The sequence below is a fragment of the Brachionichthys hirsutus genome, chromosome 14 (genome assembly GCF_040956055.1).
Source record: "Brachionichthys hirsutus isolate HB-005 chromosome 14, CSIRO-AGI_Bhir_v1, whole genome shotgun sequence".
NCBI classification, from domain to species: Eukaryota; Metazoa; Chordata; class Actinopteri; order Lophiiformes; family Brachionichthyidae; genus Brachionichthys; species Brachionichthys hirsutus.
This window is the reverse complement of record NC_090910.1, coordinates 7385311-7516936: the sequence shown is the minus strand read 5'-3', so window position 1 is coordinate 7516936 and position 131626 is coordinate 7385311. Positions and strand designations below refer to the sequence as shown.

At 44.5% G+C, this 131626-nt stretch overlaps 11 protein-coding genes and 1 non-coding gene across 16 annotated transcripts; 6 read left to right on the top strand and 6 right to left on the bottom strand.

The window, feature by feature from the left end:
- The first annotated feature begins 7298 nt into the window (after positions 1–7298).
- On the top strand, positions 7299–14476 carry arxa (aristaless related homeobox a). 2 transcript variants are annotated; one of them, XM_068747784.1, is made up of 6 exons: positions 7299–7568; positions 7849–8425; positions 9601–9646; positions 11727–12058; positions 12590–12845; positions 14422–14476. In XM_068747784.1, exons 1-6 carry the CDS (start codon positions 7379–7381, stop codon positions 14425–14427), a joined length of 1407 nt encoding a protein of 468 aa, XP_068603885.1. In that variant the 5' UTR covers positions 7299–7378; the 3' UTR covers positions 14428–14476. The 2 variants fall into 2 exon arrangements, with proteins under 2 accessions (XP_068603885.1, XP_068603884.1); XM_068747783.1 differs by lacking the exon at positions 14422–14476 and having other exon boundaries at positions 12590–12854.
- Positions 14477–17728: 3252 nt separating this feature from the next.
- Positions 17729–56246, bottom strand: pola1 (polymerase (DNA directed), alpha 1). The gene is made up of 38 exons (XM_068748228.1): positions 56198–56246; positions 55773–55894; positions 55396–55492; positions 55178–55255; positions 54968–55077; positions 54772–54834; positions 54418–54519; positions 54147–54300; positions 53921–54062; positions 53502–53674; positions 53299–53411; positions 52995–53108; positions 52824–52898; positions 52593–52731; positions 52347–52501; positions 52155–52239; positions 51987–52048; positions 51659–51748; positions 51429–51545; positions 51169–51344; positions 50916–51045; positions 50123–50242; positions 50075–50083; positions 49946–50024; positions 49746–49867; positions 49412–49561; positions 48766–48888; positions 38901–38933; positions 38597–38689; positions 38298–38503; positions 38074–38206; positions 37782–37913; positions 37420–37594; positions 36822–37003; positions 33764–33895; positions 28789–28905; positions 23050–23161; positions 17729–17969 (listed from the first exon to the last, which is right to left on the bottom strand). Exons 1-38 carry the CDS (start codon positions 56244–56246, stop codon positions 17833–17835), a joined length of 4401 nt encoding a protein of 1466 aa, XP_068604329.1. The 3' UTR covers positions 17729–17832.
- Positions 56247–58661: 2415 nt separating this feature from the next.
- LOC137903835 (choline-phosphate cytidylyltransferase B-like) lies at positions 58662–63795 on the top strand. The gene is made up of 8 exons (XM_068747994.1): positions 58662–58700; positions 60282–60381; positions 61518–61634; positions 61748–61899; positions 62137–62215; positions 62292–62434; positions 63301–63489; positions 63571–63795. Exons 1-8 carry the CDS (start codon positions 58662–58664, stop codon positions 63793–63795), a joined length of 1044 nt encoding a protein of 347 aa, XP_068604095.1.
- Positions 63796–65285: 1490 nt separating this feature from the next.
- Positions 65286–71785, bottom strand: LOC137904153 (pyruvate dehydrogenase (acetyl-transferring) kinase isozyme 3, mitochondrial-like). 2 transcript variants are annotated; one of them, XR_011105802.1, is made up of 12 exons: positions 71505–71785; positions 70260–70401; positions 70073–70144; positions 69497–69681; positions 69310–69399; positions 68962–69039; positions 68641–68717; positions 68449–68550; positions 68253–68360; positions 68033–68146; positions 67442–67663; positions 65286–65811 (listed from the first exon to the last, which is right to left on the bottom strand). XR_011105802.1 is itself a non-coding variant. In XM_068748317.1 (12 exons), exons 1-12 carry the CDS (start codon positions 71605–71607, stop codon positions 65792–65794), a joined length of 1212 nt encoding a protein of 403 aa, XP_068604418.1. In that variant the 5' UTR covers positions 71608–71785; the 3' UTR covers positions 65286–65791. The 2 variants fall into 2 exon arrangements, 1 of the variants encoding a protein (XP_068604418.1); XM_068748317.1 differs by having other exon boundaries at positions 67543–67663.
- A 1577-nt stretch (positions 71786–73362) lies between these two features.
- slc51a (solute carrier family 51 member A) lies at positions 73363–77847 on the bottom strand. Of its 2 annotated transcripts, none has more exons than XM_068748039.1 (8): positions 77686–77847; positions 76479–76630; positions 76329–76402; positions 75970–76128; positions 74782–74893; positions 74036–74182; positions 73830–73935; positions 73363–73709 (listed from the first exon to the last, which is right to left on the bottom strand). In XM_068748039.1, the coding sequence occupies exons 1-8, from the start codon at positions 77759–77761 to the stop codon at positions 73561–73563; spliced, it is 975 nt and encodes a 324-aa protein (XP_068604140.1). In that variant the 5' UTR covers positions 77762–77847; the 3' UTR covers positions 73363–73560. The 2 variants fall into 2 exon arrangements, with proteins under 2 accessions (XP_068604140.1, XP_068604141.1); XM_068748040.1 differs by having other exon boundaries at positions 73830–73918.
- Positions 77848–83343: 5496 nt separating this feature from the next.
- zdhhc20b (zinc finger DHHC-type palmitoyltransferase 20b) lies at positions 83344–88258 on the bottom strand. The gene is made up of 12 exons (XM_068747891.1): positions 88141–88258; positions 86370–86396; positions 86166–86260; positions 85632–85752; positions 85481–85550; positions 85354–85386; positions 85071–85191; positions 84319–84463; positions 84069–84195; positions 83696–83785; positions 83468–83580; positions 83344–83387 (listed from the first exon to the last, which is right to left on the bottom strand). The coding sequence occupies exons 1-12, from the start codon at positions 88256–88258 to the stop codon at positions 83344–83346; spliced, it is 1104 nt and encodes a 367-aa protein (XP_068603992.1).
- Positions 88259–89927: 1669 nt separating this feature from the next.
- On the top strand, positions 89928–90785 carry LOC137904062 (arylamine N-acetyltransferase, pineal gland isozyme NAT-10-like). Its single transcript, XM_068748227.1, has one exon. The coding sequence runs from the start codon at positions 89928–89930 to the stop codon at positions 90783–90785; it is 858 nt and encodes a 285-aa protein (XP_068604328.1).
- Positions 90786–91778: 993 nt separating this feature from the next.
- Positions 91779–92943, top strand: LOC137903621 (arylamine N-acetyltransferase, pineal gland isozyme NAT-10-like). Its single transcript, XM_068747750.1, has 2 exons — positions 91779–92660; positions 92762–92943. Exons 1-2 carry the CDS (start codon positions 91810–91812, stop codon positions 92769–92771), a joined length of 861 nt encoding a protein of 286 aa, XP_068603851.1. The 5' UTR covers positions 91779–91809; the 3' UTR covers positions 92772–92943.
- A 110-nt stretch (positions 92944–93053) lies between these two features.
- LOC137903620 (E3 ubiquitin-protein ligase MARCHF6-like) lies at positions 93054–102344 on the bottom strand. The gene is made up of 25 exons (XM_068747747.1): positions 102281–102344; positions 101746–101845; positions 100114–100187; positions 99752–99895; positions 99528–99600; positions 99181–99349; positions 98782–98971; positions 97927–97988; positions 97793–97825; positions 97664–97715; positions 97517–97575; positions 97352–97432; positions 97122–97190; positions 96950–97024; positions 96365–96499; positions 96068–96288; positions 95720–95857; positions 95379–95601; positions 95213–95282; positions 94826–95007; positions 94477–94611; positions 94295–94384; positions 94028–94160; positions 93748–93883; positions 93054–93600 (listed from the first exon to the last, which is right to left on the bottom strand). The coding sequence occupies exons 1-25, from the start codon at positions 102297–102299 to the stop codon at positions 93513–93515; spliced, it is 2751 nt and encodes a 916-aa protein (XP_068603848.1). The 5' UTR covers positions 102300–102344; the 3' UTR covers positions 93054–93512.
- Positions 102345–103087: 743 nt separating this feature from the next.
- Positions 103088–103161, top strand: trnat-agu (transfer RNA threonine (anticodon AGU)). Its single transcript has one exon. It is a non-coding gene; the product is annotated as a tRNA-Thr (tRNA).
- A 1069-nt stretch (positions 103162–104230) lies between these two features.
- On the bottom strand, positions 104231–107974 carry cct5 (chaperonin containing TCP1, subunit 5 (epsilon)). The gene is made up of 11 exons (XM_068747905.1): positions 107765–107974; positions 107300–107360; positions 107053–107217; positions 106464–106662; positions 106150–106342; positions 105620–105769; positions 105410–105529; positions 105093–105278; positions 104867–105004; positions 104577–104757; positions 104231–104495 (listed from the first exon to the last, which is right to left on the bottom strand). The coding sequence occupies exons 1-11, from the start codon at positions 107867–107869 to the stop codon at positions 104368–104370; spliced, it is 1626 nt and encodes a 541-aa protein (XP_068604006.1). The 5' UTR covers positions 107870–107974; the 3' UTR covers positions 104231–104367.
- A 1311-nt stretch (positions 107975–109285) lies between these two features.
- On the top strand, positions 109286–127028 carry mtrr (5-methyltetrahydrofolate-homocysteine methyltransferase reductase). Of its 2 annotated transcripts, XM_068747925.1 has the most exons (15): positions 109286–109429; positions 109621–109774; positions 109924–110041; positions 110142–110341; positions 110426–110640; positions 110717–110830; positions 110941–111100; positions 111245–111333; positions 112601–112781; positions 116344–116386; positions 118351–118531; positions 119582–119700; positions 123379–123471; positions 125939–126130; positions 126582–127028. In XM_068747925.1, exons 1-15 carry the CDS (start codon positions 109286–109288, stop codon positions 126724–126726), a joined length of 2148 nt encoding a protein of 715 aa, XP_068604026.1. In that variant the 3' UTR covers positions 126727–127028. The 2 variants fall into 2 exon arrangements, with proteins under 2 accessions (XP_068604026.1, XP_068604025.1); XM_068747924.1 differs by having other exon boundaries at positions 110142–110640.
- The last annotated feature ends 4598 nt before the right edge of the window (positions 127029–131626 follow it).

The following is a 131626-nucleotide window of genomic DNA, read 5'->3' as shown; positions in this document are numbered from 1 at the left end:
ATACAATGTATGGTATATTAAGTATATACTTTACTGTAGTCATCTTTAAAGAGTCATTTTACTTAAAATACACACACACTCACTCACACTAATCCGAAATCTGGGTAGCAGAATCTACTGGAGCCTATCCCAGCAGTCTACGGGCGAGAAGCGGGATACACCCTAGACAAGCCGCCAGTTCATCACAGGGCTATACATAAACAGACAATCATTCACGCACCCACTCACACCCACGAACAATTTAGTGTAACCAATTCACCAAAGCTGCATGTTTTTGGAAGTGGGAGGAACCCGGAGAACCCGGAGAGAACCCACGCAGACACGGGGAGAACATACAAGCTCCTCACAGAAAGGCCCCCCAAGTTGGATCTGAACCTGTGACCTTCTTGATGTGACGCAACAGCGCTACCCACCGCACCACCGTGCTGCCGGATCGAGCATACCTCTAAATAAATTAATCAGACGGAAGCAAACAGTAACAACTAATTAGCCTGCGATCCACACTCATTATTCTTGGCAGCATTGACATTCTTCTTCAACTTCTCTTTGTTCTTCTTTCAGGGAAGCTGTCAAATAGACTTGTTCAGACACAACGCAAAGCAAAACGCCCCTTCAGACAGCATCAATAGGTGTCGGATCTACACAAACATGAAGCCGGCACGGCTGCTTTGCCTTCCGATATCACTCAAAATTGCTCACTACATCCACAATGTGAAAAATATTACAGCATTTTATTCTACGGGTTTGTATTCGGTAGAGTTGCTGCAACTGCGTAGCATTTGCTTGAGGGATAACTTTGAAAAGGACACAAGTGCAGATGATATTTGAATCACTGCCGGTCGGTCTCGTCGTGTATCTCACTGGTGGGTAGCTGCTGTATTTGGATGTCACATCTGTGAAGCAATAGCTTGGATTCTTGTATTTTGTAATTGCAGCTTAATGTTAAATGACTCCTGATGTGAGCTCACACACACACACACACACACACACACATTTGACAGCTCCATTTAACGCTGATTAGATTTGCAAGGACATCTAGCATACCCTCTCTGTCTCTCCCTGAGCAGGTTGAGTATCTCCTGAATCCCATCTACGGCAGTAATGCTATGCAAATGGTTTAATATGAAGATAAAAGACTGTTGCAGCGTGTGGCGCTCTCCTGGTTCACAGCCTCTCGTTTCCAGGACGATAGCTCTAACAAGGAGGGCACTATTTGGGAGTCATTAAATGATGGCCTTCCTGACATGCACCCGTTCCCCCCGCCGCCGCCGCCCACCCCACAACGGCCATTAAAGCGGCTCACACCCACACCAAGACGCACACTTCAGATGCTTTTTAGCGCCAGCTCCCAGTCTCTTGCACATCACAGTGTCACAGAATAGAAAATTACACTCTCCTCCCACAGAGAAAATTGCTTTGGAATTGCTTGGTTATAAAGATGTGCTTTAAAGAGAGGGGGGGGGGGGGGGTGCATGTAATAAAAGAAAAGGACACACACAAACACAATTACTTAAGCACTCTAAGGACATTTCTCACAAGCTAATCAGTGGATTTACCAATTATTGATGTCAAAAGGATTTGGTTGTGTATCTGTTTGTGGCCTCTTGTTTATGTACCGTAAAAGTCTGTCTTTGTATTTAAGGTGTATACGTGTGTGTTTTGCTGTGTATGTGCTAAATATGACATTACAGCAACAGATGGGGTATTAAACAAAAGGGTGAATTGGGGGAAAAAAAGAGCTCCAAACATAATGTCGTGCAGCACAGCGGTGAGTGGAAGACAGCAAGATGTAGGGTGAATCAGTGTCAAGAGACAGGTGGAGATGAAGCAAAGAGAAGTGCAAAGTGGAAAATAGTAGAGGAGACGGAACGGAGAGAGAAGATACAAGATGGTGCAGCAAAGATTAGTCAGAGTGGATCAGGAAGAAGAAGAGTGGGGGCAAATACTGCTTCCTCGCCAACATCGGGTTGTTTGTTTCCCAGACTTTTCTCTTGAGTTCCTCTCTCTTCGTTGCCAATCTATTTCAATTGTTCCAGATCAGCACTGACGTCCTTAGTGTTTCTGTCTCCACCCCGGAGGTTGAGATATTTATGTGATTCACGCCGTCCTTATTAGGTCATCCGCTGAAGGGACAAGATGAATCAAGGATTTACGGATTCTTCATAACGACAGTAATTGTGACGTTTAATAATTAATCTCTTGTCAGCGATGAATGAATCTGTGACCAATAACTCGGTAGGAAGTGAAGCAAGGGTGAACATTTTCACAACAATTGGTGGAACGTGATTCAACCATTTCATTGACACATGGAGCAAGTATGGACAATTTCACTGAACAAAACTGAGATAATCTGATCATTGACTGGGAAGAGTGTTGGGACGACTACGGGTGATTTTCTATGGAACACATTGGGGTCACTGGTACACATTTCCTCACAGGGCAACCAAAGGGCAAGGGTGTGTGTATCAGTCCAAACAGTCCAAACAGCTGACGTGTTGCCAGTTCCCCCGTCCCCTTCTCCCTCCTCTGCATTCTGCCAGGTATGACTTGACACTTGAGTGTGTTCAAAGCTGGACATCAAAGATGGTGTATTTAGGTTGTTTTGTTGCCCAACTGATGTTATATGAATCTGTGAAGGATTGTGTGTGAGTTTTGGTGTATATGTGGGCACATCCCCATCTCTGTATACATACATGTGTGTGTGCGTGTGTGTGTGTGTGTGTGACTCTCCCCAACACCATCATTAGATCGTAGGCAGTCCTGGTGTTGGGGGTGTACCTCGGCTGCTCCTGCGGCCTCTCGGGCCAATTTAGGGGGGGGAGAAAAGCACTTTGATCCTGGCCTGCAAGTCTGAGGGTCCCCAGCGGGAGGCAGCACAGCCCTGCAATCTAGATTGGATTTATTCCTTTCCCATCTACAGGCCCCCACACGCCCCACAGAGAGGAAGTCTCAACTGCACTTTCACTGCCGCCTAAGACAATATGTTATGGTACAGACATGAGTACACATAATCACGTAAACACACATTGGCTAGTCTATCTTAGAGGCGCACTCCCCCCTCAGCAAGGAAGTTACAGCAGCACACTTTCTGTCCCTGTAGGAGCTGCAGGGGTCAAGATACCCTGAGATGTGTGACAGACAGGCAGAACGAGTCACCCAAGCCTTTGACGCAGTGAGTTATTTTGGGCTGATCACTGTCTCTGTCTCTGATGTATAAAGAGCAGGGTATAAAATGCATTTTTATTACATTAAAGAAAAAAAAAGAATTTACATAAAACTCAGACAAGGTCAGGGAGAAACGAGGTTCTTAATTTAGTCTAATCAACCGTCATTTGCATCGCGCCATTTGCGCAAGGTATTGCCACTAACTGAATAAATGGACTTCTTCAGACTCAAGGGGGGGTGGGGGGGGGCACTCCGGGTTTGATAAGATGGCAACATAACTGATTTGCATATATTACTTTGATTATCTCATTACAAGGATGATCCTTGCGGAATTTTTGACACGCGCGCAATCGAATTAAAATTAATGCAACGCAATCAATAAAAGGGCAACGCGGCTGTGAAAACACACGCACGGCGCGCCAGGTTTGTATGGTCAACTAGCAATGATGAGGAGGATGAGGATGATGATGATGATGATGATCTCTTCAGCTCACATGCTCCTGGACTCCCGTGGTAAGGTTTAAGAGAGTCTCCGGGCTCTTGATTCCTGTGATCAAAGCGCGGTAATCACGGGAGACAATGGGGGCCGTGGAATTGCCGCTCTCGCGTGGGTGACCTATCCACCTGTCACGGATCCGAGAGTGGCCCACAGGCGGCTCATGTCTGCGCAATCGATAATAGCGCTCACATCTTTCCGCCAACTCAAAACTCATCTGTGGAATGATGAAATCGTGCGTAAAGACGCGCACGCCTCGCGGATAATGTTGCACCGTTTCAGCCACAATAACCTGCCACATTGCCTGGAACGGGCACGCGCGTGAGCATCAGGAAAACTCTGAAATATCAGCCACATTTTGGTTTTATTTTAGTGTATTTTTAAAAAAACACACACGAATACCGAAGCTGTTTGGTGAAAACAAAATCAGAGTGACACGTCCGCGTTTTTAGATTCATGTTGTAAATAATTATGGGCCTGGAAATTGATTTCCTTCCGACCTTCTCCACCGAAAAGAGCCCCCCCCCCCCCCCACACACACACACACACACACACACACACACACACACACACACACACCCCAACGAAAGCCACTTCTGTTGAAGCATTAAGTCATTCATTATTTTCCTTACATAAGGACAAATTATCGAGTCAGTGGAACGAAATTAGAACCCTTTGTTTGTGATCAGACCGCATTACCACTGGAAATTACGGATGATGGCTGCGTGCGCGCTCGCCTTTGTTGTTTCGATCATTGCCTGTCGCTCCGAACTCGCGCTAACAAAGTCATTAAATTGACTCCCTCTCGCTCTCATTATGCGGGCTGTTAATAACCGATAATTAACTTTGCTTACGCGCGCCTTAAAAGCCTCCCGCCCCTCCCAACACCTCGCTCTCTCTCTCTCTCTCTCTCTCTCTTCTTTTCCTGTTGTAGGCCTCTCAAGCAGAGCGAGTGTCCAATTATGTCAGATCGCAAGGATGGATGGAGGATGAGGGTTGTCACCAAAGCCAGCAGCTATTTGCATTTTAAGGACCTATATATTCACACCGTGTTGCGTCAAAATAAACTTTTTGGTTTAATGAGAATCTATTAGAATATAGGCCTTTTCCTGGCAGGTGCACGTGTAGGAATTATGGATATCCGGTATAGGAGAGAAGCATAAAGTAGAAGGGGGGGGAGGGGGGTGGATGAGGAAATGCAAATGCACAGACTTGTGATGGGTATTGATAGTGCGAGATGGATGCAGTGCAAATGTCACCTGGTGGAGACAGTTACTACTTCTTCCAGGAGATGGCGTCATTTGAATGACCTGCAGGGCTCTAATATGGGTCCCAAGGTGCACCAGCACGTGCACGGCCCTCAATGGAGAGGACGAGAAACTGCGTCATTTAGGAGAATCAGCTCACAATGAATTCAGTCTTAGAGTTTTCAGACATTCTCATTTTATTTGTCATACATAAATACATTTAAAATAAACTAAATGATGGCATGCATATACAGTTTAGGCGCTTTATCCAAACAGAAATGACGCAACCCGGTGTTTCCACCGGAAATCATCAAGTTACTTTGTTGTGCAAATACAGGGAAGGAGCTAGGGGTTGGTGCTGGAACAGAAAGCTGTCTCTCTCCGCCATCTTTTTCACCTGCACGTCAAACAGACGGAAAATTGAAAATGTGAAAATTGTTCTCCGACAGTTCCGTTCCCGACTAATGCATGCGCGTAATTAGTGCATTTAAACAAAGCACGGATGTGCTTGCTGGCTGAAATGGCGGTTGACATCTCTTTTTTCCAGGGTTAATAACAGTGTGCGGATAAATGAATCAGATTGTGGCCCCCAAATTACAGAGCGATTCCAAATACCCGTCTGGTGTTACGCGCGTCTGTTTGTGACTGCACAGAAAATGGCACAGCATTTTATATTATTATTATGCAAGTCACATTTATTTGCGTGCAAATAAACACCCTCCAAAGTTTGTGACACCGCGTGAAAAGTTGTGGGTGTGTGGAACATGTCGCCGTCCGTGGGCCTGGTGACGGGGGCCATCATGTGCAACACGTGGAGGCTAATGCGGCCAGAAAAACAGAATTGTGCTATTTTTGTACATATTTTTTATAGAATTTCCAGGCTTTTTTAGCTCCTCTAAATTGACTGCACTATATCTGCCTTAACTAAGCAGATCAATATCGCCTTTATTCCACAAAAGGTCCCAAAGTTACCGTTTTAAGACAGATTAAAAAAAAAGTGAAGAACAAAAAAGAAGCATCACTTTCTGGACATACACCACATTACATTTATATTTTTTTGTTTGCTGCGGTGCTCCATAACGGAGGGGAGGAAGAGGCAGAGAGAGAGAGAGAGAGAGAGAGAGAGAGAGAGAGAGAAAGGGTAAGAGACACTCAATTGCAGCTTGCTGAAGTTTTTGGATTGAATTCTGAAAATGATCCTTTTAACAGTGATGGGCTCTGAGGCGAGGATAAGGGTCATGCCATTCACAGCGGGTTAAATAGACTTTCATTTAAAATTACATTCTAGATCCATCGCTCCCCCCCCCCCCCCCCCCCCCCCACACACACACACACAGCAGAGGCCCTGCGCTCTCTCCCGGCTCCCCCGGGCGCCGGCTCATCACCGACGCGGCACCCTTACTTCTGAAGTCAATGTATAAGTCCAGCTGAGAGGCAATTGAGGACAGACAGACAGACCGACAGGCATGCAGATAGATGATAAGATAGATAGATAGATAGATAGATAGATAGATAGATAGATAGATAGATAGATAGATAGATAGATAGATAGATAGATAGATAGATAGATAGATAGATAGATAGATAGATAGATTCATAAAGATGCATTCATAAAATAAATAAATAAATACCTCAAATCAATTCTGGTAAAGGCCTAGTAATTATTTATGTATTTAGGCCAGTGATTTATTGGACAATGTTATTGTTAGTATTATTATTATTATTATTATTATTATACATTGAGTAATCAAAATAAAAAGCACAGGCTTTACTTATAACAATGATGAGCCATGCTGACTGGAATCCAGCCATTACTCATCTGTTATTTGGATATGCAACATGCGGATGTCTTTAATGTTTGGCCCCACTGCTGTAAAAAAAAAAAATCGTTGCAACATTAAATAATTTCACTGGTCTTCCAGTGATTTTTGACCTTTTCATCAAAGCTAGATATTTTTTTAAGCGTCACACGTAAGAATGAAAATTAAACCTACATGCGAGAAAAAGTGATATTTTAGTAAGAGTTCGTTCCAGAAAGGAAAACGACTCCATGTCAGGTTTTGTTGCCCTTCCCTCAAATTAAGTTTAACCGTAAACATATATATAAAGCAGCTCTGCGCTGTCTCTCCTCCACACACACACACACACACACACACACACGAGCCAATCAGGCGCGATAACTGCCTCCACGTCTGCTGCGCTCGGGCGCAGAGGAGAGACGCGCCTAACAGGACAGGAGCGCAGCGAGAGCCAGTCAACCCGCTGGCTGTCATTGTGTGAGTGGGAGGGGGGGGGGGGGAGAAGGAGACAGAGACAGACAGAGAGAGAGAGAGAGGAGGTCCCGGTTCAAACGGACACCGGCCTGAGAAGAAGGGAGCACCGGGCCCCGCGCGCGCGCGAGAGCGAGAGAGAGTGGGGGGAGTGGAATACTGACGGGCGTTACCGAAGCAAGTCGAACCGAAACGCCGACATGAGCGGTCAGTTTGAGGAAGATATCCACGACCTGGGCGAGAGGAAGAGCAGCAAGTCCCCGACGCCGCTCTCGTCCTACTGCATAGACAGCATTCTGGGCCGCCGGAGTCCCTGCAAGGTCCGGCTGGGCGCTGCGCAAAGTTTAACGGGCCTCCCCGGCAGAGGTGAGCTCGACGGGACGGCTGAGCGTAAGTTCCATGCACGGGAGGCAAAAAATGGAAAAAAGAGAGTCAATGTTGACGAGTGTGCGTAAAAGGAGCATCTTCAAAGTGCGTTTGATGTAGAACGTTTGACTTTAGTGCAGCTAGAAAGTCATGTTTTACCTCCAATAATGTCATTTTCACCATAATGGCTTTAATAAATATACTAAATAACGTCTGACGGACTCTCCGCGTGCGTGCTAAACTTTATTTTTGCTGCGTTGCGGTCATTTTGTTCATTTTGTGCGTGCACGCTCCATCCCTGCAGGGCAAACAAAAGACGCGCTTTCATTCAGCGCTGACGCGCACCTGCCGCCCAAACTCCGCCGGCTGTACGGACCCGGTGGGAAGTTCCTCCACGCGCACGCCCACGCCCACGCCGACGCGCTGGACAGAGAGCGGCTCCTCCTGGAGCGTGAAGCCGCCGACAACCTCAAAATCAACCAGGCGCCGCAGGTGAGCATCAGCCGCAGTAAGTCCTACCGGGAGAACGCGTCCCTGAGCCGGGGAGAGGGCGGCCAGAGCCCGGGGGGGGCCTCCGAGGACGGCAGTCTGGGCGTGGTGGACCTCGGCCCGCTGAAGTTCGAGGAGGACGCGGGGAAGGAGGAGAGCTGCGGGGACGCCGCCACTCTGTCCCCGAAGGACGAGGAGAGGGAGAGCTTGAACGCCGGGGATGGGGACGTGAGGGACGGGGAGGACAGCGTGTGTCTGTCGGCGGGGAGCGACTCCGAGGAAGGGATGCTGAAAAGGAAGCAGAGGAGATACAGGACTACATTCACCAGCTACCAACTGGAGGAGCTGGAGAGGGCGTTCCAGAAGACGCACTACCCCGACGTGTTCACCAGGTAAAGCAGCCGCTAACACGTTCGATTATTATTTAAATGGTTAGTTGTTATTATTATTATTATTATTATTATGCTGTATACACTATACACTATACTCTAAAATGCATTTCCAAATTGAAAATAAATAACGGATGGGCCTAATAATTTTAATGTAGGCTAATAAAATAAACTAAATGTGTATGGTATAAATGAATAAAAAATACATTATTATTATTATTATTATGTAATATTAGTATTAGTATTAGTAGTATTATTACTACCGATATGTCTCAAAAAGCCAGACAATCCTGAATACATTAACTGCGTGATCTGCAATAATTCTAGGACGAGCGTGATAATTAAATGCGTTTGCTTTTTAAATAAACGCTTCCTGACCCCGTAAATATTTCCAGAAACTGCGCCAGTAATTCCACGTCTTTAACTGGACCCTGCGTGGATCACGCCTCGTGAAATACCCGAACAACCCACCCGTGCCTTGGATCAGTGAACACAATGGGGCTGTAAATGCCAACAATGGGGCCGTTTTGTTACGCACGTATTCCCTCCCGTTGATGGCAGCGGTGTATAATTAACCGTCGCAGCTCGTGTTACCTGCAGGACGTGATGGCCACGTGGAAAAAGGGCCCAAGATCAAGCGCGCGCGCGCGCGCGCGCACACACATCTACATTATGGAGATTTTAGAATTATCTGGTGGTTTTCATTCAATATATAAATCTATTCTTTTTATATATACATCTATATTATTGGGATTTTTTATGTTGAACAATATTTAAGATTTCATTTCACGCCGAGGTCTGTTTTCTAGAAGCCTCACCTTTTCATTGTTATGAATATTTTTCCAATCGATTTACTTTCGGTCTAATTTAAACCGCAAGCCCATCTCAGCCGAAGGGAGCTGCCATTGCTTCGTGGCCCGCTCGTTTAGACGCCATTATTCCAACCATTATGTTGTTAGTCAGTGACAGGCCTGCCTGCGCTGGGCAAAATCCAACAATCACTATAGACCCATCCGCGTGACAGAGAAAATAGAATCTGGCTATGTGGCGTCTTTCTGCAGCCAGGGGGGGGGGGGCATTGAAGACTATTTCTGTCTTCTATTGTTGACAGTGAAGAACGAGACGGGACCAAACAGCAAACGGGGGCCTGTAACCTTGAATCTTGTCCTCCTTTTCAGAGAGGAACTCGCGATGCGCCTGGATCTGACCGAGGCCCGCGTTCAAGTAAGTGTTCGTTATCAGAGAAGCGCTTTGCACACTAAAATGTCCCCCGGCGTGTGAGTGCGCGTGCGTGCACCCTCTCTATATAAAAACGTTCGCGCTGCAAGCTGCTGGATAATAACCGGCGATGCGCGTCACTGATTGACGAACAACGATAATAGGAGCAAGTTGAGTCGGTAATTTATGACAGTGAAACGTGTTAAATGGCCCCCAGACGCTGCGCGTGGAAGGCCTTTCCTGTTATTGGACGTTATTACGCGCGCCTTAGTGGCAATTAAGCAACACTGGTGATTCATAAAAACGATCACTTAGTATTATATGAGCAAACGCTTCTTGGGGTGAGGCGGTGTTTGAATTCCCATCCGAGGGTGCAGAGAGGAGTGTGTGTGAGAGAGAGCGAGGGGGGGGGGGGTAATGCTATTTGATTTCCCATTATGTGATTGCAATAGACCTGCATTGATCCGATGCTTTGCACTTAAAGGTGTTTGCCCCCCCCCCCCCCCCCCCCTCTCTCTCTCTCTCTCTCTCTCTCTCTCTCTCTCTCTCTCTCTCTCTCTCTCTCTCTCTCTCTCTCTCTCTCTCTCTCTCTCACCCCGCACTGAAAGCGTGGCCTGCATGTCGAAAGGCCGGCCTCATAACCAGAGAGACAGTTCAAACACGGTGGAAGCTCTCCCGAGGCTTATATGGCCGACGGTAAAACAACAGATGTCTCATTAGGGGCCGAATAGGTGAACAAATCACTTAACGGGCGCCACCGGGAGGTGATAAAGACTCGTAAATTCCCGAGGGGCTGTGTAATGCTAAACAGCCCTCTGGGAAGAGTGCGTGCGTCGCTCAAGCGCGCCCCCGTTCAATCTCCTTCCTCGTGTTGACATTTTTTTTTTTGCCCCCCTCCCGCCCTTCGTGCTTCTTGCAGTGCAAACTGGGCAACGAACAGTGGATGCGTGGGAAAGTTAAATAGTCTCTTGGATGTGACGTCACTTGTTCTTATTCTCTTTAGAATTTAATTTAAAGCGCATTAATTGTCATTGGAGCCAGTTCAGCGGTAATTTCCCGGATCTTTTGTTAACACCGCTCTTAATTATCCCCCCCCCCCCCTGTCTGAGGACAGAGGCTTTAATTAGACAGAGAGCAGATTTAAGGGGGCCGTGACTGGCGGGGTTTACCTTGCGCGTAATTACCGTTGACTTTCCGCTTATTGGCCACCACCTGAACTCCACGCAGGCCTATTAACATGCGCTGACACAATGTGAACGGCCTCGGCTTATTAATGACAATATAGTGTTGCTGTGACGTAGGCAAAACACGGTGATTAAGTTCTAATATTTATAGCATGGACAGTTGCGTGTGTTCTCTCCAAAAGAAAATACTCTTAAAATGTAATATAAACATGTTAAAATGACCTATTTATGTAGTCATTTATCTTAATCTTATTTTTTAAACATCATTAATTGCATCATCCAGATTATCAATGATTCATTTGATGCTGCTTTTGGCAATTTCCTTCCTACTTGAATATTTTACACGCCTGAAATCTTCAGGATTTCCCCACAACTGATGCATCTGAAAGCAAAAACACAAAGGCATATTAAGATCCATGTATCTAAGCAGTTCTTAAGCAACTTAAGCATGACAAAATTGGTAGCGATCATAAAACACAAACATGGAATATACCCTAAAGGTATTTTCTATATGTTTATCATATTATAGAACAATTTGGCTTGCATAAGGTTCTGTGCCAATAAGTCTCTACTTTCATTGGTTGTTAATTCTGTAACTTCAAATTACAAAACAAAAGCTGAGAGAGGGAGATCTAGACATTAAGTATGATGTTAAAAAATATTGAACAGTTTTATAATTCTGCCCTGGAAACACTCGTTTGACACAAATCCCTCTTAAAGAATGAACATAAATCCAGATTTTAGCCATTGAAGCCGAAAAGATATCATGTTAAAGAGCAAGAAGCAGCACTTTCCCTTATGATTGATGTGTAGAGTCTTCTGGCATAATACTGAACAGTTTTTGAGTCATGCTTCAGAAATGAAATGTGACGTTACATGTCATCTCCCCTGCCTGCCCTCAGGTGTGGTTTCAGAACCGCAGAGCCAAGTGGAGGAAGCGTGAGAAGGCCGGCGTGCAGACCCACCCGTCAGGCCTGCCGTTCCCGGGGCCCCTGGCAGCAGGCCACCCCCTCAGCCACTACCTGGATGGAGGGCCCTTCCCTCATCACCCCCATCCGGCCCTCGAGTCCGCCTGGACAGCGGCCGCGGCAGCAGCCGCAGCCTTCCCGGGTCTGGCCCCCCCACACCACAACGGGACTGCAGCGTCCCTGGGTACCCCGATTGGCCTGGGCACTTTTCTGGGTACGGCCGCCATGTTTCGCCACCCTGCCTTCATTGGACCCACCTTTGGCAGGTGAGCCACCCCCCACCCCCACCCCCCACGCACAGTGTAGCACTCTGTTATACACGCCAGTGTGCAGAACCGCAGCTTCTTTTGTCTTTTTGAGCAAATCTATTTGAAACACATTTCCAAAAGACGCAAAGCATGACTACATTACTCTTTCATCTCACGGTGTCTGATTGTAAATACTCTGACATACTGGTGTGTCGTCTCGCTGTTAAATGCTTTCATAAATGAATCAAATGTGTGACCGTGCAGGACAAGCTGTGAGGAGGACACACACGTCACATTTATTCCCTCAGCTTTGAGCCTGTCTATATAATTCATCAATATTCATCTTGATGTCTTTTTCATATTATGGAAGTCAGCATGGAAGCGATGTTAGCAATTTATTCAGGAGGCTTGGGACAGCATGTTTGAAGCAACACGTTTTCTTTCGTGATCTTTGAGCGATTTGGACACGCTCATATTTTTTCCATGAATAATTTAAGTTCATTCATGTTTGTAAATGTCATCGATTTTTACATCGCTGTCTTCTTTCAGGCTCTTTTCCAGTATGGGTCCCCTGACCAGTGCTTCCACAGCTGCAGCTCTCCTCCGTCAGCCTGCTCCCCCTGTAGAGAATCCCTCCCACGCGGGCCCCGTCCTCCCTGATCCATCCACTTCTTCTTCCTCCTCCTCCTCTTCCTCGGCAGACCGCAGGGCCTCCAGTATCGCCGCGTTGCGCCTCAAGGCCAAGGAACACTCGGCTCAGATCACCCAGCTTAACATCCTGCCTAACGGAGCCGCAGGGAAGGAGGTGTGCTGAACACTCGACACCAGCTAGCCCCCCCCCCCATACCCCTTCTACAAACCCATTCATACCTCAGGAGGCTGATGTCCTGATGTCCCCTCATTCAACCGTCCATTTTACCTCATGTTTCCCTCATAAGATAGCACGACCAAATTCAAAAGAGCACTGGCTAAAAAAAGTGTGTGTGTGTGTGCGTGCGTGCCCTAATCAAAGCTATGATAACTTTGTTTTACTGTCTAAACCCACACCTGCATGACAGCACAGGTTATCATTTTTTCACATCAATTATAAAATAGACTCAGAACGCCATCGTGGATTTATAAAAGTGATTTCAGTTAATTAAACTAAAATCTGGCTCTGTATCATTTTCATATTCTAAGATGATTTTCACACGCATACATGAATTAATGCAAGGCACACACAGTGCCAGTGGAGGAACATAAATCTAATCTATCAGAAATTGGAAGGACCTACAATTTCAATCTGATGCCGCTTTCCTTTCTGGTCCACAATATTTACATGGAAATATCCAACGTATGTTAGTGTAGTAGAAAAATACAGATACAGGAACACTTTATATGCTAGCGTTATACATATAAAAGACATTATCCTATAAAATATTATGTACATTTTTCTTAATCAACCATTGTATAAAAGAATAGCATTACCTTAATTTAATGTCAAACAATTACAGGGCATGAATAATTCAGTTATAATAATTCAGCAATACAATATATTGTGGTGTTGCTGACAGGTGCCATTTTTGTGCATTAAATACTTTCACTTTTGAATGTTTTTTTTCTTTCTCTTAATTTAAAGAAGGCCTGAAGGCACACGCACTCGCACACGTGCGCGCGCACGCACGCACACAGCAGGGGAACCCAGAACCATAGAAAGGATTCTTACTTCAAATGTGGACAAATCATGCTTAATCTGCATTCATGTGGACTGCAGGACCCCCTTCACACACACACACACACACACACACACACGTCAGAACCAAAGGAAAACTGTCCCCTGACTCATCACTGCTCACCTGTCCACCAGTCACACTCAGAACCATCACTAGATGTATATTTTTAAATTAAAGTAGTTACTTGAGGTTATTCAAACGTCAGGTTTCTGCATAATTTGAGGATCCCCCCCCACTCATCTTTATTATTATTTTCCCAGCATTTATACGAGTTTGACTCGAGGACACGCGAGTAAAGATGAATCAGTCTCTGCTGAGCTGACTGTGTGACAGAAAACTGTAAATATTCTGTAAAATGAGGGAAAGCAGCAAAGGATGATTTTCAAAACAAGGTCGTGTATATTTCAGGAGACCGTGTTTTTATAATTTGCACTCGTTCAAGTGTTCAATGAATGTCGCCCTGTGTAGAATTTCACCTGTGTTCATGGATTATTAGGTTTTTAGAAAATTATTTATGTCAAAACTTTTACCCGAGGAAATGAGTGAAGGGACTTTTTTTCTTCTGCTTATAAGTGATTGTAAATTTCCTGGTTCAATAATGCTAATTTGAATAAATGACATTGGATTAATGAGTTTTATTTTTTCTTTTTTCATTTTACATTTCTTTAGGACTGAACCAGGAAAACGATGTGAACTAGAATACCATAGAACTATTAATAAAAGGTGTAATGAAGGAAATGTGTCTTCTGTGTTACATTTGAGGATCATTTTGTAATTCATGGGTCCTTTTTTTTCTAAATTATTTTGATAGAATTGACTAAATAGTCTACTGGGAGGTAACATAAATACTATCAGGTTATCTGGTGTTCAAAATGCCTGCTGAGGAAGATAAAAAACATTTTTTTCCTCAGAGGAATTTGTCTGCGGAGGCGGGGGGGCTGCTCCCCCCTCAATAAGGGAAAACGCGTAATCCGCAGCGCTGCGTGCGTCTATCCTCTTCAACGGAGTTGACAAAATACGGGCCATATATTCATGAGCTTAATCCCCAACATGTGAAACGAGCGACAAAGGCGAGGGGTTTTCAATTAGATCACCCACTTTATGTGAGGGGGGGGGGGGGTTTAGACTTCCTTTAAGACCCTTTAAAGGCGCTAAATTGGTCTTAACATCTGTAATGCCATGTCGATGGAAGCGAGTCTCCTTTGTCATTAATGAAGTTACAAACCACTTCATTTTTACGGCTTTCACGCACACACTCGCGGATTTACCCCCCCCCCCCCCTCCCCCCTCCATCACCCCCACCCACCCACCACCAACTGGACGTCAAACTAATGCAGGACTATTACAGCAATCAATGGGGCTTCTCCTCCGTTTGACCCATCTATGGTACACGGCCAAATCGCGTGAAATTACCCTGCGGCTTAAAGTAGTCCCTCTTATTACTGCCTTCATGTGTGTGTGTGTGTGTGTGTGTGTGTGTGTGTGTGTGTGTGTGGGGGGGGGGGGGGGCACTCATTCCTTCAGCAGGTCTTACACCTGTTAGTCACTCAATTTAGTCAAACAAGCAGGGATGAGGTACGATAAGAGACAGATGGGGACAATTGGTCCCGACGCGCGCATTCGTGCGTCGTGATTCAAAAAAAAAAGAAACGTGATGAAAATACAAATCTCTTCTGCGTAAAAGCCTCCGTCAACAACACACACGTGACCTGCTGCGATGGAGGCGTAAACTTTCATTGGAGCGCAAAAAACTCTGGATTTTTAAAGTCACACTTGTTGGATGTGTGCGCGCGTAAAAAGACGGGCACGTTGCTCGGGATTCGGCCCATGATGCATGTTGATACAGATCAATCACGCGGCTTGTTCTTATACAAATTGGCGGATGAAGATGAAGACGTGACTGCTGCGTGATTCGACGCACTGGGCCTCCCCGATCCCTCCCCCAGGTTTAATCCAGGTGACTTGTGCCCATTTTCATCAGCACCATTCCCTCGGCGATTGGACTCTGATTTGGATTCTCCTGCATGGGCCTCGTTTCTCCCACCGAGCCCCCAGCCTGACAGAGAATAGGCCCAATCACTCCACAAACTCAGCCGGATCAGCCCTCACTCAGTCCCCGGGAGAGGAGCTCTAAAAGGCGCTTTGATGAACAGCCCCCCCCCCATGAAAGACCTGAATAGCAGGGCCATGGCACTGCGCTCCTCTCTCGGATCGCCCCTTAATTCCCCGTCTCTCTTGCTCTCATCCAATTAGCTCAGTGTATTAAGCGGTTTATCGTCTCATAACCGGTCTTTCAGCTCCAACAAGGGGGGGGGGGGGGGGGGGGGCACGTTGCAATAGGACCGGCTCTTTTTCGACACCCTCGCTGGCGCTTGTAGGTTCCACCGCACCATGAATAACGGGGCCAGAATATGGGGGGGGGGGGGTAATTCCCCTCATCAAAGCCATACCTTGTCCCATCGCTGGTCAGAACGACCAGCAATAAAGCTTAACGCAACAATACAAAGAGATTTGTTCGTCTTTATTAGTTTAGCAGGGTCGAATTAATGCAGGGACTCAATCTGACTGTTTTTTTTTTTTTACTCCAGACTGGGAGGACAAAACGAGGCAGTGGGAATAATGGAGCCGCTATGATTGAATAAATATGCAGAATTATTGTCTTTAAATGCAGCCAGAGGCTTTCTAGAAACACGCTTGTGTTGTTCTACCCATTGGTCGAGAATCAAGGATTAAGTGTTCAGTTCACTAGTCACAGTGGGTTGAAGCGATTTATGGAGCGTGCAAGCGTTTATGGAAATGTGCACTGCAGGAAGGAGTATAAGAAAAATCACACAAAGAGAATTATTAGAGGAAAATGGTGAAGCACGTCACGTAGAGATTAAAGCTTAAACGGCAGCAATAGAAACACATTAATCCAGAATGTATATGATAAATGCTGCACGCGTGTATAGGCTTGGATTAAGATAATCCACGATGCTGCTTTATGCCTGTACGGATTTCCATTCTATTATTTTCACATACATTTTTTAATCTTAACAAATGGCGTGAAATAATCAAATGCGTGTTTAAAATTTAAGGAGCTGCATTGTTTTGGTGAGTCTGGAGTTCTTGGAGGAGACGACCAAATTTCTTGGAATTTCTTTCTTTCTTTCTTTTTAGCCAAACATCAAAATATAAAACGCCTCATATTGATGTGCAACGTGTGGTAAAACAAGAATGTCTAGTCTGTTAGATGCTTCAGACAAGATGACCACCCTCCAGAGTCAATTTAAAATTACGTATCCATAGTAACCACCTTAAAAAAGCAGGGAATTCAAATTATCGAACGGCACAATGACTTATGGTCCAAATTTGGACAGTTTTTATTGAGCTTTCATTATAAAAAAAAAAAAGTTTCTGAACAATAACAAACATTACATAAACCCACCTGATCAACACGACTCAAATACGGCCAATTATAGGCATTAAAACAACCCAATCTATAGAGGAAGGAGGGAAGGAAAGGAATGAAAAGGACGAAATGACACGTTAAACAGAGGCAGTGGAGGGGAAGGAGATCAGCTGTTCGATATGGAGACAAAAGAGTGAGGGAAACACAACGTGTGGCCTCCTTCACCCATCACTCGCTGCTTCCTCCTTTCATCGTCTGATCTCACACACACGCGCACGCACACACACACACACAGGATGAATGGTGGTAATCAGAGCAAGTGTCCGATCGCTGGGGTCACTATCATTGACTAATTACCAGCTTTTGGAGTTTACTGGCTGCTCTGAGGACAAGTCACTTTTTCTCCACCTGTCTCTCTCTCACGCACGCGTGGACACACACACACACACACACACACACACACACTAGGATGCCACTTAGCTATGATTGCTTCTCCCCTTTCCCAAACAGATTCAGGATGGCGGGGTCAAGTCACACACAAGTGTCTATGTGGAGGAAGCGCGAGGTGTGATTGGACATTACAGTATATAATAAGGCTTCAGACTACAATAATGCGGACATCGCTGGTTGTGACTCAGACGGCGGAGCGTCTCGGCGACGTTCCTCTTCACAAAGGCGCGGGCGTCGCTTTACTTGAGGGAGGACATCGCCTGGAAGAGTTTGGCCAGGTTAATCTCAGAGTATCCGCTGGCGCTCAAGGCTTTGTCTGGCACTTCCTTCAGTCGCCGATAAACGTCCTTTTCTCCGTTCCACTGCTTTGCGCGATCTGGAGGTGAAGGAAGGGAAGAAATGAGGGGTTAGAATGGAAGATCAGTGACTTCTTTAACTGGGTTTAAGTCAATACTGGCAGGCTGGCCGCATTTCAAATGACTGAATGATTCACTAACGACTCTCATCCTTCCACACCTATTATTGGAGATGGAGCAGAGCGCATACCAGGTTTCACTCATCACTAATAAACACCGAGGAGCATTTCACCCTATGAAGAGCTAATGCTATCCTGTATGTAATGCTATCACCGGACTGGGGGGGGGGGGGTCGATGGCAGCATGTGCTCGCCCACACTGGATGATAAGGTCGATAGAAAAGCCAGACGAGAGAATGAAGTCAATATCTTGCCACTTTTATCCCTTCAGGTGGGCTGTGATGAAGCCAGACAGATAAAGGCAGGGGGGGTGGGTGGGTGGGGGGGTCAGGTCACCAAAGCCAAAGCATGACAATATTATCCTGAGCTTCAGACTCCAGGACTGCAGCAGTTACTGAGTCAGAATTAGGTTTTTCTGCCAACTCGTTTTAGACCAGCTTCTTTTGTTTCTGCCATTATTTCCAATCCTGAACGTCGATAAGATTAAAAGTCAACACGGCTCGTAATGAAAGTCGTTTACGACAACACATCTCAGTGAGCAGCCAGCCATTTATCTGATCCCGTACTGTATATAAACACACACACACACACTCCATATGGCCGGCTGTCATCTCCTGTCTAGTCCTTCCTGCCCACTGCATTAGTGGCTTCTGGATAAATACCGTCCCACCGACTGCCCATCGGAACAAAGGTTAGACACACAGAGATTGTGTGTGAGGCGCACACATACACAAATACACGATAGAGGGTCGTTAAACACTTAAAAAGGACACTATCTCACAGTCATGGCGACCAACACACACACACACACACACACCATCGGCTACAATAACTAGATAATCCCCATGTTAACAAGCACAGGGATGGAGGGAGAAGTGGAGAGTCAAACTAGTCTCCTTCACTAAGGCATGGGGGGGGCGTAATGATGCATGATCAAGCGAGAGCAATCATGTCATCATTTCTGTAAGGTAGGAGAAAATAACCCCCCCCCCCCCCCCCACTTTCATTGCTCTTTTCATTTTCATTTTTTTTTTTTTAACCTCAATCACTCTGTAGCGAACCGATAAAGGAATGATTTGAGAGTTAGAGAGGAACAGAAAGAGGGAGAGCTCTTGCTGCAAGTCGGGAGCGCAGTGGGGAGGCGTAGTTCAAATAAATGGCCCTCCCCAAAAGAGCGAGCGCCAGGGAGAAAAGAGAGGAAGAGCAGGAAGATGGCGTCGCTCGGAAGGCTGTACCCCCCAAAAAACGGAAAATGCTGTATGGATGGGAAGCAGACTCGAGCTTTAGATGCCCCCCTTATTGATTGCATTAGACGTCATCCCTCTCCACACACGAGCGCCGGCGCAGTGAGTGTATCAAGGGTTATCTTTCCTCTAACTAGGTGTTGTCACACACTCGCACATAGCCCGGCAGTGCTAGGCACGAGTAGATCGGGGCGCTGCACGCTCTAACTCGGTGTAAATACAATAACAAGCCTGTAATTAAGTGAGCATGATGAAGTTAATGGAGATCGGCCATTCCGTCGGCCGCCCCCATGAATATTCTATTAGGCTGGTCGCGACGGGCAGCTGGAATAGCAGCTAATTTAATCACCGCTCGGAGCACGGGGAAACTTCTTTGTGCGAGTGTAATTGCACAGAATGAATAATTGATTTGACAATCGCACCCGTGGATTTTGCAACCGCTCTTTGTAAGGGAGGAGAGAGTGCAAGATGAAGATAGAAAGCGAGAAGGAGAGAGAGAGAGAGAGAGAAGAGAAGAGAAGATGGACAGGGAGAGGAGGGGAAGAAAAGAATGCGAGATAAAGAGTGGGAGGGTTGGAAGGGGAGCAAACGCAGAGTGCCGAGAGGTTGGCGGGGAAGCTGTCGGTAAATGGATCATTAGGAAAGCGGAGCACAAGAACAATTTATATTTGATCAATGCGGCAAAATTACATTATTGTTCACACATGCACACTTGAGATTGAGACCTGGAAGGGAGGGGGCGCCGGTGGGGAGAGGAAGGCAACACAGACAGAGGGGAGAGGAGGGAAGTGACATGAAATGATTTGAACGTCACTGATATGGGATGTTCCCTCCTAAGAAACGGACTGAATGTTTTCTTTTGGCATCGTGTGAGTGTGTGTGTGTGTGTGTGTGTGTGATCTATTAAAGGTCTCCTGCCGTGGATGAAATTACCTCCATGTTTTACTCAGTCGCGGCAATCAGGCACAAAAATGCAATGTACATGTAGATCAGACGGGCGGCGGCGCCGGCGGCGTTGCGAGTGTGCGCTCGCATTCAAGCTGATGGAAACATTCAAGCTGGACTCACAGGATCTTTTGTGTGAACTTATTTTCATGCGCTTTAAAGAATTTCAGTACAACCCGCATTGCAAACGAATGCTAAGGTCACCACCCAGAGACGCCGCACAATCCTTTCAGAACTCTTCAGCCTGCCGTTTGGCCTCATGGTATTTTCCGTTTTTGCTAACCTTTTAAGGCGCCATTCAGCTGTACGATCAATTCCACGACAGACTATCCCCTTGAGAAGGTTAAAAAGGAGCAGGGAGTCAGCTCGTCTAAGCAATCACGCTGCAGCTAAACCCAACCTAGCGTGTGAGCGACGGCGCCGCAGATGCGTAATCATGACACTAACACTAGTTACAATTGAATCAGGTTACCTGTGGATTTCTCTCAACAGGTGTTTGTTTGTTTTTTGTCAGGTGCGGCAGAATTCCTGAATCAAAATTCAAACAGATCTAAAAGTGGGTGATTTTTTTTTAACGCTCAGCTAAATCCCAAACCGTGAGACATCACGGCCGACATTTCAAATCTATCAGCGAGAACAATGCAAAATGCTGAAACAGGGTAAAGTGGAATCTCAAATGTGTTCAGTGGACTTTATGCGACTGGTTTGTAAACCGTCCTGCAGAAAGGCCGGTGATGAGCAGCACCAGCTTCTTATCTGCTGGGCTTGAGCCGAGTCCCTGCCAGGCCTCAGAAAGAGACCGACCAGCGTGTTGGGAAATTCCTTTGTCGTCACTCAAAGACGAATATTAAACAGAGTGGACGCATTTACCAACGCAGTATTGGCTTTTACTACACAACAACATCAACACCACTGAGAGAAGTCAAGTGAGGTCCGCTGGAGTAAACCTCTCTAGCTATGAATGCAAACACACAGAGAAGAGCAGGCAGACAGCATTTAACGTCTCCAGCCTGTAATCAAAGTTCTCAAATCCCAATAAGGACACGAAATACTTGGAATTATATACGATGCTTTAACGCCATCCTGGGATGATGCACGCAAAGTTTGACGCAAAGGCTGACACACCGCAGGAAACTTCTGAAACGTTGAACTCGTTGTTCTTGAAGAACGGTCATGATAAAACTGGAACTGCGAATCAACAATGCCGAGACGAGCCAACACTTTAAACCGCTTATCTTGCACACTTTGCAAAAATGCAACGTTTTTCTTTCCGACTATATTTATGTCAACAACAACGCAAAGCTTAACAGGATACACGCAAGAAAGCGTTCCTTAACCTTTGCTTTTGAACTTTTACAGTCACAAATCAGATTCTTTTTAACTCAACTTCTTCAATCAGCCTATCTGAGAAGCTAAATCGGGCTCACAGCTCGCCACGGCGCTCTGAAACAGCATGCTCAGAATAGACATTACCCCATTTCGCAGGTCGTCCGACCCAAAACGTGGAGAAGCGCTGGCCGACAGTGTTCTCTGAGAACTTAACACGCCTCGTTCAAACTGTGTCTGATTTTGAATATTTACTGGACAGACAGGTGAGCTGTCTGACAGCTGCTGACAGACGAAGACAAAATGCTTGTTATGGTCATGACGCGATGCCAAACCGCTCTACAACCGTTGCAACATGTGTTTCGTGCTGCACAGTTCGCTGTGAGAACTATATTTACAATGCTTTAGCACAAAACGTCGTCTCGTGTTAGATTGCATTGTGAAAAGAGGCAGCCAATCAGAAACGTTGCGCCGCTCAGGCACGTAAGAGAAGGAGAGTCAGGAATTGATTGGGGATGATTTCTTGCATCTGGCTAAAGTCAGAAATAAAAGAAAGCTAAAATGGAGGCTATAATCATGTTAGTAGTACCCCCCCCCATACAATGGCCAACCCCTCCACCCCGTCAGCGGTCATCCCGTTGATTACATGTTAGATTTACCTCTGCTGTCTCTCTCATTCGCCGCCTTCCTCAGGTACTGTCTGACAGCATCCAGGCATACATACATAAATATTTAATCAAATAAATAAATCCCCCAGCCCAGCGGCCCTTTCTAATCAAGTGACATCACAATCAGCGAGAACTATGGGTAAAGAGGCCTCGCTGCTGACGCCTCCGGAGCGCGCCCACAACCGTGGAGTAGCGTCTGTTCGAGTCCGAGGGGTGAAATATACGCTCCATGTCCCATTATGGCAGAAGGGCTATCCTTTCGTCAGCGCGCCCATTGCTCCCCCTATCATTTCCCCAAATCTAAAACCTGTTTTCAATCAACACAGCCAAACAAGTGCCTGTCCAAGAGAGGGAGAGGGAGAGAGAGAGAGAGAGAGAGAGAGAGAACACGCATTAGAGATGGGCCGTGAGGGCAGCGATGGAGGGAGAGCGATGGAGGGCCCTTTCCTGCTTTTTCCCAGTGATTGGAGCGTTTTGCATTCTGTATGTGTGCATGATTGAATCCGTCTCCTAAATTAGGGCTGTCGACTGGAGGAGCTGAATGTCCTTAACCCCCCCTCCCCATATCCAATGCCAACCCCCCCCCCAACGCATTACTCTGTGTGTGTCATCACTGGTGACATCCCTAGCCAGGGTAAAAGGTTTACATTCAGACATCGATTGCTAATACAATGCTACATGTGCATTAGCAAGGAGGCAAATTAAAACTTCGCTAGCGGTTGTCGTAAATCAGCCATTCCAACCTGTGTAGAATAATAAGAACAGCAGCAGAAGAAAAGGAGGAGGAGGAGGAAGAACATCCCATGGTCTTACTTTTCTCGTCAGCCTGCAGGACTTTGGCAGCGGCATGATCCCAGTCAAAGACAAACCTGTAGAAGCAGAGCTGGTGGTAAAGGGCCTTCTCCGAGTACTGTTGAGGAAAGACACAAAGAACAACACCGATTAAAACGCAAGGACCTCCACAACAAGCAGCCGATAATTTCTTTAAGAAAAAACATTTAAGAGCACGTGGGTAAAGGTTTGATTGTATAAGTTTGATTGTTTCCTGACAGAGAGGAAGGCGCAGATTTCTCAGCCCTAAATGCAGCAAATGCGTTTTTTTCTCAAGCGTAGACCCCGTTGTGCAAACATTCTTCATGCATCTCCTTGGAGCCTGGAACAAACCGTTGCCTCCGCTGGTTAAAATGACAAATGGAACCTGCGGCAGGTCACATCATCTGCCACTAATTTATGATAATCATGTGTATTAGCAGATGGCAGGCCAAAATTAAACCGTCAGCAGTTTTTTTTTTTTTGTGTGTGTTCCCTGCAAGAAGCAGACTCGACTAAATTCTTCCAGTTAACCTTTAATTCATGCGATATCAATAATTATGCTTGGAAACGTTTCCGTTTTGAACTGGGATCCTTCGGTATTTGGATCAAGTCACTCGCGAAAGTGAAGCCGGCCCTCGTTTGAAATGATGCAGCCGTCGCGTTTAGCGCTCCAGATCCAAAATTTAAACAACGTCTACGTGAATAAGTATCTGATCAAACTCATCACGGGAGAATCAAAGAGGCCTGACTTGAGTGGCACTTAAATGGGATTATTTAACCTGTTTGTACCCATTTTCACGCATCGGCATTGAACACAACACGAGGGCTCGTTCAGTGTTTCAAGGTTAGCAAACCAACCAGTCGGTAAACGAAGGAGCGGTGAACCAAAATGCATCCAGTTATTTATTGACTATTGGATAAATGTACTTCCACCTTTGCTCCTCGTCTGGCTGCAACTATTTTCTAATTGACAAAATATTTATCCTATTAATTGAGGTAATAAAAAGTGGACTGTTTTCCCGTTCTGCTAGCGTGCAGGCTAATGAAGCATCCCTCTCATCTCTCTTTTCAGACTAACCCGATAAAAGTCAATACTTGCTACTAATTCATTTCATTTCACGTTTGTCTACTTGAATCATAATGACTCGAGACTGTTGATATTTAAAAACCTACAACATTCCAACACATCAATGAGCCACGTTTGCCGGTTTGAGGACCAGCTAGACTGAATGCGACCGTAGGAAGGTGCGCCGCCCCGATTCACCGCACCTTCCTGAAAACATCACCCTTCCTCCGCGACGCCGTACAGCAAGAAAACAAATTTGCTTGCTTTGTTAATCTCCGCTGCAATTAACTGGAGCCACACGACAAGCCTGCTGGGGGGAGAGAGAGCGATGGAGAGAAAGGGGAAAGAGACACGAGGTGGGAGGAAAAGAGGAAGGGAAAAACAAGAGGGAATAGATACAGAAAGAAGTTAAGATAGAGAAAATCAGACAGTGAGGAAGAGAGAGAGAGAGAGAAGAGGGGATCAGGATTGAAACACCCTCCCTCATAATAGTTTGTTGTGATAAGCCATTGTGAGAGAGGCATGCGAACTGGCAAGGCTGTCAATTTGATTAGCCATTATACTGCATGTTTAATTGCAGTTATTGGCTCGTCATTTCCCCGCTACGCCGGAGAGGGCACGCCGAGCCCCGACCTCACACTGCCATCAGGTGTGTGCCGATTGCTTCATTATTACCACCAGGAAGAATCCCCTGACAAGTGCTGTGTGCGTGTGTGTGTGTGTGTGTGTGTGTTCAGTTGCTTTCTCTAGCACGCCACACGCTATTGATCACTGCCTAGTCAACAACCAAACCGTGCGTGTAATGATGGAGGCTGAACGAGCTTGGCCGGCACAAACGCGGCTCGCCACTTGAAAATAAACTCACACGCGCTCAAACAATGCAAAGCTGACTGAGGGCGGGTCAAATTGATTGACTGACAGGTGTCAGAAAGGCGTGGCTAAAACGTTACAGGGTTGTTATTGAATTTAGGGCCCCTCAACCCCTCCACACTTTCCTTCTACCACCCACACACACACACACACACACACACACACACACACACACACACACACACACACCTCGTCATTCAGCTCCTAGCTTTGTTCCTGCATTGACACCATTTCAATTTGCCCCACAAATCTGCAGCATTTTCAGCCTGACTGCCTAAGGAGCAAACCAGCTGTGAAATTGCCTCTCTCCCGGGAGTGTAGGACCCTCCAACCCCCCCCCCCCCCCCACATCATACCCCTCTCTCGTTTGCCTCCCTCTTCCCTCAAATGCCGCACCCACACGCATCATACATGGTCTTTCTGCAAGTACAGACACACAAACAGTTAAGGGAAGAAAAAAAGAAGAGGGATACGAGTCTGTTTGTAGAAGGCAGAAAGAAGAGAAGAAGAAAAAGGAAGAAAGAAAGCTAAATATGCTGAACACAATTAATTGATCCTAATTGCAGAGAAAAGGACTGAAATGGCGAACACGACAAATGAACACACACGACCTCTCGCCCACTGTCGCTCTCGCCAGTGTAGCAGCTAATGAAAAGGTAGTTAGACGATATGTTAACATGAGAAAGGACAAAAACAAAAACATGCTAAGTTTATGGTGGTTGGAAAGCGTCCAGGCCGTAGAAAAACTAAAGCCATGCAATGCGTGTGTGTGTGTGTGTGGGGGGGGGGGGGTGCAGGGACACGAAACAAGGCTTCGGGCATCACACACACTCTTCCGCATACTCGTCAAGCATGCATTGTAAATACTGGAGCTACAGCATTAGAGCCCTCGCACATAGCCGCAGCTGCAGAACGAGAGGGGGAGAGCGAAGGGGAGGGAGGTGAAGAGACACAAACATACATTTTCTCTCAGCTGTGAGGCTTTAAAACTCTTGAGCTTTTTAGATGCAGTGAGCGTCGTGTGGTCGTCACGCCGATCAGCTTCACAAGACACCATAATGAGTCAATATATGTAAATCTTTACTCGGCAAACACGGCGGGGAAACAAAGGCATTTAACTGGTGCTCTCGCCCGCGAGCCTCCAACCATTCAGCGCCGGTAATTTCTCCCCATTGAAAGGCATAATTGCCTGCTATTTGAAGATATTCATGCTCAATTTTTGAAATTAATTTCAATTGGAGGGAAATGTAGAAATGTCAGCTCCAGTGAAAGGGATTTGATTTCAATTATCCTCGCTCAAAGGACTGTGATTTCCAAATACACTTAAGCAAAATTATGACAAGAATTTTTGTTCGACAAAATTCAGTGTTTAAAGAGCGATTAGGCGATAATGGGGCAGCTTTGAGCCGGCAGTGAATGCAGCCGTCTCCCTCTGAAAGGCACTCAATTATCTCTGATTGCTCCCGCTATAATGTATCAAATAGAGATACCTGCTATTGCCGTAATTTGTGGGAAAATTAACATGCTGCAATTTCCACTAGAGGGAAAAAGTGAGCTCTAATGGGCGCCTGAGCGTACATCAATAAAACGAGTGGAAAGACAGAAAGGGGGGGGGGGGAATAGGAATAAGTCGGAGAAGAGAGAATGGGTGTAAGAGCCAAGGAGGGAGAGAAACTGAAGAGAAAGGAGTGGAGGAAGAAAGCATTGAAAAAAGAAAGGGAAGAATAATGAGAGTCGGGACGAAGGGTTGAGACAACTGTAAGAAAAAATAGTCCATTTTAGTTAAGCAGTGTGGAGGGATGGATAAGAGGGTGTAAGAGATAAAGAGTGAGGGAGAGAGGGGGGGGGGGGGGAGAGAGAAAGAAATTTAATTTACTGAAAATATTATAAATTGCACCTGTGCATAACTCCCCCAAATTACCAACCAATCAAGGCAGAGTGCCTATTACTCTCCCATTACATGGAGATCAGATCACGCTCTGAATCCGTGTCCAGGAAGGGAGGGAGGGAAGAGGCAGAGCGAAAAAGATGGATGGCGGGAGGAGAGGCGGCGCCCACAGAGAGCGATAAGTGAGCGCAGAGTCACAAACGACAGCCTTTCTTCCAGAAGCTCTGGCACTGAGAAGTGTTTTAGTGTGAGATAAACAAAGACGAGACCCTGATTGTCTCTCGGGCTGGGACTGAATCTGTGTGACGATACTGGTTCCGAAAAAGCAGACGGAAACATTGGATGCAGCCGGCGGAGTCCGGCTTGATGCATAGACAGAGAAACGTAAGGAAATATAGTCTTCTGTGCTCGTTTGAATGCGGCCGAGCCACCATTAAGTCAAACAGCCACGAATGGGCTGCTGCTGGGCTATTCGTCTCCATGCTCTGTTACCCGATACTGACAAGTCAGCATTAGAGAGATATCAATCTTATTATACCAAAACGCAGCTTGAAGACACAAATTCAAATTTCATACAAAATTATTATTATTATTTAGCCGCCTGATTCTTGCTCCTCCTTTAAAATGCTATGTAAACGTATGTACATTAATGACAACACGAGATGCATTTATTAAACCTAAAAATCTCTTCTTTTACGAATAACATTTTTATGCTGCGCATTCGAACTGCAACGGGGCAGCGCATACCCAGCATGCCATCTGTTGGTTTATTTGCAGTCAACAGGTCGAGGTGCTAACAAGATCGAAACGGCATATTGCAGACAGGGAACGGTCTACCAGATGGAGGCCAACAGAGGCCAGCTAGAGCAGACGGAACCGCTTCATTTCCTCAGTTTGATGCAGTCAGTGGTTTATAAAAGGAATCTGATGAACTGAATTATAATCAGAGACCATCATTTGTTCGTCTAAAAGGCTTTTTAGCTTGATAGCAGGCGACACAGAAGACGCATTTAACATACAAATATTTTCTTGAAAATGAACCTTTCTGAAGTATATTGTCGACTGGCACCATCAGCACTCATAAAAGGAGTATGTCACGAGAGAGTGTGCAGAGCTCCAACAGTGCGTTCCAAGAGCAGGTAAACCGAAGTGAAGTTTTTAGGGCTGAAAAGGGGCGCATGAGTGCGCACAGAGAGTTAAATGTTTTATTTAGCGTCGCAGTTTTAGGTGCCACAGCCCCTCAGGCACAGCGATGGCCGCCCTAAGTGGCTACAGTGACAGAAGAAATTGGCCTTCTGGTTTACAACCTGTCGCCACAGAGTCAGACAGAGCAAAGCAGGCAAGGGGGCCAAATAGGAGAAACGCACATATGTCGAAAAAAAATAAAATGACAAGGGAGTTAAGGCAAGGGTTAAGACAGGACTGAGAAGAATGGGACAGAGAAAGAGGACAAAAAAAAAAAAAACACCCAGATTGAACTGTCACGCTCAAAGTGAAAGCGTGTTGAAAGGTTTGCTGTTAAATCCAGTGGTCAAGCTAACAAAGCTTTCACATGGCAGCCACCGCCACGAGACGGAGAGACGCTTTTAATGGTTTAACTACCAGCCAGCTCTGAGTGCCTTATACACACATGAAGGTAGACACACAAACACACAGGCTCGGGGGGCGGGGGGGGTTACATTTGTGTTAACGTATGGTGAAACGTGATGCTAAAGACTCCAGACGTACAGAACATATGAGCTTCAGCTCCATAGCACCACCGCCTGGACAAAGCAGCCGACGATGCGTGGCGGCCGGGACTCTCAACCTTACACTTAGTGATCGTTTCAGGGGTTCAATTCGCTTTGAAGGTTCTTTGATCATACAGGAGAGTCCTGCGTGTCTCGGTGCCGACTGATACCTCAGGTCTGAGTGTAGCTCTGGTGCAGGCGGGGCAGATGGGCCCGTAGCGGGAGAAGCCGATGGGCAAACGTCTGGTCCTGTTCTGGCAGGTCTGGTCCTCACACACCAGCCAGCCCTAGGAGAGGCAAGCCAGTCAACGTTAGCGACAAAAAAAGTGGCACTTTCACACTTAACTGATTGCAATGAACAATTTCCATAATATAGGATTTGCTGTATTTATATTCATTTTATTTAAAATGTGGCCGTTTTGGTCTGACTAAGTAAAATATTTTAAAATATTCAGAAACAAATGAGGGGCATCTTTTTTGGCCATATTTATATTTTATAGAAAGAAAAACAGAACAAATTAAAATAATATCTGTACTTCCTCTTTTTCTTTTGTTTTTTTTTAATCTGGCTGGTCCGAAAAAAATCAAGCCTTTTTCAAAGCACTGTAGAATTAATTAGCTTAAATTAGAAACATTTTTATTTTATAACGTATAAAGTTGCATCAGGTGGAAAACAAAAATAAACAGCGAAAACGCCTCGCAGCAGCCTTAACTACCCGGCGTGATTACCTATTTGTAAACTGTGTTCACTGTGCTGATAAAGACGCCGTTAACAATTGACCACGGAAAACTTTCGCTGCTTCCACGCGCTATAAACGCTTTCTGGTAATGAGGAAATCGCTCTGAAAATTGTCACTCCCATTTAGCTGTAATTGTTGCCCAACAAAGCTGACAAAGAAAAGTTTGAAAATAAAAACAAGTGCAACAAGAGGAAAGAACAAGTGAAAAGAGCAGCCGTTTACCACCGACTTCACTCTTTACATCTGAATGTGTCGTCAGCTGCCGTGTCAGGGTCCCGCTCTGTCACGCAGGCAGAGCAGTGGACAGCTAAAACGGCAGTATTTAGGACCCCCTGGGATGAGCCAGTGACCCTGGGCAGGTGTTGTGGTCTGACCCTCTCAATCTCGCCATATTCTTCCAGAATCCTCAGCTTCTTATGCCCCGTCATTACTAGACGGGGTTTTAAAGGAGAGGGGGGGTTAATGACCGAGCATTAGGCCCGCCGCCATCAACGCCTTTGCTTCTTTCCTTCCTTCCACTCACTCAAAATAAACCCCCTCAAAACCACTGCACCTGTTTTTCTACCAACGTCGCCCCTCACTCACACACACACACACACACACACACACACACAGTCTCCGATTGATTTTCATGTTTGGCTTCGCCTAGTCTCCTGATCAGTTTCGAGCGGCGACAAAAGAAATAAAGATTGTTCATTTTTCCAGCAGACTTGAAGAATATATGTGCAAAAACTGTCAATATGGCAAGAACCAATCAGAACAAAGTGGCCACAAGGACTGGAACGTTGCATGAGTCGCCATCAAACTTTTAACAATCGCGCAAACGGACTTCACTCGAGTTGCTGGAGCCAAGTTGTACTGCGTGATGCATGCACATCGTCAGTGTTGTAACACAATTGACACACAACTGTCTCCAGAGGCACAACTACAAGAAGAGAAAACAAACTGGGGGGGGGGGCTTCTAAAGCCAATAATCGTGGCTTCAATAGAACACAGTCATTTGTGAATTATTATCCCTAATCCATGCATAATCTGAATGTTTCTAGTCAGCCAATCCTGAAAATCTGTCTCTCAATGAAACAACTCTTCCTATAACTTCATAATAAAAAAAGTTAAATGTTTGGGAAACGGAACATTTCACTGCAAAGCATTTCTACCGACATATCACACACACACACACGTGCACGCACACACACACACACACACGCAGCCAGCCAATCTCTGCTAAATGCCAAACACACATGTTTACACTAACACACACATTTCCAAATCAATTAGAAAGTCCCAGAGTTCACACCTTCACGTGCTAAAAACCCAGCTCCGGGGATAATTACCCAAACACCTCTGCTGCACTTGAACAAAGAGCAGGGCATCATGGGAAATGAGACGGCTTCAGCATCTCTGATAAAGACATATGCAGGACAATCGCTCGTGGATATGGGAGATAAGGAGTATCAGAGTGTGTTGACCGCTGGTTTTTGTGTATTTTTAATTCTTTTTATGGCACAGACCTTGGCACACACTGCTGTTCCCATGGGACTCCCCAGACACATGCACACAGCTCACGTGCAAATAAATCTATTAATTGTTTCCCATTCACGTGCGTTTAAATGAACTAATCAGAGACACAAACGCACAAATACAACTCGGAAGTCAATGGGGGGGGGGATCTGCCCATAATGCACTTGTGCTTTGCTGCAGTTTCCCAAAATCCATCCACACATAACACACAGTCAGGAAAATATAAAAAGTCAGTGAGATAAAGTGCAGCAGATGATATGAGCCCTGCCGAACTGACCAAAAAAAAAACCCCCAAAGGACATTTGAGGCAGGAAAAAGAAAATCTAATTGAAGCATTTCGGCAGAGGGGGGGGGGGGGGTGTACAGTCGGACGTGAGAGAATAAAAGGCCCGTAATTGCATAATTATAGCAGCGGATACCTGACACACTGAATGCAGACGTCAAATGAGTTCCACATAATTTAACCAAACAGAGGCAATACCAGGCCAAGACTGAGCCCCCCCCCCACGGGATCTAGTCTCTCTCTGCTCCTCTGTTCCATTATTTTAACTCTCATCACCTCCAAAATCTCACATTTGTACATCTTATGACATCTGTCAATAATAATAAACAGACACGCTGCTTACTGGAATCAACGTGGACATTTTACTGTTGATAACAGCATTCATTATCCATTAATCTTCATTTTACTTGGCTAACTAATCATTATGTATCCGCAAAGGAAATGTCTTTAAGCATCACATTTGTGAGAATTTCTTGTGCAAAAGAAATAACTCGCTTATTAATTATTCATGCTAATCTGCCAATTCATTAACAGACTAATGGTTTCAGTTCCATTGTGAATGCTAACCCAGTGGAGAAGCCCCTCTTGCATCAGAGGAATCCACCTGCCTCACACGACACGCACAAACATCAGACAAGGCTCCGGTTTTTGTCCTTCAGCAGTCAACACTTCCAGCTCTGACGTGAATAGACCTAAAAATCAGTCTACTTCACACACACACACACACACACACACACACACAGAATAGCGCTCAAACGGTTCCACTTTGTACCTCCTCCGCTTAATCAAAGCTTCTCTATTCAACAATTTGACCTTTTGTTCAAAACAGGATTATCACCTTCTCTGGTCTTCATTCACCCTTTTCTCTGCCTCCCCCCTTTCTTCTCTTGCCCCTCAGCCCGTTTCCAGGGGCGACCCACATGACGAGGGTAATTGCAATAATTTGTTAAATGCCATGGCAACGGCGGCGAGATGGGAGGGGTTTTTTTTAAAAAAAAAAAGGAGAAAAAAAAAGAAAAAAAGAATTGGGTGGTTCAGGAAACAAGCAAATCTCTCGACAGGAGAAGGAAAGAAAGATAACTCTGTGTGTGTGTGTGTGTGTGTGTGTGTGTTAAAGAGAGCGAGGAGTGAACGAGTGTTTGCCCATTCCATTCTCAGGGCACTAGTTTATTAATAATGGTAGGGATGAGGGTGGGAAGGGGGGGGGGCAGGAGGTAATTTCACTAATGATTAATGTCTTTGGTTCTAGTTTAGGAGGCCAAAACACCTACACATTTATTGTTGCGCACACACACACACACACACACACGCACACACACAGGTGCAGAGCTTTCACTATCTGGCCAGACAAACGGCTCTATTTGAACCCTCCCTCAGCCTGAAAGGAATCCTTAATTACACAATATTACCCCTCTCCATTGCCCCGCTGTGTGTGCTGTGTCCACTGCTGTTCAGCTTCAATCAGTGCGAGTGTGTGTGTGTTGCCGTGTGAGGTGCAAGTATTCAGTGGTAGCAGCTGTTTCACACATAGTGACAAAGGAGTTGAGGGGGCTCGCTCCCCACACATTCACCAAACTAATTGATTTCTGTTCAGCACTGTGGGAGAGTAACCCACACACACACACACACACACACACACACGCACACACACACAGACAGTGCATTCCACTAACTCACGACCAATGGTTTTAGATGCTACCAGGAGAGAGGGAGCCCTGTTTAAAGACAGCACAGGCATCCCGGTTTAGTGCTCAGACTTCTCCTCTGGTTCCCCTTCAGGCTAAAGCGCCAGAACGCAAAACCAGGAGGGACGAAGACCAGCACTTGTGACACCTCACCTGTGATGGGAGACAGTTTACGAGATGAACTAACTCTCCGCACCAGCACGAGGCAGTAGTCTGTAAAGTCACACGGCAAGCACGCGGCGAAACAGATGCAGCTACGATGCTAATCGAATACGCCTCGCTGCAGTCAAGGAAGAAAGGCTGCGTGACATCACAAGGTGTGCAGAAAGGTTTGGTCTCCTTCAGCATATCGCTGAATGTTTTTGCTCTTTATGAAAACGCCTCATCCTTTAGGGTTTATAAACAACATGAATATTATAAATCACGCTCAAGGAAAGTCAAGCATTGTTGAGACAAATCAGTGCAATCTTTATAGCCATTATAGCCATATCTGTAATAACCAAAATGACCCAGCTTAACATCGAAAACTTGCCATTCAGTCAGACTGGCCAGTAAGTATTTTCACAGATCATGCAATTTCTAATCTTTCCAATTCTATTTTCATTTTGCAATAAAAAACTGTTGGCCCCCTGCCCTGGCTGTGCTTTTCCTCATCTGTTGTCCAGCAAGCTTTTCTTCATATTGCTGCATATAATAAAGAACACATTGGGGATTAGGTTTTGACTGCTTCATTACACACAGCTCAGCTTGTTTTCACTTGAGCAGCATCTCTTAATCTCTTACTGTCGATAGAGGGGAATAACAGAAGACAGCGTAAGCTTCCGCCAGCCCAGCTGTGATGCTCCAGGTGGTGATGGGGTGTGTGTTAAATCAAATAATCAATAACATCCAAACATTGTAATACAGAGAGACTCACCGAGTAGTATCTTTTGATATGACGACGGATGTCAAGCAGCAGTTTGTTGCTGATTTTGACGGCGTGGTCGATGGGGCGGCTCGCACAGGGGCTGTGGCAGCACCGCATCAAGCTGGGCTCCAGCCTTGATCCCTAAATAAAGACGACAACAGGTTAATTCCACATATAAATCCATCAACTGCAGCTACGAGGCAATCGCAGTAACCTTACGCAAATAACCAAACTCAAATGGTGCCGCTTGGTCTTTAATGCTTGTGCGATAAATAGTGTTGACCGACACTTGATTCTTATGCTCAAGAAAAGTGCACGTTGAAGCACAACTGAAACCACGTCGAAGCTAGTCTGTATTCTCTAGAGCAGCTGCCATCTTACTTGTGCACATACTTTATGCAGCGATCGTCAGCTGTGCAGCGTGAGAAATGATCCACGACTTCCTTTCTACATTTTTGTCCCCAAACTTAAGATCCCTCTAAAAAGGGTCATCTAAAGTCTATCAAGTTTGCATAGATGAGCAAAAACGAGGCCTTCTTTCAATGTTTAATGCATTTTCTTGTGCACAACTAACATGCACTGTAGCTGGAAAAGAAGGTCAGTGACGCGTCATCTTATATTTCAAACTCCATCTGATGAACTGGGGGGGGGGGGGGGGGGCTTAAAGGTTCCCCTGGGTCCAATAATGTTTAATATTATTGCAGTTTGAAGAAAACAGGTCAGTGTGACCCCCCCCCCCCCCCCCCCCCCCCTCCCAGTACCTCTCAATTGTGCACCTGACAGCAAGGCTTATAGTTAACGCAATTTGAAAAGGAAGCCACAGTACATAACAATTACACCAAATAGAACAGCTTTAAACACTTACTCTTTTAAAAATGAACTCCATTTAACTGTCAAATTGATGGCAGGTTTCTGCAGAGAAGTCAATGACACAAGTGTGTGACGACCCCCCCCCTCACATGTTTTTTTAATTTGCCTAAATCATTTATACTCTTTGAAAGGCAAAGACCTGACTTTCTTTCTTCCAGTTTCAGTCAATCATCTTATTTGACTAATACGCAGCGACACGCTTAAACGCTCTTCGAGCGTTTCTTTCCTGTCTGCTCTGGATGAAAGCGTTCTCCCTCCCTTCTTCTCGCTACACGATCGCTTTTCCTCCTACTCGTGTTATCTCCCTTGATTCATTCCAAACTTCATTTTGATAAAAGAAAACTCCCAAACCAAGCTGTAATTAAAAAATATTATACAACATTGATTTTGCCAGTTACCTTACGGCCATGCAAAAAAAAAAAAAAAAAAAAGAAAACTCTAAAGTAATTTCTGTCTTGTTTTTGTGTGAAGCTTCACATCTGTCATCGAGACTCCCTGAAGCCTGAAATCAGGATGACGTTTTAAACATTTACAGCCAACTCATTGCTTTCATCCACGTCTTGGTCAGGTCATCTCCAGCTTCCAACGTCTGTTGCCTGAACTGCCCAACATGGGGTATACGCAAAACTAAACTCAGGGAAATCCCTGCAGCTCCATCCAGCATTTCTTTCCTCTGCACACTTTATCTTTCAAACAACTTTCCTCCTCTGTCTGTCCTCCATCCATCACCGCCTCCTCCAACCATCATTGGCTCCGTGTCAGCCATGGAGTCAAGGCCCATCTGTCCTCCCCTCTCACTGAGCTGTTAGACCATGTTGACCACCCTAATTAACTTCTTGTCTTATCAGTTTCACCGTGTCTGCAAGTGTGTGTGTGTGTCTGTGTGTGTGTGTGTGTGTGTGCACACGTGTGTATACCAGCCTCCTAGTTATTCGGACGAATCAGAGCGTCTAAAGAAATCAACCGGTAAAGACTGTTCTATATTGTTAAAATACTTTCATAAGAATTCAGATTCATATGAATGAATCTAATACAGCTTTGCCGGAGTGACTCCTGCACAATGGAGAATGCGTCTCAGTGGAAGCTAGCAGTGTAGCAGCCGAAGCGTGTAATTATATCAACCTTTTAATGGAGTGTGTGTATAATTCTCCTTTTTTAATTCGATGCAAGTTCTCCGTGCCAGAGTGTTGTCAGTTTTATTAGTGGCTTTCTGACAAGAAAAGGCTTGCATGCCCTGCTCCTCATTAGACACCGATAACACACAAACACACACACACACACACACACACACACGACCTTGGCTTGACAAATGGTAGGAGATCGGTGTGCGTGTGTGTGCATCCACAGAGCGGCAGGGGTTAAGGAAAGGCTTTTCAAGTTGTGGAGTCCAAACTATGCCAATGAAAACACAGTCAGTATTGGAGCCAGGCAGCTGTCTAAAAATACTGACAGAGACACAATATGGAGGACGACTCCAGCGCAGGAAGTTTGACCGAAATGCCTCTGGAAACACGATTCTCTTTATTGGTTGCTCAACTCCTTTCATCCATTCCTCCAGCTAAACATGCCGGTAGTCATATGAAAAATCTATTCCAGAACTCTCCCGACTACAGGACCTGTGCATCCCAAGTTACGTAGCTTTAAAAGGCATCCGGTTGCTAATTCATCGGGTGACGGTTCTGCAGCAAATTTCCCTTCATGAAAGCCGTGCTCCTCGTCTTTGGTTAATAGCTTGAGGGTATAAATCTAATGGGTTAGACCGCACTGGCTTTAGCTTGGTGTACTTTATGAACTCTGAGATGCAGAAAAGCATCTGGAGGCGTTTTGCCTACTCTTCCTTTGGGATGATGCACCCTGTTAGTTGTTAGACTGCACCTCTCTTTCATTCCTCCAAGAAAAAGAATTTGCAGTGACTGATATTTTGATCTCTTTCCAACTACGAAACTTTTCTCCGAGTGATCTGGAATATTCCAACCTTGCAGCTGCATGATTTCGGTGAATACCTCATTTTATGTTGGATAGACAACAATGATCGCCTGATTGAAATACACCATTAACAAAATGATCAAATGTCCCGGCTGACAAGCGGAACTGAAATGTGGCAAACAGACAGCAGGTCTCAGCTCTCAAACTATGGTAGACGTCACACTCGTGCTCATTTCATACCGAATGACCGGAGGAAAGAGCGTCGACTTACAGCTCCTTCGAAGACGCTGTCGTAGGTGTTGTCAGTGCCACACTGAGGGCAGGTGAAGGTAAACCGCTCACAGTCTTTGTAGCGCTCCTCGTCAGTCAGCTGGACCGGCGCTCCAAGTGTCCCATCGGCCTCTTCCTCCCTCTGGTACTGCTGCTGAGACCGGAACTGACTCGGGTCCAGACCTGGTACGGTGGGGATTCTAGTCACACCATTGGTTTGTTGCAATTCACCTTTTTCATTCATCGTAATTAATCTTGATTAAAAAAAAGACATATTGATCCAAAAGTTTTGATGTGCTTCGATCGAGAGAAAAGATGACTGATGAATGAAAGGATGGAGTTACGAATCGCACCCCCTTCAATCACACCTTTTTTTTGGTCAAAAATGTGTGTTTTTGGTGAAACCAGTTAGAAAGGAAAAAGCTATCAACACCACCAATTAGAATCCTTGTACTCGTTTCATCTTAATTAATTCTTTCATTGAACTTTTGGTTTTAATTTCCACTAATGTCTACAATTATTTACTTCAAAAAATTTATAAATCAACACCACTAAATCGAGTGACATTTACATGTTACAAAACCCTGTTATTAATGTACCTAGCCAAGAGGCTATGAGCACGCCATCGATACCCTCAATTGGGTCACAGATGCGGGACACCACAGGGTGGACCTGCTGGGACAGGTAGTACTGAGTGTCCAAAACAAGGCCCTCCTGCTTCTGCAGCTGCTCTAGAGCATAGGCTCTCTGACTCGCTGCCAGCGTGGAGCCGTCCTACAGAGGGGGAAAAGAAAGCATCAATCAATTTAACATGGGCCGACTTACGAAAAAACCCTCGGAACCAATTGCGGTCGTAAGTCGACGACCCCCTCTGAAGACTAACGCAGTCATGATTGGGCATTTAATTATAAAACGCATGGACACACTGAAGACATCTCGACGACGTTTCATGCGCAGACACCTTGCAGATGACGTAAGAGACTGTATCTCCAGCTTTGACCCGCCGACCTCCCTGGGAGTTGATCCACAGAGCCACGTGGACATGAGGGAGGCTTTTCTTATCGGGATAGTCTTGAGGCTCTTTAGTAAGAGACTGGAGGAAAGAGAAAGCAGGTAAAAAAAAACCCCTTCCCTGACTTCATTTAGGTTTTACTGATTTATCTGTCACTTCTGGAATTTCTTTACACTCTATTACGAGGATCACCCACCCCCACACACACACACACCCGGCCCATGTATAGCCGCATCCTCACCTTGTGTATTTCGTAGTGGCTGAGTGGAATCTCTCCAGCTGTTACTTTCTCTCCCATCTCCACCAGATGTTTCTGGATGTTCTCCACAATGACATCACGGTTTTGGTCGGACAAAATTTGCCCGATCACGTAACTGAAAGAGCAGCAGGTTAAAATGTACAATAAAATGCATGAGACCCTTGCTACTTTTGATATACGTTTGTGTTTTTTTGTATTTGACATACTTTCCACATTCCTTGGCCAGGTCGCACCAATCTCTACGGACGATGTCCAAGCCTTTGATCTCCTGCTTGACGCCGTATTGCCCATCACCTTGATTCTCCACCACCAACGCCGCATACTTCTTCTTTTTCAGCAGCAGGAGAGACTTAAAGACCCCGTCGATGTCAATCTCCAGCAGTTTGTAGAGCTTGTTTACTTCTGCCTTCACCTGGGTATAGTCGCCATGTGCATGAATGAAAATGTGAATTTATATATTTTTTAAAAACCTGACAGATGAATGCGGCACATCTCTACTTCACACCTTATTGCCCAGCTTGAAGACTTCCTCCAGAGACCTGCTGTTGGTATTGATCATAATGGAGTCGGTGTCTCCATAAATGACCTCCAGACTCATCTGAGCCCAAACAAGAGGATATAATAATAATAAAAAAAAAAAAAGTACATGGAGTAAAAGAAATACATTGCCAAAGAGTCGTCTTTACGTGTAGAAGTTCATGTATATTTAATGTATATAAATACAATATATATTGCCTTCATATGCTTCAAGATGCGTTTTAATTTTCCCTGACTGGATGTGTATTATGATAGTCTGGTTCTAGACCCACCTTCTGAACCATGTCTTTAGTGTGCATCAGAATCTGTAGGGGGGGGGGGGAGCAAAGACAACAGCATGAATGAAGACGCAACAACAAAATATACAGCATTTACAGCACAGTAAACAATCAGGAACAAACATTACGAATTACGTTTCCATGTTCCATATATTGTGCGCTGACACGGGAGCAAAGCAGGTGGCTTGCTTTTAAACGGAGGATAAGTGGCCAATGGAACAAGTATGTGAATGTGCTGCGACAGGCATCTTTTCAACACACACACACGTACACACACACACACACACACACACACACACACACACACACGTAATGGCCTTCATCACACGCAGTGATGATGGTCAAATAAGAGAATTCTGTTAATGCAGACGCATTATGAAATGCCGAATGTCCACTGTGTTTTGCGTGTGAGAGAGAAACAGAAGGATCCCAACAGGTGGGGAGTCAGATGAGGGGGGGGGGGGCAAGGTGGGGAGCTCTGGGTGGCTAATCTGGGGGGGGGGGGGGGGGGCAGGAGGGACGGAACGCAGTGTGACCCGTCACCAGCAATCTGCTCCTCAATCAACCGCGGCCGCATCTATACAAACCCCGATTCACACGGCTCCGTGTGGGGACAAGGACGTGGCTATTTCAGAGTGTGAGGAAGAGGCGGGGTCAGACTACAGCGGGACAAGGGGTGGGGCATTCCACTCCCTGAAACCAGAGTGGGACTTAAGCATGCTTTATGGGCTGCTACATACCACTGGATGACAGAGGGAGTTTGAGCCACTCACAGAACAGCCTTCTCCATTCAGTCAAGGTCAAGGTCTCACCACTAACACACACATTCTCACACACACACACAAATCTTGGCGTTAGCACATTCACACTAAATTGTGCCGCTAAGCTTTCATGCAGACAAAATGACTAGCCCTGTCTCCGGCTAGATTATTGAGTTAACGTGAAGATTACGCTTCAGAGCAAAACTATAAGATTTGAGATTGAGAATAAAATATCTTTTTTTTTACTTTTAAGGTCAAATGTGAGTAAGAGCAGCAATTAATGCTCAAAATGAATCCGAAGAAAAAGACACATGCACCAGCTACAATCTGTAAGGGCGACGTGTCCTCAATTCAGAGCCAGAATCCGGTCCGGAGGCAGGTGATCGGGTTCTGTTTCATCCCATTTAAGTTGTATTAATATCAATAGACTCGCCAGATAAAGCCAAGTCTGAATAAATAACAACTGGTGTTGCGTTTATGCAATTATTTTACAAAAGCTTTGTGCCACTGGGACCCAATTCATCATCAAATCATGTTTTAGGCCGACGTACAATTAAAACACACACAAAAAAACGTAATACTTCTGACAATGTAGCTCAATAATGAAGTACAGTTAATAGCATTATTCATGTTTTCAGCTGTTTTATAAACAACCAAAACACATTGGGTGAGTGGATCAGAATGCATTTGACACAAATACATTTTATTTGCCCCTGAGGACTTATTATTCTGAATTAACGATCAAATGACAACAAAGACTAAATTAAGCGCCTTATTGAATTTCCCCATGTCACGCCCTTCAAACCGGCGTAACAAATAATTTAAGTTATGACTATATCTTCAGCCAAAGACATAGTTCGTTCTCTGAGTAGCTGGATTTACTAAACCAAAGTGCCGTTTTATTTCCCCCCCCGGGGGGGGACGAGCAGGCATTCCTCATTGTTCAGCCCTGCCAGGTCAAATTTATTATCTCATTTTTAGAGAGTACAAACATATGGAAACATTTTTGACCGTGAACTGTGCTGAATGCTGCAACTGGGAAGCTGCAGATATACTGGAGGACAGGAAAAACAGGATACAGACACCAACGTCTGCTCAGTTCAATATTTGGTTCAAATGCAATGTTTTCTACAAAATCCTTACAGGCAAGATAATGCCGTGAGTTCTAGAACCAAATAAGAAGTCTCTCTACACAATAGTACTACATGAAAACCATCACAGCCCTTTAATCTGCTTAATCAGCCCAACTATGTAAAGCAATTCAACAAGGAACTGCAATGTGGCAACAAAAATACATGCAGATATGCTTTGCAGCTTCCTTTGTCACGCAGACATTGTGTTTTATTATCAAATAAAGCATTAAATACAGATTTCAGAGGAGGTTTCATTGATGGTCCTTTACAGACGAGCAGTGTTTTCAACAAAAGATGTGACTTCTCAAATAGAAAAATAAAAGGTAGAGCTTTTACTCTTCACAAATGCCCATCATGCCATGGCGAATTCAATTTAAGAAATATAAATCTGCATTGAACTCCATCCTTGATTTCAAACTGTTCTGGCTCACTGGTCAAACAACAGAAGAGGAGAAACGAGACCGGAGCAGAGGAAGGAATGATCAGAGAATAGACAGAGTGAAAGGGCAGAGAAGAGACGAATAGAGTGATGGGGGGGATAGACACTGGCACAACGAGGGGGGGGGCAGCGAGCGAGGTGAGAACGTGTTGATGTAATTGATGTGTGGACTCATTTAGACAAGTTTTCCATATGCTGTCAGCTCCAGCCATTATCCGTCTATATCTATTGGAACGATGGCCAAACTTCAGAGTCACCTTACAACCATCTTCTATTTAAAAACAACAATAAAATCAGCAATAAAATCAGCTGTCGGTGAAGTTAGTACCACCAAACAATTACTACGGACGGACAGACCGACGGACGTAAATTGCTGCACCTTTTTGACTAGTTCTTGAGTTCTTACAGCTTCAACAACTTACGATTGACATTTTCTTTCATAGTCACCATTTTCTTTAAAAAAAAAAAAAAACATAATTTACCCCAAAACCTGCCAGAGAGCACAGATTCAGGGCGCCTGACCTAGCCAACATTGCTAAAAGGTGTCGTTGGGTTAAGTGGTGCCGCCGCCGCCGCAGTCTAACACTCAACGCTGCCATTGTGGCGCATCCCGGGAGACAACGGCAGCAGCACAGGTCCGTGGTGAAAAACACGGTGTCGATCCGCGTAGTGTGGAGGTCTCACAGAAGTGATATCAAGTCGAAACCAGTAAAAAAAAAAAAAAATCTAGACATTTGCTAACCTGCTGAGTCCTTACAGCCGCATCTTTACGAGCTGTGCCCTTTAACTTTAATAATATTATTCCGTTATACGGTACTCAGTGGTGATGACGATGATGATGAGCTTTGCTTTTACTCCTGCCGTTAGTTACCAGAGGGTTGCAGAGCTGCTTATTTTGTTAATCACATTTCTTCCAACAGAAAAAGCTGAAAAGTTCATTGAAGTCTTCATAAAATATTGATTTCAATAACCGTCGAAAATGTTTTGAGGACAATTTTCTGATGCAGGAGAGCGACTGCAGCCGATACTCACAGGACAGCGAAAGGTAATCACTTTAAAGAAACGAATATAAAATAAAATAAAATACATTTGATCCGGAAGGGGGGGCTGAGGGGAGCTAATTTAATAAGTTCTAATGCTAATTTGGGCCCCAAATAATGCCCACATTTCTATTAAACCACGAACCTTAGCTGCCTCTCATTCTTTGTCCTGTGCACAAAAATGACTGGCTGTCCCTCAATCTCTATACAAAACCTGAGATGAATGTGCCTTTCAAGCTGCAGCATCCAAATTACAGAATACCCCCCCATGTTTTCATGAAGCAGTCAGAAGCTGTCTAAGAAAATTGTTCTATTTATATTATTTACTGCTCTTATTGGCTTTCCCCCTGTCTGCTTTATCTATTTTTTCATACATGTTTGTTGTTGCTATGTATTTTAAATTGCTGCTGTGCAATCTTTTGTTCAGCTCCTATGAAATCATTTGGTTTTTTAAACGGTCTCTTTTTATCCTTCCTTATCTGGGAACGGTGCCACACAAATAACCTATACTTAATTTTTTGTCTCTCCTCCTAAGGGACGTACAATAATCTGTATTTTAACCAACTCCACATTTAGAACTGATAATAATTGCAGGGCTACATGTAGCCTACGTTCAAGAACAAAGTTAATGTCGTTTCATCATCATCATCATCATCATAGTAATCCTCAGTGTCCACAAAGAGACAAACCGCGTCATTACTATGCATAATGCTTTGATGCGAGCTGCTCCGATTGGTGCGTTAAACCTCAGAGCTGCAGAGGACCCTTCTGAAAAAGAGCTCGGGGCACCGCTGACGATTGTTTTGATAAGCATTCAACCGAGAAGCGTTTTGGGATGACAGATCGAAATAGCACCTGTGAGGAAACACACTACAGTCTGGGGGGGGGGGGGTTGCTGAACAAAATTTCACACAAAGATGCATAAAAGTTTGGGCTTGCTGTGCACAAACTTCCATGTACATGCAGAGAGAATGAAAATCCTTCTTTCATGATAAAAATTTCACTTGCATGCGTAAATTCAAGCCGCCCCCCCCCCCACACACACACACACCTGTTCCGGCAGATGCCATAGCTATGTTCTCTTGTCTGCTGCTGGGAGGGTCAATCTGTTGTAAAGCCGTCTCTGATTTAATACAACCGGCTGAGATCACACACACGGCAGCATTTTGTTGAGAAGAACTCAACGACAGCGTTCCTCTTCTCGTCTGCTCAATTAAAAGATTCAGCTTAGGCATTTGGAAAGGACAGAACCTGATGTATCACTCCCCCCCCCCCCCCCCCATTCTGTTAGTTAGCAAAGAATCTATTCTGGAATAAAGGATAGTTCTTCAATAAAGCAGAGAACGTACAGCTTGGAACATTTTTGTATAACATTCAAACTCCATTTAGCACAAAGCTTAATCGGGAGTTTCAGATCGCTGCTGGAACTTTTTGATTATTCACTCTGCCTGCCCTCGTTGCGTCATTTCCATCAGCAGCTGTCGACTGCTTTTGGGGAAGCTCTAAAAAATTGGAGCTGGTCATAAGAGCCGTCACAACCTGCTCTAATTAAGTGCAACCCAACTCCACCTGCATCTACGAGCTGGAGGTGTAGGGATACAGCCCACCAGCTCATTACCGCAGGACGTTGCTTTGCAGGGCTACTCGATGATATATTACTGCGGTCAACGTCAAAAAGAGAGACGAGTTGCTGCAAGCGTCACAAACGCACTTTAAACAAAGTTACTGAAATGTTGTCTCAAGTTGCACCGAGCCGAACTCTATTATTATCTGATACCGTGGACGGAGGACGGAGGACGGAGGACGGAGGACGGAGGACACTTGTACTTTAATGATTGTGAGAAACAGAAACATCATCATGCGCTACAGTTGTCTTGTTGGATTGCAGCCCTGCTTCGCTCTCTTTTATGGGCTCTATGGGGGTAAATGCTAAGTCGAGTGCAACAACTGGTGGTAAAACCAAGTTCAGCAACTGGATGAAAAACCTATGGAGCAATAAATGCCGCTGCACAGAATCTGCTCACGTCCATTCACCAGGTAACTGCTTTATATGTACAAACTGCTTGCTAACAAGTTGGTAGCATCACAAGTTTAATTTACTCTTCTGCCAAAGTGGAGGCCGGCAGAGTATTTACACGATGCATTTAAATTGATTACATTATCGGGGTCATGAGGTCAAGAGATTTTAAGGGTTTCCCCGGACTGAATAAACATATCACCTACTTGCCAGGTCAGCTAAAACGACGTACTAATGACCCACTCATTTACAGCTCCATGTTAAAGACACCGCGTATCGGATCGGCCCGTATTAAATTATAATCCCCGCCATTAGCCTGGTGTCTCACGGCCTCATTAGTCGGTGCTACTAAAGTCGCAGCTGAGATGCTGACACTTGTCGGCCGTCCGTCCTCGCAGACGAGCCCAAATAGCAACGTTGCTCCCATGTGACTATTCGTTAAGCCCGCTGCTATTAGGAGTAAAGCCAGTTCTTTATGAGCACCCCACGACCGTGGAAACACGCAGCAACACTCCCACATCTCCCCAGACATTAGCCTGCATATGCTCACCAATACACACACACACATACATTAGCAGTATTCTTATATGGGCCTTAATGAAGCAGTGGATGCAGCGACTTTTACTCGCACTGCGTCTCTACAGCCGGACAGACGCGGACATTAACACAGAAAAAGAGGCACGACAGGCAGGGTTAAGTATTCCCGTGTCTAATTCTGGGAAATGATTTGTGGTTCTAGAGACAAGGGGAATGATACAGAACCTGATGGAGGGACACCAGGCGTAATAATATTTACTTAGACTTTATACAAACACACACACACAAGTGCACATAGGGGCTTAACCTAAACCCAACTCTGACCCCTCCACACACTCCGGCTCTGTTACCCAAGCCCGCTTCTAGCCTTCACTCTGCATGCCAGCCAATAATGTCAACTAGAAGCTCCTGTCAGGCTGTTTTTAAACACAAGGACAGAGACTCAATTACAGCAGAATGGATCTGGAGGGTCGTCCTCTGTCCGAAGAGGAACGCGCACCTGCTAATAGTCGTCAGGTTTGCTGGCAAAGGGGTCTAAAGGTCGAACCAATCTGCGTTCCGCAGCAATCAGCGGCTTCCACTAGACTCCATTGTTAACATTACTTGATTAGGGGGACGTACACACATTAACACACAAGCAGTATTTAGTACAAGTTAGTATTTAGATATTAGAAAAGGCCAACTAGGTTTTTTTTTAATCCGAATATATTAAAGCGAAAGATGATCTGCACTCCAGCAAAAGTAGCTTTTAACGTTGCCCTCGATCGTTAGCAGACGCTTGACTGGCAACATTTAACACCACCTAGCAAGTTAACGCCAACGGCCAGCCAAATGCTACGCAGCGTTTCCTGCAGCCCCCTCTGATGTCGAACGCGCGCCTGCAGAAATGACTCCCGTCGTTCACGTTTAAGTCTATCGGTCAGTTTAAATCGGGGTTACGCCAGTCAGTGGACAATAAAAGCCTTCCAGGCATGAGGAATGCATTTATCAGCCCATTATATCCGCATGCATGTAAGCCGCCTCAGCTCCGCGTGTCTGTTTCTCTGCACCCAACTGTTCTCTGGCAGACACACAAAAGACCCCAAAATAACGCCGAGGGGTTGAGGGGGACATCAATTTATGGATGTGTAATTCTAAACCTTCACCTTCCTCTTAATACCCATCATCCCCCCCGCTTTAATACCCACACATTCCAGGACAGAGTAGTGCCACAACAAATGGTCCCCCCCCCCCCCCCCCCCCCCCAACAAAGGGCAGAGTTCGGCCAGTAGCACTTGTGTGAGCGCACGCACATCGACACATGTACATCAGCATACGCTGGGGTGAAAAGGGAAGTGGGGTGGGGGTGGGGCTCTTCTCTTGACTTTCTGAGGCTGATCAGAAGAGGCACCGCCAATGTTCTGAATCCCCCCCCCGGGACCGGTGTTGCCACCGGTCTGACCCGTCCTACTACCGGGGGGGGGGGGGTTCAGGCCTCAAATTAAAACGAGAGTGTGAGAAAGATGAGAGCGAAGCGAATCAATAAATACGTAGAACACATTCAGCGGCCCAAACGGATGAAGGGAGCCGGGGAAGGCCGGACGAGCAGCGGACGCTCTTCAACTACTAAAATAAAACGCCTGGAGATTTCCCACCAACAAGAACCAAAAAGACTCGGATGTAAAACACGTATAAAATCCGGAAACAGCAGCGCAAAAAATGTATTTATCAGCTTGAGTTTCAGTTCAAGTTTTTTTTAAGAAAAATTATCAGAGAAAAAGATGTTGAAATATTTCCAGAGTACAAAGTTACTCTGGACATTATTCACAATATATTCTCTACTGTAAGGCTGTGTGTGTGTGTGTGTGTGTGTGTGTTGTGTCGACACCGTGTTTTCCCACAAACACACAACCTACAGTATAAATAGATGCATCTCAGATCATAGATACAAAGTAATCAAAACACTAAGATTGTGCGAGCAGACATTCCTCTGTGGGTTCAGCTTGAACCGATGACCTTTTTAATCCACGTCTCTCTTCGGCCATATTACTCCCTGCTGTATGGAATGTACGAATGCATTTGGGTCCTAATTAAACACAACCCCATTTTGTTTATGTGTCCCTTCAACACGGTGGGTAACTTCAGAAGGCTGAGAAAATGTAGCCGACAAAACCAGGCCATCGCCGACCAGCCCCGTGGCACAGCCTCTTCAAGACGGCGTTGGTTTTAAAAAGGAAATATGTTGCAATTGTAACTCCGCAGTTTATGAGTCCTTACATCTACCAGTAATTTACTTTTCATTGTATCGAGGGCAATCTTGTGATTTATAAACATTTTAGCAAAAGAAATTCGACTACATTAAGATCCCATCCAGCGGTTTTTCAGTAATCCTGCCGGCAAACCGACAAACAAACGCACCAAAAGCACAACCTCCTTGGCGGAGGGTAAAGATGTAAAATCACGGGATCTACTTGTGGCTGCCGACGGTGATGCGAGCCGTCTGGAGGGAGAGGAACTCCCCACCTGTCCCGGCAAATCGAGTGTGTGCCTTTTAAAATGTAGCTCCATCAGCCAAACAAGCGCTACTGGAGGCACAAATGAACAGAATAGCGCACACACACACACATCACACACCATACGCGCACACACAGCCCCTGTAACTGCCCTGCCCTCTATTAGGGAGCACAATGAGCGTGTAAGGGGATCTTAATGAAGGACTCCCCTGAGGCTAAGCTTGACACTCTCTGCTGAGGATGTGTACTGTTAGAGCTCATTAAATGAACATGAGTAGCGCCGCCGACATGGTGGCAGAGAGCGTGTGTGCGGTGTTCGGTTGCAACGCCACATTTAGCCGTTTATATCATGCAGTATGCGCGCCTCTTTGCACCAATTTACTGAGCGTGCTACCCCCGCGGCGAGGCTTTTGCGTGGATTGAGAGAACAGAGTCACATTTACAGGAGTGTAAGCTTCAAGCGCGTTCCTTATGGTATTTTGGTACTGAAAACCATTTCCATGTTATTAATGTGACACTCTTAATCTGACAAATCAACTTGAAGGAAATGTCATATTTATGGAAAGTAACATGTGTGTGTGTGGGGGGGTTGTGGATGACAAAAAAAAAAAAAGCAGGATAAAACCAAAAACAACCAGAAGAGGAAGGAAAGTGTCAAAGACAATGGAAAAGTGAAACCGTTTGTGCACAATGTGGGAGATTATGTAGCACTGCCCTCTTGTGGAGGCTGAGCTAATTAGGGTGTGAAAGCCCGACAGACGCGCAGATGCGTGACAGTGTGTGTGGGTTCGACTCCCCTCTCTGCCTTGGTGCGTGACAGTGTGTGTGGGTTCGACTCCCCTCCCTGCCTTGGTGCGTGACAGTGTGTGGGTTCGACTCGCCTCCCTGCCTTGGTGCGTGACAGTGTGTGTGGGTTCGACTCGCATCTCTGCCTTGGTGCGTGACAGTGTGTGTGGGTTCGACTCGCCTCTCTGCCTTGGTGCGTGACAGTGTGTGTGGGTTCGACTCACCTCTCTGCCTTGGTGCGTGACAGTGTGTGTGGGTTCGACTCACCTCTCTGCCTTGGTGCGTGACAGTGTGTGTGGGTTCGACTCACCTCTCTGCCTTGGTGCGTGACAGTGTGTGTGGGTTCGACTCACCTCTCTGCCTTGGTGCGTGACAGTGTGTGTGGGTTCGACTCACCTCTCTGCCTTGGTGCGTGACAGTGTGTGTGGGTTCGACTCACCTCCCTGCCTTGGTGCGTGACAGTGTGTGTGGGTTCGACTCGCCTCTCTGCCTTGGTGCGTGACAGTGTGTGTGGGTTCGACTCACCTCTCTGCCTTGGTGCGTGACAGTGTGTGTGGGTTCGACTCACCTCTCTGCCTTGGTGCGTGACAGTGTGTGTGGGTTCGACTCACCTCTCTGCCTTGGTGCGTGACAGTGTGTGTGGGTTCGACTCACCTCTCTGCCTTGGTGCGTGACCAGGGCAGCGAGCGGCTTGGCGTAGAAGCGGCTGTAGCTGAATCCCAGGCAGCCGTACATACTGTTAGCGGTTAGCTTGAGAGCCTTCTGACGAATGTCGTACTGACGGGCACACGTGCAGAGTTCAAGTTAGGCCAATCAGGTTGCCAAGATTAAACAGATCAGCTGCGAAGATCAATTTAGCTTAAATTGTGAATAAAATGACACTAAAAAGGGAGCAAAACAAGCGAATTACTTTAATCCGTTTTGACTTTTGCTGAACTCAAATATTCATTTCAATAAAGCTGTGGTTTGACTGTATTCTACAGTTCCTAATAAACAGCTGCTTGCATGGGCGCAGGCTAATGTAATGCACTCAAATGTGACAAACGTTGTGAAGTGCTCCGCTTGACCTGAACGGGCGATCTGACAACACTCTGTGGTGAGGCCGTTTGAGTTTTAAGGATGGCAAAGAGACAGAAGTAAATTAAATTCTTCAGCAGAAGCTTTTGCTGGAAATGATAAAATTTCCCCCAAACAATTAAAAAGTGCCGCCGCCTACATCTCGACTCAATCTAAGAGGGCGGTGAGTATCTGCACCGACGACCTCGGCGACAGGACGCGTGTATATATAGTATCCATGTACCTGCAGGTAGAGGTCTGAGTTGATGTCTTGCTGCTTCATCAGTTGCTTGACCTGTTTGCGTCTCTCCACCAGCTTCCTGATTTCTTTGGGAAGGATTCCCATTTCCAGGTTTGAATCTGGAATCTCGGGAACCTCCTCCGTCTCGTCGTGCTGTTACCATGGAAACAAGAGCTGGAACGTAAGCTCTGGTGAGCAGGACGTGGAGGACGTTTTACGCCTCCGATTTAAAAGTCAAATCTGACCTTCACAGGGAAACGTTCTACCTTGAGATGAATTAGGAAAGGATTGTTTTTTACAATGAGCAAGAGAAAAGTATTCACACACACACACACACCTCCTTCTTCTGTGCTTTGTGAGCCTCCCTCTCCACGGTGGTGAAGCATATGTTGAACTCTTGGATGATGGAGGGATACAGGCTGTTGAAGTCGAGCAGCAGAACAAACTTGTCGTAGAAACCTATAAAAAGGTAGAGACGCTCCGGACGTTTGTCCACAGACATAAATGAAACGCACTTTAAACTAGGATAAGACTCACCGACTTTAGGATCCAGCACCAGACCGCCGGCATAGGCTGCCTTCTTCCTCCGCTTGCCTTTCCCTGCATCCGCGTTTTCCTCTCCATCAAGCTGGGACACAGCAACAAAGAGTAGAAGAGGCATGGAGCATCTCTCCCCTCGCTGCGCGTTATGAGAGCGATTGTGTTTGGCTTCACCATTTCCTGCTGGGCCTTCCTGAAGGAGGGCTTATCGGGAACGATGTAGTTTTTTTCGTGGAAGGCGTGGAGCAAGAGGAACTCATTTCTCTCAGACCGACCGCCCATCAGAGTACGAGACTAGACAGAGGAAAGGGACGGGGCACTGGGTGATTGGAGCAGGAGGAAATGGCATTTCATCGAGAGGAATTGGAAGCCGACTTTAGTCCGCAGAGTCGTTTTACAACGTTACACAAATTGGTTTATCGACACACACTTTCATTTCTCTTCACTCCGAGGCTGCGACTAACGATTGTATTCATCAATAACTCCACGATAGTTTCAGGATTAATTGTGAAATCGTCTCATTCTAATTTCAAACACAAAACGACGACTTTAGGCTGGATTATTTTGTTCAAACCAACTTTACAGAATACAGAAAACTCCTTGCATCTCAGAAGACGGAGGCAATAAATGCTTGTCATTTTTGACAGGATTTAGTGGTAATAAAAATAGATGATGATTTTCCTTTGAGCAATGAACAACAGAATATCTGCATCTCTGTTTCACTCACAGGAGAGACGAGTCTTACTTTTGTCTCGTGACAGATTCGTTTCAGTTTTCAACATTTGTATTCAAACCATTTCTGCAATAAAAGAAAACCACATAATATTTTGGATTCTAATTTAGGCTGCAGCATTTTATGTGTGTCAGCCATTTTGTTCAACTCAAACCCCAAAACAAATGGTGACGTGGACTGCATTTGTATTGCGCATATATTGTTGCAGCTATGGCGAGTCAAGTGTTGGGTTACCATGACGTTGCCAGCGATGTTGGTGATTTGCAGGGCTAGCGGTAGCACGTTGAGCTCGCACATCATCTGCAGGATCAGCTTAGCGTCTGTCCACGTCAGCTCCAATAGGTAGAGCAGGTGAGGGGAGTCACTGCCGCACAAACCCATTTCACAATAAAACACAAACAAACCGTCCCAACAAAAAAGAAACTGATTACATTGGCGGGGAGTGACGGACAGCCATAGTGGGCTGGTCCTGTGAAAACGCACCAACCTGTAAAGATCCCTGATGTTTTCCTGAGGGACTGTGGCTCTCTCCATCTTCAGCACGTGTGCGACCAGCTCAGTCAGATGGTAACTTTTACAGCGAATCAACTCTTTGGCTGAGATCTCAACGTCGCACACCAGACGTCCACAGGTGGCGCTCTTCTCTGCAAAGGCGCCTCGACCCTGCCGAACACATCCGACGTTAAATACGGACCCAAGAATCGCTCCGCTGCAGAGGATCTCCAGCGGATCTCCAGCGGCTCTCACCCCGAGCTTGGGCATATTGACCCTCCTGAGGCGTCCCATCTTTGACCAGTGGGGAACCTTGCACACGTTGATCCTCTGCAGAATCACTTGCAGATCAAAACCAAAGATGTCATGACCCTATGGGGAAAAAAAAAAGAAACAAAACAATTACATTTCTTGCCCCCCCCCTCCCCCCCCTTGTATTTTCATACATAAACCTTGACTAAACAGAATGAATCACATTTACTCACCACCAACACATCAGGATCAATTTTGTGCATCTTGGCCAAGAAGTAGCCGAGCAGAGTCCGCTCCGAAGCGGCGATCTCCACTTTCCCGTTCTATTGGAGAGGGCGAGTCACACGAGGCATAATGCGTGCGTCACGGTGTTGTGATAATGCAGTTTATTCTCAATCCGTTACTATGAAAGAGTGCCGGTGATGAACTACCACGCTGAAAAGTGCTGTAGCCCAAGTTTGATCTTATTTTACTTGGTTCCTGAGATAAAGCTTTGCAAACTATGAAGAAAGACTTTTTGACTTTTTCTAAAGACGTAGCGCAGCTCCTTCCTCCACTCACCTTCTTCTCCACCAAGTCCTTGAAGTCGTAAGGGAAGATACAGTCGGACGGTTTACTGACCACTGAAAAGGCAGCATAACGTAATATAGCGTAAACATTTGTTTCCTTGGTTCTAACTGCGCTACTGCGCTAAAAAAAAAAACATTATTGTGCGTGTGGATGAACTACCACAAATATGAGTCTGGTACGGAGGTTGAGGTGGAGCTTTGTCCATGTGGAACTGATAGTGGACCAGCGCTGCCAGGGACACAATCTGCAGAGGAACAACGTCCCAGCATAAACTCAGACGTTTAGGTAATAAAACCGTCCAATCGCTGTCCTGCTGAAACGACGGTGTGCATGGACGGTTTGTGTTCGGACCTCGTTCTGGAGGGTCTTGGGGTTCTGGACAGTGTTGAGGCTGATGGACATGACGGTGACAGGTGGAGGTGACAGGTCTTTAACCACAGTGACGAGGTCACTCCTCAGGGCCAGCGCCTCCACCTTACACCAGCTGACTGGCTGGCTGTTCAGTTCTGAGACAGACGCAAACTGAACATGTAACCTTTGAAATGAAAATCAAACAAATGCAATAGGATAACTTTTAAATGTGCCAATCCTCCTTACGTGGGGTCTTGATGTCCAGCCAACAGGGCCCTTTAATCTTCCTGCTGAGGAGGAAATGCTCCAGACTGGAGGTGTTGGCTCCAAAAACGTGAGAAAAGGTCGCGCCATTAAGGTTTAAAGGCAGCGCAGGGAACTCAGCCTGCAAAGAAACAGCCACACAAGGAGGTAAGTCTTCATGTAATAAAGAACAGCTGCTCATTATCACCAGGTGGGATCTACAGATATACTCACAGAATATCTAACTTCCAGGTACTCGCTCTGACTGGGTACATCTGGAATTTCAAAGGCATAGTTCTTCTCCACATTCTGCTCAGAGACAGGAAACAAGCAGCGGCTATAAAGCTTGTCGTCTGGCAGGAAATGACCATTTTATCAGCTCGTTGTTCAACGGACATCTCTGACCTTGGACTTGAACTTCATGATCCCGAACTTCTCAGAGAGCTCATTAAACTCCTGGTAGACATCCATCATCCCAACCGGGGTGTCCGAAACCTCTCCGGTCTTGGTGTTCACCTTCTGTCCGTGAAAACGCGACAAAGCAACTGGTAGAATTCTTCAAAGATAGCGACGTCTGCAATGTTAGAAACGCTCCACCCATCTTTTGTGATTAGGATACTGCAGAGAGTATCCATTAGTGTAACGTCAGAGTCCTTTAGTTTAAGGTCATGTGATCCTGGCAGTCGGGTCACACAAGGAAGACACTTACATGTTCGCGAGGCAGGAAGTACATGGTCCGCTCGATGTTCTTGACAGAAACGCAGCAGCCGACGTGACATTGTGCAGACTCGATCCACACTTTTCCAAACAAATACACCGCACCTGCACATATTTAAATAAAATGATCCCTGAATTATGGGATTACAGGATAGTGCGGTCTACATATTCACTGCAGGTGCAGACAACGCTTGCCTGGTTGGCTATAAGGTTCTTCGAAGGCATCCAACCAATAGAAGCGGAACACCCGGTCCCCATCTGCCCCCTCCACCAGAGGAAGTTGGCTGGAATCTACTTGTATCTCCACTTGAGGGTCGCTGGCCCCATCTCCTTCTTCTTGTCCCCACGAGCTTCCTAATGTGCCGGAGCTGGAAAGGGAGAGGCAACATTTTAACATCCATCCACCAGTCCGTCCTCTTCTGCTTCGCAGGTCACGGGAGTTGCTGGAGCCCATCACAGCTTGCTATGGGAAAGAGGCGGGGCCACACAGAGACAGACAACCATTCGCACACGCACTCACACACTTTAGAGAAACGACTGTCCTAAATTGCACGTTTTTGGAGGTGGGAGGAAACCGGCGAACCCAGAGAAACCCTGCAAAAACATTTCCTTACAGTAAGAAGGGAACCTGGGGCTCCGCTTTGGGCTCCCCCTCAGCTGCTTTGGGTTCAGCGTCTGTCATTGGAGGCTTCTCCTCTTCGAGCTCAACCTCCATTGGCTCATCGAAGTCAACATCAAACGCCAGGGAATCACTCGCTGACAAAGAAAGTGAGACAGATACAAAATGTCAGGGTGCAACAAGGATGGAAGAGAGCAAGAGGATTGCACCGCTGCTTCTACCTTCCTCTTCAGCCTGCTCCTCTGTTTTTGTCCCGCGCTCCTCTGCAGGAGGAGCAGGGGTGGAGGGAGGGAGGCGGGATGATGGCCTCGGGATCGGCTCAGAAAGTGGCGGCCTGATGGCTTTGGCTTTTAGCCCTGCTGATGTAGGCAACTCCTGGTGTTACAGAAATGAAATATATCTTACATTTACGCATTTGAATTCCAGAAAACAAGATAATACAAGACAGCGAGCTTAAACTCCAATCAACGGACACATGATGGGTTAAGATACCTTTGATGTCTGAGGTTTGATGGAAAAGGGATTCAATGGGGAACCGAGAAACTTCTTTTTCTTCAGAGTGATGATGGGTGGAGGCTTCAGCAGGGTCGACTTCTGGGAAGACAGCGGAGACAAAGAAAACGATAAAGCACACTTCAATCCGAGGAAACGAAGAGCTGGAGGATTTGGCGATGACGATGGATTCACTTAAGTGTCCCTTTTCTCAGCATGACATCATCTTTCGTGAGACAACGCTCAAAAATCAATGTCCAACTTCTTTATTTTTAATAGCGGTTAAATCGTAACTCCTAAAAAATAAAAAATGACATCATCATGATGAAGTTTTCTACGCGACATGGAACCAACCTCAGAGTGAAGGTCCTGTAAGATGTCTCCTAAGAGATGATCGTTGGACAGGTCAACATCTTTCTGCAGGAGACAAAATGTACATTTACAGTCAATGCAGGAGCACAAAGATTCAGATTTATGTTAATCTGCACAGAGGACATTTAGGGATATCCTGTAATCTGTAAGAAAGGCAATGATATCATCAAACACATACCTCAACAGGTTTTTTGACATTGCAGTTCATGAAGAGGCTCTTTATCGTATTGGGCTTGGCCACGACACATTTCTTCACGTTCTTCTTGGAGTCAGCTACTTTAGCTTTCCCTGAATAAATAAACGATTAAACAGTATTTATCTTTTTTTCCAAAAATCCCCGCCCCAAAATAAAGAAACTGTTAAGAGATAAGTCCGCATGAGTGTTCACCTTTGATGTTTTCAACGACATCATCACGCAGATCGTCATCAAAGATTTCTCTTCCATCCTCCACGTATCCCGTCCCATCTTAAGAAAAGCAGAGACATTCACGTCAGATCTCGCCCCTCACCCTCGGTTCTATCACTCTGACGCGTAAGCAACACAAATTAGAGCTTTCAAATCCAATCTACTCCCTCTGTAATCAAAAAAAGGAGACCGAGACTCACCATCATCAACAATCCAGTCATCTTCTTGCCTGTCTTGAACCATCTTTGAGTATTGCTGCTCGTCGACCTCTTCATATACGCTCGTCATCTCCTCCACCTGGAAAACAACAAAAGGAAGCACTGCTGATCGACTCATTCCAAACTAAACTAAACTCTATCGCAGTGGTCCCCAAACCACCGGGCCGCGGAGGCATTCGTTACCGGGCCGCACAGAAACAATAAATAATGTATACAATTTCCGTTGTATCGATTATTAGCGTCTAAAAAGCAAACATCTCAGATGCTGCTTTCGTTTACTGTATTATTAAATAGCGTAATATTATGATGTCACACAGTTGGTTGAGTTAAAGAGGAAACCCAGATGGTAGAACACTCACCTCATACTTGATCTTCTCCCCTCTCTTTGCCTTCTTGAGCTGCTCCAGCGCAGACTTCCTGCCGACCTTCTCCTTCTTCTCTCGCCTGGAGCGAGACTTCGCCAGACCGCAGGCATCGTCACCTCCATCGCCTAGAGAGAAAGATGCCTCCATGTTAAGACCACGGAGCAACAGGCAGGGCCGTGATTTACATTAACAAATAGATCAGACATATCGGGGTGACTTGTTTCGAAGCAGGAACACAGCAGCTGTTCTTATTGAACACTTCCGCTAATGACGTCACGGTTAACTTTGACATTTAGATAGCCCACCCGCTATCCTTTCTTAACAATACATGACGCAACGACAAATCGCTAACTAGCTATTGTGATAGCAAACTGATCCACTTCCCCCAGCGCGACAAGCGGCGTAAATCAATAACTCACCGCCGTCCGGACCGTCCATGTCTTTCTCCGGGTTCGATACCGGTGCCATATTTTATTTCGTTATTCTGTTCTGAACGATCTCTAACAGCGTTTGCAGCGCAGTAGAACAACGGAACAGCCCGCGTCAAATTCCCGGGTAATGTCACATGCCGGAAATGACGACACACCACTGTCAACCAATGAAAAATGTATCTGTTTCCATTTCTGTCCACACGGTGGCAGTGTTGTTCAATGTATCCGTGCGGATACTCCACAAACTGATAAACGTGTTAATTTTGTTTTTCATCAGTACATTAATGATCTGACTAAAAATTGTAGTTCAAATAATAATTTATATTTTAAAATAATATGCAATTATTATTAGGCCACCAAAAACTTATAGAGAAAGTTTAAAAATTCGGCTCTGCATTGAAAATGTATGAAAAATTAGATATCATTTTTCATAGTACTTACTTGACATTTTAACCAGTGGCAATGACGCGATTTCAGCATTTTTTTCATTCCACAAATAAAAAAAATCTAATAAAATTCCTTATAAAAATGCTTTAATAATGACGTTTTTCGTTAAATTATTTCTGTGTATATACTGTAGACGTACAGGCAATATTTTTCAACTAATACGACGGGCTGCGTCTACCGACACGGAGGCAATGTCTCAGGTTCTCCTGAGTCCATGTTGCCTCCTGGAAATCACATCACAATCTTGTTGTTAAATCAGGATTCCAAATTTACATAACCTTACATACCATAGATATCCCCCCTTTGACGCCATCGTCAATGCCTGTGTATCCCAATGAAACTCGTCCCCATGGCCACCGGACAGGACAAAGGGTTCCTGTCCTAAATTGGGGTCAGAGAGATATTATCGTGCGTCCAACAATAAAAACACAAAGCGTGCATTGTCCTTCAACTCCAAAGCTAAGTTGCCATAAATCTTACAGTTTTTCCTGCTTTAGGTTTTGCAGATCTATTGTTATCTATTGTTATCTATTGTTTTCCATTTATTTATAAGGGGCTACAAGTTCCAGATAGGATGAGGGTTAATGAATGTGCATATTAATAACCATATGGTCTGTCTGTGGCCCGCCGGCGCCTAATGACCGTGGCCCACATGTCATTGCGCATCAGAGGTGAACAGACGATCTCACCCTCCAGACAAGGACGGCCGACGCTCTGCAGCTATATTGCAGGTGCTGCGCTCCTTAGACTCAATGTTAAACAGACTTAGGAAATCAAATAAACTATTTTTTGCTTCATCCGTTTGGATTTGGACACCATGGTGAAACACCGGCGCGCCCGAGCGCGCTCCTGTTGCGCCTCTGTGGCGCGTCTTTGTTGCAGAACAGGACCACTGAAGGTAAACACGCGTCCCTCTCGGGGGAATTCCAGATTTGCTTTCAAGAAATGCTACAAACTTAGCTTTAATGACATTACCATATAAACTGAATGTGAATGTGTTGATTTACGATGGATAAATTGCGCATCTGCAAATGCATACAATAATCAATATTAGATTTACAACATGTTTACTATTGTAATCGTATATCTAAATCTCCTGAGTTGAAACTTTTCTTCCAGTCATTTTTAGGTCAACAACAAACAATAAAAGCACATAAGAATAAGAATCACTTATTCTTAATATGAATGCATTTGTACACAGTTGTGTACCGAGCTTCGTGACATGGCTGTATTTTCAGTGATTATCGCCCCACCAATCACCTCTGTCCATACCTCAAGTACTTCTCTCTGATTGGCCCTTCCTCTGGAGCCGTCTCCTCTTTTCCGTCGCCATGGCGAGGGCTCATCGCTCTGTGAACGAAGATCGTTTATTTAGAAACCGACTCACTCATAGCTTAAAAAACACAAAAAAACACAGAAAAACACAAAAGAAAAAAACAACCCCAAAACATTTAATAAAAAAAAAAAAAGAACGCTCTACATATAAATAGCGCTCTTGTTTTTCATAAATTATTCAGGACTGATTTATAATATATATTTTTGCCCCAAAAAACATTCTTCTGTCTTTTTGACATTAATGAACACCTGCAATATCGACGCTGAATGTTCCTATAGATATTAAACATTAATCACATTTTGAAACGATGCTAAACTGTCAGTGGAGAGCATAAAACATATTCCACCGGAATTTACTAGAATTTATTTGCAACACCATAAGAGGACCAAAGTTAATCGACTTTGTGGTATCAAGATATAATTGCAGAGTGAGAGCCTTTTGCTCCATCTTCCTCTCTGCAGCAGGGGATCAGAGCAGAGGAGGAGGAGGAGGAGGAGGAGGAGGGAGGAGAGGAGTGGGGAGGTCAGACAAGGAGGCAGATCAGAGAGTGGGAGGGGTGAACAATTGCAGAAAACAGAGGCTGAGCGGCGGGGAGAGAGGCATCGTCTCACTGATGCTGAGTCACATAATAGAGGCACCACAGCTAAATCCCATGAGTCTTTGGGAATCATGGAGGAGCTTGAACACACCTGCCCTCATCCTCGGACGGTAGGGTGCTTTGTGCGTTTTATCTCGTCTTTCTTGTGTCTGATAGGGAGAAAGAGGAAGACAAAGGGTCCCGCTTGCTCCCTTGTTACGAATCAGATCTCCTCCAGCAGGGGTTACGCTCAGAATGCAGAGTGGACATATAAATGAACAACATATATGCAGATTCTGCTGAGTCGCTCCTCTTTAGTGTAATTAAAAATAAAAAACATAAAAATAATCCTTATTGTTTGGTGCAGTTCCTCATCCTGGTATTTCATGTCCACCCGGCACATCTTTGCCCCTTTGTCTCGCATCTGCTGTCGTTGTGTTCTCGTGGCGTTTCCCTTTAATCCCTTAGATGACAGATGTTCCTTTCCCGAACCAGAGAGGGCTTAACTGACCACCCGTCCCGATAGGCCGCTGCCCACGTGCCCGTGGTCCGTTGGTTTAAGCTTTATCGTTTGCTCCTGCCGCGTGTTTAAAAGCCCACCCTCTGTCAGTCATCGTCTTGCTCAAGAGATTGCGGCCGATGAGGATGCTCCCTCAATAGAGTCTTAAAAACAAAATTGGGAATGATGTGCAGCCAAATGGGACATAGATATCCAGGGGTGTCTCCAGACATAAAGCCCTACTGGGGCACAGGCCCCCATTACTCAAATTACTTTTTTTTTTTTATGCCTGCATAAATGAAGTGTTGCTTGCAGAGTCTGTTATTTTCCCATCAAGCAGCAATTCTACATGAAAATGTGAGGTATCATGTAAAAAAAAAAAACGTCTTCCTAAAAGTCATCCTCTTCATAAGTAATAATAAAACTTGACTCAAGTCACTAAACTATCACACACTCTTCATACGTGTTCATCTTTGGTCTCTCTGCATCCATCGATCATTTTGTCATGGCAGGTGTTGTTGCCGATTCTAGAGGACACGTTGACGTCAGTCGATGGTGTCGTCCACAGGGGCTGAATTTGTTTCCGCCCCCCCCCCCCCCCCCCCCCCCGCTCACACGCCCACAGCATCCTGCTTCACGCTGTCTCTGAATCTGTTTTAAAGGTGTGAATGAGATTCAGTGCATTTTCCCTGAAATCAACAGATGGCATGGGAAGACACATTTTCGGGCAGACTCACTGCACCACTTTATCCTGATAAGCTCAAATGTTAGCATCATCCTTTATCATTTCTTCCTGTCTCCGTGTTCATTTCATGCTTTGACATTTATTATTGTTTTCTCCTTGTCATGGATCTGAAACACTTGCATCTCCTTTCCTGTAGAATTTGAAGTTGTTCTTCAGAGGTCTTTTGACAACGGATCAGTCGGTTTGACCTTTCTGCCACAAGTTAATGCGCACATTATAGGTTTGGAGAAGTCTGCTCTCACACACAGAGTAATCAATAAAGCTGAGTGCATCTCTGCGTGCCTCTCAATCCATCACCCGGACACACAGCAGGGATTGGCTGTGGTCAATTACTTAATGGAGGTTACTGTAACTGTCCAGCGTATAAAGGCAGATGTATCTCGTCCCACTGAAGGCATGAGAGGGGGTGTCTCTGCGTGTGATGGTATTTCAAGTGTAACCCGGCCTCTCTTTCCGTCTCCGTCTCAGACTTTGACGGAGCCCGCCATCTTTGCCAGGGAGACCAGCTGTGATTGTCGCGCCCCTCATGAAAAACTTACCATCGCTCAAGCCCGCAGAGGCACCCCAGGTACGGTAAACACCTCCTGGTCAGATTTCCTGTTCCTCCTCCAGCTTCTCCTTCTTCTTATATTCCTCATATATATTCCTTAATGGCGCTCGTGAAACTACTAGTTCAGTTGCTACTGTAGTGCAGTATTTACCACCAACACTTCTTCTGCTTTTACATACTACAGTTGCACAACTATTGGCGAGGATGAAGGGAAAGGTCTACGAGACGGTGGTGAGGCCAGCCATGATGTACGGCTTAGAGGAAAAGACAGGAGGCGGAGCTAGAAGCAGTGGAGATTAAATGCTGAGGTTCCCCTTGGGAGTGACCAGATAGGATTATAAATGAGACAATAAGAGGGACAGTGAAGGTTAGACGTTTTGGAGACAAGGTCAGAGACCAGACTTCGATGGTTTGGACATGTCCAGAGGTGAGACGGAGACTATACCGGTAGAAGGATGCTGAGGATGGAGCTGCCAGGGAACAGGACTAGAGATCGACCCAGGAGAAGAGACATGGACGTAGTGAGGGAGGACATGAGAGTGTCTGGTGTTGGGGAGGACGATGCAAAGGACAGGGTGAAGTGGCGAAGGTTGATTTGCTGTGGCGACCCCTCACGGGACAAGCAGAAAGTACAGCAGTAGTTGCACAACTACTGAGATACTACTACGTATACTACTATTTGAGGGCAGACTTCTGCAACCACAGTTACTATGAGTGTTCCTGATACTACTGCCAGTTCTATAGTAACGCTACAATCACAAGTATTACTACAACCACGACTACTAGTATTGATAGTACTACATTTTCTTCTACGCTGGGCTACTATGGAACATAGCAACTGCTAACAACACCTCTGGAGGTTATTAGTGAAATGCTACTATTATTGCGTGTCCTGTTTATCAGCTTCAAATATGTTCACTGTGTAAACGTAAAGGTAATTTTCTTAAACAAACTTGTCTTTTAGTGCAGCTCAATTTCTGTCTAGCAGGTTAATCCAGTTATGCTAATATTTTTTTTTTATAGCCATTGACTTTGAACATTTCGCTCACAGCAAAATGTTAACAGATATTTATATGATTAAAAAAAAATTACACTCTAAAGTCAAAACAGTTTTTGTTGTACGTTTTGATAATTGTTTGATTCTCTTTTCTCAGTGGATCGGCCAGTCCGGGTTTACGCAGATGGCATCTTTGACCTGTTCCATTCTGGACATGCCCGGGCCCTCATGCAAGCCAAGAACCTCTTCCCCAACACCTACCTCATTGTAGGAGGTAGGACTCACCCATCGAAATAAAAAAAAACACAGTAGCGCTGTATCAGCCTGATTCTGCTTTAAATGCTGTTGCGTTCCATGTGGGGTTGAACGTCTGCGTCTTTGGCACAGTGTGCAGTGACGAGCTGACCCACAAGTACAAGGGTTTCACCGTCATGACGGAGACGGAGCGATACGAGGCCCTGAGACACTGTCGATATGTCGACGAGATTTTGAGAGACGCGCCCTGGACTCTGACGCCAGACTTTCTAGAGAAACATAAGGTGTGTGTGTGTAACCACTATTCACAGTCAAAACGTGACACACACAGGCGCTGACCTTAAATGTCTGAGAAAACGTCCTATGAACTCGAAATATCATCTCGGACATTGTTCCTGAATGCAGTGAAGCTGATTTCGTGGCTTTACTTTATTTTATTTCTAAAGCTTTTAATAAATTTGAGTCAAAGTAATTCCATTCCACTTGGTTTTCAGTTTTGTTTTAATATAATTGCTCCCCAGATTGATTTTGTGGCTCACGATGACATCCCATACTCCTCAGCAGGAACTGAGGACGTCTACAAACACATCAAGGAGGCAGGTCAGTGTTTGTGATGCCAGGACGATTTCCCCCTTCAATTTCATGTCAGACAATGTTTTTTATCTGATTAAACCAGGGATGTTTGTGCCTACGCAAAGGACAGAGGGAATTTCAACATCTGACATAATTACGAGAATCGTCAGAGACTATGACGTCTACGCCCGACGCAACCTCCAACGTGGCTACACAGCAAAAGAACTCAACGTCAGCTACATAAATGTAAGATCACGATCAGACGTAAGTCACATGTCACCATAATATGGTATAATAATTATAATTCCTTTAAGCACACAACTCTTATTCCATGGTTTTATGAAAGAAATGGTAGGAGTGTAAGGGTTCAAAGGTTAATTACCTTTGCTAAGGAGGTTATGTTTTTGACACCGTTGTCTGTTTCTTTTTCTGTCTGTTTGCTTGTGAGCAGGATTACAGAAAAACCACTGGATGGATGGAAAAGGAATCTGCATATTTTACAAGATATGATTTTAAAGCCACCATTATAAGTAAATGGGAAAATCTGGATATTTTTTTTGGTATCCAGATTCCAGACAGGTATCCAGATCGCTCACAAAATTTAATCGAATCTAAGTTAGACCAAAACCCAATTCAGATTTTTTTTTCCAACAAAGTCCATCCAGCAGTTTTACAACAATCCTGCTGACAAACAGACAGATGCCATCAAAGCATAACCTCCTTGGTAGCAGTATATATCTGTCCAATTCATTCTGCATGACATGAACTAGCATGCAAAATGTCTTCTGGATCTGATCCAGAATGAGGTCAGGAAGAAATATTACATTTTAGCATTGAAAAACACATTTATGGATTCTAAAATCAGTTAAAAATACACATCAACTCCAATTAACTTTTACTTTTCATGGTTGGTGAATAAAGATACCAAGAACAATTTAGAACACTTTGATAATGATCCAGATCACCATGTGGATCACAAATAGGATTGGAATGAGCTGCTTGGCTGAGGTCTGTGCTCTCCGAGTGCTTTTCTAGTTACATATCAAGATCTACTTTTTCATTTGTGTTTTTTTGTGTGACTCTTTCTCTTAAATGTTCAATCCCCCCTTCAGGAGAAGAAGTACCGGTTGCAGAACCAAGTGGACCGAATGAAGGAGAAAGTTCGCACCGTTGAGGAAAAGAGCAAACATTTTGTCTACCGCGTGGAGGAGAAAAGTCACGACCTCATTCAGAAATGGGAGGAGAAATCCAGGGAGTTTATTGGAAACTTCTTAGAACTTTTTGGACCGGATGGGAATTGGGTAAACAATAATAATACAGGAAACAACCACCATCGTTGTCATTTGTGGAGGAATCTGCTAACGTATTCTTTCCTCCTACAGAAGCAGGTGTTTCAGGAGCGCAGCGGACGGATGATCTCCTACGCTTTATCCCCCCGGGAGTCGCCATGTAACAGTCCTCCCCGTGAACTGTCCCCCCTGCGCTCTCTCTCACCCCCGTCTCCCCCTGCCCGCTGGCATAATGCACGCCCTTCACCCCCGACTTCCCCCAAAGGAGCGTCTGCCTCTATAAGCAGCATGAGTGAAGCTGATGAAGATGAAAAGTGAAGGGACAGTAGAGAACACACACACACTGTTCACTCACACGGACACTGAAAACAGTTCTCCTCAAGGAAAGTGCTGATGTGCGAGGCAGACGGTGATCATGGGAAATGAAGTTCTGCGTTGCAGATCGTCGAAGCAAATCACTGTCTCTGTCTCCACGGCACCCGGGCAGACTGGAGAAAGAATGAGGAGGAGGAAGATGTATGTACACAGCATCGCATATCATAAGATGGCCCAGAATGCTTTGCAGGATCTTTAAAAGGACTGTCACTTCATTGTTTTTTGATATATTCTGGTTAGCATTACTGGTAAAGATGAGGATTACTTGTAAGTACTGTAATCACTAGATGTGAATAAGAAGAGTCACAGACACTGTGCATTCAGTGACTTGAACTTGATCCATTCATCACTGTGTGTGTGTCATCGTAGAACTGACAGGAATTAAAAAACAAAAACAAAAAGACACTAAACACCGAGATGTTGGACAAACTTTAACAAAGATTAAAAGATAGTTTAGCTTTTTAGCATGAAAGATTTGAAAGATTTGTAAGAAATATCAAATTCAGACTGACAGATTTTGATTCACTTATCTCCAGCTGTACAACAGAATAAGGCGGGTACCTAAGAATAAACAGATAAAACTAGCATCGGGCAACAGCGGCGAGAAAGACGAGTGCAAAAAACAAAAAAACAAAGACTCCCGAAGAGAAGAAACACAGCGTTTTAGGACTGCGTCTCGTCTGTGGAAACTTTCATTCTCCTACGATAGAAAAACAGCCTTCATCTAACAGCTTCTTGAATGTAAACTGGGTGTTTGAGACCACACTTAGGTGAAAGAGTCAATGGAACACAAAAATACTTTGTCAACATTCAATCGGACAAACATCACATGGCATTCGATCAATAGAAGTGTGCTGATTTGATAAAAATCCATGTCCTTTTTTTCCATGTTATCCAGTCACTCCTGCTCTTTGGATTATGATGTCAGCTGTTTAAACTTGGCTAAAGACTTTCTCCAGGATTCTGATGATACTTGAAACATACAATAATTGAAGCTCTCCAGATCCTCAAAAGCCTGAACATCCTTTGAAAATTACTGGAGATGTATGTAAGGTAATAATAATGCTTTCCTCAGGTCTACTCGCTCATACCAGGCTGAAGCAGACCTCTCTTCTAACAGAACAATACAATAATCACCCGAATGCAATGTAGAGACCTTAATGTCCTTCACGCAATACATGTTAATCTGCACTATGTGTACACATTTTGGGAATGTGTGTCTTTTTTTAATGTTCAAACAGCTTGATGTGATAATAAATAAAAACACTAAAACTAAATGTTAATTGAAGTGCATTTAAACGAAAGGATTATTAAAGGATCTATCTATCTTATCGACAAGACAAAAAGTCGCTGCCTCGGGGCTCGCTTAATTAACGCAGACACATTTTTTTTCTTTAAAAAATGAACTTAATCGAATATTTTTTTTAATCTCATTCTTTATTTTGGGGACTCCCCACGACAAACGTCGGCAGGATGTCCTGTACAACAGCAGTTTTCTAAAGTGTCAGGTTCGAAAAAACATTTGTTGACAACATTGGATCACAATTATTAGACTCTCCTTGGATTTGTTTATGTATTGACATTGCATTAATTGCACACCTTTGCATGAAAAGCCATGAATTAAATGTGCGATTACACTTGTTGGTTAAGCTTGAGGTACAGTAGGATGGAAGAGATGGAACCCCAAGTGGCAGCAAACACACAATTAACGCTATGTACACAATAAAACACACTCCAACGTTGAAGGTCGACAACTACTGTAGCGAAGAGATCCTCAGGCCTCTACTACTGATTTGCACCTTGAAGGTGTTGTCGGAGTCCTTTAATGGTGAGGGCTGTTTTCTCTCTAAAGCAGGTTTGTCACTTTGAGACTGGCAGGAAATGAAGGCATCATTGATGAAATCTGAGTGAGGCTGACGAGGACGAGGAGGCTTTCTTTTCATTTCACATCTGATGGAGCTAAACAAGATGAGAAAAGAAGTCACTTCAGAGTATTTGAATTTCCCCCATCCATCTGGTCCTAAAAACTACCAGGTTTTGGCTGTGTTTTAGTAAGATCTGCTCTTTTTCAGTAGTTTCAAAGGCAATTACAGCTGCAATTACAGCTGCTTTGGGAGTGAATGTGGCGACCTGGGTTCTTACATGATCAGAAATAATCTTCCCTCTATAAAGTAATTCTTATCAGAAGTCTAAAATGACTCCTGGTAAATGCTTTGATTGATTAGAAATCTTCATAAAGTGCTCTAAAACATCATTGGATTTGATTCATAGACAATCTTGTTGGACTGAAGCAACATTTCTGTTTCCAGTACAGTAATTAAAGGCTCCTTTAACTAAATACTCCCTCGCCAGCTTTTTGCAATGCTTGATTTCCTATAGCTTGTAGGAAAACAAAGTAGAAAGTAATGATCATCAAAAGCAAAAAAAATAAAAATAGAAGAAAACAGTGCATAAATTACATGTACCATATTAAACATTGCTCCTGGAGAAAATAAGAAGCTGTCAATTATTAATCTTTTCTCCATAAACACATTATGACACACATTTAAACAATATGCAAGCTCCATTCAAACATTGCATTGTTATGGAAGTTATGCATCCACCATGGCAGGTTTGCAGAAAGCAGAATGCAGGTGTGATGAAGTATTCTTATAGGCCCGGTTGAGTGAAAGAAGTTCATCCCTCTCTCTGAGGGTTCGTATAGAATATGCTGGTGGTCAAAGCTAAGCGATGGCGGTGTTTCATAAGCATCCTACAGGTGCTGCTTTGGTCCTTAAATAGTTGTTAAATCAGTGATAAATATGCGATGAGGGTCAATGTTTAGAATTAATGGTAATATATACTGTAAACAACAAAATAGTGACAAAAATATTTCTTCACAATCTCCATAGTTCCAGCAAAGCCTCCAAGGCAGATTATTTAACCTGAAATATACTTTAAGTATTCCAAGAAATAAGGCTTTCTCTCTTTCATGTGAAATAAAAATCAGAGATCTTTAAATTTAAGGTGCACTTCCCTTGGAAACTTTGAAAAAGGAGTTATAATTTGCTGGCCTCTGTAAATTCAACAACATTTTTTTTACTATGCCAATGACCTACTGACCTAATTGTGTGTTCAGTCAAAAGAGTCACCCAAAGGATGGAAATGAAGTTCCTCCCCTTCCTATTTCCAATGACTCAGAGAATCCCTGACTCTGCTTGTATTCCACATGATGACAGGATCTGCTGTGCACGGCTTATTCAGCAAAAGAGCGCAGCGTTTCAATCAGTAAAGATAAGCCATGTCAAACTGAGCAGGAAACAGAGGCAGAGCAAACAGTGCTCAGTGGATGTCGCTTAAAATAATAAAACAGAAGGAAATGAATAAGTAGCGACTTCACTAAATGGCAGTGGTATATTTTTTTAACGTGCAAGAGGTTCATTTGAAACTTTAAGGAGAGCCAGCGGTAATGATAAAAACACCCAAAGCTAAACTGATGAAAGCCATTGCCTTTGGATATAAATACAAGTTGAGGTCATCCGTCTTTTCCAAAGCTTCAATGACTGAAAAGTTTTGTTTTTAAAGAGCCATGATACGAAACAGAGTTTACCCAAGGGCAACGTTTCATCAGACATGCTGGTATCCCCAGCAGGGAGGTGCGCGCTGCGAGCATGCCAGGCAGCTATCGGTTAGCTTTGTATTTGGACTTGCTGGCATCGCGAGGCTCTTTGCTGGGGTTGCTCCAGTCGTCTGCCTCGGGGCTGGTCTTGTAATGTCGCCAGGCCGACTTGTTGAAGACAGGCAGGCGCTCGAAGGACTCACTGGACAGGGCCTTCAAACAGGAGCACAGCACAGGAGACAATCTCAACCTAACAAAACGTTATAAATACAATAAATGATGCTATTATCTTAAAGCATAAAGTTTTGATGACCAAACAAACTACCACTAGCGCGTTTTACACGGTTATGGATTTAATCTTTTTTTTTCCCAATAATGTTACACTAGAAATACTGATTATTAAAAATAATATTGTCATATTTTGGAAAAACCTTGGCTAGTGGCTTCTAACTAACTCCAGTCTTTATGCTAAGCTAAGCTAAGAGTCTTCTGGCTCTTGTGTCTTAGAGATGAGTGCATCAATATATTTCTAAACTCTGACCATGCATTTTTCACAACACACTCCACATTGAACCAGCTCACCTTCAGATAGATGACTGCATCTGTGCCAACACCTTCCATGGAGTAGAGTTTAAGATCTCCCTGGAAGTACCGCGCATACAGCCGAGAAATTGGCAAACCATACCCAAAGCCAGCCTGGAGGGAAGAGGAGGAGGAGGGGGGGGTAGACTTTCATTTCCCTGGATGTGTGTAACAATTGTGTTTGAAATGTTAACCAGGGTCAACATGCGAGTGTGTTTACCAAAGGGACAGCTCCTGGCTCCAGGCTTGGTGTGGGAGCAGTGGAGTACATGTAGTTAAACAGTCGGTCCATCTTCCTTAGAGGAACGCCTCCTCCTCTGTCACTAATCTGCAGAATGAGTGTGTGAGTGAGCGTGGAAAAACCACAAAGTTACATTGAATTATTTGGCGCCCGTGTCCACTCGGGTTAAATTTACCTTTATGGAGAGGTCTTCATTTCCCAGAGTAACCTTTGCCTTTACTGGTGGTAATTCCTCTCTAGTGTTCTCATGACGCTCCACCGTGGCTCTCATCGAGTTCTAGAGCGTCCCAGAAAATCGGTTAGCTCGCCGCAAGTCCTTTTAGAATTATAGTACATTTTAAAAGGGAAACAAACTGATTCTGCTCACCTTGAAGAGCTCAAACAGCATGTGGAACAAATGCGAGGGCACATATACTGCATGGATTGGCTTTTTAGGGGCCTCCACTGGAAGACAAGAAGATGAAAAGATCACAAAACACACACACACACACATCCCCAACCCTTGAACTTCCAGCTCTAAGACGGTAGAAGAGGAAGTTGCAGCGCTGAATTCATGTCTGCGCAAATAGAGAGGCAGCGAGGTGCAGGAAAGGAGGAGAATCCTTATCGTAGCACAATCTCTGCTTTAAAAAAGGGTTACGGCCCGGTTGCATGAACAGCTGGATTTCTGCAGAAAATAAACTCTTACTGTTAAACTCTTCAATCTTCAATTTGGGGGCAGCCAGGTAGTACATCTCACACAACATCTTGGCAGTGTCGTAAGCATCTAATAAGCAGAGAGGACAAAACAAATCAGAGCAGAACGTGCAGAATGTGCGTGTATAGCTTTAATTCCTGTTAAACGAATGCAGCGTTCTGTTTCTGGGTCGCTCATGAGTAAAAAAAAAAAAAAAAAAAGGCATTTAATACAGATAGAAACTGATCTGTTTGATTTGTGAAAAAATCATTTAAAAAAATTCACAAATATTTGCAGCGAAGACAGAAAACTGAACCTATAGATCACAAAAACATTCACACAATGACTTGAATGACTCACCCCTGACAACTTCAGCGACACTGCATGTGGGATCAATACTGCCAATGTGTTTTGGATGAGCGGGGTTGATGTCGTTGCCAAACAGGAGCGCTGCACCATAACATGTCGAAAAATATGATCGCTGCAGAGACGGCGCGAATCGTGTGCCCGAGATCCAAAACGAACGGCAACGATTTGTGAGACTCACTGTGCTGGTTGATGAGCATGCGGAAAGAGATGCGATTGGTGTAAAAGCGGTCGAGGAAATACTGTATGTTGCTGCTGATAAAGGGATCAAAGCCAAACTTTTCCTTGTACTCAATGACCCCCTGTGCCATGGTGGGAACCACGTCATTGTGCCGGTTACGAATCTCGATCAAGACCTCCAGGAAACTGAACGCGAGAAAATACAAAGAGGGGGGAATCATTCACAAACTCATAGGAGTAAATTTAAATTCAAATAAAACATTTTTACAGTTTGTTTGTTTTTGCAGGTGCCCAAATATCACTAATCTTTTATTTCCAGCGGACTGAACAATTCCTGAAAATGCGCTCAAGTAAACAGACATCACTATCCAAATTCCTATCTGTGCTTATCACACAGGCATTGTTGTAGTATAAATACGCACCATTACCAAGTACACAGACACAGTGTATCAAAGGGTGCGACTGAAGGAAGGCCGTCATTAACACACGCTGTAAATCCAGCGGGGAAGCGTTCCAACAAGGCGTCATTTACACGCCTGCTTTTATGAGTCACTTAATCGGGCCTGTATTCACGCACTCGTTCAGAACGCTGGGATCCTCTGGCTTTCTGTTCTCGTAATCCGTCACCTCCACGAAGCTCTGCATGTACCTACAGGAAAGCACGGAGAAGCCAGGTTAAGTGGCGCTTATGCAACAATGCCGCTGTTATGACAGGTAACATCCAACAGTGTTTAGCAGAGGTCCTGCTGCAGGGAGCGCCTCACCACTTCTGAACCAGTCTGACAGAGGGCTGGCTTAGCAGGTTGTCGGGTAGCAGGTTGACCTCCCTCATCGTGTTGGCGAGGCGCACCAGCAGCTCCTTACGCAGGAACATGTAGGATGTTTTCTCACAAGCATTTTCCCTGCCTGTAAAAAAAACAAAACATGGTCGTATTTGAAAGCTGCTTCTCAGAAAGCGACCGGCGTATGGAAAATTGTAGAAGTGAACTTTTTTTGGCACCAAGATATCTATTCAAACGTGTTTTAGTGAGACATGTAAAGCAAAATGTTCCTAATAGAAAACGTATATTATGTATCATGTGAACACCAGGAAATATTCTAAATAACACAATATATTGCTGTCAGATATCAGATCTAGAATAATCGTGAACTCGTGCACCAAAAGCGACTTCCAGAGGAGGTTAACGTACCGACTACAGCTGAAATGGAATCTGTGGAAAGCCTTTTGGCTTCTAACATGACGTCTAACTTTATTCATGCCAGACGGTGCCATTCATTTCATAGCCCAACCCTTTTATGTCTGCGAACATTAGCCTGAACCACACTAGGAAACCATAAATATTATCCAACAGGGAGCAGGTGAGTCATGGAAAGGTCACAGGTGATTTGTGGTTTAGATCTAAACAAGGGGAAAGCCTCAGGTAAGTGTGGGTTAAGTCTAACCGCAGTTGGTGTGTAATGAGTAGTTGAGATGTAATTAACTTAACTGCAAATAGCCCCGCCTTCCTCATGAGGTGCAGGTGAACATTTTTAATTTAGCCCTAACCTTCAGCACAGAAAATAAAGAAACCGATTGGTCCTGTTTTACAGCACGCTCAATGCAAAACAACAGAAGGAAACGCTCCCATCATCTCCTCTCAAAGGTCGGACTCAGCAACATGAAACGAGTTAGAAAACAGGGTAGTGAAAGCACCAAATCCTGATTCAGCCCTGCGGAGAGACCCTCTCTGACACAAGCCATGGTTTGTCTGTTTTTGTTTTTTGTATTTGTATGATCCCTGTGCAAACACAAAAACAGCAAAACCTCCTTCCTTTCACTTTCGGGTTTCCACAGCTGTGTCGAGCAAATTACACAAGGATAAAGGGGGATGCCTGTATTTAATCAGAGGCGGATTAAGAGAAGCCTCGAGTGCAGCAGTGAGACTTGAAATCACTGATATGACTAAATGGAAGGCAATATATATTTATATTAAAGGCCAATGGTCTCCTTTATTGAAGATGCGACTTACCGAAATCCAAAAACTGCTTAATGGAGAGCGGGGACGGCGAAAATCTGGAGTAATATTCAATTTTCGGAGGACCGCTTTTCAGCAAAGACGCGAAGATCCTCATTGTGAAAGTTTTATATTAAATATTCCCGGATCAGAACGCGACATTGAGGATCAACGCAACGCGAGCGTTTCATCCCTGTTCATGTCGACAGCCACGCGAACAGTCCGCTCCAGCTGGCGGTCCACGTTCGGTTCTGGAGATAAATATCTTAACGGTAAAGGCATGTCTTTAGGATTTACATGACAGAAACTGTGTGCGGGTACTCCAAAGTGCTGCCTGCGTCTCGCTGCGTCAGATAAACACTGTCCAGGCGAAACCAATCAAACGACGAGTTCCGCTTTTTCAAAATAAATTATTTGGACTGTTGCACTGTGGCACAGATCAGACGGACTAAACAAAACAAAACAAAAATTGTGTCTGCTAATATGAAAAACGTTTCAATTATCATATTTTTAAATGTTTTCTCGCTGTTTCAGCCGTCTAATATTTGCTCATAACTGCCGATCAGCAAGTGAGACAACAACCGTACACCGGAAACGATTTATTCTGAAGGTTGTATTTCCAAACTTCCGGTCCGTGATGACATTTTGGACAGGACTGACTTTCATGGCTTTGTTTATACACTGCGATGATTGGCTTAAGACGAGGAAGTGAGAAACAACAAACGATCCTATTGGACAGAGGCGTGTGGACTGTTGCTCGTCGTCTACGATCGTTCTCTGCGTTTGATGTCACACGCAGACTTAAACACTGAGGGTTAAAAAAAAACAAGTAATGTGTATTTCACATAATCTACATGTGAAATGATGTGAACATTCTGACATGGAATGCGTACATTTGACGTTGTTTTAACCGGATAAGCCTGACTGCCTAATTTTCCTGAACCAATCCATATAGTATCATGTGTTCACCATCAATAAATTGTGTTATTGACAAAATTATGATTCTTTTTCATATCAAAGATTGATCTATTTCTATAGTATATAGTAGATGCACAAAATCCATTTCAATTATTGAATCTCAATTACCTAAATTGCAATGTCCATGTTATTTTATATTATTATCATATTATTTTAACTTATTTTATTTTTCATAATATCAGCAAATGTTTAAAAAAAGCACCGCATTGCAATCTTGAAGAGAATGGTCCAGATATGCCAAAAATGTAATCATCCACAATAAAAAAAGCAATAATTCTTAGCCAAAGATCCACCCCCAACAATATATCATCAAAATCCATTCGTAAAATGGATATTTCTAAATAGTTTATGGACAACTCCACAGATGTGGAGGACCGTTACAGTAGCGATAACAACGAACAAGATGAAGACAGGTTGTTCAGGTCTTTACGTTGTTTCTGCTGCCACCTGTAGGACATAACGAAAACCGCAGCGCAACGGGGCAGCTGAATTTGAAATCCTGTGAAACAAACTACTCTACAATATATAAAGTTACATAGATATTTAGAATGCTTACAGAGGGTAGAAGAAGGCAGTTGTGATAGATGCAGCAATCCCAATTTACAAACACATCAAGAAATAGGACGGTGAGAAGTTTGCAAACATAAGAACTGGAAGAGAGAGTAAAGTGAAATTCAAAGAAGTCTCAGCGGTGATGGGTGGAACTGGACCCTAAACGAGGAATCACTCGAGAAGATTCCAGGTACAACATCTAGAAAGATACCAAGAACAATCTAGAAACTTTTGATGATACAGATCACCATGTGGATGCGTAAATCTAATTAGGATGGGAATGAGCTGCTTGGTGAAGGTCTGCACTGTCCGACTGTTTTCTTTTTTTGTTATACAACACCTTAGAATGAAGCAAAGAGAAAAATTATTGCAGCAGCAGTCTGCAATTTTCTGGCCCTGAACGAACACCCACAACACAAATCTGCAAACAATTAATATTTATATTCATATTCATTTATTTTATTCATATAATCGCTTAATTATATGCATGAGAGAAGTACAAATGGCGCGCACACACACACACACACACACACCTAAGTCTTCATACAGATGCAGGTATTGCAGTTATCTTGCAGTTTTCATTGTCATCGTCTTCTTCCTCGGGTAAAGGTTCATACTGCCGACGATACAGCAGTCGAGTCACCAGTGTTAGGATGAACATCTCCAGGATTAAAAGCTGCTGACTCATCACTGCAGAGACAAACAGGCACAGGAGAGCAAAGGAGGTGGCGGAAATGAAGATCAGGAAAGAGCTGCGAGAGTTCAAAGAGATGGGTGGTCGATCAACGGACGGGTTCTACGCCCACTCACTGTATCCTCTGGCTGCGGCAGAAAAGGGCGGCGAGCAGGCGATGCTTCCGTTCAAAGCCAGGATGTTGATGATCGCCGTCTGCATCTGACTGAGGATCAGAACCAGCTGCAAACACACACGCGCACTGCTTAAACTGACAAACAGATGGCAAAAGAGCCAGTGCTGGTGTCCAGCACAGGCGTATAAAGCATCTTTGGCGCCTTACCTGGTACATGGCATATTTGGGGACAATCTTGATTGCCCGCAGGGTCGTCTTCAGGTGCAAGAACAAGATCGCGACAGGCCACAGAGCTATAATTGTCAAGATGCCCACGAACGGGTTGATCCATATAGTGGCTCCAGTGATGGACAACTAAAACATGGAAACCTATGATCATTTAATGCAATTCATTTGGTGGGTAATTTGAACTCAGTGTTTATGCCACAAAGTAATTGCTACATAGAAAATGGCCTTTAAGGCTCAGATATTCCTTCATCCATTATTCTGCTTGTACTTTGTGGGCCGCAGGGAGCTAGAACCATTATCAATTCATATTGGGTTCACTTATAGTACTTATCTTTTTAACTAGGGAACCAGCCACTGGGATATAATATAATTGTCTAAAAACTGCATTGTACTTTACTGTATCCAAATTTAAAATCTATAAGTCATGATCCATTAGGCATTCAAAAGCTCATACTGCCTTGATCATGTCTTTAGAATGAGCTGCAGGAATTCCAAAAGCAATATGCATTAATAAATTAAGAGACTCGTCAAGAATAAGAGCATTAGAATCGTCTTTAAAAATCCTAAATTACAAGCAAACAATTCAAAATGATGTTGTTCTGGGCTGTAGATCCAAGCTGTTGGGTTTTTATGACTCGTCACTTGTAAAAACAAAAACTCGGAAATAGGTGATACAAACCAGAAATCAGAGATAATAGTAAAGGGAGCAGCTTTTTCCAACTCACATCAGACAGGTCAAAGGTTCCATTGGTATAGAGGGCAATGGACAGAACGGTAAAGACAAGCTTCAGGAGAGCAAACTGGTAGGAGCCGAGCTTGAGCAGGAAGAGAGAGCGCCTGGATTTGGACAAGAGGAAATGATTTTACCGTCTGACGGCAACAAACGGCCTTCATCTCTGGTTCTACAAACATTTGACATTCATTGTGGGATTCCCCAAACCCCAGTAGAACACAGAATATTTTAGACAATTGAAAGTGACCTTGTTATTACGTATATACCTGTTCAAATGTCCTCACACATCAACAACAACATCATACCGGTCTGATTTGTTTAACAGATCATCATCATTGTTTGATCTGCGTATGGAGCTTTGTGGAAAAGTGCACGCTCACTGTGCACGCTCACTCAGCGTAATGCATTTTAAGCGACGGCCTGACTCGACTCTCTCTGATGCACACAACAACATCAAAACGCGATGCACGCGGAACGCGCAGCCAGGAAGGAGCGTGGCGCGATGTGCTGCGTGCCGCGTGCTATGCCGTGACAAGAGTTGAACGAACAGGCGTGTGCTCACCCGACATCAAACCCTCCAATTACGTGCACACATCCCTGAGCTTATGCAAGAGGCCAAACTACAGCCAGTCATGACCGCACAGGATCTGCGCTTCATTTGCAGCAAGGCAGCGATTGCTTAACAACAAAGTATGACATCCTGATGTATTTCCCACAAATGTGTCATAGTTAAAGCTTTTAAATACATATACCGGTAGGTAGGTAGTTTTTCTAATTATCCAATTATCATAATTAACCTTTTCTTAATCTCTGAAGCTCACTGGTGAACATTTTATATCTTGTTTGTTTTATCTGCGGTGAAAACAAAATGTGAAAATTCCAGGCACACTTGCATTTTTTTCCTGTTCTTTGTCCGAAGCTAAAGCGAGCCCCCTTTGCCGGCTGGAGTAGCCTTCTATTTAATGGCCGTCACTAAAGGCTGAATGACAAAGCTGCAGGTGCTCAGGTTAGCGGAGGTGTGAAAATAATTGAAGCCCTGCTTGTGAGATCTTCACGCACACACAAGATCGAAACAGAGTTTAAACATGTGCTTCTGTTTTTCCTCACAAGCTTTTTCCAGGAAGTCAACGGTTGTTTCACGGCCTGAAAAGGCAGAAAGAATGCATCGAAGTGTGTTTACCGCGTGATGGCAACATATGGCAGGCAGAGGCAGCAGCAGCAGCACGGCCCTGTGCTGATCTTCAGCTTATGTCTCCCCGCTCGTCTCAGGAAAGCCTCGTCGCCCCCCACCTCCTCGATCATCAGTATCAGGAACTTGAACACCACAACGGCAAAGTAGCTACAGAGTCGGGGATGCAGGAAGAACAACAAAAGTCTCAACCCACAGACATTACATCACAGAATCACTGTTTCCCATAAAACCGCCAGCAGGGTGTGACGTTCAAGTTTTCCCTCTGTGATCTTTTTTTTTTTTTTTACAGCGGGGGATCTGCGGGTAAAAGAGGTGAGCAAAAGAGAAGCAGAGAAAGAGAGTCTCACCAGGCGGAAGTCATATCAGTAAACATGGTGGCTCTGGGGATCCACATCCCCAGGCAGGCCATGGTGCCAATCACCTGAAAAAGTGATTCAACAGCAACTATAAGTGTGAAATATGGACAGTCTCTATGTTTCTGCAGCGTTGCTACTCACCGGCGCGGCCCCGTTCACCCAGGTGATTACACTCTTCTTATTGGCCGGCACTTTCCTGTAGACGTAGACGCACTCCTCTATGTAGACCAGCACGGACACTGCCGCCATGAAGGTGAGCAAGGAGTACACGACGATGCCGAAGGTGTCCAGCTCTGGAGGGACAGACGGGAAGACACAGGAGACCGAGGCTTGAGATGCTGGACCCACAAATCTATTTCTGGAACCGAACTTGATCTGCACTATTTTAGTCGAAAGAATATTTATTGAGCTACGCCCCGGAGACAAATCCTACTCGCACAATGAGCAAAATTAATTAAAATAAAAAAAACACACAGAAATGATGACAATTCCTTAAATAGAAAAAGGCATCACTTTGACAATATACCGATGTGCATAGAAAGTTACCTGAATAAATATCAAACAGCTATTGAGTTTTGCCATGGAAGCCCAAGGTGACAGATAAACAGACAACCTATGTGGCAGCGACAGTAACTCAAACGTATGACGTGCAGACATAGGAGGATGCTGATGCAGTCACAATGAAACGACGAGTGGGAGGAAGGCTTGAGGAAATTGTTCCAACATGTTGCCCATGACTGCGAGTATTCTGGTAATCATTAAGTTATTTATTCACTGGTATCCAAAATAAATAAACAAAAACAAACATTTGCATCTACCGGCCTCTATCTGGGTGGTCACTGTGGCCCCGTTAAGTTGGTATACGTTTACGTTTTCGATGTTTAAAATCCCCTCGAATGAATCTATACAGTTAATTCTAGTCCTTCTGTGTTCTATTAGTTCTGCTCTTAGCCATCTAACATGCTTCACGGCTGCACACGCGTGTAGTAAAGCGGAGACTCGTGGTCAGTTTCTGTCAGACGAACCGATCCAGGGGAGGATTTTAAAGCTGTCGCCCCACAAAGTGCTCCAGACAGAACTTTTTGAAGATTGGTGAGAGCTCTGTTTAGAGAATATAAATACACAAACATAAGAAAAGAAGAAGAGAAGAGAATTTTATGTGCTATGCATTGATAATGATCTTTCAAAATTGAAATTACATTTGTCAGAGCTCAGGGAGGCGCCTTTTCTGGATTAACCTAAATTTAACTAAACATTCGCTCTAAAAAAAAATATTTTTACATATATGGCTGAACAACATACATGCACATACATGGAAATAAAACATTACGCCGCTTTTTTAACTCACTGAGGATGATTTCGATGGCGAGAGGAGGTCTGCTGGTGCAGCTCGGCTCCATCGTTCGGTTGGACCCGTTATTCATGGCTGGCTGTATTCTCCGCGACTACCAGTGGAATCTCAAAGCCCCGCTTCCACGCGCTGACGCTCGGTGCGTAAAAGTCAGGCTGCGCGTCCTCTCCAAGGAGCGTCCTCCAAACTTTCCAGAGGGATTATCAGCCTGCTGGCTGGAACCCCCCGAAACACTTGTTGTAATCGTTGGGCCCGCCTCTTCCCCGCTGTCGTAAACTAAAGTGAGCTGCGCGTAAAAAAAAAATTAAAAAAAAGAGCAGGCATTCATCCCACCGGGAGTTTGTTCGTTTGTTTGTTTGTTGGTCATCATCAGGATTACTTAAAAAAGTACTGGACGGATTTTGGTGAAACTTTGTGGCAGGCTTGGCCACGTGTCAGGCAAGAGTCCGTTCATTTAACTTGCATGAATCAATTTGCTAAACATTGAAGTGCCCGAGGGGGAAATCTGACGAGATTGAGGTAGAGGAAGTCAAAATGTGGTTTGTTTTCAAAGGTTTTTGAGCCACTTCCTGAAGAAAAAAAAACACAACTGGTGAAATATGATCAATATTTATTAAATAAGTACCAAACTAATAATAATAATGAGACCTTGGTGATCCCAAACTAAATCATCAACTTGTTTCTTTTATGTGTGTGTGTGTGTGTGGGGGGGGGGGGGGGGGTGTGATTCCACACTGAATATTGAACATTGAGAACGGCTGTCATATCAAATGAGACTCATTTGATACTGATGTGTTTGTAAAGGTGCATCTAAATAAAAATGTGAATATTATTTTTTTTCCTGTAATTTCATTGAATCTTTCACATATTTTACGCTGGCTGTTGACTTTGGACTTGACAAAACCCCACCGACTGCGTTCACCTTTATTGCACAGGGCATGTCTAATCTCTGAATTACTTTCCATCTTCGCTGAGTCATCTTCGCGGTTCATGATGACGAAGAGCAAGGAGCACCTTCCGCCCTCACGAGTCTCATCAGGGAAGATTTGTCCTGACTGGCCTGAGTTTGTGAAATTAATAGAAATGTGTTCCAGGGAAGACTTCCTGAATTATCCCACCTGGATTTGACTCCAATTGACACTGTCGATTTGAATTCCGGTTAAAAAGAGAAACACTGGTGTGACGAAGATGCCGCCTTGAGGAGCTGACACACGATGCGGCGCCGCTTTCAATCGGACATTTTCTAGTTCATTTCCATAGAGGCTGAAAATGAACGGACCACCTCTGAGCTGTCTCCTGATTGCACCGAGTGCTGCTGCTGTCTCTCGCTGCTTATGTTAATGGATAAGCCCCCCATATGTCTATAGTGAAAGTGCAGCCTCTTTGGCCTTGTGGACATTAGACCTGTTTGGTTTTTAACAAGTCACTGTTTACCCTCCTTCAAAAGCAGACACAGAGGTCATTAACTTCATAGATTATACCCATGCAGGGACTGGACACGTCTTACAAACACGCATAGACAAATACAAAAAGGGACTGTCTAACTCTAAAAACTCCATAGTCATGATTCTTTAACTTTACAACACTTCATATAATATTACACTGGAATTCTAATGCAGCAGGTGCAGCAGTATTTCACCTCAGCAGGAGAGTATCAGCGAGGATGAAGGGAAAGGTCTACGAGACAGTGGTGAGGCCAGCCATGATGGACGGCTTAAAGACGGTGGCTCTGAGGAAAAGACAGGAGGCGGAGCTAGACGTGGCGGAGATGAAGATGCTGAGGTTCCCCTTTGGGAGTGACCATGGATGGACAGGATTAGAAATGAGGCAATAAGAGGGACAGTGAAGGTTAGACGTTTTGGAGAGACCAGATTTTGATGGTTTGGACATGTCCAGAGGAGAGACGGGGACTATATCGGTAGAAGGATGCTGAGGATGCCAGAGAACAGGGCTAGAGGTCGACCCAGGAGAAGATACAGGGATGTAGTGAGGGAGGACATGAGAGTGGCTGGTGTTGGGGAGGATGATGCAAAGGACAGGGTGAAGTGGAGAACGTTGATTGCAAACATTCACCCTGTGAAGTGGAGAATTTTTCTCAGGAAATTAAAGTGAGGCATCAGGAATGTTTGCTGCCCTAAGCAGCACCGTCTCCACCAGACTCCACAGCAGAAGTCAAGGGCCCGGGAGTCAGACAGTCAAGAGTTCATCCGGTTTCAGTGAGCACGAAGCCACGCGCCTGTTTTAGCTCATGTCCGAGTTCATCTCATAGCGTTTGCCTTTCTGACAGCACAGAGCCAAACACCTGTTTGTGCCAAATGCACGAGAGACTTTTTAATGTCACGCCTCATTCTAAGAACTCTGATATATTTTCCCCTTCTGCCAAAAAAGCACGATGCAAATGCAGAAGTCAGGTTTCCACAATCAAGGATGAGGCTATCTAAACAAAAACGATCAAACTTTGGACCATTGAAGACCAGGTCATGCCAAATCAATCAGAAATATCTGATGGACTTCAAGCTGGACAACCTTCCACTGGCGCTGCCTGGGAAAGCACGTCAGCCCGACTTCTGGGGAAAGATGGCCCGGCTCTGGCCGGAACACACCCTGCAGCAGCGAGGGCGTGTGCACAGAGGAGACGCCAGTTCATGACGAAGGTTGCTGCTGGAGTCAACGCCGAAGGAAGGGCAGCGATAACACGACGTGTAAAATGTAGAATCCAGTCGATGTTTCTTTGTTTTTCTGCACCGATTAATCATTTAAAAGTTCATACGAAACAGAATGCAGGTTGTTGTCGAGACACAAACTCCTCATAGAATGAGAACATGGATGTTTTTCCCTTAGTGCCCATCTGGAATCTGATTGTGTCGTAATAGCACAAATATAAAATAGTGGAAAATATCTTGAATTGCTCAATCCCCAAAAAACAACAACAATTGATGAGCAAATTCAGACTTTTAAGAAAAACATTTATTATTTTCATGTTAATTTAGTCAAGGCATGTACTTCATTCACAAAATAGGAACAGTAAAATTAATCAGACAAGAAAAATATATATGTAAGCATCTTCATACATTATCAATTTATATTTACACACATTGTAAAACAGGACATCGTAACAAAACCCTTCTAAATGCAGTAAGCGAGTCGTCAGAGGCAAACAATCTGCAATGCTGAACGTTGTCGGGAAAAGAGTGATTCACTGACGTTTTTAGATCCTTCTTTCATTTTTACAGAAATTTGTATGGCTTTAATTATAAAGTCGAAACAATAGTTAGGCTTATTTAATACGTGACACGCCCATCGAAGTCACTTTGAACACCAGAATCACCGTTAGCACGGCAAGACACACTTTTACAGAAGCTGCTTTTGAGCAGTCACACCTTATGTACACCGATGTAAAAATCCTATTACTGCAAAGAAGCACCCCCCCCCCCCCCCACAAGACAAAACGTATTACAAAAGAACACTCAATTAGGCATTACAAAACACAAGTACACTTACGTGTCAAAGACAAACACCCCAGGGAACAAATATTTTTAGAATGACAAATCCAACGAGTGATAACAAGAATGAAGCAGACAGATGTACAGATTAGTCTTTTCTTTAAACGTTGGGGGGGGGGGGGCGATCGGCCTGGATTGAGATCTGACTGCTCTTTTATCAGCTAAACTGACATCAATCCACAGCGAGCCTTTATGCATCGGGCAACATGAGCAGAATAGTCTGATCAGCTGTTGGTAAAAAGGGCATAAAATAAATACACAAGGACTCAAAGGGTCAGAGGGAGCCGGTGTAAACATAGTCCAGAGGAAGGCTTGGAAACACAACACTTAACAGCACTAACTCACTCTGCACCACAGAGACAGCCGTAAACCATTTAATCACAGGAGTCGAGTTGGGAGGTTTGCCCACGGTCAGTTCAGGACAAACCCTGGGGCAGTGACCGTCAAGCTCGGCCTCCAATCTGAATCTATGAATAACAGAATGCATTGAAAAGGGACGCCATTCATTCAACTGTTATTTGGTGACACAGACAGGAAGTCCATTCACATGTTACGCTTTCTGTGATGCTATTAGACCTACAGCAACATCCCAGATGTTTGTCAAGTTCCTTTAACAGCTCAAGGTCACTCCCAAAGCACACACCGACCTTACAAGGCGAGCTGATGTCATCAATACGTCGATTTTTTTATTTTTAGTTAACCGGATGGATTCAATTCACCTTCACTTAAAATAAAATACACATTTTTGGATACTGCATTTTAATAAGATGAAATATCTCTAAAAGAAAACTACACCTGCAAATAGACTGAAAGTAAATTGAGCCCTGAGCCACATGTTGATATCAGCTAACAGCGTTTGTCTCCCCCTGCTGGCGAGCACTGATATTGTAAGGACATCACAGCCCACGACAGGCAGGAGGGACACACGGACAGTATCAAATACCGTCACGACGTCCGGCAAAAGGTTTGGTTGTGATAGCAAGTGAGGATAAAGGTTGTAAACACTTCAGATTCAGACGTTCCGCCAACTCAGCCCTGAATAAGAGCTTGTGTCTTCATCAAGGCTGAAGCTGCACCGAAACAGGGCGTACTGTTTGGGTTAAGAATCACTGATCAACATTTGCTATATGATAAACTGATCAAACTGAAAAAAAGCATAGGAAGTGCTATAATGCTGCACATTGCACAGTGTGAAACAGTTCAAACTGCCCACGTAAAGGCAGCTTAGTTTAACACAACGTTGCCATAACAATGCATTTTATTGGTTCTTAAAAAACAAAAACACTGCCAGTTCAACTTTTACATGCGCTCACACACAGAAAACCCCAAGATCATCCAACATCAGACACTCATGATGCTTTTTTTTTTGGAGGTGATAACAAAAAAAGCAGCACCCCATTTGATGGACATTGATAACCAACAAAGTGCAAATGTGCCTTCTTGTGCTCTGTTATCCAAAACGGCACCACCAAAGGACTACAGTCCACTGTTCTGTTAGATAGTCCAGGCTCTGGTGGAAAACATCCGTCTGAAAAGGTGCGGACCAAAAATTCCCTCCGTTATGAGTCAAAGACAAAAAACAAAAAAATAGAAAAAAGGTAGAGTTATCCATATCTGTGTTTCTGAAAGGAAGAGAGAGAGCTACTAGAAAAGAAAACATGCTGCTCCAGGCTGCCGCTCTTCAATGCAGCTTTGTGCCAAAGAAAACAAGTCCTTGCAAAATCAGGAAACAATTGGCACGGAAACATTCTCATTAAAACGAGAGAACGTCGCTCTCACTCCCTCCTGGAGTCTCATTTTTGTTCATTAATTAATGCTTCAATTGCGAGGAAAAACGGCACGATGCATGAAATACGTATAGAGATGAACGTGTTACTGTGTTCATTTCATGTCCTGGGGGGGGGGGGGGTTAGTGCCGCAGGTGCATGTAAAATAAATGAAGTCCATAGTTATTCTGAACGAGGCCGCGCTGGAACACCGTTTGTCATTGTGGCAAATGAAACTGTGGCGTTGCTTAAGGCATCGAATTAGATGACGAGGAGTTTGTCCTGTGGAGCAAAAAAAGAAAGCTCACAGGCACATCTCTGTTGATTCCAGTCAGTCTCCCCAACATGGTGACGCACAGGCTGGCTGCCGACTCACATTCACCTGGTTAAGACTCGCTCTCCAAGGACAGTGTAATGGTTTCGCTTTCAGCTGTAACACAGAGAGGTCGATGAGGCAAACTGGACGCCACGCAGAGATCCGATGCGTGTCGTTTCTACCTTAGCGCTCACCTGATGTGAGGGCGTTACTCGCCAGATGGTCTCCGATGTCGTTGGCGTGCTGCTGGTTGACGAAGAGGCTGTTCTGCGGCTCGTTGAAGGGGCCCACGGAAACATCGGCAGCCCTGGAAAAATCCACCACAAATACAAAATGATGCGCCAGCAACGCATATCCGAAATATAAATAACTGTCAGAGACTCCCGTCAAGTAAATATTTTATTGCTACGAAGATGCATCACCTCTTATTGGACTCTGGGTGCAGGTTCACCGTGGCCTGCTCCACATCGGCGTTGACGAGCCGCGTCGGGAATGTCAGACCGTCTCCCTGACTGGAATAAAGAGGGAGAACAGAGGAAAGTCAGGAGAAGTTGCACTCGACTTCTGCTTTAACTGCAGCTAAGCTAACTGCCCCATTCGTTAGCATGAAGGCACTGGTGTCAGATTCAGGCGGCAAGATCATTCCCTTCATTACAATGTAGATTCAACTAAATAATTATCATTTGAGAAAGTAGGTCAAGAGTTTGACTGTTTGAATTCAGCCAAACATGAATATTAATGTCCATTTTTGAAAATGTAGACCGCTGGAACGGCCCTCAGCAACGTCTCGGTTACCTGGTGAAGACGGGCAGCAGCCAATACTTCTTCTGGTCTCCAAAAACCTGAGCGATGTTCTTCCGGAAACCCAGAGAGAAGCCGTTCTTATCGGAGCCTGTCCTAAAGACCGGCGCTCTGAACGCCTCTGCGAGGACAGAGAATAGCACACGGAACATTTAACAACCGGTGACAATGGAAAAGTAGAGTATTTTTAAAGAGTCGAGGCTGGACAAAGACGCGTTGTCATTTCATTGCGTGTGATCGTTACCTATTGTCGACCGGTTCTTCCCCACAAGCCACAGGTGGTAGCTGAAGAGGGACAGAATGCTGATACAGAACATCGCCGCCACAAAGAAAAGGAATAAGACGTGAAATTTGGCTTGAGGGTCTCGTACTTCGTTCTCAAGTTCATTCTGGGGGGGGGAGAGACAGGAGAGAACGAGGGCGAGAGAAGATTTAATGACATTTTTTTACGTAACATTTATGAAAGACAGGAAATGTATGCAAGAAGGCAGGCAGAGAAATAGAAAAGAAGAACAGAACCACACCAGCGCGTGCACGTTGCAACACAACACAAGGCAACAAAGTGTGACACGAAAGGCTTGGATCGATGGCGCGATTACCTTCGGGCAGTTCTCTGCCGATTTCCTCCGACAAAGCTTTAGTACAAATAGAAAGAAAGCCGGTTAGCAACGCCGGGGGAGAACGGGTGGGAGGGGAGGAAACATTTACGGTTACGGTTAGGGGGCACACATGAGTTAAAGCCACGTTGGGAGAAACGGGGAGCGGCTGAAGGTACAAAGTGTTCCATGGATGAACAGGAAATCGTGTTGGTCCCAAAAAAAAAACACGGCAATGACAAAGAAAAGAGAGAGATCCGAGAACAATGGCCTAGTGTGTGACAACCGGGTACGACGGCGGGAGAGGTCAGGGGGGTGAAGGGCAAGTGAGGCCAGAGAAAACAGAGGAGAGGTCAGCGCCACGCACAAACGAACACGCTGACGGTACGACGCGACTCACCGTCCAGAACTTGATGAAATACTGCAGTACGGTGGCCGCAATGAACAAACAGTAGACCAGCGAGTACGCCAGGAAGAGGATGAAAAACTTGTAGTTGGAGAACCCCACGCAGTTGTTCACCCTGAAGCAGCGCGCACGCACACACGCACACACACACGCACAGGAAGGGCATGTTTAACATCACTTCCTGAAAGGCGTCCATGATTAACTTGTTCCTGAACGCATCGGGCGACAGCGCGCTCTGAAATGTCAGGCTCAAACGCTGCTCTGGTCGGGAACGTACCAGGGACAATGGTGGTCCATCTTCAGCACGCACCTTCCGCAAAAACAGGCGGACAGAAAATAAACATGATTAAAAAAAAAAAAGAGAAAGAGCAAGCTGCCGCTGGATAAATAAAGACTTCCCTCACATGTCACACGCAGAGCAGTGGTGACAGCGGTCCGGCTTGATCACTTGACAGCGGTCGCAGTAACGGAGAGCTGCATGGCGTCAACACAACAGGTTCCTCGTTATCGGACGGAGAGACAGGAGAGGTTCGAGCCGTCGACATTCGGGCGTACCTCCAGCTCCCGTGCGAGAGTAGAGCGGCAGCCTGCCGGCCGCCCTACTCAGGATCTCCTGCTGCGACTCCGGCCTCTCTTCCTTCTCGTATCGCTCCTTCTCGGCTTTGGGGAGGCAAAACTGAAGTGAATAAAAAAAAAGAATCAAATCTAGAAAGACACTTTTTTTTTGGCTACGTTTTCCCCATTATGGAATAAATATTACTGCGCAGTGTTTTTGGTCAAAAGAATAAAGACCCCCCCCCCCCCCCCCCCATCCTTGCTCATACTTGTTCCCATCAGCCTCACTTTCACCATCTGCTACAGCGGAAACCAGAACGGGGAGAGGATTTCGGTTTCCACGGCAGCATTCACCAGGAAACAGTAAAACATCCGAGGAAACTTTACTCTGCAGAAGACACCGTGTCGGAAATTCTTTCTTCCCATTAACCTTTCCTCAAATTGGGAATCTTACTGTAATTTCTCATCGAGGCTGCGAGGAACAAGCACGCTGCAAAAGATAGGGGAAAGAAACACAAACATGGTTTTTGGTACCTCTTTGGAGGGGTTGGCAGGTTTGGTGAAGATGGTCTTCCAGTAAGACCACACAAACATGATGAAAGAGAGGTGGAAGAAGATCAGGTAGGCAACTGGGTGGGGGGGGGGGGGGGGGGGGCAAAGTGTCAGAGACAAACAGCATCGCTCGGCGCCGTTAAAGAGTTACGTCTTAAATACATTTTGATTTGTCAAGACACTTACTCTGCTCTCCTGCACCCTTGATGGTGACTGCAACAGACAGACAGAAAAAAAAATCATTACATAAGAAAATAGAGGCAATCAGTGCATATAGATCGGCCCGGGAGCTCATTTAGATGAAAGAAAAATGCTTTAAAAACAACCACAAGTCAATCAAATTCAGAATTCTAGTTCTGCCTCGGCTCATGTTCACACACAAGAAACGTACAAAAAATGTGTAAATACACACACACACACACAAAGCCATGTTAACATTTTTAGCACCATCCTCCAGACAACAAGACAATCCAGCCACATGATCAAGTATGGGGCTGATCCCAGACACGTGACAGCCTTCCTCCACAGACAGCCATTTTCCATCCACGAGCGCCTAAGAGAACTTCATCTGTTGTCTCAGGGCAGGACTGGAGAACGCTGCAATCTTCATGTGACTCTTAACAGCCGATTCAAAATACTGAAGCAGACTAGAGACTCAGGGGGGATCCCTGAACCCAAGTGTGTGTGTGTGAGAGAGAGAGAGAGAGAGAGAGAGAGAGAGAGAGAGAGAGAGAGAGAGATTTATGGAAGTACACAGCTTGTTATTTTCATATAGACTGAACATATATAATTAGACCCTGAAAACAAACTTTGTTGTGATGCTCATATATGAAAACGTTTGGGAACTGGAGCAATAAATCAGTCCCAGTTCAGACCATAGTAAGGAAAATCAGTCCCAGTTCAGACCATAGTAAGGAAAATCAGTCCCAGTTCAGACCATAATGAGGTAAGTCAGTCCCAGTTCAGACCATAGTAAGGAAAATCAGTCCCAGTTCAGACCATAATGAGGTAAGTCAGTCCCAGTTCAGACCATAATAAGGTAAGTCAGTCCCAGTTCAGACCATAATAAGGCAGATCAGTCCCAGTTCAGACCATAATAAGGCAGATCAGTCCCAGTTCAGACCATAATAAGGCAGATCAGTCCCAGTTCAGACCATAATAAGGCAGATCAGTCCCAGTTCAGACCATAATAAGGCAGATCAGTCCCAGTTCAGACCATAATAAGGTAAATCAGTCCCAGTTCAGACCATAATAAGGTAAGTCAGTCCCAGTTCAGACCATAATAAGGCAGATCAGTCCCAGTTCAGACCATAATAAGGCAGATCAGTCCCAGTTCAGACCATAATAAGGCAGATCAGTCCCAGTTCAGACCATAATAAGGTAAATCAGTCCCAGTTCAGACCATAATAAGGTAAACCAGTCCCAGTTCAGACCATAATAAGGTCGATCAGTCCCAGTTCAGACCATAATAAGGTAAATCAGTCCCAGTTCAGACCATAATAAGGCAGATCAGTCCCAGTTCAGACCATAATAAGGCAGATCAGTCCCAGTTCAGACCATAATAAGGCAGATCAGTCCCAGTTCAGACCATAATAAGGCAGATCTAAACCATTTAATTACTCTAAATTCTAGAGCCATCAAAGGCAAACCTGCAGCCGAGCAGCACCAGCAGGCTAATTACAGCCCGTCTGGTTAGCCTTCAAATCCGGACAGCCTTTACCTCGAGTCGACAACCAGCAATGTCAGAAGCGCGGTGAAGGCTGCTCTGTGCCCAGCGCGTAAACACCTTTAAATCCTGCCCGAAGCGCCGGCGGCTAGCGTTTAATTAGCTTCATCTAGAGTCCGCGCCTTCACCATTGTTGAGCAGCCGTCCATCTACTTCCGGCTGCCCAGCGGCAGCAGCAGCAGCTCTGTGGACGGACACAATGAGCAAACGGCAGACGGGACTCGTACTCACACACGCACAGCTCCACCACGTAAGCGTAGTACGACCAGCAGACGACCAGGGCGATAAAAACCACAGGTATCCAAGCCAAGCCCCGCTGACAGCATCTCAGGACGTGTGTGGGCGCCATCTTTAGTCTCCTCGCTGAGAAGGGAGTGTCGGCGTGTGACGTCACGCGAGCCGAAAGCCAATTTTGTGTGCGTCGTTAATATAAACCTTACGGTAATTTGGAATAACGACGTTTTATATGTAAGCGTAAGTGGTTTCAAAACTACGACAGAGTATTAGGGCCATTCTAAGACATTTTTCTTTACATTACGAGAATAAAGGCGTAATATTGTCCATCTATTCTGGAAATGTCAATGTGTTCTAACTTTTTGGCAGAAACATTGAAAAACACTTCATTATGCATTGGAAGAATGTACTAATTGGCTTGTTTGAATCTAATTCACAGAAAAGTGACTGAGTTTATTAAAGTCATCTTTTATTATTGTTGTCAAAGTATCATATCTGTTTATGTAAATGTTCTGGAAAATGGCCTTGTTTAGCTGCATCTTACAATAGCTTCAAACAATACATCATTTCAATTAAAATGTCTGAGAAATAAAAGACAACAATTAAGATTATTGGTATTTGTACTGTATTTCATGTGTTTTCTTGAACTCTGACCCCCCCTAGCGTTACAATATGTTTCCCCTTTACCCATCTCTTCTATCTTTTTTAAATGTAAATATTTGCACTGTTTTGACTGAGAAACTCAAGAGATTTTTTGAATCATTAAATGTTTTTTTTAATATTTATTTTATTTTTTACTGACTCCATTCTGACTCCTACCCGACTGTGTCAAATTCCATAAACATTGGTCAATAATCAACCAAGATATTGAGGAACAAATTTTGAAGTGGCATTGATTGCAATGTTACCGAAGATTTCAAAGTGATCCAGAATCCAGGATGCACCATGTACTACTGGTTATAATAGTCACTGGCCAAAAAATTCCTACGCATGTATTTAGTGTTAGCTACGACCTTACGATGTCGACTATCGACCAGTGTGACTGTCTGTTTTATGGACAGGCAGTCCATAGTACGGACATTATGTCACATGCATGCAATGTCCTCTCACTAAGTCAGCCCTGCTGCAGAGACAGAGTGATTATTACATTAATACTATCAGAATCATTGTAGAATTTATTCTTTTAATATCAGATATCGTCATCTTGCAAGACTTAATAATTTAAAGCGTGAAGGCAGTAAAAAAAAAAGAACAAACGCAACAAGTTAGTGCTTTTTAAGGGCCAGTGAATATTTTAGAAAAATCATACACTTAACTGTCTGATTAAAGGCAAATTAATTAATGTCGAATTAAAATCCAGGTGTCATTAATCAAAATTAAACTGAACCAAAGGAAACTCTTCCTTCTCATAGTCTGTATTTGCCGGTACTACATGAAAGTGTAAAGTTAGATATTAAATAAGTAGAATACTTTGAATACTCCGGCTACCCTTCATAATAGTATTTTAGCCCAATACCAGAATTTATTTGTAAATATTATTTTAATGTGGGCTACACTGTATACACAATAGCAGCACACCAGATGTACACATACATGTACATGATTGTTATGCTTTTATACATTTTAATGTGATAACTCCGTTTATTGTGCTGCAGCAGACTTTGCTCTCTCCCAATAAAGTCAGAGTTCACTTGGTTGTAACTTTAACAAGTCTCAAAGGGCGGTGCTGCTTTCGATTGAAGGAAGTAGGCGCTGAACGTTCGGGCTGACTCCTGTTGGACGCGATGGACGTGAATCAATACTTGTCTCGCATCGGCTACTCTGGCCCACTTGAACCCACGCTGGACGTGCTTCGCGCGGTCCACAAGTGTCACCTGCATTCGGTGCCGTTCGAGAACCTCACCGTGCACAGCGGCGGTCGAGTCACGCTTGAGCTTCCGCTTCTGTACGACAAGATAGTGAAGAAGAACCGCGGCGGCTTCTGCTACGAGTTGAACGGCCTTTTCTCATGGCTACTCAGGGAACTGTGCTTCCACGTCACCTTGCTCTCAGGCCAGGTGAAGAACGAACAGACCGGTTCATATAGACCACCTTTTGATCATCTGACCCTCATGGTGAGCCTCGACGGGCAGCGATGGTTGTGCGACGTCGGCTACGGTTCCAGAATTTTCCTTCTCCCCCTCTCGCTGGAGACCAGTGCCCCCCAGGAACAGGGCCAGCGGGTATACCACATCAGAACAGACACGGACGTGAGGGCTGTGATGTGGAAACCGGAGAAAGCACGGGAGGACTGCCATTGGTCAGAGCTGTACAAGTTCACTCTCGACCCTCGCCGCTTGGAGGACTTTGCAGAGATGTGCCAGTACCACCAGAGCTCGCCGTGCTCCCTCTTCTACTGCAAGTCCATCTGCATGCTTCTAAAGCCAAGCGGGACTCTCGTCTACATCGGCCGCAGACTGGTCAGCACCACATTCCCAACGATGGAAATCACCACCAGGGAACTCAAGGACGAGGAGATCCAGGGCATTCTGGCAGAGCAATTTGGACTTGTGCTCAGTTCTACTCTCACACCAAAGGATGAGAAAATCCAACCCCAACCAGGCTCCACTGGAAACAAATGGTCTGATGACACAGACGTGTAAGACATGACTTTCTTATTAACTCACATTTAAATTAAAAATGTCATACTCTGTAATCTTGGTTTCCCTAACTCTCCTGTTTTTTTTTTTTTATCCCATTCAGATGTCTGTAATCAATGAGGAGAATTGATTGGTGACAAGTTGGAGAGGAATCATCAGCGCTGAGGTTCACATCTGTTCCAGGGCACGGACACGTTCTCCTCTTAGCACCTTAGCTTGTCCCTCCCCCATCTGAAACCTCTGTGGATCAGCTACAATGTGTCTCTGATGTGACTTAACGTGATCAGTATAATCAATATAAAACGAAATGTTCTGTCAGCATGTAATTATATCGTGGAATTCCCTACAGTAACTACGTTGTAATTTGCTCGTCTCGATAACATGCAACAAAGATACATTTTCAGTTTGATTTAATAAATTAAACGTACACTTTAAGATGTACAGTGGCCATTGTATTAATCCGTATGCTTCTTTTTAAAGACAAAGTCTGAGTTCAAAGTATTTACACATGTACATTTGTCAGGCAGGACTTTACAAAGCAAAGCATGAATGACAATACAAATGTTTCTCTTCAAATCAAACCTCTGTCCCTAATCCTCCTGCCGCCTCCATTTCTTATGGGCTTTTATTTAGCCGTCCCAAAATTATACTGCATTTCCTTCCCATCACGCCTTTCATAAGCATGAGAGAGAGAGAGAGCGAGAGAGAGTTCAGGGATTTAACATCATCCATCTTATCCACCAAGATCCAGAAAAGGTTCCAATCGATTCTGGTCCCAAGATCTAAAAATCAATAAACGGTGGATGGAAAGGGAAGATGGGATGCGGCAGGGCAACGTGTGACGCTAAAACCATTCGGCTAGAGGGTTGGATGGTGGGACTGAACTTGCTCTGCCGGTTTTCCTTTCATAGTTGACTCGCCTGTCGAACCAGACTTGGTTGTAACTTTAACAAGTCTCAAAGGGCGGTGCTGCTTCCGATTGAAGGAAGTAGGCGCTGAAAGTTCGGGCTGACTCCTGTTGGACGCGATGGACGTGAATCAATACTTGTCTCGCATCGGCTACTCTGGCCCACTTGAACCCACGCTGGACGTGCTTCGCGCGGTCCACAAGTGTCACCTGCATTCGGTGCCGTTCGAGAACCTCACCGTGCACAGCGGCGGTCGAGTCACGCTTGAGCTTCCGCTTCTGTACGGCAAGATAGTGAAGAAGAACCGCGGCGGCTTCTGCTACGAGTTGAACAGCCTTTTCTCATGGCTACTCAGGGAACTGGGCTTCCACGTCACCTTGCTCTCAGGCCAGGTGAAGAACGAGCAGACCGGTTCATATGGACCACCTTTTGATCATCTGACCCTCATGGTGAGCCTCGACGGGCAGCGCTGGTTGTGCGACGTCAGTTTCGGTTTCAGATGTTTCCTTCTCCCCCTCTCGCTGGAGACCAGTGCCCCCCAGGAACAGGGCCAGCGGGTATACCACATCAGAACAGACACGGACGTGAGGGCTGTGATGTGGAAACCAGAGACACGGGAGGACTGCCATTGGTCAGAGCTGTACAAGTTCACCCTCGACCCTCGCCGCTTGGAGGACTTTGCAGAGATGTGCCAGTACCACCAGAGCTCGCCGTGCTCCCTCTTCTACTGCAAGTCCATCTGCACGCTTCTAAAGCCAAGCGGGACTCTCGTCTACATCGGCCGCAGACTGGTCAGCACCACATTCCCAACGATGGAAATCACCACCAGGGAACTCAAGGACGAGGAGATCCAGGGCATTCTGGCAGAGCAATTTGGACTTGTGCTCAGTTCTACTCTCACACCAAAGGATGAGAAAGTCCAACCCCAACCAGGCTCCACTGGAAACAAATGGTCTGATGACACAGACGTGTAAGACATGACTTTCTTATTAACTCACATTTAAATTAAAAATGTCATACTCTGTAATCTTAGTTTCCCTAACTCTCCTGTTTTGCTTTTATCCCATTCAGACGTGTGTAATCAATGAGGATAATTGATTGGTGACAAGTTGGAGAGGAATCATCAGCGCTGAGGTTCACATCTGTTCCAGGGCACGAACACGTTCTCCTCTTAGCACCTTAGCTTGTCCCTCCCCCATCTGAAACCTCTGTGGATCAGCTACAATGTGTCTCTGATGTGACTTAACGTGATCAGTATAATCAATATAAAACGAAATGTTCTGTCAGCATGTAATTATATCGTGGAATTCCCTACAGTAACTACGTTGTAATTTGCTCGTCTCGATAACATGCAACAAAGATACATTTTCAGTTTGATTTAATAAATTAAACGTACACTTTAAGATGCACAGTGGCCATTGTATTAATCCATATGCTTCTTTTTAAAGACAAAGTCTGAGTTCAAAGTATTTACACATGTACATTTGTCAGGCAGGACTTTACAAAGCAAAGCATGAATGACAATACAAATGTTTCTCTTTAAATCAAACCTCTGTCCCTAATCCTTCTGCCGCCTCCATTTCTCATGAGCTTTTATTTTGCCGTCCCAAAATTATACTGCATTTCCCTCCCATCACGCCTTTCATAAGCGTGAGAGAGAGAGAGAGAGAGAGAGAGAGGGTTCAGGGATTTAACATCATCCATCTTATCCACCAAGATCCATAACAGGCTCCAATAGATTCTGGTCCCAAGATCTAAAAATCAATAAACGGTGGATGGAAAGGGAAGATGGGATGCGGCAGGGCAACGTGTGATGCTAAAACTATTCGGCGAGAGGGTCGGATGGTGGGACTGAACTTGCTCTTCCGGCTTTCCTTTCGTAGTTGACGAGCCTCTGTCCAACCAGATACCTGCAAAGAGAGATGATTAGAATACTTATATCATCATAAAACGTATTGACCCTTCCAGCATCAAAATTACAATAATTAATATTCTGATGTACTTCATGTGAGCCTTGGGGGGGAAAGTTTCCTTTGTTAGCTAAAAACCATTCTTACTTGTCATTCTTAATGTGTTCATAAAGTCGTTTGAACTGGCGGATCTGGAAGGAGAGGATTCCTACAAGTGAGACCACCATGAGGAGGAAGGGGTAGATTCTCCTCTGCATTAAAATCTCCATCTCTGGGGTAACGCCTGCAAAACAATGAACCCCAGTTAGACATTGGAGCCTCCCACTCTCAGACGCCGTAGCCACTAGTCAGTCATCTGGGATAAGAACAAGCGTATGTTGGAGGAATCTCTACAATTATAAACACCCTGTAGGTATTCAGTACTCACCAACAGCAGGCACAACTCCAGTAGCGATTATATACGGCACGCATAAGGAGAGCAGGAGCACGGCGATCACCGGGGCGGCCAATTTACGGATGATGAACTGCAGATCAATGTTGCGAATTCCATTTGCATAAACCTAAGAAGGAAGGGAGCTTCAACACGGGATCTTCTTAAATGTTCAATGATTCAACCGACCTACTACGCTTTGTGTCCTGCTTTTACAATAAAGTGTAGCGCAAGAGTTGATTCATATGAATATCGGGAACCCACCTGTTCAATAACAGTCTTCAGCCACCACTGAGGGCCCATCAGCGTTATGGCGGCAATGATTTTGGCATGGAGGACTCCGAGAGCCCAGTCCTGTAGGTGAGAGGCAGATCATTGGACGGCTATAAGAACTGGATTTAGAGGTGCGCATCTACATTGGAGAGGGGGAAGTCCCACATTCGTACCTGCCAAGGATAGAAGAGGGGCGTTTGGTCCAGGGGAACCCTGAGTGGCGCCACGATGACCAGCTCAAACAGCAGGCCCAGGAGCAGCGGGATGACTCCAGCGACAAGCAGAGCGACAACCACGGTCTTCAGAATCTACACAAAACAACACGTTCTACCAGTTTTACTTCCATTCAACGGTGCCAGACGCCATGAGATTACTGCTATTCATGTTCCAGTAAATCATGGACAACTGCTTATCAACTTGTAATAAATAATAGCCTTCAGGTTCGGCTCTGGACAATTAAATGGGTGGAAGGAGACCAGCTAATTATCATTGCCAACAACATAGACTTCCCATCGAACCCACCATGAGTGTCCACTCCTGCACCTTGAGCATGATGACTGTGCGTCCTTGGGGCATCCAGGCGAGCACCACGGTGATCCCACGGATGGAAAGCCAGCATACATACAGGCCGCAGGCTGCAGTGTACAGCTCGTGGATTTTGGCGCTCCCTGTCCAGAAGGACATCAACCAGCGGCCGGTAAACACTGAAACACGAGTGGGAAAAGCAAACATGACCCCCCCCCCACTTCAACCATTTCCAACTGTACAGTGATCAGCCATGGAAGAGAATTACTATTTGAGCTCAAACGTCAAACGGGACCAGTGACACGGCAGCGACATACGAACACGTCGACCCTTTAAAAAGGACAGCTGTGCTCACAGCTGGTATTTTATTCTACCACACCTCACCTGGTAGGGTGAGGCACAACAGGCTGGCCACCAGCAGGGTGATGCACATGAACGCTATCAGCAGCACAATCTGGAGAGAAGAGGGCAGACGTTTAAGAGTAGCAGTGGGGGGTAGTGGGGTGGGGGGGGTGTGTTCCACACTGAAGTGAAAAATGCCGACTCTCACCCTGAATGGGAATCGAAGCGGTCGGTGATAGGGCTGGAATCCCACTGGACCTCCTTGCTGCAAGATGGCCTGATGGGCCGCGTGCAGCCCCTCGCCAACAGCTGGCGCAGGGTTGTTATTGTTGTTATGCTGACCCGGAGGAGGATTGTTGTTGTTGTTGTTGTTCACAGGCTGGTTGGCATCATTGTCCTCCTGCTCCCCGAGGAGGTACGAGTGGAGGTCTCTGTGGGGGGGGGGTTTAACATGCGTTAAAGCAAATCAAAGAAAAGCCACACCTTATTCCGAAACTGCGTGATGAGGTAATGACAGAATGGCAAAAGAAAAACAACTCATCAGCTTACAATAAATATCCCGCACTGACTGTCCAGGCCCTGACGAGGCCTTTGAGCCACTGGCGAGTGTGTCCCTGCTCCAGAAGAGCCGGCAGCACAACCTGAAGTAATAAGAGCTCCAAAGAGAGCTCGCTGACTGGAGCATCACTGAGGGGAAAGAGGAGGGCGTGGTCAGAAGAAGCAAGGACACGCCTTCTAAACTACTTTAGCCAATCAGATTTCTGGCTAAACGATTTATCTTGCTCCTGCCTTCCATCAAGCTAAAGAGGACGCCTCGTGCACCGCTTCAGGAAGGAAAAGCAGTGGTTTCCACAGCTTATCGCCGCGCTGACCTACATTTCCATTGCAGCCGGCTACCTGTAGAGCATGACGTTGTATGGCAGGAAGGCAGGCAGCAGTAGTTTGATCAGCCGGATGGGCAGCCACAGCATGAGCAGCACGATGGAGCCGAACACCACCACCGACAGGATGAACCGCCGCAGGTGTCTGTAGATGGGCAGGTGAATCATTTCCTGCACTGGGTTAAAATCGGGGTCGTTGAGGTTTCTCAGAAACCACAGCACTCCCGGCCTCAGCACCTGATGGGTGAACGATGCCCAAGTTAGGGACACACTTTTATGCTGTTATCGTAGAGAGAAGCTGTGCTGTTAATACCTCTCTCAGTAGGAGGATGAAGGAAGCGAAGTAGAAGACGTAGACCATGCCCACAAGCCAGTGAAGGAACATGGTGGTACCAGGGGCAGACTTAAAACTCAACTCTCTGTCTTTCAGCGAGGCGTCGAACATCTCCTGCAGGATGAAGAAAGTAGCGCCTTAAATCAAGCTAACATTCAGACTGCTTCATGTTCAGTGTTGCACATAAGAATGTGCCAGATGGTAAAATGAGTTATAAATAACATTTGATTGATTAGACCGTCTGTTTTAAACTGCTTTTTAAACAAGTGTTTCTCTGACTGGAGAAAGGGGCTAACTACATTTACATGCCATTTAAATGTACCGATGTTCCATTTATCCATAAAATAATTGCCTATAAGACCGTGATGACTAAAACGCTTTCCAGATTGGCTTGAAAAACAAAAGTGTAAAACTTAGTTGGGTGCAGCCCTGAATTAAAATTGATATTTTATTCTATACCAAAAATATTTCCTTCATTAAAATGAAACCTGCACTTAAATAATACCAGTTTAACAAAAATACAGAGATGGAACCTTCAAAAAATAATGAGTCAGGAGGTCTTACTAAAGAGCAGATGTCCAGCCACCAGCCGCAGATGAGGGGGAAAACTCCAATTTCCACAACGACCAGCAGCGAAACCTGCAATGAAAGCAGATATTTATGCTTCCCTAACACCATCCGAGTGTTCCCACCAAGGAAGGTCCATTTTAATTAGACAAGGACTCAGAGGCCTTACTTTAACAACGATGTAGCAGACTCCCAGGAGACGTCGAGAACGCTGGAACCTGACCAGAGCGGCCAGTCCCTTTAATAAAAAACCATTAAGGATAATCGATGCTTACACATCTAAACCAGCACCAACGCAATAAAACACATTTTGAGACATCAGCCAAAGGGATTTTGTTTCATTTAGGTTTTATAATTCAATGTTGGGAAGGTGAGCGATGGAGTTAGACCCAAGGATACATGACAGAGGATGAGAGTCATGGCCAGCAGAATATAGCCCACTATGGTTGTGATCAGGCCTTCAAAATGGGAAGCTTGGACCTGAAGAAAAGCAAAGAAAATGTATTCAAGTGATGTAGTTTAAGAGACTATAAAACATTACAAGGATGAGAACAGTCAACTTACATAGTCCTCAAAGCCAAGACCCACAACAGAGAAGTGCCCGATGTGGTAGGGACAAAATGCTAAACGAAGATAATAAAAAAAAAAACATTCATCACTTCATGGCACGTTAAATCGGAAATATTTTGATCTTAAATCAAGTGTGCTCACCAAAGACCAGGATGAAAAGTGTGTTGAGAGACACCACCCAAAAGACATGCTCCTACAACGCAAACACACAGGAGGCTTACAAAGTCACCTAAAATAGTTTCTTGAAATTTTTTAATAAAAAAGACTTACCAAAAACACCAATGAGCCATCCAGCCCGAGCATCTGAAAGGGAAATGTAAATATATATAAAAACATGTGAACTAAGGTACAACACATATAGAAAGAAGCTTGGTGTGATCTTGGGACGGGACATGTGGAGTTACCCTCTCCCAGGTGAGTTCCTCTGCTGCTCTGTCCCACTCCAAAGCATTCCAATTCATGTCATCTACAGGTAAATACACCAGCTTTAGACAAAGTGAAAATGTCCGAGTTGAGAACTTAAGCAGTGTCTATATGAGAAGCACAAGTGATATTCTACACCGCTGATTAAGTATGGCCACAGCATCACAGCGACTTGCTGACGGCGTTACGTGTTTGTCCGGCAAAACGTTTTTAAATTGCCTTTTAGCAGAAGCAAGAGACAGCAGTGACTGTTACCTTCCTGAAATGGTTTTTGCTGACTATTTCTGATGCGAATTGCAAAGCAAACCACGAAGGATTTTTCCACTGCTTTCATTTGGCTGTAATGAATCATTTATAACACATCACAATTCTTTCATGGCCCCTTTTCTTCCTTTGTCTCCTGCAAAATCAAAGCATTAACTCAAGATAGCAGCACGGTAGGGGGTAGGAATCTGATGGCCGAGGTTCACAAATAAATTGTGATGCATTGGCAAACAAGACAAATGGGGCCATTACAGGATCCATTTGTTTGTTCTGACAATAATCTTGTTTGCTTTGATTTTCCTGGAGATGAAAAATATTGGAAACACTTAATTCATGATATTTTGTTCCATTTAACTTGCCCATTAAATGCAGACTGTTTTGGGATGATACAATTTTTAATCTTATATGGCAAATCATTCCAGCATGTATCCATAAAATCTGAAGATGGAACACAACGCTAGTTCAGATGGACCGTGCTGATATTAATCCATACGTACATCAGTATGGACCAACACTCTAACTATACCAGGCTGAGGCATATCAGTATTTACAGCTCTCGGTCAAACTCCAACCTTGAGCTCCATTGTTGGGGTCTGCATCTTCAGCTGCTGCTCCCTCTTCCTCCTCAAGATCAGGCTCATCTCCCTGATCTGGTGGGACATCAGGCGGCTCGGGCTCGGCTTCATTCTGAGCTGGTGGATCAGGAGGAACAGGATGAGCTGCAGGAGGTTCGGCGGCTGCTCCCTGGCCCGCAGCTTGTGCCTGAGGGGGGAGGAGAGATAATATGTGGCTTAATTTTATGCCACGACAGTAAGTGAGACTGTGTGCAGATTTATTGGGGTCAAGTGTGACTTTCTTGTACCTAAAAAAGCAGTTATACGAGTTGCATGTCAATAATTACAGATTGCAGTATTATTGAGGGTCTAATGGACTTATTTTACTTTGTGTTCAGACAACAGAAAGTCGTGGACCTCATTGGCTTGTCCGGCTGCATTCGGTGGGGGCGGCTGGTGCTGCTCTAACCACTGGGGAGCTCCACCATGGACGATCTGTTCTCTGAGCCACACCAAGCTGATGAATGCACACAGCGTGCAGGTGACCACGAAGCAGCCCTGAAGGCAGTCTGCAAGCAGGTTCTCTCTGCAGGAGCAAGAGACATTAACACACACACACACACACACACACACACAAAGCCAAAGATAAAACAAAACGTAAGCTACTGGGAGATTAAGAGCATCAACACGTAAAAAACTGATTAGCGATAAAGGTTAGCTTAATTTTCCATGCTTGTGTGTACAATAGTAGAATCCTCACTCACGTAGAGAGCATGTCCAGCGGCAGCGTCAGAAGGGAGCTCACAGAGCCAGTAAACAGACACTTGTAGATGCGACCTGAGATAAAAAAATAAATAAAAAAAAGGCCTTTTGCACGATGGAAATCTTTCAGAACTGCACAGAGATGCGTCTTTCAACGAACACCAGGTGGGGATTTACGCATCTTGGAGCCTCTGCAGCGTCACACATTAAGCCTGCATTTACTTACAGGCAGTGAGAGGAACCACCCCAAGCCACGCAAAGGCCACCAGTGTATAATGGAACCAGTAGCGTATCGCTGTGCCCACACTGGTCAGCAGGCCAGCACAAATGTCCTGGATGGGCAGACGCGTGGGCATGTCTGGCGAGTAGACTGCAGAGGACGAAAGCGTGACCTTGAGATTTTAAGGATCTTCTCATTGTGGTCTGTGGGTGAATTCTGATATCATTTAACTTTCATACGTTCAGATGTTAAAAGGACTAAGACAAAGAGAACAAAATAAAGATATTGCCCTAATCTGTTGGACAGTATGCAAGAAGCCGGAGGCTGTTCTGCATATTCAAGCTGAGGATCCATCAGTGAGTACTTACTTGGAGTGAAAGCAAATCTGTGCTTGCATAATTCACAGTACTCCTTCCTGCTGTGTTTCAGCCACTGGACCAAACTGCAATACAAGGTTTAGCAGGTCAGAAGAAGCAGACAAACAATATGCTGGGGGAGAGGTTTTTAGAAACCTGATAGAGCACAGATGAATTAAAAAACATCCATGATCATCTTCCAAATGGCAAATTAATAACATTCAGCATATCACTGAAACAACAAAGTTACAAAACTGTCTGATTTTTTTCACCTCGTGAGACATAAACAAAGTTGCACAGTGTTGAGCAAACACCATCCATATAATGTCAGCGCAGTGTGAGATTTTAAACTGCACATCAGGCGGTATAACATGTAACAGCATGACCCTGTCCCTGCTGCTAACTCTTACACCAGCTGCTAGTTTAAGGTGGGAGAACAATCCTACAAGCTGTGTTTCTATCTTTTATACAGGAGAGGACTGCATAAAAAGGAGCTTGTGATTAGATGAGGACGCAGAGACGGGTCTACCGACAGCCTGCCTGGGACCTCTGGACGCAATAAACAATGACGAAGAGCATTATTACATTCCACTCTCTTATTAGCAGCTATCAAAAGCACTGTGCATTAGTTATTACTGAGCTGATTTGTGATTGTGGGTTGCCCATCCTAACTCCATGCCAGTTTGCTGAGATTTAAGCACAAGCAAATTGTAACGCGTGTTCTGCTGTACATGTGTAAAGAAAATCATTTGTAAGAGAACCCTGAAACGAATTCTGAATCCGACACCTCGCAATCCATATCGCTCAGATGAATGACAATTAAACCTTTATCACATATTGTGTGTCTGAGAAATGACTGTGGAGGGATGTCAGTAATTCACTTTTATTTTACCAAGCAAGCACATGGACACGAGATAAATATATCACAGGTTAGCAACAGCCTGCACACACACGCAGCACACAAAAATGGTTCTAGAAAAGGTTAAACAATCGCCACAGAACAATCCAGATATGGGCTCTGTATCCTGCCTGGGAAATGTCCATACAGCTGACCCAATTGTACCCAGAGACATCCGCACGCGGGGCAGATGAGAACAAAACAATATCGCCAAAATGCTAGGGGCAGGAATTGTTCTCAGCAGGCCTAAATGTCACACCTAAAACTGAAAATTGATGATCTTGTAGTATTTCTTTTCACGAGAAATATACTCAGCCAGAATTACAAGTTACTTCACTTGTAATTCATCTTCCTGACTACCATGTATTTATTTGTAATGAAAGTTTGGCAAGTTAGCACAATGCATGAAATATGGACTTCAGACTTGGGGAAACACGTTTGTCTGAAATTGCTCCTAGTTTGACAATAGCAATGATCATTCTGATCAATAAGATTTTACATTTTCAGCAAGGACAGAAACCAAGCCAAAAAAAAAAAAAAAAAAGTGCTAGTGAAACATTAAATTGTGTTTTCTCACAAAAGTAATACGAGTTAGAACTCAAGTTCTCACAAACGTTTGCGGGTAGTGGGTTCCTTAGTGGAGAATCAGAATCAGAAGTCGTTTATTGCCACCGTCAGTGAGGGTCCGCAGACGAGGAAAAAGGGAAGGTCACAATATTAATAGCCGAAGAGCCATTAATACTTACCATTCCTGGTGGATGAATTTGATACTGCCAGTGCAGACGCAAGGGTGGTACAGAGGTTTGTCTGGGGTCCCCTCTGAGCGGCACACACGACAAATATCCGCTGTACACACAAATAAACAAATACAAATTCACATAGACCAGACGAAAATATGTTGGTGGGGGGGGAAACAGAAAGGGGAACAGTATAAGTAGTAGATTAAAATTCTTGGAAAAATATTATACAGAAATTTGACAGTCTTAACATGAGAAACTTGGTCTTATTAATTAAAGTCGTAATTAATAATTACAGTCGTAATTAATAACGATATCACCAGTACTTCTTGTCCTTCCGGTGCTTTTTAAATATTTTGCTACTACACAATAATGTTTCATGTTGAACTCAAGTACTTACAAACAACGTAAACCGGACACAACATCGATAAAGCTACGTCAATGGCCGTATGCTAACTCGGCTACATTAGCGACTAGCAGGCCAGGGTTTTCGGGGGTGAAATTACGTAGCTAACCCAAAAAGGAGAAACAAGCAACGTTTTACCTTCTTCGGCGGTATCCATGTTGTTTGCTCGGGACCGGTCCTTCCAGGAGTAGAATTACGAACCCATCAACGAAAGGACAATACTGTTCGGCTAGCTAAATTAAGCTAGCGAGGTGAGCGTGTTCTCATTTGTCGAATGCATTGACAATCGTAAAATGGTTCCTCCCCCACACAAACTGCAAACCAACACTTGCTTCGTCGTTCCCTCTCACTGTCAGACTTCGGCTTTAAGCAACAGGTTTATTTAAATGTAAATGAATAAACGTGAAAGAAAAATGCATCCTTGCGTGCTGCTGAAGTGACAGTTCAAACGTAGGAGACAAATGGCTAGCTGAGCTGGCTAACGCATGCGCAAAACGTCGCTGGAGTAGCCGAAGCTGTCATAGGCAGTTCACATCATGCGTCAAGAGGTCCGCCATATTGGGACGGTACTTGTTCAAGATTTAAACAAGCTGTGGGCAGCTGAGATGTCAGTTCTGTGTTCAAAACACTTAATTATCATCATTCTATTGTAGTTATACTGTCCTAACTAAAATACAGTTAAATTTTAGAATTACCATTTTGTGTTACAACAATGAAAACGCCTGATTTTAAGACGATATTTCTAATTACCACTCATTTTTTGTTCTTTGATATCCGTTTCTAACACAAAGTCGAATTACCAAAAGACACGCGGACCCTCTTACCTAATGCTACTTCATTTTACGCATGTTTGAATGTAGTAAAATACAAAATAATGAATAGAAACATTGACATGAAAGCTTGTTTTGACCGGTCGAGTTCATTGACCCAGATTGCGACATCAGCGGCGCCGTGGCTTAGTTGGTTAAAGCGCCTGTCTAGTAAACAGGAGATCCTGGGTTCGATTCCCAGCGGTGCCTTTTAGGGAGCCAACGCAATCGTTAATGTATAAATGCAAACATATATATAAGCTACATTCATAAATTGAACACATATTCCGTTGTTATCCATTGTCAATCCCCACAACTCCAAATAAGCGTTATGTGAATGTAAAGGCTTGGAAACAAAATCAAAGAGAAGATAAGAAAAAAACAGACACGCCTACCTACTAAATATTTATACAATTTTCATTCATTAAATTGTATTTACACTCACATTGGTCCACTACCGTTGCCATATATGCTGTTTACCTTCATCACTCCATCACTTAGTAATGGCGCCACTCCATGGCCACTCCAGTGTTCACTTGTGCGACCGTGCTGCAGCAGACTTTGCTCTCTCTTCATAAAGTTCAAAGGCAGCAAAGCAAGTCGTTGACATTTTGTAGTCATTTTTAAAATCGGTTTTGTTTATGCAATTTTGAAAAGCAACCACAGTAATATCGAGGAGTAAATATAGAAATGGCACAAGGAAACTATATACTGCATACACTTTAAGGTATTGACAAAATATTTGCACCCGAGGTGAGTCCTCTTGAAGCAAGTCTGAAGCAGAAATGCAGTGGACCACCAGGTGAAGATCTTTCCTGGTCCTGGATGGGTTTGTCCATCGCAAAAGAGACGACATCAGCCCAAAGGACAAGGCCAGAGCTCAACTGGCTAAACTAAATGAGTAAAATTACATTCATCAGCACGAGTAGTGAGATTAGTCGCACAAGGTGCTGCAGTTGCAAATGGCACTTGTCATGTTTCAGCACACAGTAAGTCTGAACCTGTCAAATATGAATTTACAGCAAAATGAGGTGAATTTGATTAGTGTCAATTTAATATTCAAAATGTTGGCCGTCTGGATTTTATTGAAGCCGTTTTAATAGAATGTCACTTATTTGTGCATCCATAATTGATTTTTTCCCCCAATAAAATATGATTCCAGACTTTTGGATATGGAGGAACAAAACATTCAGCTCGTTAGAATGCATGACATTTAAGATGTGCCTTGTAAACCCGATGAGGAATTCATTAACTTTATCGTAAAATCAGAGTCCACATATTTTGACTCACCAACAGTTTAATGGTGTCTTTGATACATCAGATTGAACATTTTTAGGAAATGATAAATAGCAACATGCCACGCAGTTCAGACATTATGCTCAAACCAGAACAGAAATCTTGCGTTCCGAAAGGTCTTCAGTCCTCGCACTCTCCAGGGGCTCGGATGTCATCAATCTTTAAGATCATCTTGACAACCTGAGTGGCCAGCAGTATCTGCTGCTTCTTGCCAATCAGAGTCTCGACCACATGCTGCTGCTTCATGTCTGTAGGAGCAGGAAAAAGTCAACATCGCACCGTCATGCTTTGACCCTGAATAGCGGTGCCGAGTCGGGTCGGGTCCTTACCGTTGGTGTTGTTGTGCAGACAGTCGATACCGAGGAACGGGTTGGACTCTCTGACTTGTCTGGCTCTGACCTCTGTCATGGTCTGGATAGGATTCAGCCCACTGTTCTCCGCCAGGGCCATTGGGATCACCTCCAAGGCATCAGCGAACGACCTCATGGCGTACTGCTCCAGTGATGGACACTAGAAAGATGGGAGGAACCAAGATCGTCAAAGCAGCGTTCTAAAAGTGTAAGAAACACATCAACTGTAATTGTGCACAATTTAGAAGGTGGGTTTTAGTCTTCCTCACCTTGTCTGCAGCTTGGTTGACGGCCAGAGCACACGCAATTTCTGAAGCGCCTCCTCCATACACGACCCGGTTGTCTTTGACCAGATTGCGTATCACACAGAGAGCATCATGGAGCGCGCGCTTGGCCTCTTCGATGATCTGATGAAATGGATACAAGAAAAAAGCTGAACATTCACAAATGGTGTAAGATGAATAGGAATCCAGAGTAAATCATATTTGGAGCTACCATTTTGTTGCCTCCACGGATGAAAATGGTCACAGCCCTGGTATTTTTGCACTCCTGGATAACCAGCATGTGATCCTTCGTGGTTCCGAAGGAGATTTCCTTCACTACACCAGCTGTGCCAAGCTTCTCGGGCGTTAACTCGCAGAACCGTGGCACAATGCGACCTCCTGTGGCAATGGCAATCAACTGCAGGGAAAATAAATGTTACTTGGTAAAACAAAAAAATCACACTTTAGAATTTCTTCTCGTCAGTGCCTTCTAGCCATTTCCCGTGAACGACACTGATGGAAGTGAGAATTAGTTCTCTCAAGTCTCACCTCAATCTCCGGCCCTCCAACCCAGCGTATGGCAGGAAGCTCGTTCTGCAGGAGGAGGTGGTTGGCTTCATCGTCAAAGCCCCACTGGCAGATTGCCAAGTTAGCGCCATTGCTTTTGACCTGAAAGCAGGATAGCAGTTCTAACATGAGCAACCAGTGTGGATGGGAAGAATTCAGGCTTTAGTTACTCCCGATGCTGCAGCACTGCACCTGCTGGATCATCTCCTCAAACTTCTCCTTTTCATATTTCTGGAGAGATTTATAGTCCTCCACAGAGGTCACATCCAACTTATGTTTAGTCTTGGGCTTTGGGGGCTCAAATGGGCAAGTGAGGATGGCAATTTTAACATCTTTCAGGACCTGATTGGTGACAAAGACATAATTCATTATTAAGCTTTAGTGTTTGGCTGCAAAGGTACAAAACAATCAGCAGTATCTACTAGCCAGCAATTCTAAACTACCTCCCGAATTTAGCGCTTCGCTATTAAAACATTTTCCCCATGCTTATGGAGATACATGTTGAGGGAGTGCATTTAGTAGCTACACTTGTAACTTTGCTTTTAATTCAATAAACAAGTCTTTGATCATATCTATAATAAAGAAATGAAAAAAAACACTGGGATATTTTGGGATAGCTCTATCGACGGAAGTTACACCAACACATTTTATTTGCCCTTCTACATCGTCCACTATTTGATTCTATGCGACCAAAGACAGGAGTGACGGTGCCTTGTTTATACCTTAGGCATTTGAGGGTGGCTGAACTCCTTGTCAACTATGACTCCCTTGATCAGCTGCGTGTCTTCAAGCTTGCCTCCCACTTTGCCCTCCATCTTAATCAGCTCAAAGTCAACATCTTTCCTTTCCATGTCAGCCACAGTGAGGATGGCGTTCACTGCAATCTCAGCCATCTGTCTGTGACACCGGTTGATACTGGAAAAATGACAGTAAAAACAAGATGTCAATAGAATCATGACTATTGAATCCAATACAAAGAGGTAACTAGTATTCACAGTTTCCTGTAATGAACAATTATAACAAAATCCAGGCGTACATTTTGGATCCCAGTGTCGTCATAGCAGTCTCAATGAGCGGTTCTGTGTTGCTGGGATCACAGATGAGGGTTTCTGCAATCTTATCCAGCTGTACAATGGCTGCGCGTGCAGCCTGGTCATAGCCATCGGAGATCCTGATTGGATGGATTCCGCGGTCCAGCAGCTGCTCAGCCTGCTCAAGCAGAGCTCCAGCCAACACTGAGAAGTAAAAGCACGGTCAGACGATCGCAACAATGCCAGATCAATACCTCCATCCAATCGGATATTCTGCTGGTGCCAAACATGGTACACAAAGCTAATTAGCATATTCCAAACACACACTGGTACGTTCCAACTTGATTATGAAACATCCTCAATGCATCAGTGACCATTAGATGAATACTGTATGTATATATATATTGTAAAACACAAAAAATGTAGTTCTCCACAGTAACTTGGTTAAATGACAACAGCATGGTTGGCGTATCTTTTTCATCATGCTGTGATCATCAGTGGGTTAAACGCTACACATGATAATCAAAGTGGAGTTTACAGCTAATCAAACCGAACCTAGCCCCCCCCCCCCCCCCCCCTCCTCGTTTCCCGTACCAACAACTCCAGTTGTTCCATCACCAATCTCATCATCTTGGGACTTTGAGAGCTCCACCATAAGTTTAGCAATCTGGTGGTCCACATCCATCATGCTGAGAATAGTGGCGCCATCATTGGTTACAGTCACTTCTCCATCCCTGTCAACCATCATCTTGTCAAGACCTGAACACAAAAATGAATATCCAGGGCCGTCTTACAATGCGGATCATGTTAGTCGAATGGAACCGCACTGGTTTCCACTTACCGTTCGGTCCCAACGATGTTTTAAGTGTTGACGCAACCGCCTTGGCTGCCATAATATGAGACTGCAAAAAACAGACATTTTTTTAAACTCACATTTTAAGCAAGATATAGTTCGGAATATCCATACAAAATGAAGTGAAAGCTTCTTTACAAAAGCAGGGGTTTATCTTCTAAATAATGTGCATCCATACAAGACCGTGTCCGGGAGAAGACTTGAGTAGCTAGCAACACCCTCCGGCTGGGCGGAGAGCACATGGGCCCTGATGCTAGCGTAGCTCACCATTTGTTTCACGGTGTCGACTAAACATTGTACATTTCATAGTCGGCGCAGCTGGATGCTTAATGTATCATTGTTATATGCAAATGAACACGGTGAACTCTTTGTGTAGGTTTGTTCTTTGTCGTGCAAATGATTACAATTTAGAAAGTTGCTAATCATCGTGACACGCTAGCTAGCTCATTGTACCTTCAACGCGTCAATCCCCGACAGCCGAGTCTTCTTGTCCTGGTCTTTTATGATGATGAAAGGCCTCCCATACTCATCAAACGCCAGCGTTCCCAGAGCCGACATATTGACTAATGTTCTAAGATACCTAATAGGTGTCCAACGGATAAAATTATGAACTTTTGTGATGGAAACCTTGATTTAGGCTAAGACGCAAGCCGCACGGGTCTGCCGGCGACTTCTGGAAGGAACCACGAGCGGGGAGGGCAGAACCAAGTAGCTTCAATATGTGTTGTTAATTATTTAACATTATTTCATCCAGAATAACAGCCCATAATTAAGTTAAATGTTAAACCCTTCAAAAATAATTACGATGATTTCATACACGATATGTTAATGGTAGAAATGAAAAGGCAATTTATTTTCTATACAGTGGTATCTTCCGATCACGTTCGAGCTCAGTATCTGCCGTAGTGTCGCGGGAGTTCAAGTGCTTTTGTGGTTTAACGACTACTTCACACTCCAATCCCATAGGTGGCGACAATGCTCCTAAGAACTAGTTGTGAACCATCAGTAAAACCGGTTTACTGAGCGAAACCCCTATAGACGAGGAAGAAGACGAAACAGAGTTATGGTCTTATGACAGACGCATTCCACGAGGAACGCTGGGCGTATTTCAGCTGTTTTGATAAGGTAGAAAATGTATTTTATGTTAGCAACATGTCTCCAGTGTCTCAGATTTGCATTGTAATTTAGTATAAGTATTTACTTAATACTATTTAGCAAAAAACGTGGAATTCTTCTATAGCTGTTGTTTTTAAGGAATTTTAATTAGACTAAGATATTAAAAGTTAAATAAGATGTTGAAGCATCAAGATTTGATATACCCGGATGTGCCATATACCATATGGTGGACTTATTACCTATTAAAACTTGCAGTCTGTAGGTAAACTGAGTGTATAGATTCGATAAATTAGATAGATACAATATAGATTCTGCTGATTTAGTGTAGCCCCGTTTACGGTCTTCAGTGTGTTAAGTTTACAATTACAGTATTTAGAATAGAATAGAAAAAGGTCTTTATTGTCATTACAGTTGTCGAATTTCCCCACTGGCATCAATAAAGTATTCTGATCCTGAAATTGCAAAGCCCTCCACTCAGTGCAAACCGATTGGAGGACTTTGTTAAAAATAAATGCTTTATTTATGATAACCATTTATTGGGACTGCTTATTGCTGTAGGGTATAAACTATTCCTGAATTCCTGAATCTGTTTGTCCATGGTCTGATAGATCTGTACTGCCTGCTTGACGGTAACAGATCAAACAATGTGTGTCCTTGGTGATTTGTATTTATTTTTGCTTTCTGGAGACAGTGGGAAGTATGTAGTTCCTCCAGTGTATGGAGAGTGCAGCTACTGACCTCCTGAAGTGACTTCCTCTGAGCCATTGTGCAGCTGGTGTAACACACACACACACACATGCAGTACACAAGATACTTTCTTCTGATCTTTTTTCCTTATTTTTTTCTTATCACTGTAGCATGCCCTGTGAAACGAAGCCTCGGTTTGTGGTTCTGTATGGCTCCCAGAAGGGCCAAGCTCAGTCTTTAGCAGAAGGGGTAGCTGAAGTGGCAGAGGAACATGGACTGGTTGCTGAACTCAGCTGTTTGGACCAAAATGAAAATGTAAAAGTTGCACATTATTTGCTTGTTTGAAGCAGAGCCATTTAAACCCGCATGCATATATGATGACACACAATAAAGCATCAATATAATCTTAATTACTAATTTACTAATGATTCTGTACATATTATTATAATCACTCAAATTGGTCTGTGGCAATACAAGTCAATGATTTATCGTGCAACTGGTTCCAGTACAATTTGGAGAAGGAGAATGCCCCAGTGGTCTTCATCGTGTCTACTACTGGAGATGGGGAACCACCAGACAATGCCCTCCGATTTGTAAAGTGCATCAAGAGGAAAGCTCTCTCCGGTGACCACTATAAAGACCTTACTTATGCACTCTTAGGTAAGTTCTGTCATCGAGGTCTGATGTCAATTTAGGACACTTCATTTTCAAAATATATTTATCCAGATTTTTGCACTCTAAAGGCTTTGCACAGCATTTGTTTTCTGAACGGTGTGAGAGTTTCCTTTGTTTTCTTCCATGTGATCCAGCTTTGGGAGACACAAATTATGCAAATTTCTGCAACTGTGGAAAGACAATTGAGAAATATCTAGAGGAACTTGGAGGCAAACAGTTCTATGCAACTGGATATGCAGATGATGGGGTGGGGTAAGTTCCACAGAGAAATATCAATACAGCCTTCCGTCTTTGAGAGTATAGCTTGTAAGTTACCCGCTCTCCTATTCATTGCACTTCTGCTTCTCTCCAGGCTGGAAATCGTTGTCGACCCCTGGCTTGATGGAATTTGGGATGCAATCAAAGGCTCGTTATCAACAATTAATTCTCAAAGGACTGATTGCTTGAAAGAAGAAGCAGGAAATTCACCAAATGAAACTCCAGACTCATCCATAGCAGACATCCAACTAAGCCCCTTAACTATCACCGACTCCCAGAACTGTGAGCCAGTCAGTGAATCTAAAGAAGCACGCTCTAATTTTGCATCTCTTACCTCAGTTTCTGCTACACAAACTGCTCCCGCTGATCTCAGGCCAGCTTCTCCTGCTGGGAGTCTTGGGTTAGCGTTCCAGGCTGCCGGTAGCGTTTCTACATTAAGACAGGATGCACCGATTGTGGATGATGGGCATGTCACACCAGTGGCCTCATTGACGCGCTCCCTACCGCCGCTGTCGGAATCCTCTCTTAATATTCCCGCTCTGCCTCCTTCCTACCTGGAAGTTTCTCTCCAAGAGGTGGACGCGGTGGAACAGGTGATTACCGCTGCTGCGTTTAAAACCTGTCTTTGCTTATTCACCTCTTATCTTCTTCATGTCGGTTTTTTCTCAGACTTTTGGACCACTAAACAAAGAGACTCTTCACGAGGTTCCCATTTCTAAGGCGGTTCAGATGACCAAAGGAGATTCTGTCAAGACGGCCCTTCTCTTAGAGCTGGACATCTCTGTGAGTTTTGATTTAATTCTATTTTTCTCAGTCTTTTCTCAACCTGCATTTCACTTAAGGAAGATTTTCAGTTTCATCAATTCATTGTAGCGCCCCGCTGTCTTCTTTAGGCTTACCCGGCGATGATGGCCTACCAGCCTGGGGATTCATTTGATGTGTTTTGCCCAAACGGAGCCACCGAAGTGGAAGACGTCATCCGACAATTGGGCCTTTGTGACCAGAGTAACCACAGCGTGCACATTGCTCTACGTAAAGACACTAAAAAAAGAGGTATAGCGTGCCTGTCAAATAATATGCAGGCGTGCTCTTGAAAACGACATTGGGCCAGTATTTTTCATTTTTTTTACAGTTATGTGACGTCGCTAACATGCTTATATTCTCATAATGAAATCAAATGTTCTTCCTCGGTGCTAGGTGCCCAGTTGCCATTGTACATTCCCCAGGACATTTCTCTGCTGTTCCTGCTCACATGGTGTCTGGAGATCCGAAGTGTTCCTAAGAAGGTGCTGTGTTTGTCTAAATTGCTTTGCCTAGGTGATTTTTTTTTCTTTTTTCTTCTTGAATGTACCTCAAACTTGATGGTTTCCTCAAATGGTTGGTTCCAGTGTTGGAAATGAAATCCTTTCATTTTCCTGTGGCAGGAGCTTCATCAGTGGTTCACACAGCGCGTACAGCTCGGTGGAATAATCATTATAAAGCATCTTACAGTTTGGTTCTAAACATCTATAAAGAGAAAGCTGGGAGTAATTACTCCAGATTTTGACAGATTTTGTGCTGTCTATCCAAAATGAATTTGATAATGTGATAAAAAAAAAAAAATATGTATGTAAAATATTGTAATTCTATCAGCTACCTTTATTTGATTTCCCTGCTTTAAAAGACAATCTTTAGTTTTCTTCTCTATTAAACTCCTCCACAGAAATTCCCTGTTTCAGGTCAAACTGTTGCGGCAGATTTACGAGGCAGCAAGCATTTTATTTTACACCTTTCTGTGTCATCCCTGCAGTTAATCTGTTTTTTTTTCCAAAGCATTTAACGCACAATAATCTTTACACACCTCAATATTTAGGGTAGTAAAACATAATCACTTCAACCTGTTAAATCTTGTGATGCCCCGTAGTAAACACAAACAGCATCACGTAGAGGAAGGGATACAAGTCTTGGCTTTTGCTTTTCCATTGAGGCAATTATTAAAGTTACTACTGATGCTGTGGTGGATACAGACAGTAAAAGTCACAGTGCCGTCCATATGTTGGGGATCATAAATATCGTAGTACAGTGAAATACATGACAACTATTTACATTTTTAAACTATAATGAGTCACTAAACTTATACTGAGCACTTGGGGGATGACGAATATTCAGAAGTTGTGATTACTGCATCAACGTGATTAATGGTTGCCGAAGAAAGTAAAATTGCTCAGGAGTTGCATTTCAATATTTCTTCATGATCCTCTTTAAATCCTCTAATTTACATCCCATCCTCCGAATAGATTAACGGTTGAACAGCCGCTTTGCCTTCTAATCTAACAACGCGACGGGCCGCGTTGATCGATTGCACTAATTTTGTTTGAAGATTAAAATAATGCGTCTTCGTCACTTCTCATTTCTAACTTGCATTGAAAAGCAATTATAAACTGGAACGCTAATTTCACAAAGGTGAAATATGCATAATAAAATGGTTCTGCAAAAGGGTGTGAGGTCCAGATGGGCCTATAAAAATGATCCGGGTCTACATCTAAATCTAAGTCCGGTTTCTGTCCACGTCAGGCGTTCCTCCGGGCCCTGGTGGAGCACACGGGCGACGGTGTGCAGAAGAGGAGACTGCAGGAGCTCTGCAGTAAACAAGGCAGTGCAGACTACAACCTGTATGTGAGAGACCCAGGTCTCAGTGTTGGGGAGCTCCTTACAGCCTTCCCCTCCTGCTCGCCGCCTCTCAGCATTCTCATAGGTGACTCGCCTCACTCATTCACTTCAAACGTCCTTTTTAATTATTGCTTTTGTATAAAAGCCTTTTTAGATAAAGTATACACTAGTTTACAGACAAAAAAAACGCCCACCCTGAAACACAACATCTGATGAAAGTAAACATAAAAAAAAGTCATATTTATATTTTAATTGGTGCTTGTGCCAAATAGGTGCATTTTATGCATTTATACAAAGTCTAATGAGAAAACAGACCATTATTCTGGCATATTTTAAGATGTTTTTCCAGTTGGTTTATAAATGAGCATGTTTTTGTAAATGCAGACTTTCATTTAGCCTGAGGTAATTTGGGAACTGACATGACTTTTGGATTTAGAACTCAGTTACACTAAGTGTCAGTGAAATAAATAACTTCAAAATGATAAATCTCACCTTTTAAAAAGACTCAAAATTGTAGTTTAGTCTCTCTTGTCAGACAGATGTGTGTGTGTGTGTGTGTGTGTGTGTATATATATATATATTCCATCCTGTAGGGGTCACTGTAGCACCAGTGAAACCCGCCTCGGCAGCCCTGATTTTGTCAGTTTATTTAATTTAATCAAATGGTCAGACAGTCTACGTCACAGACTTCCCCAAAGTAACAACAGTCATTTATTTCCTCATCATTTTTAAATAAATCTCTGCCCAATATGGGTTTTGTGTCGCTTTTTGTAACTATAATGGCACCCTTGTTGCTGCAAGTCAATACATATTTTATTAATTCCCCTCCTGCTAACTATATTAATGATCTTTACTGCCATCAGAGATGTTTTTTCCTACTAAGATTTGAACCTTCGAGCCAATTCTTAGTAGAAAAGTCACATTTTCTCTCAGCTCATTTTGGTATTTGGCGAAATCTAATAAGCTTTGGCTTAAACTTACCAGACAGTGAAATTAGTTGACTATAGCATTTACATGCAAGTTGACTTGTCCTCTAAACAGCTGTGTCACAGCTCCTGGCCTACCCCAGCGAGTTATTTTTGGTACTTGCCAACCACAGCACCTTTTTTTTTCTGTGGTGAACTGATGCAGAAATTGGGAGTTGGGACAATCATGCCCTCATGAAAAATGTGGTTTAGGAGGCCCTTCAGGGGGGCACCAGCTGTTCTTAGAGGGGGGGGGGGGGGGGCAGGGGCAGGCTGACTGTTTTGTGGTGAGCCACTGAGATTTGCAAGGACATGAACATGCAGGGTCAATTTTGCTCATGGGTTAACGGTCAACTCTGACTCAATGTGCGATGGCTAAAAGGAGCCATTGCCTTTTTAGCGCTGTTCTTGGTTCATTACCCTGACGGAAGGGAAGCCGTTTGCCGATCATAGCCGAGGCAGTTATTCTCCCTAACAATAAATAAGGAGGGGGGGGGGGGTGTGTGCCTGTGCTCAGACATCATTGGCAATGTGCAGACAGGGTCTAAAAATAATTGCTGGGTATAAAACATTGGGGGTCATATCCTTAGAATGCTGCCCAGCAACTAAAACAAACTAGGAAAAAAGAGAAGTACAGTGAATCAGTCCCATTGATCCCACTCTCTTTAAAGTATGAAATGTAAAATAAGAAGCAATGAATGTGCAAATCACACGCGACTCCCTCTTTTTCTTCATTTAAGAAATACTGAAATGCCACGGAAACTGAACCTCAATGCCTGTTACTCAGAAGTATTTGAAATTAGCATTTGTAGGCTGTTCAGTAAAAAGAAAAAAAGCCTTCTCAAGGAGATCTGCTCTTAATGCTTTAATGCTCGCAGCTACCCTAATCCTCCAATATTTTCATCTGTAGGCAAATAAGCTATCCGAATATCTTAAGAAGTAGACTTTTTCTGTTCAGTCGCATTGTCAGCTCATTTTTCCCCACTAAAATGGAGCCGCTGCGTATAAATTACTGTGCAGAGAGACTGGTGAGATGGGATAGATTATATTGTTGTGCAGTGTGATCGATGATACCCCTGAAAATGATCATTCCTGAAAACATATCAGGGACCCTGGGAAATACATATTCTAAGACTTGCCCTCTAGAACTCCCTCACTGCAACCAAAAAAAAAAGAAAATCTTTGTACCCAGAGATTTTTAAAGTGATATATCCGCTGTATCCACTGGCAGAATCATCATCATGGGGCAGCGATGTGAGATGACGGATTTATCCTCCTCCGTCTCGGACATATGCTGTCACTCTGTGATATAAAGGCAGGAACCTGAGCGCCGTGCGGCTGCAGAGATTGTGTCAGCGTAGCTCACACGCGATCTGTCGGAGAAATGTGTGTCTCCGCAGATGGAAAGGATCGCTATAGACATCCAGGAAAGCTGGCGGTTTCTTAATGCTTTCTAATGGGAAGAGTGAATTCCACTGCATTGCAGTGAATTAATTAATTCTCAGGATGTGATTTAAAAGTTTGCGAGAATTGTGAGTTGCATGTGCTATACAGAAATATTGAGTATTACGGAGGCGGATATGTAAATTTGGCTTTCCTTGCAAATTTGTCTGCCTTCCAGTCTAAACTTCATTTCAGGAATCTCATATCTAACTTTGCAGTGAGTATTTAATGCATAGCAATATTAGAGATGTGTTAGTTGATTGGCTCATGAGTACAGTAGCCCATTATCCAGATCACTTTTACATGATAATAAGCTCTAAATATTTAGTAAGACACCGTGCATGTCCTCAAGTTTAGAATGAAGATTGGGTGCATCATTTAATTATTTCTCTAATGTTAATGTGTGCAGATTGCTCTCCTAAAATATTGGGCTCATGTTTTTGTTAATAACCTTTCACTTTTTACTTGTGAATTCATCAGCATGAACACCCCCCCCCCCCCCCCCAACACACACACACACAAACCAACCCTCGGCTCAAAGAGATGAAGTGTGCGTCAGAGTGTGAAGCTGTCCCTCTAACACCCTGAGCTCTTTAGATGTCTGATAAATCCAGAAAGAGAGGAGAGCGCCGATCTCGTCCAGCTGTTTGTCTTTTTCAAGCGATTTAGCAGAAAGATGTGATATCGTTGGGGCTCAGCTGGTGCATATGGCGCCGCTTTACTTTTCCAAGGCCATCTATCACTGAGTGAAATGTAAGGGAGTACGTACCAAGCATATCACACACTCAGTTTGCCCACATCTCGTAGTTCGTGGCGGTCTCGGTGTAGCGAACACTAGATCTGCGGGGGGGGGGGGGGGGGGGGGGTTGACTGCTTGCAAGTTTTCCTGATTTCTCTGACACATCCTCAACGAGAGCAACGCACTACATATTATTCAAAAGAGGGCACCTTCATGCCTGCCATTGAAAATAAGGTCTGCATTAGCAATCTGTTTCCTACTGGCTCCACATCTGGACACTTGGGATTCCATAACCCTGACTTTGTAATTTCATGAATATAGAAGTGTGTCCTAGAAACACGGCTGCAGCCTGGGTGGGGTTGGCTAAGGACAGATTGGTAGGTAGGCCGTCTTCATGAACAAAATGACTTGCACTTATTTTGTCTGCTGTCTGTCGCGGGTGTCTGTAACATCTTCTCACTGATGCAGCAGGATGATTGACAGCTGCGCTTGTCTTTCAGAGCACTTGCCAAAGCTGCAGCCCAGGCCTTATTCAGCAGCCAGGTAAGGTGACGGAAAACTAAGACTGCTATTGTCGTTGTTTTTTTTGCGCCACACCAAATTGCGCTCTTTTCTCCTCATTCTTATCAGGGATGCACAATACCCCCCCCCCCCCCCATCTCATTTGTAACAATGTAATTATTGTCAAGACGTTTTGCCACAAGGAAGAGGGATTTCATTCCTTCTTCATTATGTACGTCTTAGATATAGATTAAAAAGAAATAGCGGCATCAAACAAAACAATAATGACAATCAACACTTGCACTGAATATGCTCGTCTCGAAGTTCTTAAACAAATAGTTTTTGAGCTACGTTGTTTTTTTATATATATAATTGATGCATATGATATATAATTAATCAGTGCAGATTCAGAACATTAATATAATTTTTCCTTTGATATCATGAAGAAAAGTCAGCTTTTTGCCCATATTTTTGCCAAACCTAAAACTCTCATTGGAAATCTCTTGTTGATATGCTGTTGGGTTTCTGTTCATTTAGTTCTACCAGACAAATAAATTGAGTTTGTGTGATTTCATATACACAATGTGCGCTGTAAGCTGGTCGACGACACACGGCTTTCTGAAGGAGATGAGCTATTTAATACAAATCCCTTCGAATGATCTCACAGGGAAGCTCAGCGAATAACGCCATTTACATTTTTGGAGGCATTTAGAAATTATAAAAAAAATATATAATAAGGAATTTTAGTTTAATTTACTGCAGTTATGATTTGTATTTGTTGATGCCATTCCGTAGGATTCTCGATGATGGTTAAAAATGTGCACGACTGGAATATTGTGCAGACTTAAGACAGCTGTGCTTGCTTTAAATAGACCCAAGTGTTTCCTCTGTTTTGCTTCACTTAGGCAAGCCATTGATTTGCTCTTCCCATTAAGCTGCTACCCATTAGGTTTACTTTAAGCTCACATGCAGCATCAACATCTAACATCCAACTGCCCTGCTCCTCTCATCAGTCCCCCTCTTAGCTGTTGTGAGTGTGAGCGTGCACATTTGTGTAGAGAGCACGAGAGATGGTGTGTGCAGCTAATCAGAGACATTAGAGGCCTACATTATTGATGCTGTGGTCAATAGAGGTCCCTAGCGGCCCGCGGGAATCGCAGAGTGAAGGATGCGAGAGCGTGAGAGTTCCTCAGCTGACACCGGACTGAAATGGAGAGGTGAGGGAGGCAGCGGCATCACAGCATGAGATTTTGTTTTGTGATTGTGTTGATATAGGTACCAGCTAGTTACAAAAGTCTGAGCTCACCCTCTATAATCAGTGGCAGTTCAAATTCAGGGATACATGGTTGAAGATTTAACTTAAACAAGGTGGAGAAATAGTTGAAATAATTCTTCAGTGCTTACATTTAGAGTCACTGAACTAATAAGCTCAATGTAAAGATGAGTGGTCGGAATACCTAAGTGGGGACAGCACATATAGGGGTAAAATAACTTGCATGTATTATATGATAAACACTATGAAAGATGAAATCATTATCTTATATTAATGGATAAATGAATGCAATAGTAAACTTAGTTATTATTGGCTGAAATATCTTTCCTCTCTCCAGGTAGTAAATAATACAGATGGAGGCGGGGCCAGATGACCTAAACATTGATCATTAAATGTTATGAAAAGATGTATCAATTCCCATTTTGTAAAACCATCCAGTTTTAAATCTCTGTGGAAAGAAGACATTTAGAGCACGGTGGCTGCTGTTTTGCTGTCTGGTTGGGAACCAGTGGCCTAGAACTGACAGGCATGTTGGGGGGGGGGGGGGGCTGGCCTTCGCGTACTGCAGAAAGATAAGTTCAGCCTGATCTCTCTGCAATGCCTGCACCGCAGAACAATGTGTGTGTAAAATAAAATGTCTGGGTGTGATTGCTATTTTCACAAGTTGTTTAGTAACTTAAAGTTTTATTTTCTAAATGGTTCTGCCTTCACATTTCACAACCTCCGTCTATAGCTGCTGTCTCAGGCACCCGGGAAAGCTGCATTTTGTCTTCAACATAGTAGAGTTCCCAGCATGCTCTGGGCGGCCTGCGGGGAGGCGAGGCCTGTGCACCGGGTGGCTCTCTGACCTCATCAACCCTGCCGCGGTTTGTCCAGGCAATGCTGAATCCTCAGGCGCTGTAGCTCGGCCAAAGGTAATGACTGCTGGAGATATGCTGTCAGTCAATGACAACTTGTGTAATGTTGTTTTGTTTTTAATTTTATTGTGTATGTTATTGTTTTATTGTCGGGTGTATTCACTTGAACCAGTACATTTCAAGCCTCGGTGAGTTTCTTTTTTTACATTCACTTTTTTGCCATTGCTCAGATTTGTTTTATTGGATTGAAAAATGATGATCGGTAATGCGTTTTACAATTGTACCTTTTACAAAGGCAACCCCCACATATAGTGTGAAGAGTGTGCTGCAGAAAGTAAGGCCATTGCTCGCTATTAGTGATAGAGGGTGAATCGCTGCAGAGTGCCCTGGTCACCAGTCGCAGGATTATACTCGAGCGCTACCGGGACCTCTGCAGATGATGACAAGCAGCATCCAGGAATAGCAACTCGGTGTCGGGATAGGCAGATCTGGATGGCGTTGCTGTACAACCTATTTTGCAATTCAAGTCAAACGGTGTGTGAAACACCGGGCCGACGCGATCCCCACGTCACCCGGGGATCATTGCAGGGCCAGCTTGAATTCCTGCCACGCCTTCCTGTCCCAAGCACTTCTTGTCTTTGTTTTATTTGGATGAAGATGCCATTAGAGCCGAGCTCCTCTTCTCCTTCAGATTGTTAAAATTGAAGAGACTCTTCTGTAAAACAAAGCAGGAAAGGAGCAAAAACACCAAAAAAGGGTCTCCTTGAAACTGCAAAACTCCCAGCATCACGGATTCCGGCTGTTTTCAGCCCATGTTTCAGGCGTCTGTGGAAACTCACATGTGATGTGTGTGACACTAAAACAGATCACGTTTTAAGCCTGTTGTGATGAATTAAAGAATTAAGTTACGCAAATTAAGTTAAAGCAAGCAAATCCCTTCTACCACAGACTCTGTGGATTACTGTGGAGCTCTTGAGCTTTTCTATTACTGTGTTTTAGAATATCAAGTCGATCAATTAATAGATTGGTAATCCCACAGAGGCTTGCCAGCATGGCTGTACCTACTCTCATCTTTATACATGCTTGCTTAATGCCCTTTAACCATAGATCCATGTACGGCCGAGATCCAGCTGCTCTTTCCGGCCTCCCTCTGACCCGTCGGCGCCCCTCCTGATGGTCGGACCAGGCACGGGAGTCGCTCCCTTCATTGGCTTCCTGCAGCAAAGGTGCGGCACATCTGAAAATACATTCTATTATTTTGTTTTGCCCTGTAAGAACATTGAGATTCAGGAAGTGTATCCCCAGAGAGGATGCCTTTCATCTAGCCAATGCTCTTGTGCAATAGTTATAAACATTCTGCACCCACTAATTAGTATTTAAAATAATTTGTCAGCGTTAAGTGCATGCGATGAGACCCTTGCTCGCGGCCACCAGAGTCGAGTGTCACACACCTCTGATGAAGCGTAATTCATTTAGCAGCGAGGGAATATTTCAGACGCTGCAATCGTCTCACACGGAACAAACAAATCCCCTCCTCTGTTCCTGAATGGAGCCTGTGATGAAGGATTTGGAGTCGAAGAAGCTCATGCGGTCCGGTCGGTGGTCGCTACCCTGCGTCGTTGCATTGGATCTCTTGTGTTAGTGTTGATATTGTTCTGAGGTTCTGATTGGACGGCTAATTTCACGATTGCAGCTCAATCTGTCAGGGAGAATTAATGAGATGGAAGCATCTCCATCCAGGCCTGCATGCTGAAACCAGACCCACAGCCCCCGCTACGACTTGCTCCAAAGCGGAGTCAATCTTTTTAGTCGGCGGGACACGTCTAACTCAGAGGGCGGCTTTGTGTAAATGAGGTTGTGCCCCAGTCAACTCCAATTGTCTCTAAATCCTCCGGACGCGTGCTCTGTTGAGGGGGCGGGGGTGGCATCTGAGGGCGACTGCTCTGAGAAGTGACTCCGCATCTGCCGCAGTGATGGAGGAGGCTGCAGCAGATTCAGAAGGGAAAATGCTGCTCTTTGCCTTTAGGGTGCAGGTGGACACGTTTTTCAGGCTAACTTTGTTACAGCTCTCCTGTTCTTAATGCTCAAGGTTGGGCCAGAGGGATGTTCCGGTGGAAGGCAGGGATATGAACCCATCAGTCTTACTTTGATCTTTGCAGTGGAACACTGGCCTCTAACATCTGAAACTACAGAAGTTGACGTTTGCGTGTTTTCCTAATGGCGTGTCATTGCAGATATGATTTTCAGTAGAAGCCAAACAGCCTTGATTTATTTCGTCAGGCTTTATCCGTAACGCAATAACCACACAAACCGTCATGGCGGGTTCAGCGGTGGATTTCTTTTATTACATTTCAAACATTGGTTTTTTTCCCCTCCTCTCAAGAGACTGTTCGCCGTTTTAGAGCATAAACTCCTAAATGAATTCATCATCTCAACTGTCTCCTCCGTCTCTTCTCCCACGCTGCGTCCTCTCATCTTCTCCCCTGCCGGCTGAGGATTGTAAAAACCGTTCATGGTGTGCGTTATACAGAATCTAACACGGAGACGGCGAACAAAGCCACGGCAGCTGACGCCGCGCTCTGATCGGAGATGACAATCACCTGTCTGTCGACGGGACACCGCATTCTGCCTGGAATCCTAAGACGGGGTCCTGTTAGCGAGAAAAAGACACAGGGACATTTCTATCGTCCCGCTCCACTCCATCTGTTAACCGATGCCTGTTTTCAAAAGTACTTTGTATCAGTTTGTATTGCTGGTAGCAACTAGGAAAGTCTTTAAAGGTCATCTAGGCTCACTTTGTAGTGCCTGGAGATTTTAATAAGCCCCCCCCCCCACAGTAGTCCAGTATTGATTGCTGCGAATGCGTGGAAGGATGTTATGGAGCGATTTCCTGTGTCTCTCTCTATGTAGCTGGGAGCAGTGACAGTTAAACAAATGTTGTTCTTATACTGAGTGCTTAGCTTTAATCTCCTTAACAGCTCTAACAAGCTTTTCTTCAGCCCCCCCCACCCCCCCCCCCCCCCCAAGTTTAATATTTTGTCTTGCCGGTAGGTGTACTTCACACATTCAGTATTACACTGTTTACCAAAGTTTGTGTGCACAAATACCGAGCCTCCATGAATCGGTCCAACCAGACAGCTGATCCCAAAAACAAGAACGTCTTTTCTCCTCCGCATCGTGCGGTATTATGAAAACAATTGTAATTTCAGGGATAATTTCAGTGATTACGCCTCAAGCGGTTGTTGTGTTTTAGCTTCTTTTTTTTCCTGATCTTGTCGTATTTCTATGCTTAAAAAGACGCTCAGCATCTGTCGCATTGAGCTGCAAAGCAAATGGATGAAAGATAAGTCACGATTGGGCGTCTTCACCTCGGCTTTCCACGCAGCTCCCACCGCCTGCTGATCCACCTGAATGGCGCTGAAAGGCAACCACTTCTGATTTTGATGCTCTGTAGATGCTGACTTCCCCCCCCACCCCTGGGATTGTGTTGCAGGCTGTTATAGTGCGGGGATGCGGCGTGATGTGATTAGTATTCAGCGTAAGGCGCCAGTGTGGTCTACTCAGAATGGAATCCAGGTTTTCATATTGGTATTGATCCCTCCAGGGCAGGCAGTGCGAGAGGATGGAGACGAGCCGGCTAAAATGAGTTTACTTGAGGCTCATCCAGGATGCTAATGGATGGAGCGGAGCGTTTGGGCCAAGCCATCTTTGACCATTCGGTCGCTGTGACTCCTTCATGGACCGAAGTTAAATATTTACTCGTCCAAGGGATTTTCATTTATTGGTCAACTGGAAGTTTACTTCACGAGGATGCTTCTTCACACTTAAAGTATTGATTTTGTGTTTTCCCACCAAGGCTGATTGCTCGCAGCTGCAACACATGAATCAGTCAGCTGTTTGTTATTTAAAAGATGGAATAAATACACTAATCCTTAAGTGGAACAGGAGAGCAGTTTTTGTGTTTAGTTTTGCCTGTAAAGTATTTGAATATATAGTGAAACATGCTTGCAGGAGGCTTTAATTAAGTTGCGGGTCATTTTCAGTCACTCTGTTCACGTTGACGCTGCTTCTATGAAGAGCTGGCTGCCCTTTTAATTTGGTGACTTCTAGAAAACGGCAGGATCCGGTGTGTGTGTGTGTGTGTGTGTGTGCGTGTGCGGGTGTGTGTGTGTGTGTGAATATCAGCGTTTAAGCAGCGCCTTATCCTCAGAGCGCAGCATCAAGCCACAAAGGCCTCCGTCTCATCGGTGCAATCCTCAGCCGGACTCTTCAATACCTTTCTCCCCTCTCTCATCTCACCCCCCTCTCCCTCAAGACCGGTGGGGGGGGGGGGGGGGGGGGGGGTAACCGGTAATTCACGGCTCTCCAGAGAGTCGACCGACTGATGGCATCTTGAAAGGTTGGGGGTGGGGGGTGGGTGGGGGTCAACTGTTGTTAACCGGGACAGAGCTGTCACCTTTACAGCAGGTGCGCGGCACAGATATCGGCCTCCTCAGCGCAAGCTCGGTTTCGCTGTGTTGCTATCGCTTGCAAAGGACTCTGGGAACTTTGCTAGACTTCTGAGCTACAAGAGAATCACATTTGCAGGAGGAGGAATTCTTCTTTCCAGACACACGGACACACACACACACACACACACCCAGCTTCATTTTCACTGACTGATTGTAGCGATGAGAGCTATCCCTCTGTTTGGGTGAAATGTACTATCATAGTATCCTTGCTGCAGTGCGCACAGTTGTCTTTTGGCATTTGTAGCACCCAGCGTACTGCCGTCGCAGATAGTGTTTGATGAGTTTGCTATTCTCCTTTAGCCTCCGCTCGTGAGGACAGACCCCCTCTCCTCCATCTGGCCGGGTCAGGTGTTAATACTGATTGACTACTAACACCCGTTGTCTGGCTTTCAGAGAGAAGCAGAGGCAGGAGAGCCCCGAGGCTACGTTTGGCGAGACCTGGCTGTTCTTCGGCTGTCGCCACAGAGACCGGGACTACCTGTTCAGGTAATCTACGCGTCGGCCTCTCAGCTCGGAGCCCCCCCCCCCCTGCATTCATATATTCACACGATGCATACATTCATTCACCTCTTGTCAGATATTCTGTCCCGCATTCCATTCTTTATGCCGCCACTGCATATTCCATGCATGAAAATGTGAGTCGCATATTCTCGCCGTCTGCTGCCGCGATGCGGGGGTGGGACGCGTAAGCCTTGTGCACACCATAATAAGCATTCAGCTCAAGGCTGTATTCTAAGATGCTCTTTTGTATGTGAAGAAAACCAACCTACTTGTAAGCTTGTTTCATAAAGGTTAGGCTGCACATTTCTTAGCCAAGGATAAAATACTACTCATTTTTATTTTGGCTCACATTAGGATGGATGCAAATGTTTCTGGCTAAACAGGAACTAGGCGATCTAATAAATTCCATTTATCTTGCTTTGTTAAAAGGGTGTGGAGCAGCTGATCGACATTCATCTCATTGATTAGGCCCCAGTTTGTTTTGATCGCACCGCTGTGGGGCAATGCTTCACTCAGTATTTTGGTAAATACACTGTACATAAATCTTGTTGTTGTTTTTTCTTGTTTATTGAATGCATTGTAAACCGACACCAACCTCTGAGTAGCTTTTTTCAAACGACTTTGATTTTACTCCCCCCCCGGCTGCACGTTAGTGCATCCGTCCTTGTCAGTGTGCAGTACTCTGTGGTGCACCGATCAGGATTGGGTGGGAATAGATTAGCATCTTTAATCAGACAAGACTAGATTACTAGTCCCCCTTTGTTTCCACTCTCCCTTATAGTCACATGTCACCTCACTGCCGGGTAGTCGTTGGTGTTTCCTCACAGTGTGGGCTCCTCTGATGAACACCCCTGCAGGGCTTGACCAAAGTAATTAGTCTTTTTTTTTTCACCAGCTACCTGTGAAGAGTTGTGCTCCATTTAAATAGGAGAGCAGAGTGAACGAGAGAAAGAGCAACATTGCTGCGGGTGCCGGGCCTCTTGCATTCATCTCTGTTGAGATTCCTGTGAAAGCAAATGTAGTTTGATGTCTGGCGTCGCCTCGGAATGCAGAGAGCCGCATTGCATAGTATGTAGCATTTTTCAATGCCGCCGATTTCTGAGGAAAAGTTCATCTAAGGTTGTTGTAAGTACCGCAGGGTTTGAACGCGCATGAATATGGCATGCACCTTTTATGCTTATAAATAAAAGAAAAGGCCAAAGCAGGATGAGACCAATCCTGATGCTCCGAGTTTTCCCTCCAGCAAACAAACAAACAAAAAAATGAAAGTGCAGCTTGTCAATCAGCCGCTGTACGTAATCAGCTTGCTTGTCAGGTTAAGCTTGCCCCCCCCCCCCCACCATCCTTTTGATTTCTTTGATTTCTCATTGTCAAACAATTTAATTTTGGGGGGGGGGAATCAACTGGAAGGCCCGCAGGGTTCATGTTCAGCGTTTTTGCCACAGGCTATGTGTATGAACCCAGCGGGGGTGGGGGGGGGGGGGGGGGTTCTAGCAGGTGGTGGTGAGCTTTGGAAGCAAAACACGGTTGCATTTTTCTTTCTGCACACATATAGCTATCAGTCTATGCTAATTCAGAAGTCAAGCAAAGAGGGGTTGCTTCTAATGACTGAAGGTCGGGTGGTAAACGGGAGAAGCAGCCTTTCCGGATAGTTTCTAGAGAACACATACGATGCTTTCCCTTTTCACAATATTGTGGCTGAGAGTTATTGAAAAATCTCACATTTTACTTGAGAGGTTACTTCAAAATGCAAAATGCAGTGACCTCTGAAGGGAAGACGTTCACCCATGATCGCGGAGTCACGGCTCTGTGGGTGTTTCTCCATGCTCCGTCTGCCTACACCCTGCGAGACGCTCCGAGCCACACGAAGGCCTTCCTCCCACCCTGCCGACGTCTTTCCTTCCCTCGCACCGTAGGCCCTGTGAAAACAGAGTACTTGGCAAGCAGACCACAGGGTGTGTGTGTGGTGGGAGTGGGGGGGGGGGGGGGCAGTTATTGTTTAAAAAAATGCTAATAGCACTCAACCTTGCTTATGAAATCAATTGTTTTTGCACTTCTCCTGTTTAATGAGGTATGTTGGTTGTCTGGCGCAGTGTTACTCTGACCTTTCGCCCATGTTTCTTTGCCTGTATGAAATGTTCTGGGGGGGGGGGGCGCTTCTCTGTCTTGTTGGGGCGTGAGGCTTTTGTTAATTATCTTACAGGAGTGTAGGATGTTAAAGGATCAATGGCCAGCAAAGGAACACTGAGTGGTGGAAGTAATAGGCTTAAATATCCTACACGCATTTCCCAGTATTTAATAGAAATGTTGTGTTGTTGTCTTCACTTTTGCATCTTTTCTCTACATTAGCAACTCCCCGATTCAGGATTTGGAAAGGCACGACGCAGCAGGAAGTTTGCCTTTATAATGAGTGTTTGTTTCACAGTGAATGTTTGAATGTGTTTCTGTCTAGGGAGGAGTTGGAGGGCTTCGTGTCCAGCGGTACTTTGAGCCACCTCGAGGTGTGTTTCTCCAGAGACGACCAGCTGGAGGAGGGGACTGCTGCTACGCCGCGGAGTAGATACGTCCAGCACAACCTGCTCCTTCACAGCCAGCGCATCGCTGGCATCCTGCTGAAACACAACGGCTTCCTGTACGTCTGCGGGTAAGGCCGATCACGATTTATTCTATGTCTTTGACTGCACAGCCCTTTCCCTACACTGAAGAGAATTCATTCTCAATTGACTTACCTGGTTAAATAAAGGTTAAATAATTTTTTTGTAGAGTTTGTTGTATTTATGGCATGTACATTATATTCACCCCTATCATTATTTCTGTCAGTGCAAAGAGACTCCCGGGAATAAAAGAAAATCAACATTTGCATAGCTTAATATAACCCTTTGGTGTTTCTCCACTAATTTTAGATTTCAGTAACTTGTCTTTAAAATATAAGGACTGTGTGAGTGAAAAAAAAAGTTGATGAATAACATCCTGCAGCAGCAAAAATCAAAATGTCAGCAATTCCCTTACAGGATGGGCTTGGTACTGCGACAAGTCTAAAACATGCTGCTTATTTGAATGCCCCATTTCTACATTCATATTCTTTCTCTCGCCAGCGATGCTAAGAACATGGCTAAAGACGTGAATGATACTGTGACGGAGATAATCAAAACGGAGCTTCAGGTGAACCAGTTTGATGCCATGAAGAGGATTGCAGAGCTGAGAGACCAGAAACGCTACTTACAGGACATTTGGGGTTGACGGCGGGTGACGGGATGAGGACTCTTTAGCAAACACACACAAAAAAAACCCACACAGCACGTTTACCTGCAGCCTCTACAGCTGAGCGGAGTCGGTATACACCAACAAGTGCTATCATGATGGAATGCACCATGCTGACCTGGGGGATATCGGTTCACTACATCATCTTGGGCTTTGCTGTTTGAACAGAAGTGACCTTTCGGGGCAGCGGCGTTGAAGATTGGCCCTTGCAGTGTGAAAATGCTTTTAGTGTAGATGAGCCTGCCGCCTTCGTCCTGCTTGGAGAAAGAGCATTTACTTCTTCGGCCGTGATGGAGTGATGTTGATGAAACTGGGAGTGGGGAGTGGGATATCGCTCCAACCTAGATGGAAACAACACGGCAATCTGCAGCTGTTAAACAACACACACACACGCGCACACACACACACACACACACACACACGCGCACAGACGCACAGTGAATTGGATTGGTTATCGTTGCTAAAACGATTTTATGTTGACTATTTTTCACTTCTGTATGTTGTAATTTACTGATGCATCTGCTTTATAATGGTTTTTGGGGGCTATCGGGTGGTTTATGTCACTTTTATAAAACTATTTAAATAAGATCATTATTTAAATTGAGTTATTTGACAGGTTGCTCATAGCTGAGGGTTTGAAATGAAATGAAATTAAAAAATAGGCCTATTTACTCTCATCTCAGACATTATCATCTTATTAAAAGTTACATCCTTTATTGGCGATAAGGAATCCAGATTTTAAAATGTGATCGTAAAGTACCGTATTTTTAGAAACTAATTCCTCGAATCTACAGACGGTTAGCCACTCATCATTACATGGTGTTAAGTGTGCACTTGTGGCATGAATCTCAGTGATGATGCTGAGTGTTAGGCACCATTAATGGAAATCAAATATCTCAAACTGTGAATAAACCAAACACAACTGTGCCTTGTGTGATCAGGAATAAAAACACATTTGAACACAAACCATTTATAGTCTGCTTTTCATTTCCTGCGTGCATGCCAATGACCATACCCACATGTATTAGAAGCATGTGTGTGTGTGTGTGTGTGTGTGTGAGAACAAGGGCTGACCGAAGTTTTCTTGACATGTTTCAGAGGTAATGGAAATCATTCTGTGATGGATTGGGATTGATTGTTTTATTTAAATGTAGAGATAATTTGATTGCTCAAGGTGACTTTGGTCAGAAGATGAAGGCATACTCAGCTAATTGAGGGCTCTTTACAATGAGCTTCTTAGCGCGGTGGAGAACCCTGGAGAGAGGCTTCTCAGAATTAAATCTTCCAACGGCAGTCTTTTTTTATCCCTTCTCTTGGAGGGAGGGGAGGAGAAAGAAAAACATGTTTACAATCTCAGACCCTTGCACCATAGATGACACCCTGTACGCTACATTTTTGAGCCTAGTAAAATATTCACTGGAACAATACAATCCCTGATGGTGAATAATTGCTTTAATACAGTGCCGTTGTAGGCAGAGCTCGTCTATGCCCAAGCGGAGTCTCATGTCTGTGTCCTGGTGCTTCTCCAAGTAAGGACTAGAGAACAAAATCAGAATAATGATGATGTTACCCCACCAATCTGTCTCACACACACATGCATGCATTAATGATACACAAACGCCATTAAATGCAAAATGGCATTTTGTCGGCGAAGTGACAACTTGCATGCAGGAGAAAAGTTTCATTAACAGTGAATATTTTAGAACTGCTCTTATTTACCTTTTGAATCTAGGATCCCAGTAATGGCGTAGAGAAGCTGCCGGTCACCCTGTCCGGGACCACCAGGGACGAATGAAGTTTTAAATTATGTCTTCGTAATTAGGTTCACAGTGGCATCGTCCCACAGCGAAGGTAAAGACTGCCGTGCAGAGATGGTCAGGTATAAATCAGCGCTTGAGGTCAATGTGACCGCAGAGGAGCGCCTCCGTGATAGATGCTCCTTGTTAGGAATGGCTTAAATGAAGCAGAAAGATGTGTGCTGAAGTTAATGACTGTTATTACGGAAGAGTCGAGAGAGCCAAGTGAGGAGATGCAATTTGTATCAACGAGGTGAGATATGTTACCCGCCTAACGTTCAGCCTCTTGGTGCTGAAAGTACAAGTGGCGATGATGAGGAGAAGAACCGGAACCTCCGACGCTCTTCTTCCCGAGCCCTGCGAAGGGAGTCTGCCTTAATTAGTCAAGTGACAGTATGTACAATGGATTTGGCTCAGGGCTGCAGATACGGCCGCATTTCAGAACAAGGAATAAACAGCAAGTAGAAACCAGCTTACAACAAACTGCAGCAGAGATTTCAGTCTGAACACGCTGTGTGTTGGGGGTGGCGAGGCAGGGGGTGAGAGGGGAGTACGCATCTCTGATACAGCGTACTACAGAGGTGCTCTTCAATAATGTGTGAACGTTTTTCTCAGATATGCAGTTAACAAGATGGAAGTTATTAACACATTCAACTTTATAAACGTCTCTCTTTCTTCAAGACATTCATTCATTCTCCTCTTTCTGGTTTAATTGTGAAATCTAAAAATTATGTTTTTATTTTGCACTTAGTTGTAGACCTCATTTGAATTTTTTTTTAAAATGAAAATAAGTAAATGTACATTCCAAATTGTCAAATGCAACAAATATTTCATGAAACGTTGCCATTCACGTTGGTGAATGAATGTGTGGTGCCAGGCAGTGTCTCTACTATTGAATCACCCCAGGTAGGAGATCCTGAGTATTTTGTCCATGCTACAAAATATTTGGCTGAGTTTTCATAACATTTGACCTAATTAAGACGTTCACCAATGAAAAACTGCAGCAGAATTCATCCTTCTGTTGCACAGCTGCTGCAATAGATTCCTGATCCTGCAGTGTCTGTTGGAAAAATGATGTTTCATTCAGTCTGAAAGCTGTGCTTCTATCGAGGTGGCAAACAGTCCTCTGGTATAAATACAGTCAGCAGACAGCCTCCCGTCCAAGTCCTGCCGTCTTCACCTTCCTTCACTTTATCATGATAAAGGACGTCGCCACTCTGTCTCTGCTGTTTTCTGCCTGCAGTCAATGACCCATGAATGCCAACTCAGCTTTTCCGTGTGGCATCGACAACACACCCTCAAAACGCAAACACACACAGACACACACTCAGAGGAAGCGTCAGTCTGCTTTCCTGTCCCAGCTGTGCACATTTAAACTGCAGCATCTGTCTCAGGAGTTCTGCAGGAAAATATGTTTTCCTTAAAATAAATGGATGCAGGTCTTCTCTTGAGTTTCCTGCTTTTCCCAGCGAATGCCAATGTTGCACTGGGATCTGTTTATCGATAAAACACAAGCAATATTACAATATTCTGAGCAATTTGCTATGTAATTGATCCTGGGTGTGAGAGAAAGTGCTCTGTAAGAAAATGTCCCTCTCACTGAGTTTAGACAATTTTCTGAGCCAACAAAAAAAGGCACTGTACTAAATATCACATAAACGTGTAATTATAGAAACGACTGACGCTGCATGTGAAGTGATGAAGACACAAATTAATTACTGCGTGTTCAGATGAATAAAGTGGAAACTGCTTTGGTCATCAAATGTAGGAATGATGTATCAGGGATGGATGGTCTTACTTTCCCCCCATTAGTTAAAGAAATGTAGAAATTGGTCGCCATTTTTAAAATCACAGCGATTTGGTGAACACTTGGCAAAATTAATGGCCTCCTCATTTCTCACAGTCATAATGACTTATGCAAATTAGAGGGTTAAGTGCTGAGTTGAGAATTCTCATCAAAAAAAGGGGGGGGGGGGGGGGGTGTCTGTGCAACCAAGATGAAAGGTGGATGAACAGAAAATGACGGATAAACTCCGCACCCTTTATCAGGTTTTATTTGTGGTGTGGCATATGCTGGACATTACCATGGAGCTCAATCAATACTTCCAACTCTGGAGTTAGCTAAAAATATAGCTTCTCCTTGTGCTTTATTATAATATTATACAGACGGGGGTGTCAACTGTCATTTTATATTTAGCTCAATTTCACTCCATAATTAAATTATATAGCTATCGTATCACCGTGAACACAATCTACTGTCATCGCAGTCACTGTTCTCATTGAGGGGCTTTAAGTCTTTATAGAGGCATCTGAAAAGGAATATTACTTCAAAAACTCCACCATGCAGGGATGGTCCACACCTCGCCTATAGTGCCTGATATAAGCAGCCATGTTCATCTTGTGAGTGGGTCTCACAAGTGGCAAGTCCAGCTGGACTCGCCGCGCCACGCCGTGAACGGGGTGGACAAAACGAGCCAGGAAATAGGCCGACATCTAAAAGAGGGAAAGATTAACTGTTACGAGGTGGAAATTGGGTGAAATATAGAGGAGGATGCAGACGTTCAGAGAGGCATATGAAAAGCAATTTCTCTCTGAGGAGAGAGGGATGAACAGATAATGGTGGTGGGGATAAAATAGTGAATGACAACAGGGGTTCAACAGCAGAATGGAAGAGTTCCCTGACTTGGAATCTTTCCTTGGGCTTTCTCTGCCATAGGGCATGAACCAGGTGAGTCATAAATCTGATCCGTAGATTCCTGCAGAGATGACCTCAGTCACCCCCAAACACACACACCTACACATATACACACACCAAACATCTTTTGTGTCAAGGTCTCTGCAAAGTTGTACAAAACTTTGTGTCTTCATCAAAATAATGCAAATAGATCTAAAGCCCTTGAGGTGAAATAATGTATTTAAAGTGAGCAGCTGTTTTTGTAATTAATCACCTTCTCATAACGTGACAACTTTTGTGCATGTAATGACACAATTGGGATTTTTCTCTGTAATTAGGGCATCATTAAAAAAAAAAAGATATATGCACAAAGAACAATTAAACGGGCTACAGCATAAATTCTTTGCAT

Excerpts from the sequence above, each read along its gene's own strand:
- LOC137903620 (XM_068747747.1), bottom strand. Across the intron at positions 100,188-101,745 it reads AAATTCATCCACCAGGAATG|TTTGGTCCAGTGGCTGAAAC; the intron begins GTAAGTATTAAT and ends CTTGTATTGCAG. Across the intron at positions 96,289-96,364 it reads TCATCCTCCTACTGAGAGAG|GTGCTGAGGCCGGGAGTGCT; the intron begins GTATTAACAGCA and ends TTCACCCATCAG.
- zdhhc20b (XM_068747891.1), bottom strand. The coding sequence starts at position 88,258 with ATGGCGCCCACACACGTCCTGAGATGCTGTCAGCGGGGCTTGGCTTGG. Across the intron at positions 86,261-86,369 it reads CAAGGGTGCAGGAGAGCAGA|TTGCCTACCTGATCTTCTTC; the intron begins GTAAGTGTCTTG and ends CCCCCCACCCAG. Across the intron at positions 83,786-84,068 it reads CTGCTGCCCGTCTTCACCAG|TCAGGGAGACGGTCTGACAT; the intron begins GTAACCGAGACG and ends TCTTTATTCCAG.
- LOC137904062 (XM_068748227.1), top strand. The coding sequence starts at position 89,928 with ATGGACGTGAATCAATACTTGTCTCGCATCGGCTACTCTGGCCCACTT.
- LOC137903621 (XM_068747750.1), top strand. The coding sequence starts at position 91,810 with ATGGACGTGAATCAATACTTGTCTCGCATCGGCTACTCTGGCCCACTT.
- LOC137904153 (XM_068748317.1), bottom strand. The coding sequence starts at position 71,607 with ATGAGGATCTTCGCGTCTTTGCTGAAAAGCGGTCCTCCGAAAATTGAA. Across the intron at positions 70,145-70,259 it reads GTCAGACTGGTTCAGAAGTG|GTACATGCAGAGCTTCGTGG; the intron begins GTGAGGCGCTCC and ends GCTTTCCTGTAG. Across the intron at positions 69,682-70,072 it reads GATCCCAGCGTTCTGAACGA|TTTCCTGGAGGTCTTGATCG; the intron begins GTGCGTGAATAC and ends TCTCGCGTTCAG.
- arxa (XM_068747783.1), top strand. The coding sequence starts at position 7,379 with ATGAGCGGTCAGTTTGAGGAAGATATCCACGACCTGGGCGAGAGGAAG. Across the intron at positions 7,569-7,848 it reads GCTCGACGGGACGGCTGAGC|GGCAAACAAAAGACGCGCTT; the intron begins GTAAGTTCCATG and ends CCATCCCTGCAG. Across the intron at positions 9,647-11,726 it reads TGACCGAGGCCCGCGTTCAA|GTGTGGTTTCAGAACCGCAG; the intron begins GTAAGTGTTCGT and ends GCCTGCCCTCAG.
- mtrr (XM_068747924.1), top strand. The coding sequence starts at position 109,286 with ATGCCCTGTGAAACGAAGCCTCGGTTTGTGGTTCTGTATGGCTCCCAG. Across the intron at positions 112,782-116,343 it reads GCCTCTCAGCATTCTCATAG|AGCACTTGCCAAAGCTGCAG; the intron begins GTGACTCGCCTC and ends CTTGTCTTTCAG. Across the intron at positions 119,701-123,378 it reads ATTGGCTTCCTGCAGCAAAG|AGAGAAGCAGAGGCAGGAGA; the intron begins GTGCGGCACATC and ends TCTGGCTTTCAG.
- LOC137903835 (XM_068747994.1), top strand. The coding sequence starts at position 58,662 with ATGGAGGAGCTTGAACACACCTGCCCTCATCCTCGGACG. Across the intron at positions 62,216-62,291 it reads CAAACACATCAAGGAGGCAG|GGATGTTTGTGCCTACGCAA; the intron begins GTCAGTGTTTGT and ends TGATTAAACCAG. Across the intron at positions 62,435-63,300 it reads TCAACGTCAGCTACATAAAT|GAGAAGAAGTACCGGTTGCA; the intron begins GTAAGATCACGA and ends TCCCCCCTTCAG.
- slc51a (XM_068748039.1), bottom strand. The coding sequence starts at position 77,761 with ATGAATAACGGGTCCAACCGAACGATGGAGCCGAGCTGCACCAGCAGA. Across the intron at positions 74,183-74,781 it reads GAACCTTTGACCTGTCTGAT|TTGTCCATCACTGGAGCCAC; the intron begins GTGAGTTGGAAA and ends TCCATGTTTTAG. Across the intron at positions 73,710-73,829 it reads TGCCGCAGCCAGAGGATACA|TGATGAGTCAGCAGCTTTTA; the intron begins GTGAGTGGGCGT and ends TTGTCTCTGCAG.
- pola1 (XM_068748228.1), bottom strand. The coding sequence starts at position 56,246 with ATGGCACCGGTATCGAACCCGGAGAAAGACATGGACGGTCCGGACGGC. Across the intron at positions 54,063-54,146 it reads GGAGCAGGCTGAAGAGGAAG|CGAGTGATTCCCTGGCGTTT; the intron begins GTAGAAGCAGCG and ends TTTCTTTGTCAG. Across the intron at positions 38,690-38,900 it reads CTAAAGACATGGTTCAGAAG|ATGAGTCTGGAGGTCATTTA; the intron begins GTGGGTCTAGAA and ends GTTTGGGCTCAG.
- cct5 (XM_068747905.1), bottom strand. The coding sequence starts at position 107,869 with ATGTCGGCTCTGGGAACGCTGGCGTTTGATGAGTATGGGAGGCCTTTC. Across the intron at positions 107,361-107,764 it reads CGGGGATTGACGCGTTGAAG|TCTCATATTATGGCAGCCAA; the intron begins GTACAATGAGCT and ends TGTTTTTTGCAG. Across the intron at positions 107,218-107,299 it reads AACATCGTTGGGACCGAACG|GTCTTGACAAGATGATGGTT; the intron begins GTAAGTGGAAAC and ends TTTTGTGTTCAG.